Source organism: Amblyomma maculatum, chromosome 10, assembly GCF_055883805.1.
Source record: "Amblyomma maculatum isolate TAMU_Amacu chromosome 10, ASM5588380v1, whole genome shotgun sequence".
NCBI classification, from domain to species: Eukaryota; Metazoa; Arthropoda; class Arachnida; order Ixodida; family Ixodidae; genus Amblyomma; species Amblyomma maculatum.
The window spans coordinates 51,879,597-51,985,436 of NC_139353.1; the positions used below are offsets into that span (position 1 = coordinate 51,879,597).

At 43.2% G+C, this 105,840-nt stretch overlaps 1 protein-coding gene across 7 annotated transcripts; it reads left to right on the forward strand.

Moving 5' to 3' along the window:
- Positions 1-2,120: 2,120 nt before the first annotated feature.
- On the forward strand, positions 2,121-78,434 carry LOC146176383 (uncharacterized). 7 transcript variants are annotated; one of them, XM_084582734.1, is made up of 16 exons: positions 2,406-2,576; positions 10,903-10,965; positions 12,264-12,436; positions 17,027-17,194; positions 19,390-19,698; positions 24,803-25,055; positions 29,558-29,743; positions 41,241-41,303; positions 44,459-44,631; positions 45,079-45,138; positions 50,734-50,901; positions 55,641-55,949; positions 56,285-56,543; positions 61,138-61,323; positions 76,659-76,719; positions 78,320-78,434. In XM_084582734.1, the coding sequence occupies exons 1-15, from the start codon at positions 2,537-2,539 to the stop codon at positions 76,682-76,684; spliced, it is 2,436 nt and encodes an 811-aa protein (XP_084438860.1). In that variant the 5' UTR covers positions 2,406-2,536; the 3' UTR covers positions 76,685-76,719; positions 78,320-78,434. The 7 variants fall into 7 exon arrangements, with proteins under 7 accessions (XP_084438859.1, XP_084438857.1, XP_084438855.1 ...); XM_084582731.1 differs by lacking the exons at positions 2,406-2,576; positions 76,659-76,719; positions 78,320-78,434 and adding exons at positions 2,122-2,362; positions 74,468-74,867; XM_084582729.1 differs by lacking the exons at positions 76,659-76,719; positions 78,320-78,434 and adding an exon at positions 74,468-74,867 and having other exon boundaries at positions 2,403-2,576.
- Positions 78,435-105,840: the final 27,406 nt, after the last annotated feature.

Sequence of the window (105,840 nt, forward strand, 5' to 3'; positions counted from 1 at the left end):
CGGGCTTAACCGCGCTTGTGATTTGTGCCCCATATGGTGCCTTATGAGCCGCTGTGAAAAAGGTGCCAATTCGAAGGTGTTACAAAAATGCGGTTACCCTGTCCAACATTTTGTGACAATGTCGTAAGTCTTACCGTATGATTCATGCTTTAAAAAGTGCATGATGTATGTGTAAGGGCTCATTTATTCGATTTGTCACTAGGCAAGAATATTATCACTCAGACGTAGAGGTGACTGAACGTACGCTTAATGAACCATGCTCGGAACATCAGAAAAGGTCAACAAGGCAAGCCGTTACACATAATGTCTCGTTCGAGTGAAATCATTGTATAAAAATGTGTTGTTATTACTCATGAAGTCATTAAAGCTGAGAAGAAAAATGTTCTGGTTGCACCTATGTGGGCACGCGTTTCAGTTTTCTCTGCTGTGAGCAGCTATCATTTCTTAAAAGTGACAATGTTTTATAGAACTGATTGTGTCCTTTTCTGGCGGTAAATGGGCTGCTTGAGAAGAACAAATCTTGTTAGAAGTTAGCGCTCGTGCTGTAATTTATATATTATATTCATATCTCTGGCAGCGCTAATATGTATTAAAGCCACGAACTAGCAAGACCCAAAATCCACATTACTGGCCAAAGAAAAATAGACTTTATCAGCATTTCAAGCGAAGAAACTTTTCTCTTTAGGCGGCGAGGTGCTCTGTTCTTGGGTAACATTCTAAGAAAAACGAGGGGCGTATAAGGGAATTTTGGAAATGAGGATTTGTCCATACTGCCCGTGAATGCGCAGTGCCATTACTAGAAACTTTCCATGTCCGTTCTAAATTGACATTTAGAGCCACTGGTTCTTAATATTCTGGTAAGGTACATTTATTTCTTTCGCTACATGCTTCACATAATACATGATTCGGCCACGCATTCAAGTCTTTTTCGCTCTATTGCGATTCTCAAGTTTTTTCGATTCTATTGCAAGAATGACCTCTCAGTAAATGAAAAATTTTGGAATATTTTCAAACTTCGAGCAATATTCATTCTACAATTTATACACATCGAAAAGGTACTTTATTCCTCCCTGCATAACTTATACGCTCGAATGTTAATTTCTTGGAAGGCTGATTCAGCCGAATTTCATAGGTGCTCAACAGAACCAAACAGTAGAGCATGGAATATCCTGTTTTCATGACAACGAATTCGTATGAAACCCATGGTGGTAAAGAATTTCGGAAAGCATTATCAATATAAGAACAAAGGGGATGAGCAGCTATGTGTAAGGACATAATTAGATGATGAAGAATCTTCTTTGCTGGATTCCACTGATATTGATGCATAAAATGCGGTTCTTAAAGTGTAATTCAGGACTGCTTTTATTTGTGAAAGAAATTTAGCCGTTGTTTATTGTATCCTATTGGCGCCATTTTGTATGTGATTTCGAGAAACAGAAAAGACTAAGTCGTTTGTTGTGAATAAAACATTGTAGTATCGGAAATTTTATGGAGCTGTCGTCCAAATGTTTTTATCTCTTATAAATTATCCCGAGGATTGCTCGTTGACAACTGCACACACTATGCGAGACATTTATGTGCTTAGCTTTAGGGAATGCAACATAAATATTAATCAGCCTAAAAAGTATCTTAAATGAGATTACGAGTGAATGCTTATACCGAGTTGTCTGCTTCTCAGTTAATTAATGAAGAGCGCGTTGCGGTGCTCCATGCGTATCATAGTGAAAAGAATGACATTAAAATGTTCATATTCGTCTTAGAAAATTATTTTATTTTCCTAAAAAAAAGCGCCATGTGGTAACTGAAACCGCTGTTAAAAGTGACTACCGGTAACGTTTAAACAAGCCAGTAAAATATCTAAGCTGAGGATGATAAACGCGGTATATTTCAGAAACTAATCATTAGAAACCAGAAACATAAGATACGTATAGAAAAAAACGGCACATTAACTAATTCCAGTGAGCTTGTGCTACATGACGGAGCGACTCTATGGGATCCGACGCAAATATAATAAAGGAGAATATTTTGCCTAATGAAAAGCCTCGATGAATATAGCGCAATACATTTTTCATTCGACAATGACGAGGCTCTCAGCCGGAATATAAACGTAACCGCGAACCAGCCTTTTAATTTATTCTCCCAATACATACATTTTAAGCAGGAATTGGGATTTCACAGGTTTTGATAGTACGGCCTAGTATCCAACGCCTTGAAAAGTCGCCTCCTTCCTCCCCCGCGGCTAACCTCTTAAAAAGGGCGAGAATTTTTTTGAACGCTGCAAACGAAGAGAACCAAGACGGCAGGCACATCATTTTCTAGAGATCAAATTCTTGGAAAGGAGTTTCTCTGGTCTTGATGTGTGGTAAGTAAATGATGCTCCGACGTTCTTCATACACCACCACCATGCCGTAAGCACTTGAAGCTTGGTTTCTCTAATATATCATTTCAAACGTGATAGTAGTACCAGAAACAAGGCACGAAACGTATCTGGAAGTTTGGAGTTTAATATTGTTACATATATGCCCTGCGTCGCTGCATGTTGAAGAAGAGGACGATCGACAGTAGTGACGCAAAAGGTGCTACGTGTCAATATTATTAGAGATTTATTCACCGTCACTGCCGAGAGTAGGACTGAGTAGCTTTCTGTGTTCTCAATGAAGGCAAAATTTCATGCTGCAGCTTTCATGCCCGTTCACACGAGTGCATATATTAAATAATCTTATTGGTTAAAGGGATGAAATTGGAGGAGGAGGATAAACATTTATTTGACGAGGAAGAAGTCAGGCAGCAGGGGCTACCGCTCTAGGTGGCCAAGAGTCCTTGGGCTCTGGCGACCTGGGTTGCACGCTCGATGGCCCGGAGTTGGATTTGCGGGTCAGAGCTGAGCATAGCGGCCTCCCACTGCTCGCATGTGGAGAGCTGCAGATCTCGCGGAGGGCTATCTCGGGGACAGGCCCACAGTATGTGGTCTAGGTTGGCCCTCTGCTGGCATAATTTACAATATGGGTTGTATAATGCAGGGTATGCATGGGCGTAGGTGACAGGATTTGGGAAGGAATGTGTCTGTAATATTCGCCAGGTGACCTCCTGCGCCTTCGAGAGCGATTTGTGTCCCGCAGAATATAAGCTACGTGTTTTGCGTAGTATTGCGTAATTTCTTGATATCAAGCCATACGATCTCTCGCCGACCTCATGAGGGGTTGTCCCACTGCCCGGCTGACGAGTCCTCGGGAGAAATTGTGGGCAGCCTCATTTCCCGGAAGACAGGAATGTGCTGGTGTCCAGATCAGCTGAATGGGACGGTTTGTCGTCTGAGAAGCAAGCAGCAATTTTAGTGATAGAGGGGATATTCTGCCTTTGCTGTAGTTCCTTATTGCGGTTTTCGAGTCGCTAATAATATGTAGGGCTGAGGTCGAGCTTACCGCAAGGGCGATTGCCGCTTCCTCCGCCTCCTCCGGGTAATTTGTAACGACCGAGCCGGCCGTGAGCAGTTGACCTTGGAAATTTACGGCCACAATCGTGAAGGCACTGCGGTCCGCATGTTCGGCTGCATCGACATAGACAGTGTCTTGTTTGGAGTGGTATTGCTTGTGTAGGTTTTTGGCTCTCTGTACTCGCCTGTCTGAATAAAATTGGAAAACTTTCCTCGGCGACCGTATGCGCTAGTAGTGCTGCCTAAATAAAAAATTTGAGAATATTGAAGAACATGAACTGCAGAAACGCCAAAGCGTTATCGTTGTTGCTGCTGTAGTTACCTCAATAGGCGCTTTGTCGTTCTGCTTTTTCTCTTAATTTCGGATTGTATTTTGTTTCGTTTTGTTGTTTGTAATTTTAACTTTCTTCGATTTTCATAGTTTTGTCAACGCCCTCTTGAATCCTTACACTAGACAAGGAGAGTCATGGACACTTTCGCAGGTAGTTAGCGTGTAGTAGAGGTTAGCGCGCTTTGCTGAGACATGGAACGATGATGGCTAGGGTCCTGGCCTGGACACTATAGTGTCACTTAATGAGGATAAGCTCTCGTGGCACGCTTTGGTGACACGTAGTGATGACACGAACTGATGGCATCTCTCCAGAGCCAAGAAAAGCTTTCTCATTAATGAATTGCGTTATATATTGAGGTGAGGGCTTATTATTCATTTCCGCCTATATGTAAGCTCAAAAGCCAGAACATTAAGAGACCCGTTGAGCGATAAACAGGCCGCCGGCTTTGTCTTTTCCATATATGACGAGTAATAACATTTTCAAGACCTGTAATCGCTGCTGGCATTGGTCTATTCCCCCTGTGTGTCCGTCAATTAATTTTCGCATTTCATTTTTCTCTGTGACTGTTCCGACCCGATAGCACGTGCCGTTTTGCAAGCCATGTATAACCTGCGGTTTGGCTGCGGTGTGGCTGCATAGTTTCACATTGTTTCGCCGCTTTAGTTAATGTTTTTCCAAATCTCATTGTGTATTCCAACGTTTCTGATCATCCGTGTTTATGGAGCGTACTGCAAGAGGTGTATTTGCTGTTTGATTCCTACCTGCTCGCTTTTCCCCTGGGCTCCCATTCTGACTGACCAAGAAACTATTGTAGAACGATTTGATTTCCATGCTGTTATCTCCACCCTTGCACTGTTCTTTGTATTTTGGATTACTAGGATAAGACGCACTCACAAGTATGCGAACCATGCCTCTCTCGACGTGTACAAAGGCTTGTTTATGAGTTAAATATTCATACTCTGCCCGTTGATCCGTGGTTAGGGAAAATGGACATTTTTGCGGCTAAGGTAAATTACCACCTGTATAATTTTACAGAAGCCATTAAGGATTGTTTCATCTATTGTAAAGATGCAATAGTGTTCTAGGTTGTTATGCAAAAAGAGTTGAAACAAAAGAAGACTGATTTTAAGACCGCACTCTAAGATGCCTTAATCCAGCATTTGTTGATGAGCCTTTATGTATATTCTCTAGCTGGATTACACAGTCTCTAGAAAATTTTCTGTAGTACTGTTCATCAAAGGAAATCGTAAGTTCGAACCCCAATAACACTCACTCTTAGTGATGTGCTTTGCATTGTCTCTTGTTTATAGCTTTGTTAGCTAGGTATGCCGCATTGAATCGTGTTTATTCTGATGCTGTTTTTAATCATCTGTACATACTTGAGGTACATAGGAAAATACCATAGTCTAGGAAATAAAAAAAAAAAACGCCCGGCGTGGCGTAGTTGTCACCGCGCTTCGCTGTGTATCGTAAGGATGCTGGTACACTGTAATGCTGGTTCGATTTAGAGGAGACATTCGTTTTTCATTATTTTATGCGGCGGACACTCCGGATGGACACATCCAGTGAATGGATACGAAATTCACCCCGAGCCTAGAACTTTAATAAATAAAAGTGTCTGTAGCGTGTATTGTTACAAGAAGAGGGATGAGGGATATACTGGATACTCGAATACGCAGCAAGTGTCTTGCTCCCCATACTAACGTTTTCAAAACGAACAGCGCGGGCGTTCTCGGGAAGCACCTGATTGTGTTTGCGCTCATTTCAAACAAACATCCTTGGCGGGGTAGAGAGGGGAGAAGTGTGTGGAGAGATCGCACATGCGGCTTTTAACGCGATAAGTTAAAGGCCTTGTTCACCAGACAATCGGCCGTTGGCGTCGACATCGGCGTCCACGTGCGACCGAGAAATGACGAGTATTTGGCTGGCAGGTGGGTAGCTGGCAGCTAACACGGCCGCCCAATGACTTAACATAGGGCCGGCTGAAGTCACGTTTGGCAGGAGCTGATAATTTGGGCCTTTCGTTTTATATGGTAGAGTGATATCAGGATCGACCGGCCAGGACCCTTGCATAGATCTGATTGAGGCACGTACCACGGTCCACACAGGCAAAAACGTAAACAGGCAGACATTAGGCCCTGGTAGGGAAGTGTGTCTCGTTCTCATGCCATCATACAGCTTGGTTAAAGCAGGGATTTATTTGTCGTATGGTAGCCTACACTATCGTGTCATACCTTTAAAGGTGGAGCTTAAGAGACCTCCAAATTATAAAGTGATAGCGTTAAAAACCTAGTTCCCCTAAAATCTGGTGTGGTTGCCGGTGACCGCCGACTGGCGCTGGCGCTGTAAGTGAAAAATCTCGAGCATGGTGCTGGCAGCTGGCATGGCCGAACACTGACTTCAAGTAGGGTTGCCTGACATTACGTTTGGCATGGGGTGCCAACTCGGGTTTCTCGTTTCATATGGGAAGGTGATATCAGGCTCAGTCTGCCAGGACCCTTACATTCACGTCAACCCTAGGCGACGCAGGTACGTGCATACAGCTTGGTTAAAACCGGCCGGTAGTCAACGATGTCGTGTCATACCCTTAAAGCGGGAGCTTACGTGTCCCCCACAATTTCGCTTTCTTCGTTCATTTAATGTCAGAACCGAACACTAAATTTGAAGTGAAGCAGTCATGTATTTAAAATAACATTTTTATTGCTAAAGTAATACTATGCCAGGTTTCGGCCCGTTGCGTAGTCCGTGGCCGCAGTGACGAATGTCACAGCTAATGCTTTCACTCCATATTCGGTTCAGTAGCGTTGAACCCTTCTCATAATTATTTTCCTTGGTTCGCATTTTTCCTTCCTGATGGCAATTATCTGTTTTATATGCTGCCCATTTATTTCACTGCGTGGTAAACAGTTTCAGTTTCTTGGTTTTGCCACCCCACTGTCCGCTCTTCTCGCTTTCCTAAAAGCAAATGCAAAAAATCGATACAACAACCGACACAATGAAAATCCTGAGCCATTGGTGATGCCGTCTGGAGGCAGTCACATAATATCTTAGCCCGGGAGGCTAGGATATGTACAATATGTACAATAGCGTACAATATGTACATATTTTACACAATGTACCATATATACAATATGTACATGTTGTAATAACATACATATCCTAGTAACATACAGAAGAGCAAAAACATGCACTCGCTGCATGCACTTTACGCCGCAAATGTTCTGTGATAAACTGGGACAGCTTTCGCTCATGTCTCGACAGTATGTCTTCAGATTCGCCGTCATTCCTTGTTGACCGTATACAAAGAGCACTAAACAGCGCTACGACTACTACCTGGATTGATGTAGGTCGACCGGCACCAGATCTCGGCCTGCTTAACCTGTGGGCAGCCCGCCGTCAAGCTGAGCTGGCTGCTACACGAGACCCTACTTCGGGGCAGGCACGTACACGACTGAATTATCTCACCGCGAAGGCTCGGAGATATGAACGCGATCTATCGCGACGCCAGTGGCATGCATGGTGTGAACAATTTTCTGATAAATCATCGAATGCCTCACTATGGCGAACGTTTCGTGCAATGGAACATGGTCGTCGTTCTACTGACGCAGCAGCAACAGCATGCTTTGCGGCTAATCTGTCGCCGGGTGATTTCGCCAAAGAAGCTGCTCGAAAATTTTTCCCAAAATACGATATACTGCCTCCTTCAGCTGTAAACCTTAATTTGGCAGGTATCCCTGCAGACGCATGGAAATTACCATCTGCTGCCGACGCAGATGGAATTGCGAGCCCCTTTTCGATGTGCGAGCTGCTGGCTGCAATTGACGATGCGAAACGGAAAACAACGCCCGGCCTGGACAAAATTCAGTATGAGGTTTACAAGAACCTCAGTACTGATGCACTTCCTCAACTACTAGACACCATAAACAAAGTGTGGCTTGATGGTGTCGTACCCGAGAGCTGGAAAACCGCTGTCGTGATCCCTATTCCCAAACCTGGGAAGCCTCCAACGGACCTCGCCAACTTGCGACCAATCTCCTTAACATCAACGCTTTGCAAGCTTGCAGAGAAAATGCTAGCCACACGACTTTCTTGGTGGCTTGAACAGCACGGTTTTTATCACCCTGCTCAAATTGGATTTCGTCCATACATAGGTACAGAGGACGGGTTGGCTGTCTTGGCCTCAGCAGTCCTGTCATCTACCCGCAGCCGCGATGTACGTACCATATTAGCAATGGATGTTGAAAAGGCATATGACAACATCAGTCATGCTGCAATCCTGAATGCCATTGACATGCTCCATCTCCCTCCGAGAGTACGCACTTTTGTCGCATCATTTTTGGATGGACGAAAATTTGCAATACGTCTCAGCGGTGACACTGTTGGTTCATTCGTTTCACTACGTGGCGTGCCCCAGGGATCAGTATTGTCTCCGACGTTATTCAATATTACTTTCATCCCATTGGCGTGGCGCTTACATGATATCCCTGAAATCAAGTTTTTGCAGTACGCAGATGATATCACGGTATGGAGCACTCACCATGATCTTCTCACTCAAGAGGCCGCCCTTCAGTCAGCATTAGACGTAACCTCTGATTACGCCTCCTCCATTGGCCTTCAACTTTCTGTGTGTAAAACGTCATACACGTCAGTCGCCAACCGCTGGGGACGCCGTAAACTTGCCTCAAATCCAATTCGTCTCTCTCTATCAGGCACCCCAATACAAGAAAGTTCGAGCCTGAAAATTCTGGGCTTAACAATTCACCAATCAGGATCAGCGACTGCTTGGCTCTCTCAGGCAAAAAAGCAAGCACTTCAAACTATAAGTTTAATGAGAAGAATTGCACCTAAAACGGGTGGCGCTGGCTCGTCTGTTGCACGCCAGTTAGTGAGGGCGGTTCTGCAGCCCCGTATTGTTTATCAGGCCCAGTTCCAGCATCTTACAAGGGCACAATGGGATCGCCTTGAAGCCTTAAATCGAGAAGCTATGAGGACCATAACATGCCTTCCACGAATCACACCGGTCGTAGCGTTACAGGAGAATGCGCAGCTCAACACCATCGATGAATTGGTGCAGCAGCGCCGAGATGCTCGCAGACTCAAGGCCACTTTGTCGCATTCCACGCAAGCACTGAGGGCGTATGCAACGTCACACATTATTCTTCAGCCACCTACGCCAGTTCTCCCTCCCTGGAAATTTATACAGTTAGGAGACAACAAGCCAACTGACATCCGCAGACCGACGTCTGCCAACTCTGCATCGTTGCTACGCCAGAGATTTGAAGAGCAAGATGCTAACCTGCCTCAGGATTCCGTAGTAGTGTACGTAGATGGAAGCCTGCAAGGCTGTGAAGCCAAAACGGCAATCCACTGTCCACGGAGGCCTAGCCTGAATCAGACAACTACGTTTCAGCTTTCGGAACCACTTACATCTTTCTGCGTTGAGCTTGTGGCAGTTCAAGAGGCACTCTGCTCCGTGACTTCTATAACCATGCTCCCTACAGCCCACATTGTAATCCGCACTGACGCACTTCAAGCAGTACGTCTGCTCCGACGTGTCAGCCGCTGCCCTAAAATTTGCCAGGACATCCACCAGCTTGCGGCGCGCATCCCACAGTCAATACGCATTGAGTGGGTCCCACGGGATCTGCTGCCTTCCCAAAGTCAAGCTGATTTTGCAACCCGCCTCGTGAACCAAGACGCATCAATCCCACAGCTTCTCGAAGTCGACGACGCTACCCTCCTTTTGTCAAGAAAGGAGCACCTCCGGCGCCGCACACGTGCACTTATCCCTCCGTGTGCGATATCCCTTCCCCGCGGTCTCACCCGTGCAGAGGAGGTTGCGCTTAGGAGGATCCGGGTCGGTGTTGCCCTTACACCAGCTGTAACTAGGACGTGGTCATACTTCCAACACTTATATCCTCGCCCAGGATGCCCGATCTGTAACAACGAAGATGTCGAGGCCGACATCCACCACTTGCTGTGGGACTGCCCAGCACTCAAGCCAACACGAATCCGGCACCTGAGAATAGCTGGCCTTTCAGCGACCAATCCTGCCTCATACGTCACTTGGACGCAGGGACCTCATCATCGCTCACTTCTGGACTTCATAAAATCAGCCAACCTTTTTCCATTCATTTAATCATTTATTCATCCTTCATCTCATAACCTACTGATGCCCTGAGGCAATAAATATCGACTTAAAAAAAAAAAAAAAAAAAAAAACATGCACTGAGGAATACAAACGATGTCGAGTTACGAAATTGCGTAAAGAAAATGGAGGATGGAGGTTTTCATAATGCGCCTGCCTCCACTTGTAATATTGGCTTAAAGTAGGTGTAAAGATATGGGTTCCAGGAAATGTCAAATTTCTCAACTTACGTCTTCAATAAGGTAAACGTTTGTGGGCTTGTGTAATAAGCTCATAGTCTCAGCACTGTTTCTGTACTATTAATACATAATGTGTTAGATTATCATAGAATGGTTGGTTGGTTGGTTGGTTTGTGGGGTTTAACGTCCCAAAGCGACTCAGGCTATGAGAGACGCCGTAGTGGAGGACTCCGGAAATTTCGACCACCTGGGGTTCTTTAACGTGCACTGACATCGCACAGCACACGGGCGCCTTGCTTTCCGCCTCCATCGAAAAGCGGCCGCCGACGCCGGGATTCGATCCCGCGTCCTTGGGAACAGTAGTCGAGCGCCGTAACCACTGCGCCACCCCGGCGTGGCTATCATAGAATGTAAACATCAAAAGATAGCAGTGAATGATTTTAGCAGACATATATTGCTAGGGAACATTTTAGGTCTATACTGAGTTACTTGTTTGAAAGCTGTTACAAAATAGAAGCGTGATGTTTCTTACGAAACTGAAACATGCACGCAGAAAGAAGAATTGCTGGGACAACAGTGCCTTCTTCTTTAAGCCCTTTGAAACTTGATCAGTTAGCGCTGCTATTTCAAATAATAAACATTTGTAGTAGAGGTATAAAGGCCCTCGCAGGGAAGTTTGTGTCATGTTTCTTTTTTTAACGAATGCCAAAAAAAAAATTTCGAGCGTTGGCAAGCCCATGAAATGTTAAAATTTTGCATCAATAATAAAAATACGATAAAGCTCTGACAAGTAAAATTTCCACTTTTCAGGAACTCTGAAGAGGAACCAACGATGGAGAACAATTTCTGCGGTGTCATTATGTTTTATGTACGGTGTGTACTGCAAGGAATTATTGCAAGCTTTGCATTTTATTGTATACATTTACATTACATAGGGTCGGGGAAAGAGACACAAGCAAGCGCCTTGTCACCCTTCGAACTCCATTAACAACGAAATGGCTTCTATTTGTGACACAGAGCCCCAAAATTAAAAAAAAAGGCAAGATCACATAAAAACACATAATGCACAAGTCGTGAATGAGTCAAAACGAGCACGGGAATACAACCGTATTAAAGCTTAAATCTTTGTACAAATTTGAAATACGAACATAACATGAACCAATACAAAACAGAGACCTTTAAACGGGCATAAAAAGTGAAAGGTAGCACTTGTTACACTCTCCAAAAATAACTGTAGAAAATGTTTTGACATTTGACTGTTATAGCACAATATGGTCATATACTGGGATGAAATCTCGAAACGGCGTGAGATTTAATCTGCAAACGCCTTCTCTCTTGGAGGCTGTAAGGTAACTGTGGGAGCAAGTTTAAAATATTTTTTTGCCAAATTTAACATTAGAACAGATGCATTCAAAAATTAAATGCTTCAACAGTTTTAATCGAAATGTTTTGCCAAGCTTGGGTAAATTTTTCATTAGCAAGGTTTCCCAGTGTGCTCAAATGAAATCGGCCAGCAGACTACGAGTATATGAACGCTACATCTTTGTTTAGGCGGAAACTCAGCTGCGGAGAGCGCATGCGTCTAAGTAGCGATGAATGCTGCGGAGCTTAACGTGGTGAGTCACGTGATACGTTATACCAAGGCTAAGGCGGAACTGCTGTTAAATGAAGAGCAAATTGCTGGCAAGGCGGCCTTCGGCTCGGCTAGGTTTTCGCTTTGAAATGCTTTCGCTTTGAAAAACCCGAGATTCATCAGGAGCCTAGCGTAGCGACTAGTGAAGCTTCGTTTTCACTAGGTCTAAGTTTGAGAGCAACTGGCTCTGATTTTCTTTTTTTGCTCGTTTACTGCAGCAGGCTCTACAGCCGCCTCGATGAAATCCAAGAATGCGGGTATCAAACTTCGCCAGATAAATCTGTTTCAAACAAGTTAAAAAGTAGAATCCTTCCTCTGCCTTTCATATCGCAAACTGAAAAAAGTTGCACATGATGAATTTAGTTTTAATTTGATATTAGGTGATTTTAGTCTCTAATTAGGGACAGAATGTCAGTTGAGTGCATTTTCTACCTTTCAAGCATTCCTTGGTTGTGTGCTGAAGAAAAACAACAAACAAGGAGTTTAGCACTGAAACAAGTAATATCATTTTCTGTTTATTTTTTTATTAAATTTCCAGTGTTCTTGATTGGTAGGACCTGCTGTGGCAATGAAGACGCCGACCGACATGTGCGTGAGGCAGAAGACGGATCGACCGACTATGGGGATAAGAAGAAAGCAGAGCCGCACGAGAGTGAAGACTGGAATGAAGAATTGATTGACGATACTGTTATTGCGATCGAACTAATAAAGGTAACAATATACAAATGCCAATGTTCACTGACTAATCAGATATTAACGCCAGCCGACGAAAGAATGATGGAATCTTTATTTGTCATGGGGAACGACTCAGTGTTTTAACATTGATTATACGTACTGTTCTCCAGCCTTTACTCAATATACCAACGCTGACATTTTTGCACGTCCTTTTTCTATAAACATTGCCGCCGCACGTTACAACAATCCTGAAACATTAAGCTTAGTGACCGATTGCGAAAATCACTGAGCCGTCTTGTCGGATAAAAGTCGCTTCCTTTGTATGGTAAACACACAAATTTCATAAATCAGCGCTTAACACGAATATATAACTTAGAGCGAAGGTTTAAGATCATCAACTTATAAACAATATTTTCTTTGAATGAGTAGAACATGATAAATTGATTGTAAAGATAAAACATGAGCGTTTAGGCGCTCTCGGACAAGAATATCGTGCGTTAGGTCAGGTACTTCTCCGCAGATGGCGCGATCTGTTGGTTTGCACGTTGGAGTAAACTGATTTTGGAACGAGTGCCTCTTCTTCCTTGGATGTGGCTCAGAAGACAACTGTAGGGTGATAGAGTGGCCCTGATGAAACTTGATGAACTCGATGGTGCTCACTCATAGTGCGAGAATGCGTTGAAATTTTAGATGAGGGGTGATTGGCTAGCATAGAGCAATAAAGACAATAAAATCGGCTTTATAGCATAGTGAGCTCTTGCCTGGGCCAGTGAAGCTGACCAGCTCGTTCTTGAGTGCGTTCAAAACCCAACCACGCAATATCTTTTTCACAAATGTTTATACACGTGTTAGTTACACCCCAGGTCATGAGGTGTGCATACTTGTTCATTATAGCAGTGGCGCAACGGTACATACGGGTTGTGACGTGTTTTGACGTTTTTGATGTAGGAATAAAGCGAGACTTGCAATGAATGCAATACAACTAAATTTCACTAGCAGGAAAATCCGACAGGGGCACAATGGAGCAAGGGCTTCTGGCGGGCAGTTTTGGACTAGCGATAGTGCCGACGAAGTAAACGTAAAACAAAGCGAATGACATGAGAACTGAAGAAGCACGAGTAGTGTAATAGTCATTGACCAGGTCTACACAGAAATACGTTTTCCAAGGTTATATAAGTAAATTCGGAAACTACGTACCGACACACCAATCGCTAGGGAGGTCGTAAAGTACGGAAGGATGAGCATTATGTTAATTTTTAGAAAATTGCTGTCACCCCTAGGGATGAAAAACTTACATTCATTTGATTGCTGCAGGGTCGACCTGTGGGGAACTTTTGATCTTGCGCTTTTTTATTTGTTCATTGCAGATATATTTTTGCTGTTGGCGATGAGAAGCAACAATACAATAGCGGTGCAGGAGACAGTCATCACAGTCCTAAATATTGAATGCTAAAAATTGCTGCCTGTTAAGATAAAAAATGCTCTTTGGGTATGTTTCTTATTGTACCTGCTTCGTCCGCCCATAGGTTTGCGGACGTGGTTTTAGAATTAACAGTTTTGAATGAAGACCTGCGTTTACCATGGCAGAAGCGATGATGAGCTTTTAGTTTATTTAAGGCTTTAGAGAAACTATTCTTATAAAACCCAAGACCATTCGTTACTTTTAGCAGATCAGCGAGTGCAATATCACTATTTGAAAAGAAAAGCCCCCAAAGTACCCCAAACCAAAAAAAAATCATGCTATTTGTTAAGTTAAGGTGCACATCGTTTTCGTTTGCTACAGAATGACATCATTCAGCAGGCAGAGAAACTGGTGACACAGCACAAAGCACGTGCTTTGGTACAGTTTGGGCCCATGGTGGTCTCATGGGGGCTTTCCAGTGATAACTGCAATGGGTGGCGGTCACTGGACCCGTCTAGATGGCCTACGTGGTGCCCATATTAACACTGCAACCCCAGGCGCCGCCGGCAAAGACTGAATGGCCTATGAGGTTTCCGTAGCAGACTAAGTCGATGTAGACAGCCCAATAATATAAACCTAATTTGACATTTCGAGATCATTCATAATTGGCCCACTTGGATTTATAAAGATAGGCTAAATTTCGATGTGCCTTCACCTTGGACAAGGTGCCCGGCGTTAAGGGCCCGAAAAAAAAAAAAAACACGAGGCAGCTTTGCAGTTGGCCACAGGGTGCCTGAAACCGTGTCTCCTATGGCACATCCTTCTGCTGAGCCGAAATGTCTAGCGATAGGCTTATCTGCATGCTGACTGAGTTCATATTCTTTATGAAATGAAATTTCGCTAACGAAAGAGTAGTCTTCGTTTTCAATAATTTACCAGAGGATTTAGGCTAGCTCTGGAAACCACATAGTTTGTATATTTTTCTGCTTCTAAAGGTATTGTACTGCATATATATGTACTACAAAGACAGGCTAAACTATGTTTGCTGCTCTCATATGGAAGCCGACAGAAGCGTATATGCATACAGAAGTAAAATAGAGAACACCGCTTTTAGACCGAAGACACTTTCTCACAGGCGCTCGAAATCAACTTTTTTTTTGCTTCCTCGATTAGTAATTCATAATACATTTCGCCTATTTCATAACAAGTAAAAATTTTGCATGGTAAAAAAAAGTCCTAAGTGAGAACTTTATTTTAAAACCTATCGTATTACTTGTACACGTGATTGCTTGGGAAAACAGTAATCCTCTTATGATCACCAACCTATGCGCTAAACCTTTTGTTTGTATTGTGGCGTTTGTAATTGATTTTAGTTGGCAAGTAGAGTATATTTCGTGCACTCTATATGTATTAAGGAAAGAAGAAACCCATTGACTGAAATTCTCTTGAAAATGATATATTATACAGAAGGAGGGTTGAGAGGCAGCCTCAGTTCGCAAGCCATGAAAAAGGTAATATAATTTAATAAAATAATAATAAAACAATTGAAATGCTAGGAAACTGCTTTTGGGAGACAAATTTCCGACGTAATCTTTCAAAGCAGTTTATCAGCATTTCAATTACAATAGCCATAGTTTAAAGATATTATGAAAATAAATTATAAAAATAAATTATTTTTTCTTCAGTCCTGATTTAACTTTCTTCAAGAAACAAAAGATAGTTATAGTCAATTCTATTCCATAAACTTGCAGTACCGCAGCCAACACTTATAAGCATCCCGAAAAGAAAATTAGAATCCCTCAAATATATTCAATCTGTGGCATAATTATTTACGAAGACAGTCACATAGAGCGTGGATTGTAATATTTATTCAGAGCAAGTGTAACCTTAATATTTTGACAGCATAAACCCCTGCTGCTTTTTCAAACATGCTTCATTTTGTTTTTCTTATTAATTTGGGTCCCTCTTGTGTCCTTTTATTTTCAGAATGCTTGCCTTTGTAGGCATGATTGGCGCTGATTTATTATTATTCAAATTTTCCAAACTGGTCGTTCTGTACTATCTTTTTTGTTTCTAGTATTCTTAGCTTATGCTGGTATTTGGTCGCTTCTGGAAAGGTTTTGACAAGTATACCGCTGCAGCTATGTTTATTATCTGGTCTCTTTGGAATGCTTTTCTCTCTCCAAGAAACACCTTCCAGCATCCAACATGCTTCTGATGCTCACTCATCATCTACCTCGCACTCCACTTTTCCCTGCTGCTGCCGCCCCTTTGTATTATAGTTTTCAGGTCACCTGACAAATCGGTTCCAGGTTCTTCGACGCTCATAGCCAAATAAACACTCTTTCTCTCTTTCTCCTACTCTCCACGTCTCCCATCATCTCTCTTTTTTCTTTTCGGTTACAAAAGCGTGTATAAACCTCGGCAGCGATGGCTGCGCTGCCCACATGAATACACTTGCCCTTTGCGACACTTTGGCTTGGCTTTCGTGCTGAGGCTCCCACTAAACTCTTGTTGGATTTTCTGTCATACAGTGTAGCCATTTTTGTATGTCATTCTACTATTGAAACGAATAGTCCTTTGAGCATAAATGTGGGATTTCTGTCATGTCAAATAATATACTGTAAAATGTACTTTTTATGCTAGTATATTTTGAGTGATTGTCATGATAAAGCGCTTCCCGGAGTGAGCTCATGCAGCCTTGCTGAGCGCTGAGTTCAATGCGGAATAATTATTTTATAGTACTTCAGTCTCAATAAAGGTTGTAATGCCAAGATAGGAGTGTCGGGTTCCTCCTTAGCTTGGATGTCTTGTGTGGTACGGGTGTAACAAAACTAAAACAAGTGAGGTGTGTGCCGCAGCACTCTGTAAAGTAGCTTTCGTCTTTTATTTGCGCACATTACTAAAAGAATAAACAATGTTATCTTCTTACCATAATAGGCATATGTATGTGTTTTTAAAAGAATTTAATTACATGTTCTCGCAGGCGAACGTCACCCCATACTGTAATCATGTTCTACAAAAATCAGGGGCCTTTCAGTTTGGCTAAAGCTAATCTTTGTTGGTTTGATTTGGTTGAATTTGTATGTGTTAACGTCCCAAAGAGACGGAGGCTATAAGAGCCGCTGTGGTGGAGGACTCCGAACATTTTGATCATTTGAGGCTCTTTAACTGTTGCTAGAATGAGAAGAGTCTGAAAGCGTTTTGTTTGTCACTTGTTCTAGGAATTGCAAGAACTTCCAGAAGAGACAATCAACATGCTGTACGCGGAGGTCTTCAACTCTGAACACGATGGAGCCACTTCTGAAAATAATCCTCGCCGTAGCAAGCGAGGTTTAAGGAGCTGGTGGTCGGATGAAATAGCAAGAGCCAAAAAAGCCGTTTTAAAGCAGGTAACCAATGCAGTTTTCTCTGGCTGAATTAATTTTTCGCGACTAATTTTATTCAGAGGATGCACGCTCGTTCCTTCCAAAGTATGAAGTGGGAATGGATACAGTCATATATCGATAGATGTGTACAACACTATGAAAATAAAAAAAAAATGTCGAGTTACCTTCGTATTAGCACCCCCTTCCCCCTTCCCCCACGGTCCGAGAGAAAAGAGGCTTGGCCGGTAGGCCAGTGTAAAGGTTATGCAGTTCTCTACTACAGCGACCTCCATTTAGAGAAGGAACATTGGGGTTCAGCGATGAACGTAGGCCTGGACAATCGAGGCTCAATTACAGACTCTGCCTTTGTATCCGTTACATATATTATATTCTTTATTATTCGGACTGAGTTGAGGGACATTGATTTCAGAGACAGCAAACTATCCCTCCTTTCTGCAATTCAATAATAGGCAAGTAAAGATTGGTGAGCTGGGATAAGAAGTCAAACAAACTAGGGCCACACTTATGTTCTGCCTTTAAATATATCTCGGAAGAGCGTTAGTATGTTCAGTAATCGACTCCAACTTTGCGCCCACACTCTTCACCAGCTTACAGTTTGCTACTCGCTTATCCCAACTTCTATAATTACCGCCTCCTTAAACTCACAAATTTCAATCGAAATTCTTTCTTGGCTCATAGGCGTTGGAAATGTTCGCAGGAAGTGTTCCTAACAAAATGTCAGGAGTAATAGTTTGTGGAAAAAGAAATGACTCAACCCGCAATAGAACCTTTAATACCCGATCCTCAGCCGATCAAGGAAATCAGTACTTCATGTGGCATTCTTTTTTTTTATTGCATGAAGCCACTTCGAAGAAAAAAAAAAAACAAACGAAAAAAGCTCGTAAGAAGCCGATCGTAATTTTTCTGTTCAGCGTGAAGATGATAGCAGCGTTGACCATCGCAATGTTTACTGGCTAAATGTTTTCATGCGACATAGGCTATTGATACATTGTATAGTGGAAAGCTCCGGCAATGTCGACAACCAGGAATTTCTTATCATGCACTGCCAGCGCACATTACACATGCCCCATGCTTCCAGCCGTCATCGGAAAGCGCCGGCGCAGCCGTTATTGGTATCGCATCCTTGGGCACAATAGTCGAGCGCCCTAGCCACTGCACCATATTGTGCCCAAGGCAGCATGTGTGGCATCATTATAGTTTAAAGCATTAAGAAAGAACAATTCATCCTCCCACCCCTCAATTTTTTCCAGAGCTTTTTATTTACTGATTGATTGATAAACGTCATTTAATGCGTCAGGGCATCAGTGAGAAGGTTTCATCGTCAGCGTTCCCGTCATAGCACTACTGTACCACTGAGAAGCAAATGCGTCTGTGTGGCTATTTCAGAAAACACAGATCTTTTATGCGAGAAAGAAAACGTACAATGACGGTTGACTTGAGAACATATATAAAACGTTAAACCTAAGTGCCAGGTTTGAGAAATTGCCGTTTCGGGCTCACATTTGGTAGGTTCGAGTAATGGGCGATGGTTGCCTCAAAATGAACCAGCCGATAATGGTTACAGGCGCGCTTTATATATAATTGAATTTCTGTTTATATATAATGGAATTCTGAATGAAGACGTTTCTAAAATGTTATGTTTTATTGTGGCACGCCATGCTTCAAATGAGTGACACCTTATGGACACTTACTCTGTTGCTCAGAACTTCAATAAAATTACTGCAATCCGCCTGCTTTAGATTTGGTACTTCTTTGCGTGAATGGATGATAGTCTGCAGACTCCAACATTCTTGAAGTGCTCTGAGTTTTCATACCCAATATGAAATGATGGCTCGAATTGCGCTGAACAGGATGTGAAACAAGATGACGAATTTCCGCCGTCTGAAAACAAGCTATAAAAGGCTACCAATGTCAAAACTAGGCTTGAAGGTTCTTTGTAAGGAGAAACTACTGTAAACATTTTGCCTAATGCACGCGTTACATTGCAAAGGCCGAGTACACGATAGTGCAACTTAGTCGGGGTCAACGAAAACGTTTGCATTCAAGATGATTTTTGAATCCCTAGAGAAGGACAAAAAGTGTGCTAACAAAAGCTACGTAAGATATTCCCACTAAGTTCATTCAATATATTTTATTGTTTCTCTCCTGATTCATACATGAACATGACATTCGTGTGCTCTGTTTTTCTGCCTGTGCAGGTTTTAAATTTTGTGCACAGGCAGCAAAATAACCCAAGTTGCTATGAAGAGGTTGGCTGCTTCTACAGAATGGAAAGAATGTCTGTGGAGGTTGGCGGCCCTGCTTCTCCCGATACTGTTGGGACAAAGATTATGATTTACGACAGCGCAACAAGCAAGGGGAAGGAAGTCAGCCATAGTACATGGACTGCGCACTATCAAGAACATAAGGTGGACCTTGAAAAACCGCTGTTTGTCATAACACATGGTTTCACCAAAGATAGCGACATGAGCTGGATGGACAACCTGAAGGGCGCCCTTTTCGAAAATGTGAGTCAATTTCGTTGTCATGTCAATGTGCATACAAATTCTTCAATTCTACTGCCAAAACGCAGGGGACCAAGTCCATTCTGTAGAAAACGGCCGTTAGTGCTGTTCTTCATGATTATGAAATTTTCTGTACGAATTCATACGCTATTTTAGGGAATATTATGTGCTGCATTATTATAGGCTGCACCAAATATGCAGCATAATTGAGCCAGCTCTTCATGTAGTCTGTTTTGCACGAAGCGCGCACAGCTTATTCGGACAATTGCTAACGCCGTTGCTGTAACGTGAAATTTAAAAGCTGTGATGCACCCGTACACAGACAGCGTTCAGCATGGTGCTACATCATATTGTTTTGTATTTAGAATCCATCTGCCAGCCGCGTTGGAGGTACTTTGCGATAAGAATTAGAAACTACGTTAGATTCCCCTCCGATAAGTGTAAATATAATCTGAGAAGTGAAATTCTGGGTGTCCGTTTCCCCAAAAGAAAGCCAGATATATATACAGGTTCTCCCAGACATATGTAACCAAGGTTTTAAAAATATGGCGAGACTTAGCTCACTCAAACAAATAAAAGCTGTTTATAGTTGCCTATGCTAATCTGAAGTATTTTGTTTATTCACTTAAGTAAATAATTATCAAATTACTAATTAGCTAGTTTTACTTATTGTTTTGAGAGGAAAAGTGTGAATGTAGAAGTTATAGACATGCTCTAGAAACGCCTAGATTACAAGATAGGCAAAAGCTAACTGTCAATCGCGTTATCTCATGAAATAGGCAGAAATAGAGAATTTATTCCAATTTAAACCATCATCAAACTTGTCACCAAGCACAAAACGGCTTTAAAAGCAGTGAGAATGCATTGTATTCACCGCGAGATTGACCTAGAGGTGGCACCACCGTCACTTGGATAGTGTGGATCTGCAGCCGGCGGCGCTCGCAGAAACGCACGCGGCGTATGTCTGCTCCCGAGTTTACGGCGGGTTTGTTGGCGATGAAAACGGGCCTTCTGCAATGCATTAGTGATTTACTGTTTACAGTGTTTCATTACGGCAGAAAAAAATCGTGGATTTCAACGATGCAGCAAAAAGAATACGCGCGCATTTTAGAAAAAAATAGGCACGCAACCACCCGTCTTTTAGATTTAATGGCATCGCTTTGCACGCTTATACTTGGGCTTGGACATGGCATATCTTATCGCATTTTCAAAAGTGTGCGCATTTCTTATACAAATGAGATCGGCAAATTTAGTGTCAAGCCCAACGAGATACAAGGTTTGTACTCAGACCTGCAGTACTTTAGAATGAATCGAGGCAGACTGGTTCAATATATCGTATTTGACTCGAGGGTTAAGCCGGTTAAATGTAGCACTGACAGCGTACTGCCCGGTGGGTTACCGTAGACTGAACGGACATCAACTCAGGCTAGACAACCAGACACAAAGTTTCCCCAAAATTGAGATTACGCCGACCCTGTACAGGAAACCTCGCCGCACAGGAAAGCTGACTGCTCATGTCTAGAGCGGTGAGCCTATGTGCATTTTGTTATAAGTAGTGCTACAGGTGCTGAGACAATTTTTTTCTCAAACATTCGAGCATTTTTCTAAGGCAAAATGTGCTCACTACTACTGTTACTAATGCGCAGATGACTTCAAGAAAAAAAAGAAGAAAAGAGGCATATTTGAGTTTAATACGCATGCGACGTCGGCTATATGACAAATTATGTAGGAGAGGGCTTCGGTGTCGTTGACCACTTGGGATTATTTAACGTGAACTCAAATCCCACAGCCTATGAGTGCCTTTCGAAACAGACGGGATCGAACCTCTCTCGAAACCAGCAGTCGAGCGCCCTCCAACTGAGACACCGCGAAAGAGGTTTAACAGAAAAATGAAAGGCACTCAGACAACTCTGCGGTATTCCAAACAGAAACAGGAATATACGATTGTTGAGCGTTTTTACTAAGTTGTATTGACGGCAGCAACCTGCTTTGCTTTAACACGACGGCTACGACAGCACCGTTTTGTTTAAGACACCGCTTGTCAGAAAATTTCAAGCGCCGAAGACCGTGACTGGCGATATCCTTTCCAGCATGGCATACTCGAAATGGACAAGTATTCTTTATTTTTTTTTTAATGGAGCGTGAGGTGATAACCTGTTCTCATTTGGTTTTCAAGAAGCAGGTAAGTAAAAGCGCACGGGAAAAGCAACACAATCAAAAAGCACGCTTGTACACGGCGCACGCGTTTACGTAAATCAGTGCGTGCTGGCACGCGACACGACACGCATCCACAGTGAGCAGGGTTCGCCGCTATGGAGCTAGGTGGCGACTCTGCTCGATCTCGAGGCCAATAGCGCGTAAGGTAAAATGTAGCTAAATTTAGCATACATGGAAAAAAACCTTTGATGCCTAATAATTGATAATTAAGGGGAAGGCTTCAGCAATACTATAGAAAAAAAATTTCCGCTAAGTTTTAAATGTGTTTTTAGATATTTAGTTCGCAAAGTGCAATATTTCTTTTGTGCATGATATTTATGAACAACAAAGAATGGATTTTAAGTGATTTGGAAGAAAATCTATGACGGTGTTTTTAAATTCAAATGAAAGTTCTCCATTTCTTTCTATTCTTGAATTTTGGCAAAGTAATTTGGAGAAAGAACGGACCATATCAATGCTACAAAGTTTAGCCGGAATAGAGGCTTGTCTAATATAGGGAAAAAGCATCAATGAAAAACGTATCGTGCTAGAATGTAGGACCAAATATTGATGGTTTTAAGTAGAAGCGCGCAGATTTACATTATTTTAAGGCGAAAACCTTTAATGGCTCATGCTGTCTTGGACAAAATGTGTCTCGCTTTTGCGGCGTTCTGATTAGCCGAGGCCGGTTGACGTCAAAAAGGTATAGACTAATCACAGAGCACCACCACAGTATGCGCGAATGCGTGCCTTATACGACAATATGTCAATCAATGATCATATACCAAATAAATTTGTGCAGATTGATAACTAATTAAGTAATTATTTGATTAAATATTTCATGAATGATTTCATATGTAATTTATTATTACCTAAATAATTCCTAATTAATTTTTAGGCAATGATTACTGCCAGTTGCGTAGCGGAATGCAGCACTCAGGCTTTCGCCTTTCACTACCTTAGTCGCTAAAGTCCCTAGAAATATTTTTTATAATGTTAAGCAATATGATGCAAAAATATTTTGTCCATAATATCTGTGTGATACTGAGGATTGTTGATGGAGATTCCAAAAAGTCGATGTTTGCGTTTTTTTTTAATTCAAATGAAATTTGTCCTTTTTTTTCCGCTTTCAAAATTTGCTCGAATTTGGTCTTCTGTGGAGAAAACAGATGCCGAAAGCCTCAAACTGCACTTCAAATTCGACACATAGCCTGCATAACAGCGACAAAAAGGTTTAGTGACAACAACCTAGTGCTTCGTGCTGTGATCTACGTTGAGAATCGACATTGTTTGTCGTACGTCGCTCTTGTATAATTGTTTGCGTTTTTTACTAAAGCGGCGACAAGAAAAAAAATATGGTATATGACACTCATAATACTGAAGGTCGGATAGATTAATTTGTTAAGAATATTGCACGTCAAAATTTCAGTAAGCAAGCAGGAGAGCTCTGAGCTTGCAACTCTCTCGACATGGCAAAAACGGTGTTTTCCCCCTGTAGTAATATATAATTTTTTTTGCCGAGAACACTACTGCAAATCTTGCAAAACTAAAGTTTACACTCTTCTTTCGAGACATTTGCCCGCTAAATATAAAACGTTCATTAAAAACTATTGGCTATGGGACTCCTCGATTAATGCTCTTACTGAATACATCCCAATACAATATATGGCGTTCGCGGCATGAAAAGGCGGTGTTAAAGGCACTGAGGAAGATTCTGAACATTTATTTGCAAAACATTGAACTTAATATAAAGCTCCCGCTGAATGAAAAGCAGTGTCAAGGGCACTTTGCATCCAGTCTTGAGTCGAAGCTTGCCCGTCTCGCAAATTTTTTTCACTTTCTTCTTTTCTAGAATTGCTATATTTCAAGCGGTAGAAATATTTTCAAGCGCGAAATCCCAGCTACCGCAAACCCATTTTATTATGGAAAGCTTCCCAATCAGCCAGCTAGTTAACACAAAACCAGTAAATAGATTTTCAACTTTCACAGGTAAATGCTTAGTGCCAATGAGAGGTTCCAAGCAGTGTACCTGGATATGCCGTAGTTGCAATTTGTAATATGACATATTTTCTAACGGGCTGCAACGCGAGGATAAGCGGCGCTATTTTCCGCAGAAAAGTGAAGCAGCGCATTAGATAAACAGCAAGCTCATTAGAAACACGACAACCTGTGATAACGTATTGCACTGTTTGTGAGCTTGCACCCGAAGAGCATGCGCTACTGTGCTGCGTCATGTAGATTCGTGTGCTTCATGTAGATTCGTCAAGGATAACAACACTCATTGTCAACCACGTAATTGTGATTTTCGAGAGCGAGGGAGGAAAGAAAAGGACACTACATGGCACATTCGAAAGAGGATTGCTAATAGGGTTTCAATGTCGTTGCAACAAGTCACCAGCGAGGTTGTCGCGTTCAAAAGGCACTGGGTTTCTGTTTTCTAAAAAAAAAAAAAAAAGAGGCCATGAAATCTTCACGCTAGAGGGCTGGCAAAATTCAGTTTTTCTTTGTCTCAAAAGCTTATATGACACTGGTTTTCCTCAGCTTGGAAGCTGCCAATGTCCGTAACCACCATACTGCGTTAGAAAAGATGATTAGAAACATATTTGATAATTTTCAATGAATTAAAATTTTTACTCTGAAAGCGTGTGCTAAAGCTTACAGCACTTCGCAAAAGTTATCGTTTCCTATAGAAACTTTCTACCTTAAGGAACCATTGAAACATTGCTAGGCCCATTCTATAATAAAGTAGTGCAATTCAATTCTAGCAGTACACCTCTAGGCCATGTGTCTTTTGAGTAGGCAGCGGGGACAGTCTTTAAGAGAAGTGTGAGTTTAAAATGATGAAGTTCGCCGCAGTATAAAATATTGGGCATAAGGTAGGTTTTATTGAAAATATCATTTCATTTTCCAGGGTGACTGCAACGTGATGCTCGTTACGTGGATTAATGGTGCTAAGTTTCCAAACTATCCGGCAGCAGCTGCTAATAGCGCTATGCCGGGAGTTCTTGTTTCAAAGTTGCTTCAGACAATGATGGACCCGAAACAAGGCGACCTATCTCCAGCCAAAGTCCACTTCATAGGATTTAGCCTTGGTGCCCAAGCTGCTGGCTTTTGCGGTCGGCACTTTTACAGCGCTACGAAGCATCTTCTAGGTCGAATAACAGGTTAGGTTGTTTTTTTTTTCCGAATTAAGGTATATTTTTTGCAAAAGGGGAATAATTAAGGCGCAGGAACTTGTTTTTTTCTCATAAATGTTACCTCTGATGCGGTTGTCAGTGTGCTGTTCGAAATGAATTTAAATTAGTCTTTGACTTTCCTCGGCTGGCTTCTATATAAGCCATTCACTCTGCTTATTTTCATTGTTGCATCAATCTGTGTATTTACTTGTACAAACGTTTTCACTTGTTTTGTGAGTGGTAAATAATGAAGGACATAGCTGAAGAACTGAGAAAGGAAGATCACGATATCAAAGCTAATATGTACCGTGAATTTCGGAAGGAAACAAGAAAGCTTCAGAAAAGTCTGGATTTCCTAAATGCGAAGCCTGAGGAAGCGAAGAAGGAGCAAAGTAAGCCGGAAAAAGAGAACAAGGCTCTAAGGGAAGATATTGGAAAGCTTGCTGCTGGATGTGATCATCTGAAAAAGCAAAGCGGCCAGCTCGAGCTAAGGATTACAGCCTCAGAACAGTGCTCCCCAGGTGTAACTCAGAGATCAAAGGAATGCCTAAGCTAGAGAGTGAAAGCCTCCCTAAAACCCTCGAAAGGGTCGGGGAACATATGAATGTGCCCATTGTGAAATACGACATAAAAATATGTCATCGCGTACCTATGAAAAAGAAAAACGAGCCACAAAACACAGTGGATTAATTTAGGAGCCGCTCAAAGCGCGACGAAAAACGCACATATCAACAAAAGATATTGATCTCAGACCCAAGCAGCCTGTTTTCGTGAATGAGCACTTAAGCCCTGCTATGAAACAGTTGCTCAGAATGGCCATCAAAAAAAAAATACAAATATGAGAAATGGCGTTATGCCTGGACCAGTGGTGGAAAGATACTTAGCAAGCAAGCAGGAACATCACCTATAGTCTACATTCGCACCGTTCACGACGTTGAACAGTGTACCATTTCATTTCTGACATTTTCTATCACCTTGAATATGGCGGTATCTCCCAAAATCGTCAACCACAAAGTGAGATCTTTTCGAAATTGCAGCCTACTTGTTTTCACCAAAACCATTCGGTCTATCCGCCAAAAAGAAGACAACCTGGCAGCGCTGCTGAACGAGTTCGTATTAATAATGCTGGCAGAAACTTTCTATAAGTCTGATATTGAAATACACATGCGTGGGGGCTGTAGATGTTTTTTTGCTGGACGTGGAGGAGGCGTTACAATTCTAGTGAAAAAAGAAATACAATGCGACATTCTTCCCGACATTCGTCTCGAATTTCTTTTTATCTCTCAGGGCATCGAACACTTGTCTCTGAAATCTCGCGATTACATTTAATGTCTAAAGTATCGTCCTCCGAATAGGGATATCAGTTCTTTTATCGGTCAACTTGACAGCCTCCTAAGCTATGTCACTGAGAGCATGCTTAAGTTGTTACTCGGAGGTGACATTAAGATTGACCTGGCAAGAGTGATTCCGAGAGAAAATTGTTTCTGTCAGCGGTAGAATCCAATGGTAATCCAGTTATTACATGCATCGGGTTACCACATGCACAGCGACGCTCGTTCTTTCCACGTGTGACCAAACGTACCGCATTGGCTGCTGTACGTGAATGTATTGATTTGGCTGCTGGACGAACATGCACTGGCTTGACGGCACCTGGAGTAAGGCCGACAACTAAGTTTAAACTGGAGCTGGGCTTCGGAAGACTTCGGCGTAAGTCTGGCGATGACTTTAAGAGACAGGAGAAATATGAGCTTCAGTAACACGCAGTGATGACCGCCTGACTTACTGAATCTATTCGCGGTTGACATGTGGGACAAAAGCGCTCCTGTGCTGGATCTATCACAAAACTTCTGTAGTTCCTCGAGTACAATGGCCCGAATAAAATCATGGAGGTGGTCGGTGCTGCCTACAAGGGCTGTAAGAGTCTCGACAGCAGTCGTAGCGAGGAGTGGTCTATCGTAGACTGTCGAGCGGTGGGGGAGCATCTTTACCATTGTCACCACCTTGCAAGACCAGCAAAATGCGGTTCTCTAACCCCACGCACCAGATGGCACAGCTTTCTGTCTTCAGAGTGCTTGGATCCACTCGTCAAGGCTTGTCATATCCTCAACATACTACATGGTTGACCTCCGATGCCCAGCTCCAGTTTAAGCTTCGTTGTCTGCCTTACCCCAGGTGCCACTAATCCAGTACATGCCTATCCAGTAGTAGCTACTCAACACATTCCCTTATAGCCGCCAACGCGGTGTCTGTGGCCCCAGTGGTCATAGGTACGAGGAACGGGCGTCTGGCGGGACTCTGACAACTGGCGCCTCTGCTCTCACTGTGGAGAGCCTGGTCACATTTTCCGATGGTGCCCGTACCGGGAACGCGCACAGGAGATTTTTTCCGCCAACGCGCCTAACCCACGTTCGATCAACGACCTCATCTCATTGAAGACAGCCTCGCACATCAGCTCCTTCCGATGACATGCCGACAATCCAGGTCCTCATCCTCGCGCCGACCATCACCTTCATTAACGGGCTACTTCCCGCGTGCACCACTTGGTCACTCGACTAGCCCCTGCCAGGAAAACTGAGTATAGCGACCTCCGGGGACGGGGTCGCTAAAAGTCAGTAGAGTTAAGTCCCCCCGATGAGAGTAGAGGTAGGTTTGTGAGCAGCAGCGCCAGCATTGGATTCACAAGACAGGCTATCGCTTGACATCACTGTGTCAGCGCCTTAGTGAATATCGGTTTCGATTTTAAGGGGGAAACTGGCAGTGCATCTTAAGAAGGTTATAACACCATGGTGTAGGGCTCATAAAAGCATGGCTGGGGGCATGTAATTGCTGTAAATGGACAGTGCACGGCTAGAATTCATGCGACAACGAGACATGTGTGGGGATCGATACTCTGCACCTTCACCATGACCGTCACGAGGACAGAGATTTACATGAATAGGTAATAGGGAAGATACACAGTCAAGAGCTGATCTATCGTAAGTCGCAGATGGTAGAAGAAGCACTCTAACTTCTTCGTCCCTCATACACCACCTGTAACCAGCAGGTGGCAATATCATTTTATGTGTAGGTACATATAGCTCTTTCTTGAACGTAACAGCGTAGGGAATTGCTAATGGGCAGTATAATAGAGCACATGTAGCAATTGCTGTAGTCTGAGCGTTCAGAATGGACAGTAGCTTTACAAATATTTATGAAAATGGCGCTTGTCTACCACAGTGGCATAGTGATTAGGAAGAACGACTTGTGAACGAAATTGTGACTTGTAGACGACTTTTGAAGCCTCGGAGGCTTGGTTTAAATGGAGGTACAAATCATGGACTCCGAGTATTGTGCGAACTCCGCGAGCTACAAATTTCTAGAGACATCTACTACGGCTGGCGTCGCAATAGTCTGTATAGCCCTGAGACGTTGAACCTTATACAACTAGTCCAAAGGCAAAGAAGATTCGCGTGTGTAAGATAAGAAGAGTGGCTACTCTTGCCGCTCGATGTAGGGTGTGCGTGCATGTGCCCAATTGAATTATGTTCTCAGTCGTAGTATTGAAAGAGAAATGAGCATATTGGAAATGGCACTACGGACAATCTAGCGGAAAATTTGTTTTCGAGCACAAATCATCCTTCCGGAATATAAAGTGAGTGCTTACTAAAGCCCGAATATTCATAATTTAGGAAATTCATAATGAAATGCTTTTTTTATAGGTCCTAATATTGGGCCGGACCTCACATATATTTTCAGATCACTTCAGGCAAGAATACTGAATTAGAAAAGCTGTTTCTTCCCACGTTCTTGCTGTGTTTCATGGTGCATTGTAGCATAATACTTCCAGCCCATTAAATAGATTAAGCGATGATTACACTGCCCCTTTTGAAGACTTAATTGCAACCTTGAACCTCCTTTTGGGCTCATAGTCACTGCTTTGCGGCTGGACTTGAAACGGAGCATATATGCGTCATAAATTCAGCTCTAAGTTGTTATCAAGGCGATACATAGTTGCCATAAGTGTGTATTGATTATTGGAGGCTGGTCTGCGAAATAGAGCCTATGATCCTGGGAATAACGTAAAATAATCTATTTAATGTCAGTTAGCAACCACCCAGTGCAAGATTTTGGGGTTCTACTTTACACAAATGATAACGCTTGTCTTTCTTCCAAAAGCCATATTTTTCTGTCACTTGCGCTGACTTAGCAACTGTCCCATAAAAGTGTTAGATCAGACTGCCATCCCTGACCCATTGCTAATCATTTATTGGCTTCGGTACGTTGTGCAGCTGTCCTTTGTTCTCGTTAAGGATGTAATCCGGTCGATGCTAGCACGTGTTAACTTCCCTATTACAAAAGTATTCATTATGGCACTCCGCTCATAACCTTTGTCATTTTAGGACTTGCACACCTAAGCCAAAACCAAACCAGGCCTATTGATAATGATGGATTCTCGAGCATATATACATACAAGAGGCTGACCTAATTGTTTGCTACAAATTTTCTTATAGGTCTCGATCCAGCAGGTCCATTATTTGAGGGCACAAATGTGTCTTTATCATCGACAGACGCAAAATTTGTCGACATTTTGCATACGCACTCGGGCAAGTTGGAAGATTACAAGCTCGGAATTAGCGAAGCCATCGGTCACGTCGACTTCTACCCAAACGGTGGATCGTCCCAGCCTGGTTGCGAAGGTAGTAGATACGAAACTGCACATCTACTTCTATCAAGTAAAACTGATGTTATGCTTACAAATTCGTTTATCAATGTAAAGGGGAGAAAACAGGCGATAAACATTAAGCTTCAATTCCATTTTTGCGTGGGCTCCCTTTTAGATTTATGGGTACTCAGAGATATTGTCGGCATTGTCAAACCTTCAAGTGCATAGCGAAACCTTTTCTTAAGTCTGCTATGCGCACGGACCAGGCATCAAAAACCAGAGCTCTTCAATACTGCCAGTTGCGAAACTTCACAAAGGGCCCATGTAGAAAGAAATAGCAGTTTTGATTGGTCAAAGTTCGGGTGTACACGAATAGTGGCGGCACCCGCAGCCATTAAAGCAAACTGCGGCTAAATTGCAAGCTTTCAGATTGTTGGTAAATGCACAACTACCATAGAAAATATAATAGTTGAAGACTTGCAGTAGCAAAAATTTTAAAGATAACAGCCATATAGTTATTTAAGAAGGAAAATAAGACATAAAATGTTATTTCCAAAGGTCAACGACAGCAGTAGAAAAAACATTTATTCACCGCTTCCAGATGACGCGACAATTCATAGGCACCCGAAAAAAGGTAACAAAATATGGTCACTTTTTGAAGCGGAGTTTTGCACCTGATGTGATCCGAAAGCTTTATTTAAAGGTATCTTAGAAAATCAATATTGTGGACTTTTACAGCAAATCGCATAAAACCTTCTAGTCTCCTGAAGGAACATCTGCGGAATTATCGACACAAAATGGTTAAGATTCCTGTTGAGCTCGAAACGCGGCGTCGGCGTTGTCCGCGATAAGTCAGGATAATGCGTCTCACTCTTGGTAGAAGGCAGGCGACATGGCGCCGGGCACTGATTGGTCGGCGGGTTCTGTGACGTCGTAAGACCACGTGACATGGGCGATTAAGAAACAACTGTTTACGGAGGAGGTGAAATAGGAATCGAACCCGAGTCAGACACGATATCGTTCGGCGTCTCGATCGACACGTTCACTCCTAGGACTTCTTTAAGGTAGGGATTTTTATGTACGTCGAGGGGTGTCTCACTTATTTTGAGAGCTTACTACGTTATGCTAATCAGCATATGTAAAGTGACAGGGGAATTAGCTATGATTTAGTGATTAACTGAGTAGCAAAGTCGATGTGCGTGAAAGTGTACCCGTTGGAGGAGCCCGCACACAGAGCTCAAGAGTCGACAATTTTATTTTTATTGTGGCTGCTCACCTTTACAATTATACATAAGCAAACTGTATCAAAACATTTCCTGAATGTCTGCTTATAAATTGAGTGACGCATTGAAATTCCATGGCCAAAAAACAGCCGTAGGCATGATCGAAGGCTACTCCAAAATATGCCCTTTAGGCGAAAACGAAAAGAAGTCTGCAGGGGCTGGCGTTCGTCTACTACTAAGAACTTTGTGAACAAATGCTAAAAGCGGTCTGTTTTGGTTGTTATCGACTGACACAGATTTCACATTTTCAGATCCTTCAGCTTCAGGCTTCGTGCCATGCTAGGACATTTATTCACATTCACACATTGAAGAAAGCTTTCTATACGGGCATTTCTGCACTCTTTTTCACGCTCATTAACATTCAGTACCCTCCACATAAAGTAGTATGTGTCCACATTTTTTAAAAACCACAAAAATATAAACGCTGGATTAGCCAAACCTTCCGAATGTTACTTCGTTGTATAGGAGTAATATGCAACACTCGGGATCAAAATATGATTCCCACGGCTTCAGTAGTCATCCTACCCTTCGATCTCAAATTATCGCCCTCGTGACGTCGCTAATGGGCTGAAATCTCAGTTCTCGGCCTTGCCTTCGCCTAATTGTCAACTGCAAGGACTTAGCCTCGCGCATTCTCTTCAAGGCATGCTTTACGCGGCATGTTCTCTCTACTGCTCATGCATTATAATATCTAACTGCCACACAAACCTTCGAAAAAAAAGGACGAAGCTAAGGACAGCCACAGATTACAACACAACCTTATAGAGGCGGTCACGAATGGACATTACTTTTCAGATGGGATAAGCAGTGCAGCAAATCAGTTAGTTACGTGAAGGAGGTTGGCAGAAATGCTGGAACTGCATAATCATTCGCAATTTACAAAATAAGAGATTGATATAACAATTGTTCATTTCCATTACTGCTTTGAAGCTTTGTTTCGTAGCGCATTGTAATAACTACTTGCTTGTCCCAGCAATTTCAGGCGACCGGCTCTAAGAGTTTGTTTCTTGGATATTTTATTTGTTTTAAGCACTCCACGATATCACTTGATCAATTGTCTTATTTACTCTCTTCAAAATTCTCAGTTCCGGTTATTACTGCGAGCACAAAAGTCACTACCAGCTGTGGATGTGTACATTCTTTCAATATATATTAAAGTAAACAAAACGTGAGATTGGAGTTGATGCCCGTTGTCGTCCACCTCTATCACTAACACGGTCCCCACTTCCAAAGCTCCATTGTACCCGACTTTCCCACGCAATATTGCTAAGTGGCAGGCCACGTGAAGCCCCACCTCAGGGTCCTTCTGCGCGTGTATTGTTTTGCTTCGATGTGCGCTTGCATTCGACACACTCTTGCTTTCAGTGCCCTGACCGTGTTGTAGCTAGAAGTGGATGACACTGTACGTATAGTTATACACTGGTATTTCTACTTTTCAAGCCCACACGTTCATCGACTCAGTGGCGTTCGATGCTAGCGGTGCCCTCTGGCTTCGCATGAGGGAGCAGGTAGCGCTGACGAACCGTGCTGCATTTTTAAGACTCGTCATACCCTCGCTTTTTTCTTATAGACATTAGTCATAGACCAAATCCAGGTTATAGCAAACAAAATTTTCAGAATCTATATAACAATCCTCGCTCTCATAGTAAACAGAAGAATGGGCAAAGCAGTGCTAGGGTACAACCCCAAAAACGACAGTATGATTTCACTTCGGATCCAAGGTCACCCTTTCAACATAACAGTTATCCAAGTCTATGCACCGATCACTACTGCTGAAGAAGCTGACGTTGAGAGATTTTATGAGGACCTACAATGCCTTTTAGACCGCACCCCATCATCAGACGTCGTTTTTCTCAAAGGAGACTGGAATGCTAAGGTCGGGAGTGAAGAAATATCCGGAATTATAGGCAAGTTCGGTCTTGGCGAGCCAAATGAAGCTGGGCAGAGGCTAGTAGAGTTTTGTCAAGAAAACAACCTGACCATAGCGCATACTCATTTTCAACAGTACAAGAGGTGCCTGTACACATGGACTTCACCGGACGGTCTGTACAGGAATCAGATCGATTATATTCTTTGCCGGCAAAGAAGGAGAAGCGCTATACAAGCAGTAAAAACAAGGCCTGGGGCCGATTGTTGCACCGATCATCAGCTTCTTGTTGCCAAAATTAAGCTTCGATTGAGGAAAACGCAGAAAACTAGAAGGCCTTTCAGGTCTGATCTGGATCAAATTGCATTAGCATATGCTGTGGAAGTGAGGAATCGATTTCAAGAATTAGATCTAGGAGACAGAGAGCCCGAAGAGATGTGGACTGATGTTCGTGATATAATACAAGAAGTTGCTACTAAGGTAGTTCCAAAGCAAAAGAAATGCAAGAAAACAAACTGTTTATCTGAAGAGGCTTTGCAAATAGCTGAGGAAAGAAGGATGGCAAAAGTTATGGGGGAAAGAGAAAGATACAAGGTTCTCAATGCGGATTTTCAGAAAATAGCAAGAATAGATAAGAATGCCTTCCTGAAAATACAGTGCCAAGCAGTTGAGAACAGCCAATTAAGGAACACAAGAGCTCTGTATAAGACAATCAAAGATATCAAAGGAAGCTTCTGTGCTAAGCTGGGCGTGATAAAGGACAAACGAGGCGAGGACCTCACTGAAGCCTCAGAGATAAAGAAGAGGTGGCAGGAATACTTAGAAGAACTATACAAGAAGGACCCGAATGTGCAAACTCAACATAAGACGGTTGTGATTACTGATCTCGAGCCGGGCATCCTGAAGAGTGAAGTTGAATGGGCCTTAGCCAGCCTTGCTAAGAACAAAGCTAGCGGAATTGATGGCATTCCAGCATAGTTGCTTCAAAACCTCAACCATGACGCTGTTAACATTCTGCATACATTATGTCAGAAGATTTGGACAACCCTGCAGTGGCCACAGGATTGGAGGAGGTCAGTTTACATCCCCATTCCAAAGAAAGGCGGTGCCAAAGATTGTTCCATCTACCGCACGATCGTGCTTATTTCGCATGCTAGCAAGGTGATGTTGAAAATCCTCCAAGGTAAGCTGCAGCAGTATGTGGATCGGGAGCTTCCGGACGTGCAAGCTGAGTTTCGCAAGGGCAGAGGAACTAGAGACCAAATTGCCAACCTTCGCTAGATCATGGAAAAAGGAAGAGAGTTCCAGAAACTCTTCTACTTCTGCTTTATTGATTATGCGAAAGCGTTTGACTGCGTAGATCACAGCAGATCGTGGCAAGTTCTCCAAGAGATGGTAGTTCCAATTCACCTCATCTGTCGCCTCAGGAACTTGTATGAAGGGCAAGAGGCCACAGTCAGAACTGGGCATGGTCTTAGTGATTGGTTTCCGATTGAGAAAGGAGTGAGGTAAGGCTGCATACTGTCGCCCTGCCTATTTAACCTATATGCAGAGTGCATCATGAGGAAGGCCGGTCTGGACGAGCCTTTGGTTGGAGTGAAGATTGCTGGAAAACGTATCAACAATCTTAGATATGCGGATGATACCACTTTAATGGCACAAAGTGAAGTGGAACTCAAGAGACTTCTGATGCGCGTACAAGAAGAGAGTGAGAAGTTTGGGCTTAAACTGAACATTAAAAAGACAAAGATCATGGCGTCTTGCCCTATCAAGTCCTGTAGCATCAATGGACAAGAAGTGGGAGCTGTGACAGATTTTCTCTTCTTGGGCTCCAAGATTACCTCGGAAGGAGACTGCAGCCATTAAATTAGGAGACGCCTGCTTCTGGGAAAGAGAGCAATGGTTAGGCTTGACCGCCTAGTAAAGAGCAGAGACATTAGTCTGCCAACCAAAATCCGTATAACTCGTGCTATGGTGCTATGGTGCAGATGAAGTTATGTGATGTTAGAAAGATAGTGAGAGACCGGAATGCGTGGCGTGACATGGCCCATAGGGTCACGAAGAATCGGACATGACTGAACGACTGAACTGAACTGAATATAACAATCCAACCGAAGCCAATGTAAGACGCCCCGGTGTGGTTTCGTATTACCACACTTAAGGATACCTAAGTGCACCTCTTGAAGTTTCTTATGCTCTCGTCTCACCCTCGGGATCTTTAAACTGTAAGGTAATTCTGCGCCAACACCCTACAGGTTAAGTATTAAGACTAATTCCACTAATCGGACGCGAAGCCTTAAATTGGATGCTTAATGCTGTTGTCAAAACTAGGATGAAAGATGGCAGTTTGAAGGATGTAAATGTTAAAATTTTAGGAATAAGATACACTCCCGAGTACACAGGTAAAGCCTAAAAATCTAACATAAACCTGCATGGTGTTGACAACGAGGGTTAAGTTTCGGGACGAGGTTTAAATTTATTAGGACTATTCTGCATCAAAAAAATATAAAAAGTTGGATTAGTCGAGCAAAGACTCAAACTGAATTGACTGCGAAAAGCAATCGGGAGATGTACTTATCATGGGCAGAAAGGGCATGTACCGCTTACGTTACAAATATCCGGAGGAAGCTAACATCACAACGGCGTCGAAACCAAAGTAGGAAAACAGGTGGCCTCATAAACACTTGCACGCAAAAAACGCACCTTTAACGCATAGCCTTCTTGGACTCATATGTGGCAGTGTACCTACAGTCGAAATAGCCCTCTTTCCTATGATCATTCATGTTTACATTTGCATAAGAAAACATGTATAAACCACAAAGAACGGTAGCGAATATTGGCTGCCAAGAGGTAAAAAATGCTTTAGTGTGAAAGCACGTCTGCCCTAGGATGATTTATTCGCCGATATCCGGATTCCGTCCCCTAACTTACAGTTGCTATGGCAACAACCAAACGTAGATTTGGTATACATGTTCCACTCTCACTTATCAGGAGTACCCTTGGCTACCTTGAGTATCATCACCGTTAAAGAGGTCAAACATACTGCTGAATATCTTAATTAGCATTAAAAATCCTTCGTGAAGCACAGACCAAGTAAAGAAGGTTTATCGTGTTTGAACACATGCTGGCATAATTGCATTTTCCTAACCAGAATTGAGCTTGTTAGCCATGTTTAAATCTAGTAGACCTGGCGAAGCCTATTTAGTGCGAAAACACTCTCAGCCATCGCATGTAAAACTTGCGCTTCGCTGTGGCTAAAGTGCTGTCTTCTTTTTTTCAGGTATATTAAAGGTGGGATGCAGTCACAAGAGAGCTCAAGCCTATTTTATCGAGTCTGTAAAACGTTCAACCTGTCGCTTCACGTCTTACTCCTGCGATGAGGGATTTCAAAAATATGACGAGTGCAGTCTCACGACTGATCTCTCCTTAGTTGGTGAAATGGGCTTTCACAGTATCAAGAGGGCAGGAAGAGGAGCTCAGTACTTGAAAACCAACAGCGATTCGCCCTACTGCATAAATATAGGTGGCAGTGCATAGTGACTCGCGGAAACGTGTTTGACGGGGAAGCAGGGAGAACCTGACTTTTCAGAATTTGTGGCCGCTGTACTCTGAGAAACCGCTGCATCTGAAAAATACAGCGAGACGTGTTTCTCAGCCAATCAACGTGTGCTGCCAGCAAGCGCGACATCCTATTATTCTGTCATTGCACGACTTCCCGCCACCTGATATACTAACGACCAGACATGAAGAATTGCCCGCAGGGAAGCCCTATGAGACCAAATAAATGCTGGGCTTCTAATAATTTGGCATTTTTTCTTTATTCTGAAATTTGCACTGCTCGCTAATGAGCGCGTAAGATGAAATTGGCGTAGGAAATAAATGAGCATATAAAATAAATTAACCGCAGCAGATCTTTAACCAATTCAGTACAATTTTGTTGGAATGAGTGATTTCAACAGACAGGTAGTAACTTTAGTTAATGCAAGCCTGGGGCCAATTCAAGCGTTTTAATTTTCACATTACAACAATTATTAGCGCCGTTAACAACCTCAGATTACACCTATTTTGAATTGACAAGGAGCTTTTAGTGTTTGTCATTGTTCTTTACCACCTCCTGTCAAGGCAAAGCCTACCCTAAAAGCTTGGTTACCATTCTTCTTCACTTATTTCAATGACGGCATCATCTTTATTCATCAAATTCAGCGAAACCTCTTTTTCACACACCCAGTGTCTCCTAAATACATTCTCAATTTCATCTAGATCTATTCAGCCGGTTGATATCAGCTTTTGTAGTGTCAGCTGAACGTCGGTGATTTCTTCGCTATTTAGAGCATTGTGAAGCAATTTATCTAATTAAGTAAAAAAAAATGCGGTTTTGACGGGTTGCACGAGGCGTATTCGTCATGTTTTTGCGGCTTCGCCGAATGTAATTCTAACACCATCTTTTAGGTTGCCGTTACACCTCATCAGATTATATGCTTATGAAGGTATATTTCTTTTTTTAGCGCAAAGTTGTTTCCCCTTTAGCACACCTACTACATAGTGCGATTCTGAAGAATCACCTCGATTGTTTATGCAGTGCATATCTCTGCACATTTGAATGTCTCAGAAACAAAATATAAACAAAAACTGAATATTTTTTGGAGATTACTGAAGAATCAGCAAGGGAGAAATCTGTAACCCTAAGCGATGATGTGTTCGCGAGATGCGTCAGCAGGATTCCGCAAGTGAAAAATAACGCGCCTTTCTTTTCTGGTAAACCAATTATAGAACGCCGGCGAACTTTGATGCGTTCAACGGAATGCTGGTTGTGTTCCACCAGGGGCGCCCGATATACCATGTGCAGCCGCAACACTCAGGCTTTCGCATTTCTGCAGTGAAACACCTGACGGGAAGCTGAGAACCGCAACCGGAAGTTGGCTTCCGGCTATCTTGACTCCCGATCACACGCATAATTGGCTATAATGTATTACGTAATTAACTAACATCAACCATGTTGTTGCTTGTACACCTTTCCTTGCTGCTCTATCCACAGGTACATTCATCTTCTGATATACCAACTAGTTACTCTTTGACAGCTCCGACAGGGTCATGCTGATGCGAAACCCTCCTAATTAGCCATAGAATGCTTACGCATTAATAAAGATTCAGCAATCAATGAATGGCATTGAACAATCGCACACCATGACCAAGTTTCCTCAAGAGGACTTGTCGAAACGTTGTCTCAGGTTCCAAACTGGGGCTGCACCTCAACTCTTTTTCAGCCATTTTTTCCAATCATGTAGCCATCTTGCTCTCGTTCTACCCTGGATCAACATAAAATTTGTCACAAGCAAAGCTTTGGCTTTAAGTGGTAGCCGATCGTTTTCATGCTTAGGATTATATTGCCTGGTCAAGCAAATGTTTTTAATTTTTTTTACTTGCAAAAAATGGCCTTTCTTTTTTGCTTCCTCGACAGATACGAAAGCTGACTAGGAAAAGCTATTCTACGTTTTTAATACATTAGATAACTATTGCTGTTAGAAGTATCACCTGAAACCCTTGAAATGAGACAAAATAAGGCAATACTAAATGCATACGAAATGCTAATTTCAAAGTTGTCTTGCCTCCTCTTACGCATCGCTTACACTTCTATTTTATTTGTTATAGTCACATCCTCTGTTCTGAAGATTCGAGCTATACTCCAATTCAAATTCTATCGCTGGAAATGGGGCCATATGCTAAAGAATGTTAAGTAATGCCATTTGGTCTCTCTTCTAACGATGTCTGCATGCTTTAAATGTTCTCTTGAAGCATTGCTAAAAACCAGCAAGGTACAAGATGTCATTTCGACATTCGGCGCATCTTTTCTTCTTTTGAAGAGGTGTTGCACTTTGACGCTCCAATTCTCAGTATCGTAAGGTTGTCTGATGACACATTCCCGTGTTTTCTTTTCAGTGACGAGACTGACAATAAATTAGTGGACATGTTGGGGTGCTTTTTGCATTCATTTTCTTTTATTATTGCCTGCATATTTATAATTTTCTGATTGCACTTTCTTCGAATTCCAGCATAGCAGAATATATTGCTTAATAAATAAAGGGACAGCCCACACCGAGCAATTTCATGGGCACGTGTCTAGAATGCTGCCTGTAAAGTGCCATACGAATGATTCTAACTCTGTATCTATACTGATTCACTGAGCAGGGTGAGCAGAGCTGAATAACGATATCATTAGACGAGAAATAATATTATATATTGGTGGATTCCATAAATATTGAAATCTTTGAAATGTCGGTCCTAACCTCCTCTCTTGTGGAAAACCTATCAGCAATACTTAATTCATCCAACTGGCAGATAATCGAATACGCACCTAATGCACTCGCTTTCAAACAGCTACCACTACATCATTTCCAAGTGATGCTAGTTGTTTGAGTTTTAATGGGGAGTTGTAAAAATTTATCTCTATGGTACTCCGGCATTCCCAATTAGGCTTCTCTCAGTCCACGACTGCGCGTTGTACGTATTTTATTATAACGGGTGGTCATGAGCGGAGCTTTATATTTATGACAGGCGGCCTTTCGCATCGCGTGGGACTTCGCTAATTTGTGCAAATACTTGCAAATAAACGACGCAGGCTAACTTCCTCAACGATAATCACCACGAGCAATTCATCCAGACATTCTTATGGAAATGTTGGGTTTTGTTTGGCGCGATTATAAATGTAGAAGAAAATGAGAATTTAATTTCTTCTTCCGACAAATTATGCAGAGAAGGTTTCGATTTCGAAAGCATGAGTCCATATTTAACGTGTCTCTATAAAAGGCTCCAGACTTTTGCCACTGCCTGCAAATGAAGAGGGCTTCGACAGCGCCAGTCAAACCTGTTTTTGTGAATAAATGTTTTGCAACGGCTCGTAGGAAGTATTGACTCTACTGCTGCCCCCTAAGTTTCGACAACTGGTCATTATGATTGGTAAGTTATATATTAGCCGTACCTATCCATTATGCCATAAGCCCCGAAAGCTTGCCGCCTCTGTGCGTGCAAGGGAGGACGCCGGGTGACTATCCAATACAGTGCATGGAAATTATCGCCCTTGGAGCTTGAAGCTTACTTGATATTGTTAAAACTCCATTCACCAGCATTCTAGAGTTTATTGCTAGTGGATATTGGTGTTGCATTTGCTGCATCAGCGGTTTTTCTGTCTATTTGATCCTGTAGAAATATTTAACCGTATTGTACATACATGCCGCAAAAACACACTTCTGAACCGTCGCCACGCTAGTGCTGCACAGCATTAGAACGGACTTTATCCGGAAATTTAAGGACCTTGTGCAATTATATTTGCCATTTCGTGTGTGTCAACAGTTTAGGGAGAATCGAAATCATTTTTTTCTTGTGTATATAGGCGGTGACGCCACTTGGCCTTTCAAAAGACCCGTAGTGATGCCTTCCGGTACTGATTTTTTCGGTTCGGATGCTTTTGCGTTTCGTTGCAACATTGAAACCGGCGCAAGGGACCGAGAAACGTTCGCGTTCCTTCACTCATTGTATAGCGTAGGCTGTTAATGCAAAGGAGCGGGGCGAAGAACTGTTGTCGCCATTTTCATCATATCAATAGTCAAAAGGGCCTTTTGGAAGCCGCCGCGTCAAATGCGCAGGTTTAACTTTAGACATCCCAATGCGATGCGGCGCAACGGAGCGCCTGATCTCTGAAACCAGGAATTTAACCCAACATTTGGCGCCATCTAAGAGTACCTCGTCAAATGACGGATGTATGCCCCAACTTTACCTTGCTTATAACGAGCCAGGGTATAGCACGCCAAGATGGCTCAATAGTTGGAATGCTCGACTACCCGGGTTCAAAATAGATCGCATCCAATAAGAGTTCTTTTTTTCCTTTTTTTTTTTAGTGTGAAGGCACTACAGGAGGCCATAGTCAGTCAAAAGCTTTATCCCTCCCCCTGTTAGCTAGTGAACTTGAAAGGCACGTCGGGGAGACTCGCAGGTTGAAGGCCCTATACCGGACATAGCTTGAATTACCCGTGTGCGATCACGCCGTTGTGACCTCACCGAAACAGCTTAACCAATTATAGCGATGACAATAACAAGGCCGCACAACATAGTTTACCGGTGGTGAGCGTACAAGTGTTTTGCCTGTGAAAGCAGAGGTACTGACTGACAACACGGATTTGTCATCTGATCTCTTTCAATGTTCATTTTGTAGTTAACACTTCGGTACCAGATAATTAGCATGCACCAGACTGATGCGGAGCCTTTGATTGTGGTGTTCGACTCTCATTAGTGGTTACGCAGTTTGTTGTCAGCATATTCTGTCAAGGCATTGAATCAGCCATTGTGAACGCGTAACAACTAAGACTATTGTGGCCTGTATTTTTCAGGAGCACTGATGATCAGCCCAAGCCAGAGAATATTTTCAGCCACGGCGATATGTTTTATTTACGGTACGTAAGGAACAAAATACTTGTTTTTCCTTGGAAGTATCTCCAAGTCCGGAGCTCCATTGCGCACTGAATACACTTCATTAATTTTGGTACAAAATAAAACAAAAAGATCTGAAACCAAGAAAGCGCTTAGAGTGTTAACAGTTCACCGTTTTGCGTCTAGAAAAATTTTCTTAGGTTCTCAAAACAAAATGGGGCCGAGATCTCTCCTATTCCCTAATCGATAATGAAGAAAGGATACGTGCTTCCAAGTTTGTAGAATTACAGCTATGAAAAGCAGTTGTAAATTTACGTGCTCGAACTATTATAATGGAGCAAACTCGACTTTAAAAGTAGACGCCTGGATCTCATTGAAAGAAAAAAGGACCATAAGACTGGTTTCTTGAAGCGTAAATATACAAGAAGCGATTTAAAGCAGTAACGAAGAGACGTTCACACGCACACCAGCAAGAAATATGAGGGCTGTTTTTTTTGTTTTTTTTTTTGTTTTTTTTGTTGATAATACAGTGCTTACAACACTAAACATTAATAATCAGTCGAATGTAGAAATTGACGCACCAGTGCAAAACAGTATGGGGGACACTTAAGATAAATCTTAAAGGCAATTACGCGATAGGTTAAACTACCAGCCCACATATAAAACCCGACATTAAACAACCAGCCGTATGAACGTGCCTGCGTTTCCTAGAGGTGACCTGAATGCAGGGGTCCTGGCAGACTGATTCTGATGTCACCTATCCGTGTGAACGGAGAGGCCCAAGTTAGAAGCTTATGTCTAACGTATACGTGAGGCAACCCTACGTGCAGTTAGTGGTTGGTCATGTTAGCTGCCGGCTACCGCCTGTCAGCGTAATGCTGGTTAATTTTCTCTCACAACGACCTTTCTGTGAACGGGGTCTTATTATTATTATACAAACGCTATTGTGTTAAAAGGCGGAATCGAACCACAGCAGCGGCGGCCGCTTTTTGAGGCAGGCGAAGAGAAAGGTGCTCGTGCGCTATGCGATGTCAGTGCATGTTAAAGAGCCCAAGGTTGTCGATATTACCGGCCTCCACTACGGCGTGTCTTATAGCCCGTGTCGCTTTGAACGTTAAACCTCATAAACCAAACGAAACTAGACTAGTGTAGTAGCGCTACTGTGTTCGTATCAAGTCAAATTCTGCCAGATACGTAAACGAGGAAGGTTAAGTGATCACGTCTCAATGTATGCTGTAATTTTTACAGTTCTGCGCTGTTTTTCACATAATACATTATCTTCAAAGTAATTATACACGTCGGATTATTTTGTCAATTCATGTCGCTTCGCTGTGTGTCGCTCTGCGTGATAAATTCTGACGAAAAGGAGACTATAAGCAGGAAGTGTTCATGAATCATAAAAAATTACGAGGTCATTGTAGAAGCTGCAGTGGAGAAATGTGAAAGCCTAAGCGTTGCTGCTACTTATGGTACATCACGCGCCCCTTGTTGAACACAACCAGCCTTTCTTTGAACGCATCAAATTTCACCAGCGTTGTATAAATTGTTCACTGGAAAGGAAAAGCGCAGTGCCAGTCACTCGCAGAATCCCGCTGTTGTCCACCTCACGGTAGACAAAGAGAATTTTGATGTGCAGTTCACAATCTCGGGCGTAGCGCAGTTGGCGCTCGGCTGGGGATCTGAGGGATAGAGGTCCGATTGCCGGTAGAGAGAGAATTTTTATATTTCTGTAACGTCATCAGGATGATTGACAAGTGAAATCCCGTGGTATGCAGTGGAATTTCTATGTTGCGTGGTGCGGCTTTCGAGGAAGCGCCAAGTGGAAGGCGCCCAAGGGCACCTGGATCGGACGCCGGGCGGAGTCAGCTTCGTATATGCGTGAATCACCTGGTGACGCCATAACCGGATGTGACATGAATGATTTAGACGTCACAGCATGTGACGCCATGCTGGCGTCTCTGCTGGTCATGAGGTCACCAGGTGATGACGTCAACGTCTCGCAGTATCCCGCAGAATCTCGTGGACACTTCTCACGAACGCGCACACACGTTGGCGTGTCATGAGCCATTAGAGGCTTTCGCCTTAACGTCTGCGTGGGTGCATGGCGGAAGGATCTGACTGTGAAGTATTGAGTTATTATATGTAGTTCTTGAGTTGATCGTTGCGTAGGTTCGTTTAGAGCAATTCAGTTTCAGCGTGGTCTTTAACTTGCCTGAGGCTTCGGCGCACACAGTTGCCGCACCAAGCAGCCGCTACTCTACAAGCAGATTGCGAAATTCATGTTACCATTCACCCTAACCTTTTATGAAGCAGGCGCTATGCCTAGACTATGCTACTGCAGGAATGCCTGCGTGCTAACCCATGTTTTGTTGTTATATACCACAACACCAAAGCTGGTTCTTGCATATACAAAGTATAGACTGCGTGGTTTAACTTCGCGCGTGCCCCTTGGCTGTCCCGCAGAACAGCGAGCGATGTTTGATAACGAAGTAACATACATAGTTACTCATTATGCATTGGTGGAAACAGCGGATCATTATGCATTGGTGGAAACATTGTTCTCGGCGAGCTACCAACGATCCATTTTTTACAGAATGGGGATGTCTATAGGCTTTCAACATAATGGTAGGGATTAAAAGCGCACGTGAAAGTCTGAATATGATACGTTTTATTTAGACTTTGAAAGGCGTACAATTTCGATTGCTGAATTAAATATCACGCTTTCCCTAGACGTACTGAACGTCACGAAAATGTTACTTACATGCTGCTCGTGGATTTTTAATTCTCTATAAGAGCTCCTTTGAAACCATTTATGGGTTTATTTTGAGCACTACGTACCGTTCGCCAGCACGACTAGGGTAACCAAACTACAAATTGCGCTTTTTTGTATTTATCGCATGCACTTCGCCTGGATAGAGGTTTCCTTTCATTTTCCTAATGTTTGATAAGCTTCGAGATCATTCACTAGTGCGCGACGTTAAAATAGAAGGGCATATGCAGCAGTCATCTAGTTTGCGTGGGAAGTGGGTTGATTTCCAGTAGTCATTCGGGAAAGCATATGGTGAGGTCATGCTCGAGTCAATTGCGGACCCTTTCAATGCCTGGCGAGCAATCACAACCAACAAATGGCTGACCTTAGAAGTAAAATCTTCTTTCCTTATTTGCTTGTCTATTGCAGTGTTCTTGATTGTTATCTCCTGCTCAGGTAGTGAGAACGTCAATTATGACGTTAGTGATGCTACACAAGGGTTGACCGCCAATTTAGATGAAAATAATGCAGACACAAAAGAGCCTGATGACTGGACTGAAGACCTGGTGAACGATATATTTCTTGAGACAGAACTGATAAAGGTAACGTTATACAAACGAAGCTTTGAATAACTCCTTTGGAGAATATTACATGTAAGATAAAGAACATAGCAATGAAACAGTACTGAACAATATGTTGTTAGCTCTACCACCTCCTGTTAAACATCGGGCATAGAAATAGTATCGCGCATGTATGTTGTATCGCGTAACCATTAATATAGAGAGCAGGTTGTAAACAAAATAAAATATTTATGAACCATATCGCGTTCTTACTCCACTCAGCTGAGCCGCTACGGAGGATGACACTTTTTTCCTGTTTCTTGTAAAGCCATAGCTTTCAAAAATCAGCATTTACAGCGCTAGTTTTGGGAGGTCGCACATTTTATTGGCGTGGTTTGAACGTACTTTCAATTACAAATACTACTGAGTAGGGCGTCTATTAGGTATAAAACTGGCACGTCTTTGATAATCTTTGTACACCTCTTTCAGGTCTGCTTGCTGCTTCCAACATTCGTTTACTTTCAGGTTGTTGGTCTACCCAACCACAAGGTCAGGAAAAAGAATCGCTGTATAAAAAAAACTTACTGAGATTGCTTTATATCATCAATCGACGGAAAAAAATAATTATATACTGACCCATTACAGAGGTCCCGAGCAACGTTCTCTGACCTGCCTCGTAACACTGAAAATAGAGTTGGCTACTTAAATATCATCGCTTGGCCTTATTAGAGGAAAGTTGTTTAGGTAGGACGAAAATTATTAACGCAGGTATCAGACAGATGCGCGTCACAAAAATATGGCACTAGAGTATTGACATTGGCATCAGACAGATGCGCGTCACAACAATATTGCGGCAGAGTATTGACATTGGCATCTGACAGATGCGCGTTCAATAATATGGCACCAGAGCGACCTGCAACGACAGGTATTTCAACGCAGTACCGCTAAAGGCTTCATTCTCAAGAAATTCAGCATCAGCGTAGTCTGCTTCGGAATGATCGGTGCCGACGTTGTGAGCGAAATATCATGGGCACTGTTCTTGTAGATGGTAGTTGGACGCTGCCACAGCCGTGCGCTGGCAACTCGACGCTGCCAATATGAGCTTTGCATTCGTAATCGGAGGGTGACATCACAATGCAGCCTTCCAAAACCCTTGGATCCATAGTTGCCCGTATGTGCGAGACAAGCTGCGCACATACCATGCAGGCACTGTTGCACAGTTTGATTAAAGGGACAGAACACTGGCCAAATATGTCCTAAGATTATGGTGGAGGTGAAAAGATCTTGCCTCATATGGTATAGATCGAGCACTACAATATCAAAGAAAAGAGGCTTTGCAATTTCAATTCGCCATTAAAAATCGCTTAAAGAACAGGTGATATCAAGAGGAGAAACTGTTACTTTCACTCTAGTGATGTCAGAAAAATATCGCAGATTTTTGTAACTTCACAGTGCTCGTTTTTTCTTCTAGGAGTGCTTGTTATAATTTATAACATTTTACTCTCTCTCCAGTGAGTCCTTAAATAAAAACTATCCCTCCTTTCACACCGCAAGAGGCATGTTTTCAGGTTTTGACACTAGATGGCACCACAGTGTTTAGAATTCTATGAATGAAGTGATAATAGTACCCACTAAAACTTTCATCGACGAGGCATGCTTTATTGGGCCGTAACAGCATTGAGTGTGAAACTGAAAAAGGCCTTATTCTACGTAAACAATGTCTAATTACTGTCTGGAGAGTTGAATTTATATTTGTTTTCGGTACGCCTTTTTTGTTGACCACCAGTCGTTACCTGATCCAACTAAGCACTTCGGTGCTCAATGCAGCAGACACGTATTCTTAATTTTTTGGGGGGACGGGGTTAACCCCTTCTATATTGTCATCATCTGGGTTCGCATACTCCAACAATATAATTATATTCATTACAGTCTATACTATAGAGTAGAGAAAACCGAGCTCGGAAGAACGCAAGCAATAACGCTCCACGAGACAAAAACCTTTCCTGAGCGTATTTACATTATCTTGGTCTGCACATCAGCACGGTGAGGTCAGTTTCCATATTTCATAGAATTTTAGAAATTGCACAGCGCTTTTCTAAGCCTTAAAGGCCAACCTTTGATATGACCAACTTTCCAAAGAAACGTTAGATGGTCAAGCTTGCAATTAGTTACATGTGACGCAGGTTCGGCTTCGGGATTAGGCCCATTTCGGAAATAAACTCCATGTTTTCCCATATCTACCACACTTTCTTTATTTTACTTTTTATGGAGGATCTTACAGATGTTTCAGCGGAAACATTAATTTTCCGTCTATAGTCAGAGTCATCAAATTCAGAGCTCCATTTCCAACTATGTGCTAGTCGTTATCTACTACCTGCTAGACCTTTACAACTACCTGTATCTTGTGAATATAGGGGGAGTCTAGCTTTCTAATAATGCTTCGCTGCTCTGTAACTCAATATAATGAACCTTAAGTTCCTCACTGCTGGTGGCGTTGTCGGTGTTGTGGTAGGGTTGAAATTAGCCTTTCGTTTTCTAACACCTAGAAAGTTCAGTTCAGTCGTTCAGTCGTGTCCGACTCTTCGTGACCCTATGGACCATGTTACACCACGCTTTCCGGTCTCTCACTATCTTCCTACCATCACATAACTTCACCTGCAGTGCCTCGAGGATGCCATCTAACCATCGCGTTCGCTGCCTACCCTTTCACCGGCGACCCTTAACTTTTCCCAACATCAAATCTTTCTCCAGCGACTCCTCATCAGATGACCAAAGTAGCTGAGCTTCAACTTTAGAATTTGACCCTCCAATGAGCAGTCAGAGTTTATGGTGGACAATATCGACTGATTTGATCTTCTGGCAGTCCAAGGAACTCTCAAGAGTCTTCGCCAGCACCACAATTCAAACGCGTCAATTCTTCGGCGGTCAGCCTTTTTCACAGTCCAACTCTCGCATCCATACATCCCAACTGGAAAGACCATAGCACGAGTTATACGGATCTTGGTTGGCGGACTAATTCTGCTCTTTACTAGGTGGTCCAGGCTAACCATTGCTCTCTTTCCCAGAAGCAGGCGTCTCCTAATTTCATGGCTGCAGTCTCCTTCCGAGGTAATCTTAGAGCCCAAGAACAGAAAATCTGTCACAGCTTCCGCTTCTTGTCCATTTACGCTCCAGGACTTGATAGGGCAACACGCCATGATCTTTGTCTTTTTAACGTTCAGTTTAAGCCCAAACTTCTTACTCTCTTCTTGTACGCGCATCAGACGTCTCTTGAGTTCCACTTCACTCTCTACCATTAAAGTGATATCATCCGCATATCTAAGGTTCTTGAAACGTTTTCCAGCAATCTTCACTCCAGCTGAAGACTCGTCCAGACCAGCCTTCCTCATGATGCGCTCTGCATATAGGTTAAATAGGCAGGGCAACAGTATGCAGCCTTGCCTCACTCCTTTCTGGATCGGAAACCAATCAGTAAGACCATGCCCAGTTCTGACTGTGGCCTCTTGCCCTTCATACAGGTTCCTGAGGAGACAGATGAGGTGAGTTGGAACTCCCATCTCTTGGAGAGCTTGCCACAATCTGTTGTGATCTACGCAGTCAAACGCTTTCACATAGTCAATAAAGCAGAAGTAGTTGGGTTTCTGGAACTCTCTTGCTTTTTCCATGATCCAGCGAAGGTTGGCAATTTGGCCTCTAGTTCCTCTGCCCTTGCGAAACCCAGTTTGCACGTCCGAAAGCTCCCGATCCACATACTGCTGCAGCCTACATTGGAGGATTTTCAACATCATCTTGCTAGCATGCGAAACAAGCGCGATCGTGCGGTAGTTGGAACAATCTTTGGCACTGCGTTTCTTCGGAATGGGGATGTAAACTGACCTCCTCCAATCCTGTGGCCCCTGCAGGGTTGTCCAAATCTTCTGACATAATGTATGCAGAATGTTAACAGCGTCATGGTTGAGGTTTTGAAGCACCCCAGCTGGAATGCCATCAATTCCGCTAGCTTTGTTCTTAGCAAGGCTAGCAAAGGCCCATTAAACTTCATTCTTCAGGATGCCCGGCTCGAGATCAGTAATCCCAACCGTCTTATGTTGGGTTTGCACATTCGGGTCCTTCTTGTACAGTTCTTCTGTGTATTCCTGCCACCTCTTCTTTATCTCTGAGGCTTCAGTAAGGTCCTTGCCTCGTTTGTCCTTTATCACGCCCAGCTTAGCACAGAAGTTTCCTTTGATATCTTTGATTGTGTTATACAGAGCTCTTGTGCTCGTTAATTGACTATTGTCCTCAACTGCTTGGCACTGTATGTTCAGGAAGGCATTCTTATCTCTCCTTGCTATTTTCTGAAAATCCGCATTGAGAACCTTGTATCTTTCTCTTTCCCCCACAACTTTTGCCATCCTCCCTTCCTCAGCTATTTGGAAAGCCTCTTCAGATAACCAGTTTGCTTTCTTGCATTTCTTTTGCTTTGGAACTACCTTAGTAGCAACTTCTTGTATTATATCACGAACATTAGTCCATATCTCTTCGGGCTCTCTTCAGATAATCAGTTTGCTTTCTTGCATTTCTTTTGCTTTGGAACTACCTTAGTAGCAACTTCTTGTATTATATCACGAACATTAGTCCATATCTCTTCGGGCTTTCTGTCTTCCAGATCTAATTCTTGAAATCGATTCCTCACTTCCACAGCATATTCTAATGGAATTTGATCCAGATAATACCTGAAAGGCCTTCTAGTTTTCTGCGTTTTCCTCAATCGAAGCCTAATTTTGGCAACAAGAAGCTGATGATCGGTGCCACAACCGGCCCCAGGCCTTGTTTTTACTGCTTGTATAGCGCTTCTCCATCTCTGCCGGCAAAGAATATAATCGATCTGATTCCTGTACAGACCGTCCGGTGAAGTTCATGTGTACAGGCGCCTCTTGTGCTGTTGAAAATGAGTATTCGCTATGGTGAGGTTGTTTTCTTGACAAAACTCTACTAGCCTCTGCCAAGCTTCATTTGGCTCGCCAAAACCGAACTTGCCTACAATTCCGGATATTTCTTCACTCCCGAGCTTAGCATTCCAGTCTCCTATGAGAAAAATGACGTCTGATGATGGGGTGCGGTCTAAAAGGCATTGTAGGTCCCCATAAAATCTCTCAACGTCAGCTTCTTCAGCAGTAGTGGTCGGTGCATAGACTTGGATAACTGTTATGTTGAAAGGGTGACCTTGGATCCGAAGTGAAATCATTCGGTCGTTTTTGGGGTTGTACGCTAGCACTGCTTTGCCCATTTTTCTGTTTACTATGAGAGCGACCCCATTCCTTCTCTTGGATTCGTGCCCACAATAAAAGACATAATGGTCGCCGGAGTTAAATTGTCCCATTCCGGTCCACTTGAGCTCGCTGATACCCAAGATATCAATGTTCAATCTGTCCATTTCTCGCTTGACGACATCCAGTTTAGCGTCATAGATCTTACATTCCATGTTGCTATGTGATATATCTCCTTGCAACATCGGACTTTCCGTTCGCTTCCCGACACATCCACAACTGAGCGTCGTTTTGGCTTTAGTCCAGCCGCTTCATTCGTCCTGGAGCTACTAGGAATCGCCCTTTGTTCATCCCCAGTAACATGTGGGACGCCTTCCAACTGGGGGGCTCATCTTCCGGCGCCATATCATTAATGGTATTGTGACTGGCCATAGGGTTTTCTTGGCAGGAAATACTGGAGTGGGTTGCCATTACCTTCTCCAGTGAATCACATTTTGTCAGAACTCTCTGCCCTGACCTGTCTATCTTGGGTGGCCCTACATAGCAGAGCTCACGATTTCATCGAGTTTCGCAAGCCCCTCCGCACGACAAGGCAGTGATCCATGAAGGGGAAAAATGTAGAACGCTTCACGATTTTGCCTGTCGCCAAGACCGAACTTGCCTACAATTCCGGATATTTCTTCACTCCCGACACCTAGAAAACAGACTCATAACATTATTTGCTATAACATGTAGACCGACCACTATTTACGTAGAAAAATAATTGCATATTCCCTGCATCGTAAATTCACGCAAGTGGCAAACAGCCGCTGCAAAGATAATGCAGATAATTATCAATGGCGTTCAGCTTATTGGAACTGTAATACATGATTGTATTTTCATAATTTTTCCTTAGGCTTTGCAACACCTTTCAGAAGACATAATAAATATGCTTTGCAAGGACGTTTTCCACAGCTCCTCTGAGGTAACGTCCACTGAAAAAGAACGTAGGCGTACCAAGAGAGGTATAAAGGATTTGTGGAATAAGTTCAATGAAAATGTTAAAGAACAGTTCTTCAAACAGGTAATTTCGACACCCTTTCCAGTTTTTCAGTCGCTAACCATTGTCGTCCGGGTAGATTAGAAAGGCAATAACACCTTTTTGTGCGGCACTCTAAATGTAAAACAATTTTAATTGTCACCTTCGCACTGGTGAATCGACGTGTTTATTTTATCAAGGGATGTCTAAAGGACGCGATGGAGTTTACTTCTTCGTATATCTCGCAGACGCCTTAAAGGTTGACGGGTATGTGTTTTAAAATTTTCTGGAAATCGGCATATGAGCTTAAGTTCACGACAATGTGCACCCTTCGGGCGAGTAATAGTTAGGACCAGACAAGTGTGGAATTTCTGCAATGCATGGATAGGCGGGGAGCAACGGCGACCAATTAACTTTTGATTTTGTTTGCACTGGAGAGCCCATCGGACTTTAATGACAAAAAATCTCTCCAATGCGTGTATTTGGCCTTGTTTATGATAAAGTTTAATTCTGAACTGTAGTATATTTATTTATTTATTTATTTATTGATACTGCAATCTCAGTGTTGGGATTTTGGCAGGTTGGGAATACAAACTATGTAGTTTAACAAAACAGGCAAAAATAAACAATAATTACAGTGCAAGTTGAAGCTCTTCTGAACAATTAATAATAAAACCAAACATATACAACACAGCAGTGAAAAAAAATCGAAGGTGTAATCTGCTCTACGCCTAGATTATTCCACTGTAGGAAGGCCTATGTACTCGACCATGTTCTGTTGGCATGAACCAATTACAGATTGTGAGGAACGTAGTTTTAATAAGGTGTGTTGTTTTGCAGTCGCACAGGACGGTGGGTAGCGGAATACTGAAGTAACATGCATAGTTCATACTGGTCTCATCGATGCATAATGCAGACATTGTTACGGACGAGGAAGAAGCCGGCAGTAACGCGGGCAGGAACGGTCATCGGATATATTCTCTCTGTTCTCTGTGCTCATTGTAATGCCGCAAAGTAACATTTGGTTGCAGGGGCGGAGTAATTCATCTCTCCTCATCCAGGCTCAGAGCTTCGGCGCTCTGCGTTTTCTTGTGCCTAGGAGGCATCATTTGGCTGGTCTCCAGCCTGCCGGACGATATTGCAAAGACATTGTTACGGACGAGAGAGAAGTGGGCAGTGGCGTGGGGCGGAGAACTCGCACAAGTCCCACCGCGAATCATTAAAATCATCTCACAGTCATCGGAGATATTCTGTCTGTTCTACGTGTTCATTGTAATGGCGCCCCGTAACATTTGGTTGGCGGGGCGAGGTAATTCATCTCTCCTCATCCTGGCCTGGAGCTTGAGCGCCCTGCGATTTCTTGTGTCTAGGAGGCATCATTTTTATAGGAGGCATCATTTGGCTGGTCCCCAGCCTGCCGGACCCAACGCGACCCAGCTGTTAAACCACCCCGTCACACCGCCCCACCACAAGACACGACGAATGAGAGACTGACCCGAGATGCCTCCTACACGATCACAACCCACGACGAGAGAGCCGAACGCCATATGGTCCTACTGACCCGTTATGCCGACCAAAGACCCCAATGACCCCAGACACCGACCAAAAACTTAACGACCCAAGTTGCCACTACACATCAAGACATCACCCCTGCCCATGCCATGCGGTGCGTGCCTTGGGCTCAGTCATCGGGTGTTGACGACCTGTGGCCCGAAAGCGCCCTTGGCCAAGTTTCAACGGGGAATCATCATCTTCTTCTTCACCTGATGATGATGCCTTCTTCATTTGTTCCTCTTTTACATTCATCCAGTCACGTTCATCGTCATGCCATGAGTATCATCCACATCTACAAAACTCCTAGTGCACGATGGCTTGGTGGCCCCTGGTAATGCTACGGACGAGGAAGAAGTGGCCAGTGGTGCAGGCACTTCAGCTAGGCCCGCCGTGATTCCTTGATATCACATCACGGTCATCGAGCATCTTCTCTCCGTACTCTGTGCTTATCTGCTTGCCGCCCCATAACAATATAATCATTACAAGATATATTTCTGTAGTGGCTTGAATTGAATTATTAAAAGTTCGGACCCCCAGTAGTTCGCGTATAAAGACTCGCAACTACTGCTATCTCTCAGTGTCGGAATTGAAGTCGCCACACATGATGAGAAGAGTGTCCGGTCTTCTTCCCTAGTTACCGTTCTCATCTGTCACTTATGAAGGCGGTCACGTTCTCGTCGAATGCTTTCTTGAAGGTCAGCATCAGCACTCGTGGAAGGTTCCGTCGATGACGGCGCCCTTGTAAGAGCTCATAGCATCATAGTGAAAGAGGTGACAGTATACCGAGTTGGATACGAAAAAGCAAAATGATCGTTCGCACACTAGTATGCGGCTACTTTTTAGAGAACTCGCATCTGGTGGCATTAACGCAATGCAAACAAAATGGTGTAATAAGTCCATCGTTGGCGCCGGACTAGAATTTTTTCGAGACTAACAATGTAGTATCGTCGTAATGCACTATTGGATGTTTGGTTTGGTTAGTGGTTAGTGCGGTTTAACGTCCCAAAGCGACTCAGGCTATGAGAGACGCCGTAGTGGAGGAGTCCGGAAATTTCGACCACCTCGGGTTCTTTGAACGTGAACTGACATCACACAGCACACGGGCGCCTTGCTTTTCGCCTCCATCGAAAAGCGCCTGCCAAGGCTGGGATTCAATCCCGCGTCCTTGGGCAGAGTAGTCGAGCGCCGTAACCACTGCACCACCCCGGCGGGGCACTATTGGACGTAATAAACTGAAATGCTTACTCACAGTTTAACACCTATTTACCTGTCAATATTTTGAAGTAACACTTTCTACGCTATCACGCTAGAGATTCCATCCTCTGACCGGTCTACATTGCGAGGACGATCTGCTTTGGTGGACGGAACCGTGATGGATAATGGAAGTTGCAAATATAGCCGTTAAACGCATTCGCGGATTAAAATATAACGGGCGTTGACTGAATTATTAAGCGGTGACCTGATTGTACGTGATGCCTTTACAATATTTGTGCATTTATTTGCTGATATATGGCTGTAAGATGTTAGGCACTGCGTACGGCCTACGCCACTCTAGTGCCCTGCATCAGAAGAGGAGCGGAGGGAGCGCGGGGAGCGATCGTGCGACAAATCACGAAAGGAATAGCCGCTGCCGGTCGTGCTTATCCGGGTCTCTTGTGTTCTTGTCTGCATTTCTTCGGGCGGGCCCGCCATCCTGGTACATATTTTGACGTCAGCGCTGGGATGCCGCTCACCCTCGCCCAGCGCGGTACGCCAAACGAGACCGATGTTCGAGCTGCACAACTCCGGATCCAATATCAGCGCCTGTGTGCTCGCCGCCAGGGGCCCGGGAAAGCTTCCAGCACCTTGCCGCAGATGTTCAGCGGTTGGCGTCGCAGTCGCTGCCGAGTGCGCTACATACCGGCGTGGCCCTGGTCGGCGCTGGAGCCCCTGTGGACGCAATACTTGATCTCGAGTTCCTGGATCCGCCACAAAGAGAGGAGGGTAGCGGCTACCCAGCAGATGCGCGCACCAGCGCGGTGAGGAGGAGAAGGGTAGTTACCACTTACCGAGGCGAGCTACCCGAGTGGAGCAGGAAGCGTCTGCAGGCACCGCATGTTCAGTGCATGAAAGTAGATTCTGCCTTGAACGCTGGGGAACTGACGCGTTAAACAGAACTCTGGTTGTGCTCGATGCAACGCTCGGTCACCCGCAGTCGAAGCTTTCTTTATAAATCAGTTTACAATCTTCTTGAAAAAAATATAAAAACGTTGCCTTGACCTGATTAGGTGTAGGTGTCAGCCATTCCATGCTGTCTACCCAAAAGCATAAGGCGTCTTCCTTTCCCCGGAATTAAGAGTCCCGACCGCCGGCGAGCCCCGCCCTGGTGGTGCAGCGGTTAAGATGCCCAACTATACTATGCCGGAGCACCCGGTTTCGAACCCGGCCGCTGGCGGCTGAGTTTTCATGGAGACGAAGAGGCGTTCGTGCGCTGTGCGATGTCAGTGCTCGTTGAAGATCCCCAGAAGGTCAAATTACTCCGCAGCCCTCCGCTACGGCCCCTCTTTTTCTCTATGCACTTTAATTCGCCCTTCCTCCGTTTCCTTACGGCGCGGTACAGGTATGCAGGCAAAAAGTGTGACAGGTACTTCGCCTTTCCTTTCCCATGAGCCAATTCAATGCAAGTAAAACTATGAAAAAAGCCCCGCGAATTTAAAAAGAGATGTTACAGGGTTTACCCATAAAGCACTCAAAGTTTTTGCTCTATTACGAAATTCAAGCCATGCTTAAACCCCCACCAGATTTTTCTGGCATGTGAAACCCTTGAACTTTCATAGGTTTTGCATGCAGGGTTAGCTTCTCTACAATATGTCTTGAGTTGATAACAGATAATTATGTCAGCAATCGTGCGTTATGAGAAAAAAATCGTAATCTTGCTTGGTGACATTATTGAAACTCGTTCAGGTCAGTTTTATTTAGTATCAAAACATCGCTCGCCCAAGTTTAATTTCTTTGCAAAAACATGTGGTTCTGGTCCTAAGACCTTGCTCGGGCCACGTAAATGATCCAGAATGAGACTAAACCTAGAGCATCTTTCCTCCTTCAAAGACAGTTTTGTTGCATGCTCGCCCGAGATCGCGTATCTGATTCGCCCTTGTGATCATATACATATCTTAGTTTCAACAAGTTTGTTTTCTTCATTTGTAAAGCGGTGCAATCCTTGGTTCAGTTACGTTTTCTTCCCTGCACAGGCTTTAAACTTTGTGCAACAGAAACAGCACAATCCTGAATGTTACGAAGATGTAGGCTGTTTCTATAGGGCACAAAGAATGGCCGTGGATGTTGGTGGCCCTGCACCGCCTAAACAAGTTGGGACCAAGATTACGTTTTTCGACGGTTTATCAAAGACGGGGAGTGAAGTCACGCATCGCTCGTGGGCAAGCGTTTTAAAGCTAAGAAAAGTGGACCTTGATAAACCGCTGTTCGTAATAACACACGGTTTCACTAGTGACAATGACATGAGCTGGATGCACACGATGAAGGAGGCGCTTTTCAACCATGTGAGTAGCCTTGCTTGTTCTTACTGAGAATGCTTCTTTGTGAGCATCACTGCTGTAAAATATTCGGTGAAGATAATCGCAGTAGCATTTTTTGCTGAGATGTTTCACTGTGTAAGCAAGCATACTGAGTATTCTTACTTTCGCAGGCTTTTATTGCAACAGTAAAAATGTATAAAAAATAGTAGTGCTAATCGTTCTTCTACAGAAAACATCGATCGAAATTGCATTCACTGTCAGAGAGCGTTTAGGTGTAAAGGAAACAACCCTGGCGATGATGTGCCCTATCCATAGATGTATGTGGCAGGCAATCAATTTTAACGCAGTGTTCTTTTAAGCTTCAGGACAAGTGCAACGTCATTCTCGTTGAGTGGATCCAGGGAGCAAAGTTTCCAAGATATGCTGCAGCAGCAGCGAACAGTCCTATGCCGGGAACGCTCATCTCATTGTTGCTCATCGAAATGAACAAACCTGACCTCGGACACCTTTCTCCGGAGAGTGTGCACCTCATAGGATTCAGCCTCGGTGCCCACGTTCTCGGATTTTGTGGTCGACATTTCTACCGAGCTACTGGCAAGAAGTTAGGTCGGATAACAGGTAGGATTTCTTGCAGGTTTTTGAACGCTTAACACAGCATAGGGATGGCTGCAGTAAAAACAAGTTATACCCCATCATCATTACCATCGTACCACGTCTACAGGCTGCAATAGGTCTCTCTCCTACACCAGTTAATAAAAGAGTCCAAGAGACCTATCCTACATTACTCTTATAAACAGCGTTGGATACCCCCTGCTCATCGCTTTTATTGACAGCGTCCAATGGTCTTTCGCCGCATGTCTCTTAATAGTAGCGTCAAATAGTCCTCTCCCATATCCCTCTTATTAGCAGCGCCAGATAGGCTTCTCCCATATAATTCTTAACAAGCGTCAAATAGGCCTCAGCCCCATCCCATTAACCTCATCCTGTGCCAGTTCCGACCACATCACCCTGCTTTTTGGTCTCATCTGCCGATATGACACGCTAACATTTTCGGCGGAACTTTAGCTCTCTTGAAGGTCTCTTGGTTGTATTAAAGGGACCTCGAATTGCTATCACACGAGGTTAAGTAAAAGAAACAAGTACAGGTGTTCCAACACTCGTCACACCATCGCAAACTTATTTGGGGCGACTTCTATAAAAGCCAAGTTAATAGTAATTATTAGCGACGCATACGCTCTAACATACAAGAACGAAATAAAGAAAGTAGGTTGAGGAGCGCGCCCGCCTTTGAAAACAGCATCTGTTGGCGTTGACTTGCCGACTTCCGGTTGCAGTGCCGATTTCCCCAATGGTTTGTGAAATTTTATGCCTCCCGCACAGTCATTGGTGACTGTGATTATCATTTCTCTCGTCAGCAGTGTCTAAAATAACGGACACAGAACTCACAGCACGAAAATTAAACATCAGAACCATGCACCCGGCGGCATTGGCCGCACTTGTGGACGCTACGGATGTTCACGAGCAACACGGGCAGACCAATTTCGTACTTACGGTAAAGGTTGGTATTGAGGCTGCAAAATGGCGGCCTATGGTTTCCTGTCACTTCCCATGCCGTAACTGTAATTTTATTGATATACCTTGATGTAGATTAATGCAAAAATTCGACCCCCAAGTCGCTGGCTCTGTTGTAAGAAGTTAAATGGGGGTGAATGTTCAAATGCATTCAAGCATTCTTACTACACTTCTAACACATTCACGAGCAACATTTTAATTGATTCCTGGTTTCTTTAAAGCACTGTCTATTTCTACAATTCTATTTCAAATCCAGCCGGTAGATATCTGTTTTGACATTTAGACAAGCCATTAAACTCCGTTTGTTCCCTCATTCTTTTTACCCCCTGCTTACAAATAAAGTTACAACTGTGATTTTTGTTACAGTAGTAAATTGCGCCATTCTCAATTAAGGTCGAATAAATGTGGACAAATGGCCCGCTATAATTTTTGATAAACTGCAACTTTTTACCGGATAATGAGTACGAAACGCACTGTCCCCATTCTTATTCACCTACGTATTCCACTTTGAGGGTCTTAACCGCGGTAACTATCGCTTCTAATTACATTTGTTTCCTGACTACTTTTAAGGCTTCGTCACGAAGCACTGGTCCCTTCTTGGACAGCTGATAAGCATTTCAGAATGCTGCTATTCTTTAGGCCAAATAATTTTCTTTCTCTAATTTAAGCCGACGGTTATGATTTAGAAATGATCTGTAATTTCCGAGAGTTGTGCATACATGGAAGAGTTCACCCATATTATAGAAATGTATTTCCACTAAACGTGACCAACTATCCTTTGTTCTGGACTTATTAGATGGCATACAGTGTGTCCTAGCTAGCTTTAGCCAAAGGTCAAAAATTAAACATTTGATGTTGGTCAGTATATACAGCTTCCAGTCATCTGGAGCACCACAGGCATTTTCTATTGTGAAATTAACTAATGAGTAGATAAGATAATTTTTCTAGCTTATTGCCCTTAAACAATAAATATGATTCGCAAAAGTCTGACAGCACCTTCTCAAACCACAATTTAATTTAATTCTGGTAAAGACAGCCTCAGGTGTATCATTCTTCGAAGCTTGAAAGGAAGCCTGCTAAATACAAAAAAAAATATATCGCGTGATTGTGGTGCTCTCAACCGTGATTTGAGTAAACGAAAGCAGCTGTGGATTTCGCTCCATGGACCATTTGAGGCGGCAGGCCGATATGTCTGCGGTGGTGTCTCCGTCCGCTTCGGGAAGTCGGCGCTCGTGATGGTGCAAGTTCCAGCGAGCTTACCGCACTCGCTGCATTCGTCGCCAACATATCTGCCTATTGTTGGAACAGTGCTGTCGAGTATCAGCCGCCAATAACATCGTTCACTCAAACCACGATTGATGCACCAAACTCGTGGCGCGCAAATGCGCAGTCAGCTGATATTTGTTTTTCCTTCGTGGTCTTTCTTTAGAGCTTAGAAAAAGCTACACGTGAGATTTTCTTTAGCAGCAAAAAATGTGGCTACAGTAGGGGCTCTCCAAATTTACAAATCACATTTATTTTCTGAAGACAGCATGTATTCAATTGGAAAAATTATCTGAATTACTAATCAGTTAATTGCAAAATTATAATCGCCTGTGATGGGCTAGTTGACTGACAGCTGTATACAAGTGCTTTTTCTAGCTCACCTCAAATCTGTCATTTTTTAACCCCTGGGTAAAATTAGTTTGGAAATTGTGTGTATGCTGAACAAAATACATTAGGTTCAGTGATGTTACACAACTTGCAGAGGGCAGGAGCAAGAAGCAGTTTATTCCAAAGTTCAACCTTCGGTTCGACCTTCGTAACTGTCACTATGAGTGCGCGTGTGTCTCCGCACATGCACACACACACTTTTTAGATCGGGCACTTTTAGACGGGCCAAAAATATTTTTGAAATGGAAGTTTCCCAATCTTCTTCCTAGGTCTAGGGTTGTGTGACGGGAGGGAGATTCTACAGCGGGAACTAAGAGGCAGAATGCGTTTATTAGTCTCCTCCGTAATTTACCTAAACATTATTTATTGTCTCATTATTATTTCGCCAAATCTTCAAAATTTGAGTCTCTCCTCCAAAAAATGGAAAATATTTTATTCTTTAAGATGGGGGGGGGGGGGGGATCTTTCGGATTGGTGTCTCCAGGGTGTACCATAGCGGCAGCGATTTCTTCGGCCACAGACCGCTCCAACCAAGAATGCGTCACGTGGCGGGCGTCATTGAGACACACACGGCCGCAGGTGGCCTTATCAGCTTCGATTTACCTGTGGCCTCGGGGATTGCCACCGTGACGGTATCCAATATAGAACGTATAAATTTGCAGTGCTGCCGTTATATAACAACAGAATTTGAACTACCACATTCCACCCGCATTTCAATTATCCGAGTTTCAGCCCTAGCTGCAACGCTTTGTTCTATGGTCTCTTAACCTTGCATCTAGTATTTTCCTTTCTGTAGTTCGTTTGCGCTGTACTCATTCTGACTCCAACAATCTTCATTAGAAAATCAGTGGTCTCCACAAAAAGTCAAACTTCCTGCAATGCTTATATTACCCAAAGCCGCGAGGAACGCACAAGCAGTTGTGAAAACTGGGAAGCGTTCGCGCGGGTTACGTGGAGCTTGACGAACTGAAAGGTCGCTGTACAACGTCAAATTGCTTCGACTGTTCCATAATTTTATCCTTTATGTTCACATTATCGCATCAAAGCAGGTAGCAAAAAGGAATGCCAAGTATTTAAACACCAAACTGACACTATCATTCACCCCGAAATTGTCCGAGCCGACTCTATCATTCTGTCGGCAGCCATGTTCTAACCATTCGCAAATAAAATACACCATCAACAACGTCAGTTCCACGCGTTTCCGGAAACCACCTTACAACTGTTAACTGCGAGGCATTTATATTTTGTTTGCAGGTGAAATACATGTTTCACACTTAGATTGACCTATTCATGTACTTTCAGAAACGGGTGTTTATATAACGTAGACCCAGGAACGAGAATTAGGAAAACATGCTTTTGTCGGTAAAATACAGTTCGAGTTGCGGGGGCAGACCACAATGATCGCGTCTATTGTTGTCTCTCCCTGAGGCAGGCGGAGGAGGAAAATACTTTATTCAACACACTATTAAGCGTCGAGAATGTCATTGGCCTCCCTGAGACATATTCCATTCCTATCCTTTTTGCAGGTGCCATATGATATGTGGGTATTCAACAAATATGCATGTAAATGTCACTTATATCACCGTTTTACCAAAGTGTACTTCTTGTGTACAGCCCTTTAGTAGCGCCTTTTTAAGGCGGTCCCCTTCCTTCAGTGTTTTACGGCAGTATTGATGAAAACCATTAGTGACTTAACAGATTTTGTGCCTTCTAAACCATTCTCAATCTTGACAAAAAGGAAGACGACATCTTCCTTATTAAGCTTGATATGTATCACTGCTTCGCTAAACTGGCCATCTCTGTATACCGTAGGATGGGGGTTTATTGAAAGGCACTGCGAACCGAAGAGCAACGGCGAACGCAGCTCTTAGATAGTCAGGTCAAACAAGCTCAGCAATATCAGTGGCACTGTCTGGAATGTTCCCCTTGTACTACCTTTTCTTCGCAATATTTGTGCACTTAGTCATTGCCGAGTATTTCCTTTTAGGTCTGGACCCTGCCGGCCCATTGTTTGAGGGAACAAACGTTTCCCTATCGTTCCATGACGCGGAGTTTGTCGACGTTATACACACACACTCAGGCAGCCTTCAGGAACGTAAGCTTGGAATCAAAGACTCTATTGGCAACGTTGACTTCTTCCCGAATGGTGGGAAGTCCCAACCAGGATGTGAAAGTAAGGCATCATTTTGTATCACTTTGAATCAAATTTACGGATTTCCACTGTTCTTAAGCACATAACTAATTATAAGCTCTACGTAACGGTCCTAAATAAGCTGTAAGGCTTCAGCTGCTCTTTTTGGAATTTTATTGAATCTAGAGGAATTTCATTGAAGCTTATCTAGCGATTAGAATCACAGCTAAAGTGATTATTCTACAGGAGAAGGTGTGCCTCTGTATGTGTTCTTGCTAGCGTGCAGGTTTCATTAGGTTGATTTCATGCGTGTTGGAGGAAAACAATGGCGATAACTGAGCAGAAATAAATGCTAATGCAAATACAATAACCAAGCGGCAATCATAAAAATAGGAAGTGCTATTCACAAATCTGAAAACGTGAAATACTGTTATGTCGTTCTATGGCTTAGTCCCTTTATGCACCTAAATGGAGGTCAAGGTACATTCTGCGCCGCTTTCTCATGTCTTCAGTAGATCAGTTGAAAAACATTTTTTCTTCAAGAAAATATTACATTTTTAGGGGTATATACAATGGTTTCATAACATCATTACTAGCCGTAAGCAGGCGGTAATTACAAAAATGAATACAACGCGCTCATAAAAAATTTGGCACTGGGTTCATCGGTATTGAGGACCTACTTGACGAGCAAAATAAATAAACTGCTGCGAAATATTCTAATCTTTATTTCTTCGCTTTCGATAGCAGCCTACATGCGGCTTTATCGCTGTGATTAACAGCGCGCGGATAGTTTTTGTATTCTTGGTTTGTTTATGCTTGTTGTCGCGAGCCGATGCTTTATCATATTCTTTGTCGCGCAAGCTGCGTCGAGATATATCTCGAACATTCAAGCCACCCGCGTATATTTCGATAAAGATCCAGGTTATGTGAGTCACAGTTTGCGGCTTTATCTAGATCTTTCTTCGCCGCATTTAAATTGAGCGTGTACGTGAGCGACAAGTATTCTCAGTTCGACGACAAGAGAGCAGGTTTAATGTTATCGCCGCCACCGAGTTGTTTTGTACAGCCGCCCTGATTTTTAACAATATAGCGCGAGCGTCGACCAAACTGCTGCTTAGCGCCTTATAACGGCGATAAGCGTGCAACACGGCGAGAGTTCGCGCACGCGCACGAAGAGAGAGCGTCTTCTGCTACGCTGTTCGGATCACAAAGACACACGCCCTGCCACAATATCTGTTTGCGACGTTCCACATTCTTGTGCATGCACGAACTCTCGCCGTGTTGCACGCTTATCGCCGTTGTAAGGTGCTGACCAGCAGTTTGGTCGATGCTCGCGCTATATTGTTAAAAATCAAGGCGGCTGTACTTTTGCGGGCCCTAGTCAGTCCAATAACAGGTTGATTTTTGTGCGATTGCGCCTGTCATTTTACTTTGGTGTTTACGGCCTTGATATCACCACGTGACATTTGGTAGAGGTGCTGCCTTCGTGTTCCGGTCTACCCCTTTAAACGACCACAGCCCTGTTTCTGCCACAGCCAAGAGGCCACCGAACCAGCTGCCGACATCAAGGTCTCCAATCCGAACACGGTATGCTGCCGGACCCCTTTCGACCCTGGAAGGAGGCTTCAACGTTGACAAGGGCCCTGTCTGCCGTTCTAGTTGTTATGCAGCAGCAACAAGCGCCACCCGTTTTCCAAGGCACCCAGAGAGAAGATGTCAAAACATGACTTGACCAGTAGGAGTGAGTAGCAGCACTCAGCAGCTGAGACAGCGTTCTCAAGCTCCGGAACATCTTCGCGCTTGATGGTACCACACGTACGTGGTTCGAGAACCACCAGTCTTCCCTAGCGTGAGAAGCATTCAAGAAGGCGCTGTTGGGGGTATTCGTGAGCGGCGTGAGCAGGGAAAGAGCTGAACTCCTCCAATACAATCCAGAATCCAGCTCCCTAATGAATCTGTCATCGCATACGTTGAAGAAATGAAAAGTCTTTTTGTGGGGTGGACTGGAGCGAGGAGAAAAGACTGAAATTTCTGTTGCCAGACGTGAAGGAGTAGCTCTTTGCCTGCCTCGTCAGGAACCAGCCGAAAACCGTTGAATAATTTGTCACGGAAGCCTCTAACGTGGAAGGGATCTTTGACGCCCGCACTCGACAATACAACCGTGCAGTGCAAACCTGCTCTGTATGCCCACTGTGTCCACTGCTAATACCGACTGGCGGGAACTTTCCGTGAAATACTCCGGAAAGAGCTGCGCCGACACCTGCCACGCCCATGCAACCTCAGTTAGCACCGGTCGTGGACGTCATCTGTGAAGAAGTTCAGCAGCCATTGAGTATTCCTTAGGAGACATCTCCGACGGCTGCAACGCAAGAACCCACCGCGATGAACTATGCGGGTGCTTTACGGAGTCCTGTATTCTAACGGGACTCGCCAAGCCCCTTCGTCACCAACAAGCTGCTGCTGAACGACGCCCTTAGCCCTCGCCCGCCAAGCCTACCATCGACCCTCAAGCCCTAGCAAGTGCGACATCTGTAGGGCCGCGATCAACCGGCCCTTATGCTTCCGCTGCGGTGAGGCCGGACACATTCTACGCTACTGCCCATACCATCGAGTTGGCCTCCGTGGAATTGCAGTTGACGCCCCACGAGCCCACCACGGTGAAGGACCGCTTAAAATCGAAAACTATCTGCGTAGCGATGGGGACCAAGCCGTCGGTCCAGGTCCCCATCGCCGTAGAGGGCCCGCTTTACGTCGCCAGGCAGCAAGCAATAAGACGCAGACTGCTTATCCCGAAGCCCCGTCGACGTTCCTCCGAAAGTAGACGGTGACGAAGCTTTCTTGGGACCGGTAAGCGCCAGCAATTTCGCACAATAACAGCGATCAGACCCTGACCTGAAAGGCGGAGCCGATCACTTGGAAAGAAAAACCACTTCCCCTCCTATCGTGTTCAGGTGTGATTTCTGGTCGTTCGTGTTAAACAATGACGTCCTCATCAAGATCTTCGCACCCAACAAGACCGCACAGCTTCTTGTTGGGCCTAAAACTCTACGGTAGGACATTCTCAGGTGCTGCACAATGAGTCCACAGCTGGGCATCTCGGGTTTGAGCGCACGTTGCAGCGAATCCAAGAGAAGTACTACCGACCGCGGTTGCCTGCTGACGTTTCCCATTACGAGAAAACATGCTGTTGTGTCAGCGGCGCAAAGCACCCCCGATCAGACATGCTGGGCTACTCAAATCTATACCGCACCCGAATAGGCAATTTCAGCAAATTGGGAATAGATCTGCTCGGCCCCTTTCTAACTTCATCTGCTGGTAACAACTGGATGGTCATGACTACTGAGTACCTTACTCGCTACGCCGAAGCGAAAGCCCTGCCTCAGGGCACCGCGGCAGAAGTCGCCAGGCTCTTCGTCGAAAGCATTCTTCTGCGACATGGTGCACCCAAAGTGCTCATCACGGATAGGGGATCATCATTCACGGCGGGGCTCAAGCAGGCCATCTTGAACTATTGTCAGATGAGCCACCGGAGAACTGCTTTAATTCGCAGACGTATGGACTTACAGAGCGCTTCAACAAAAAAAAAAATCGCAGACATGATCGCCATGAACTTCGACGCCGAACATTAGACCTGACATGCCATCCTGTCTTCTTTGGACTGCGTATAATACGGCTATCCAGGAGACAACCAGACCGACTCCGTTCATGGTTGTGTACAGCACGGAGCTCACGGCGATGCTCGACGCGATGCTACCGCATATGGCAGAAGACAACCCCGACGTCGCTTTCTACTTGCAGCGTGAAGAAGAGCCCGACGACTCGCCCGGCGAAGCATCAAAGAGCAGCAACGTACCCACACCCGGATATGTAAGGTGCATATTATTGTTTCAAGTGGGATATATTGTGAGCAGTTTTCGGGAGCTTCAGCGAAATCTGAAGTTTTTCATCGTATCTCTTTGTTTCACTTGAACGTCATTCGCATTTGTGAATCATCATCATCATCGTCATCATCATCATCAGCAGCAGCAGCAGCAGCATCAACAACAACATTCGATATGATCGATCTTTGAAGCCACTGTTCGCAGTGCCAATAAAGCTTGATCGCCCAGCTTACAAGTGGTTAAGCCTGCTGTTGATCGCAGTACCTCTCAACCGAAACCCTACAGCTATGTTCTGGTCGAATCCTTGTCGGTTAGTCTGCCAGAATGGAACACCTCCATCAACATCCCGCCATCACGGTGACCATTCTCCCAACTGCTGCTGTTTCCCCAACTCGTGTGATTCACGAATCCGAGTATTTATCCGGCACTGCCCGCACACACGCTCCAATGCTAAGCCGTCCGGTCAACCAACTTGGGTTATTACCACACGATGTTGTGACACTGCCGTTTATTCTGTCCTATTCGGCCGCGACGTTGTGAATGGGCTGGAGCAGTTTGATGTTAGCGTCTGCTACTATTGGGAAGCTTCGATCAAACGTTTTAACTTTGGATTCTTCTTCAGCCATATAGCCAAAGCCTGGTTTGTCACCCATCGGGCCGTTAATTCCTGATTGGCCTCAGTTTACCAAAGCTTGGCTTCGTCAGATCTTGCAAGCCTTCCACGGCAGTCCCTCCACTGGTCTCATTGCTACCATAAGACATAGGGTGGAACCAAAAGCCACTTTTTGTCATCCGATCTCTCAGCGACTGTTGCGAAGTGTTTGCTTCTTGTGTGCTGGCGACGGTCGACGCAACAACTAGTGGGCCTACTTTAACCTCTTCATTTTCCCTCTGCCCCTTTTGAATTTGTAGGCATCGACCTATAGTGCCCTTTAGCATTGAATGCGGCTCGGAACTGCGGCATCATTACAGCTGTGGATCACCTCACACGCTATGAAAAAACCGCGGCAATACTAGTCTGGTTCCGCTGCGGACGGAGATAGAAATCTTTTTCCAGTGAGACATTATTCTGGACACGGAGCTCCTCGAGTTCTCCTTTCCGACCGTGGCAAGTGTTTCATCAGTACAATTATGACCCAAGTTTCTCATGCCGCCAACACCGTTCACAAGACAGTGTCCGCTAAGATTCCGAAATGAATGGTCTTGCCGAACGCTTTCATTGCGCCCTATCTGACATGCTCTCCACCTATATTTACCCATATTACAGTAACGAATCTTCCAATGAGCAATTCACTTCACATATTGTCAATTTTGACGAGCTTGCCAGGCTTAACACAAAAGTCGCCCAGATTGCAATGTAAAGCAGTTAGTTGTTATGACTCTTCGCACAGTGTGGCCCCATTAAATTCCGGTGACGAAGCCTTTATTTCGATATCTCCCCGCACAGCAGGCTTGCATGGGAGACTTCTCAATTGCTTCTTCAAACCATACACGAGGAGTGAACAATTAAACTTCGCCGGGAGGAAATCAAGTTTCCGCAGTATCTCCTGTCAATGATCGTCGCTGTTGTGGAACTTAGATTGTAGACATGTCTCGACTCGTGCCATTTGCCAGTCATCCTCCCCTTTATTTCCTGCGACGAGGACGGTCGCTTTCGACGGGGGCAGGGGAAATGCGGGAACGATGAGCGCTCTTCGAGACTTTTGACGACATCTGTGATTACTCATCATCACCCTTTACTTCACGTGAACTTCATCCTAATGTACCATAATTTTGAACATTAGTTCGGTGTGTTCGATCTTCAACGGTATTGTTGGCAGTGATAACAAAGCTCGGTCGCCCCACTTACAGCATGCGTAATTATATTGCGAGAGAAGGACTGTTGCAAGCATTCCAAGTAGATTATTAAAACTTTATTTTAATTAATTTATTTAAAATTTTGGGTTAAAGAGGCTATTCGTTTTATCCAGTGAAAAGTCGTTAAAGCCCTTGCGCTCCACTTGTATAAAACATTATCATTGGGCATTTAGGCATTCAAATAAACTCAGATTTTTAATTAAGTGATAGGCTGTGCAAATATTTTAGTGCTGTTTTGAACCGAACACCTCCACGACTGCCAGCCTTAGAATATGGTGTAACAGGAAATTGTAGAATCGCTTTAGCGATATGTAATAATTATTTATCTTCAATAAAAAAGAATAAAAGAACAATTATGCACCAATTTTATGAACGTTTCCATAAGTTTTGTGCGAGGCACGTAAAGAGGACAAGCAAATAAAAGATTCATTTCATGCAACACAGCTTTTATTTTTTCAGGCGCTTATTGACTGCATAGTATGCTTGAGATAATATTACGTTATTTTCGGAGGGAGAACTTAATTCATATAAATGATATGTAACCTATGAAAAAAAAAAAACCGTGGGTTACAAGTTGTCCCTTATCTATTTAGCAAATTTTATTATGTTCATCATTGAATAGGTGAAACGAGGGCTCTCTATGATTTAGGGATGTGCGGTGCATGATGTTGTTGCGCGCTACTTTCTGTGTTTTGCGTATAATTTTTTCCAATACCTAAAATTAGTCACTTTCTACCTTGATTAATAAAATTTTCCATTGCGGCTATTGTAACTAATAATACTGAAATGCAATAAGCTTCATTTCAGGATAACTATGTTTCCAACAGTTGGGTTTTTAGGCTGCTTTTTCTATTCAGACAGAACATTGCCTATTTGGTGGTGAATAATTGCTGCAATGACAGCGACAGAATAATTCAGCACAATCTATACTACCCTGACATTATGTGAGGCAGCTCTGAAGAGAGAATAACGAAGTTTGCGAGAAAGAAGCTAGCCATCTTTGAATGAATGCACCAGGCTGAGTTGGAGTCATCCCTTTAAATAAAGCTGGCAGTGTAGTGGAGGTTCTGGGTAGATCACCACAAAATCTTCTCGACCTTGTTGGAGCAGACTCGCTGTACTTCCACCGCTGCCCTTGAACATGCCCCAGGAAGGTGACGTAGAGCAACAAGGCGCAGCGGCAGCCGCTTGGCAGCATTACCGCGGGCCTTTTCTGGCAAGGCTGACGCAGACGAGTGGCTCAGCAATTACCAGCGGGTGAGCAAGTACAATCGCTGAGATGCCGCAGTAAAGCTAGGAAATGTTTTTTTTTCTTCAACACCATAGCTCTGACGTAGTTTGAGAACCATGAAGCGTCCCTAACGAGCTGGAATCGTTTTAAAGAGGAGAAAGCACAAGTTGGGTGCATGTTGTAAGAATGAAGATGTACCATTCTCGGGACTGACACCCAGCCCAGGGGGCTTCGTCTGCGAAGTGGGAAATGTAAGGCAGCGCTAAAGAGAGAAGAACGAAGTGTATGAGAAGGAAGAAGCTCGCCATCTTTCAGTGAATGCACCAAGCTCAGATGGAGTCATCCCTGTTAATAAACCTATTTTATTTATTTATTTGATACCTGCACCGTCGGTAGTCGTTACAGCAGTGGAGGGACACTTTCATCTTCAAAACACAAGAAATCATGCACTTAACGCCTAACAATAGTCTTCATTTGATGCAATGTTTACAACATATGGCGGCAAAACACTCCATTCACGAAACGTTCTCAGAAAAAAAAAAAAAAAGAAAAGGAATAACGGAGTACGTCACCTTTAAATTGTGGTCCCTACGCTTTGAAACATAGAACGACGGCTTCAGATATTTTGTTCCGTCAATACCTGTCTTGTAATATTACATATTGTGCAAAACCTTTAAACTCAGGTTTCTTCTTCGAGCATGAGGTCTGGCAACTCATAATTGCTTTTAAATTGGGACATACTAAGTGTTCTATCATAATTTACTAGGACAAAGCGGACTGCTCTATTCTGAATTTTTTCAAGTTTAGCAATAAGTTTTTGAGTGTATGGGTCCCAGCTCACTGATGCATATTCGAGTACTGTTCGGCCTCTGGTAAAATACATTTCTTTTAGATGCTTTTGGAAATGGCTCAAATTTTATACAAACCTAAGATACCAGCAGCTTTTGTTACGATGTAGTTAACACGCTCTATCCCCCTCGGGTCAGCAGTACGGTAAACACCTCTGTATTTAATATTCTGCTGTTTCTTCAAGGCTACATGGCCGATAGTGTATACATAGGACGGGTAGGAGCGCTTCCTCGAAAAGATGACGCGTACACATTTTTTAGCGTTCAAAAGTATGTCCAAGCTAGCACCCAACACAGAAAACCTATCTAAGTCATCTTGCAGGCACTCTATTTGCTTCTGTACTACTTGCTGGCTAAACTACATTCAACAGAAACGCGTGTTTGTTCGATATTGTCCGAATATATTCCCTCAGACATCTTCCCGTATTTTCTGTATGGCAAAATTTCCTTGAGTACTTTCGTATAATATTCTTTCAATAAAACATTGTTCGCAAAATAAAACAGCCATATCGGAGGAATTCTGAACAATATATTGGTCTGGCTCGCAGAGATGTTTATCAGCTCTGAATGATTCCCACAGATTATATTGAATCAGAAGCAGAATATATTGAATTCAAATTTTGTGCACACTCACCCCAACATCTTCAATAAGGTGTCTGGCATGCAATATGTTTAACCTAACATGTGAGCTGCTCAGAAATAGCAATTGTGTCGCGCAATTGCGTTTGCTTCAGAATTATACTCCACAAAGGAAAACAAAATTAAAATATGAATTAGAATCCAATTTAAGGGTATTACGTGATGGTCCGCTGTGGCTCTATCTAATTAGAAGCATACTCATAAAATAGATACTTAAGATGAAGAAGATCATCATTATCACCATCATTGCCATGACTATACACACTGCAGGGTCAAGGCCTCTCTCATGTTCCTCCAATTAACCCGGTCCTAAGCTAGCTGCATCCACATGACCCCTCGAACTTCTTAATCTCATCCGCCCAACTAACTTTCTGCCACCCCCTGCTACGCTTTCCTTCCCTTGTAATTCAGTTTGTTACCCTAAGCAGTCATCTATTATACTCTCTTTGCATTACATGTCCTGCCCATGCCCATTTCTCATTCTTGATTTCCACTAGAATGTCAGTAACTTGAGTTATTTCTCTGACCCACTCTGCCCGCTTCTTATCTCTTAATGTTACCTCTACCATTTTTAGCTCCATAGTCCTTTGCATTGTCCTCAACTTAAGTAGAACCCCATTTGTTATCCTCCATGTTTCAGCTCCATAGGTGAGTACAGATAAGATGCAAGTGTTGTTACTTACCTCTTGAGCGATACCGGTAAACTGCTACTCCTAATCTGCGAGTGCTTGCCAATTGTGATCTATCCAATCTTATTCTCCTTGTTATTTCAATTTCATGGTCCGGATCTCCGGTTACTACCTGCTCTAAGTACACATATTCGCCTACTACTTCCAGTGCTTCGCCAGCTAACTTAAACTGCTGTTCCTTCCCGAAGCTGTTAAACATTACCTCAGTCTTCTGCATATTGATTTTCAAGCCTACCTTTCTACTTTTCCTGTCGAGGTCATCAATCATTCTTTGCGGCTCATCCCCTGAGTTAGTTAGCAAGGCAATGTCATCAGCAAATGGGAGATTACTGAGATATTCTCCATCTAAACGTATCCCTAACCGCTCCCCATTACAAGTATCTGAATACTTCCTCTAAACAAGCTCTGAATAGTACTGGGTAGATAGTGTCTCCTTGCCTAACACCTTTCTCTAATAGAGGAATTTTGTGTTACTTTTTATGCAGAACTATGATTGTTGTGCAGCCATTATTTATATATATATATATATATATATATATATATATATATATATATATATATATATATATATATATATATATACTTTCACGTACAGCTTGTCTACACCCTGATTTCGCAATGCCTGCTTGACCACCGAGGTTGCTACTTAGTCAAATGTTTTTTGTAATCAATGAATGCTATGACCAAGGCTGGTTATATTCCGAGCATGTTTCTATCACCTGATTGATGGTATGGATATGATCGATAGTAGAGTACCCTGTCCGGAAACCTGCTTGATCTTTTGCATGATTGCAGCCTAAGCTTGTCCTGATTCTATTAGCGGTTGCCTTAGTAAATACCTCATACCTAACAAACAGTATGCTGATTGGTTTGTAATTTTTCAGGTCCTTAGCGTCCCTTGTCTTATAAATTAAATTAATGTTCTCATTCTTCCATGGTTTCGACACCGTCGGTGACCCCAGGCACTGCGTATACAGGCGGTCAGTTTTCCTTGCGCGAGATCCCCCACGTACAGCAACAAATCTGCAGTTTCTTGGTCATCTCCAGCTGCTTTCTCCCATTTCATTGTTTATAACGCTTTCTTAACCTCGTACAGTGTCACTGGCGGAGGATCTGACTGTTTTTCCCTACTGTCGATCTCATTATTGCCCTGACTGCGTTAGCTACTGCAGAGATCAGTATAGAACTCCTCGGCTACTTTGACTATCTTGTCCATATTTGTGATGGCGTTGCCCCCATTGTCTGTAAGCGCACAGATCTGATTTTAGCCTATGCCCAATTTCTTTTTTTTCACCGCGGTAAGGCTTCCCCCGTTCTTTACAGCATGCTCAATTTTATCCATGTTATATTGCCTTATACCGGCCACTTTGCACTTTTGATCAACTTTGATATCTCTGCGAATTCTATCTGGTCTGTTGGATTGGAAGATTTCATACTTTGGCGTTTCTAATCAAATCTTTCGCCTCCTTAGAGAACCTATCGGTATCCACTCTACCTTTACTACCGCCTACATCTATAGGGCACTCAGTAGAGATCTGTCTGAAATTATTGTTGATTGCTTCCAGGCTCATATCGCCATCCTCGGTTAGAGCTGAATATCTATTCTATAGCGAGATCGTCAACTTGTCCGCCCTCCTTCTCACTGCTATTTTAATGATGGACTTCGTTCTTACTAATTTGTTTCATTCCCTCTTCAGATTAAGACCAGTTCGAGACCTTACCATCCTGTGGTTAGTGCATCGCACTTTCCTGATTACTTCTACATTCTCCATAATGACGGGGTTAGAACACAGTATGAAGTGTATTTCATTTCTAGTCTCCTCGTTAGGAGTTTCTCCTGTCCAGTTCCGATTCTTCTTTTTGCTGAAGAAGGTACTCATGTTTCTATATACTTAACTAGTAGCTCCCCCCTGCTATTCCTAGAACAAAAGCCATAGTCAACTACTGCCTGGTCTTCTGCCTGCTGCTTTTTTCCTGCCTTGGCATTGAAGTTACCCTTTAGTATCGTATACTGCGGCTTTCCTTTCCGCATTGCGATTCTAGATCTTCGTAAAAGCTTTCAACTCCCGGGTCTTCATGACTACTTGTAGGTGCGTAGGCCTGTACAACCTTCTGTTTATATCGCTTATTAAACTTAATTACGGTGCGTGCACCCTCTCATTATTTCTATACAGTTCATCTATATTACCAGCTATATAATTATTGACAAAGAAACCTACATCTAGTTCTCGCCTCTCCGGTAAACCTCGATAACACAGTACATGCTCGTCTTTCAGTACAGTATGTGCCTCCTGCCTCCTAACCTCACTAAGCCCTATGAAATCCCATTTCATATCCTCCACTCCCCCTCACAGCACTGCTAAACTAGATTCACTACCTAGGGTTCTAGCGTTCAACGTGCCATGGTCAGTTTCCAAGGGTGGCCTGTCCAGCGAAACCAGAAATTCTTGGTACCCAAAATTGCGTCACGCGTTTGACCTCCGCCGTGTTCAGTTGCTCCGCAGCCGTTGGTGACTGAGGGCCGGGGTTTTATAGAACTAATCATGGGAGGTTGCGGCCAATTACTGCACCAGGGGGGCCAACTCATGTTCTTATAAGGAAGTGCGTTGCCGGAGGTCTTCACCGGCATCAGGTCGCACCATAAATCTTTTATGCACTAAAATCGACACGCGGATTTTTTAAATTTTTTTGATCCGGTGGAGAAATGCGCGATATCTTAGGATATTTTTTATTAAAGACCACGGGGTATACATCAAGACTTCCTGTCTTTCCAAAGCTTTAGAAGCGTGCGTTGTGCGGCGTAGGTGGAAACGTGTCTAGCTCGTAATCCCAAAGTGATCTGTTGGAATCCTGCCTAAATTTTGTTAATGTTTCTGTTAGTGCTATAATTATTTTATAGAAAAAATAAATTGAGTAATGCAGCAACCATTTATTTTCGTCATACGTAATATGTTAATGCTTTCATTCTACAAGTTATCTAATGTTTAGCATAAGCATACCCGGTTTCGGAATTCGGGAGACTATGTGCATGAATTATCGCGAAAGAGATTTATGAGGCGCGCTCAACCACTGCACGGACCCCGGCTTTTCTTGTTCACGCGGTCGGTAACTTTGTTGCCTTACTATCCTCCTGATTGTTTACGCGAGAGCCTGATGGGCTCGGTGAACCAAGAAGCATCGCACTAACTGGTAATTGAGAACTGCAAGCAGGAAACGTATCGCGATAATAAGGAATGCAATTACTTCCACTTATTGCGATTGTAGTAAGAGGCCAGGCTCTCTGCTTACCAGGTTTACCCGCAACACATATAGGCCCGAGGGTCGTCGGTACCAAGTCTGTTAGAGGGGCACCTATAGCAGTGAATGCGTTGTGGTGCGTTTGAGTAATTAACAGTTATTTGGGATGTGTATTTATTTTGCTGTATAATAATTTGTTACAGTGTCAAACAAGCACACAGCCGGGTAAATTGAAGAACTATAGAACAGGCCTTCGCTCAGCCGTGTGTATAGTCTAGCTGTTGATGATGATGATGATGACAAATCATTTTAAGAGTTATAATATTGGAAATAAAAATATTTCAAACCATGTAATTAAAAGGCGGTTAAAACACACTGTCGCATTCTCTCTTCAAGCGATCCCTATGTGCCTTACTATATCGCCATCCTTATTTACATATTGTTGAAATTCGCCCCAGTAGCATCTGCCCCTGGCCCATTTGATCAGCAGACAGTCACAAAACGCACACTAATGCACACTAATGTCATCAATTGGTTACAAATGATAGCAGGGCAGTGCGAAAAAGCAAGCTTTATAGGTGAGCTGCGGTAACGTTGGTGTATTTGTCAGTGGATATATAGGGAGCCTGTAGACTATTATACCGCGACATTTTACTGTACGATACCATGAATCACGCCTTACCCTCATGCTCCTCATCACCAGTGCCGATTCCTCCGAGAACGAGTGTTTGTCGAGATCAGGAAGTAGCTTGGTGAAGAAAAATGAAGAGCATTTACTATGATGCATGTTCTTTTACTTTTCAGGTATGTTGAAAATAGGATGCAGCCACAAGAGAGCGCGAGCCTATTTTATTGAGTCCCTAACCAGCACTACGTGTCACTTTAAATCGGTCCAGTGCGATAATGGTTGGGAAAACTACGACAAATGCGAACTCACAGAAGACGTTTCTTTCATCGGCGAAATGGGTTATAATAGCAAGACAAAGAATGGAAGAAAAAATCAATACTTGCGCACGAGCAGTCAGACACCTTTCTGTATTCCACAGAAAGGGTGATCTCTGCCACTGTTTCGAATTTATTCAGTGAATAACCCTTACGAAGACGGAATTTTACATTTCATTGCAGTGTGTATGTCACTTCTGATGGGTCCACTACTAGCATTTTATCCTCTTTTATTAGTGATATAAATATTTATTTTCTTGCATGTCCATGCCCACTCGGATTTAATGTCACAAACAAAGCTGTCTTCTATGTCATATGCTGTGGCGGTCTTTCTCGCTCATAACTGATGCGCTGAACTTCTGCAAGACGATGGGATCAAGGCAGAGCGATAATTCGTGGATTCAGTGTGCCCGACAAAAGCCTTTCTTGGCATTTTATTTTTGCGCAAAAAGTTTCTCTCTATTACCAAATTTTATGGCAACATTAACCCAGTGCACCAGGCCAAAGAAGTAGCTACGGCTCAAAAGCATTTTCAGCACTAGGTTGCGACATGTCGGCACGAAATGAAACCAAATGATTAACGTCCTCTTCGCGCCTATACTTGGTGGACTCGATGTAAGTGTGGCTGATGCCGCTGGACAGATGGATATGTTGTTCTTTGACTTCAGGAAAGCATTTAGCAATGTGCCCCATGGCGATTTGTTGCATAAATTGAAGCACACAGGTATTTTGTTTAGTGTTATTCACTGGATACGTGCATACCTTGAGCACAGATGGCAAAATATGCTTAAATAACTATTGTGTTTCGGTGGTGCTTCCAATCTGTTCGAGAGTTCCCCTGGGCAGCCTGGGGGGCCTTGTGTTGTTTTTAATTTATGTAAATTATTTGTTCTATTTACTTGATTGAGAAGTATCTATAAAATTGTGTGCAGGCGAATAGACTGTCTTTAGGGAAATGTAGTCTGAAAGGAATCACACATTACTTCAAAATCACTTGAGCGATTGTGTACTGTGAGCTCTTGAGGGGATGGAGCACAATAAAGAAAATGCAATATTTTGGCGTATCACACGGTAAAAAAGCAAGCAATTGTTTTTCCTTCATTACAGTGAACACTTATGTGAAGTAAATGTAGAAGTAGAAGTATCTAGGCGTTAGGCTATCTAATAAAGTTGCCTGGTCCGCACATATTCCTGTCAGCACTGCATTGGCTGGAAGAGTTCGGTCACTAAAAGGCAATTCAAAGATGGGAAGTACGAATAACGCAGCTTCTAACACCTGTATAAAATCGAAGCTTATATTGCTATGTGGTAGGGGATTCGTATTACGTGAAGGATATCATTCTACTAGACCACATTCAGAGAAATGCTGTACGTCTTATTACGGGAAGTAAAAAATGAAAGATTCAATGATTAATTTAACTTTGAATAAAAATTTTGCCACTGCAAATGAGGAGTTGTAACCGTTTAGCACTGCTTCATGAACACATTTTCAGAACACTTATCATATCTACTCCAGTCTGTCATAAGCCGATTAACACGAGAGAAACGGGACATTCTAAGCAGCATTCTTCAGCTCCAATATTTGCCAGGACTAACACATAGAAGCGCAGTTTCTTTCCAAAAACAATATAAGAATGGAATGCTCTTCCAGGCAGTATTGTCGGCTCCCATGACTTTACTTGTAAGCTGGATCTTGCTGCTGTTTGATTATCATATTTCACGAATATTTGGTGTTTGATATGTTTGACTCAAGTTGCTGTTTGTGATGTGTGTCTCTGTTTAGTCGCTTCTGACTTTGTTCAGGGCCCCTCCTTATTGGGCTAGTATAGTGACTCCCAGTACATGCAAGTAAAGAAATAAGTAAAATAAATCTGTCACTGCATAACCATTTTGCTAGGCAGTTATTGTCCCTTAACTTGTGTACCTTAAAGTAAATTGTATCTACCCTTTTCCGTTTTGCATCAATTTTATACCTCTATCCTTTTGATAACAATTGTCCTCAATTATTACTTTAAATTCTTTCAATGCATGGAAAAATTCCCTTTGGCAAAAGATACAGGAAGGGATGCTCTGTATTGAGCTGAAACAATGAGCATAATAAAGAACATATGAATGTAAGTACTGCCCTGTTTATGCTTGTTACATGAGAGAGCTCTGTCAGATTTGCTACCTGAGAGCCCTCTTTCAGCAAGCCGTGCTTGCTGTCCTCTGGTAAATGTTTCTATAATATAAACAACCATCTCTATCGGCCGATTAGACTAGGCTGCCATGTATTTTGTGAACAGAAAATAGCGCAACAGGCAAACTCCCAAACAGAGATCGAATCACAGGATTGACGCTGAGCCACAACGTGAAAAAACCGTTGTTATATTATAAATCGCATCACTAAAAGACAGTAAAAACAGGCATTGTGGTCTCATTGATGTCGGCGTGTCCAAAACCTTATAAACATATGGTAATCTGCAACTTCAATGAATAATCGGATGACTAAAGGCATGTGGATAACCTGATAATGTTCTATTATTGGGCCGTCACAAGATAGCCAAAAAGCTTAAAACGTCAGGCTTGTCCGCAAAAAGGGAAGGAAAGAAAAACTTGCCGTTCTACTTATGTACACTACCTTTTAACAATGTAGCAAAGAGAAAAAACTTGAAAGTGTGTATGCTATTTTGGAAAGAAAGGCTGAGCATCTAAGAGAACCTGTAATAACATGTGGTGTTAAGCTTGCAAATAAGTGTAAGCTGTAGTTTATAAACTAGCAATGTCATATGATTTAGTGTACATCGGGCAGACTGGCCGATGCATTATTACAGATTTGAAAGAGAATGCAAATAACTTGGACGCTAAGAAATCTCCTAATCTCGTTGACCACGTCCGTGACTGCGAATTTTGCTACTCTTCCTTGCACTATTGGGAGATAATGTACAAGTACCAAGCCCGCTTCAAACGTATGATAATGGAGGCCTACCACATGAGGTAAAAAAACAATGTTGTACGTTAGCAAGCCGTCTATGTTTTGACATGAAAGTGAGATTGCATGCCTTAATCCTACGTGACAACACAGGTTTTTGGCTTCTGCAGTTGTCTATAGGGTGGTCAATATTTCCATAAATTGTGTTCCTTCATTAGATTAACTTTCCGTTGTGAGTCAGCACCCGCCCTGCAGTTCTCTGCTTCGCTATTTGTTACACTGTTTTTCATTCAATATATTTCACTAAAACGGCCTCTCGTCCATAGCATGTATTTAGCTTCCTTGCTATTAACTTAAACAACCTTTAAATATTTTTTCGTTGAGTTACGTCTGTGTACCGGATTTGTTTCCAAGACTTGGTGTCTGCTTTTACAGTTTTGCTGAAAGCTACTCTTCATTGCACCACATGAAGTAAATAAACAAATTATAATGAAGCAATGTGCCGCACAAATAACGATAAACCTCGCACTTTGCAGTCTTGCTTACTTTTGCTTAATGTTTTATCCGGCTACACTGCTCCACTGTGTCGCGAACTGAATTCAGGCAGAGTTATGTTGGCCCACACTGAAAGTTGTAGTTCAGAGTTGATTTCAAATTTGAATGAAATATTTAGCATGTCTCTTGGAAGGGCATGTTGCGAACGCTTGTTTACAGCAAAACTAGGCATTCCGCAACAGACATTCCAGTGCGATATATAACAAAGGTTTGATGGCTGATGCAACCTTTCTTTTTTGCTTTTAAAGATTAGTAAACAAGATCCAGTCCTTCAATATTACGACAGCAAGATGTAATAAACACCAAAGGATTATTCACAATTCTGCATTTCACCGACCTTTTTCGTGCAGTGAAGTGCATCGCTGTAAGGTTAAAAATAAAGCGCACCATATGAACAAAGAGGCTGGTCCCTAAGTGCAGCTTGCTCTAAGAATGCTGATGTCTCTCGTTAAATATTAAGCTAACTCAATGCAGAGGCATTTATAAAAGTCTAAGGTATTTAAACATACTGTTTAGGTAGCTTTACACATGGCGCCAAAACAGAATTTCCTGGCAGTGCTCTTGTGGTTTCAGATAAATCTCGGACAACCTACGAGTCGTGTTTATGTCAAGTGCATTCTGTTTCGTGGTCACCGTTGATGTCTTTAGCATTAGGTGTAGCAACAGACCAATGTCTGGGAGACGCTGGAAAATGCGTCTGGCATCTAAAGCAGTTCGCTTGAAATCATGAAAAACGTCCAGTCGAGTTTGTGTAAACCGTATTTTATTTAGAGGTCAGCGTTTATGTATTTAGCACTATACCTACTCACAGGCCGAAGTCTGTTGGACAAGAAAAATCATCTGGTATCTAGGATAGTTCTCTCGGAATCATAACTTTGTTTTAGTGTGCCACATACGAGCACGTAAGTTTTGCTTTCGCACCACATGTTAGCCACGAGCCGCCGTTTAACAACTGTGAAATTCATTTTCAGTGATCATGTTGGTTCTCTCAGTAACTATATTCTAAAGTTGTCTCGCAACACTTTTGGAGGCATATGATATTGTCACGGTGTGAAGTCTCTGATCAGAAGTCACCGCGGGACACAGGAGTAACAGAAGTCACAGTGCGGCAGGAAACTAGCAGGCCCGCTTCGACAGAAGAACTTCAGTTTCTTCGCCTCGAGGAGACGAACGTCGGTTTCTTCGCCTCGAGGAGGCACACGCTCGCGATCAGCACAGAGGGAAAATAAACAATGCAGCGTGTCAATATGAAGCCACTGAATGACTAGATTTTGCTTTGTTGAAATTTGTGTACAAATAACAAATGTCTACGCACGAAAGAGAACTGACAATCCCGCTCAAAATTTGGCGGTCAGATTCAGGCGAATTTTTGGTATTTACGCCGAAGTTCCAACGAGGCCTATGCTGCCTGAATATGTGGGGTTAAAAAACCTTAAAACCTTGCAACTAGTTCGGCTCTTTCAGACGTCGTGCAGATATTTGAGAGCAACCACAGGCCGACGTTGTGCAGGAGTGTGTTAAGAAGATCGGTCGACCGGCGCGTTCCCGTGCGCATCAGCTGCCAGGAAATGGGGCTGAGGAATCGGGGTCGGCGTATGCGCACCGTTGTTTCTCCGTGCAAACTATAATAAAGAGAAGAAATTCTAGAGCAGCGGAGCGCTTAAATCTTAAGGTTCACAGCAAATAACTCGCATTATACAAGATGTATTGAAAATTTGTTGTTTGAAAATATAAACGAGGAGGACCTCAGCCGGTCCGCACCTTTACTGAATAATGTTGATGAGCCACCTTAAGTGATTCCTGTGAAAACACCTCAGTTTACTTGCACCTTTAGATGGAGTTTCTAACTCTACTGATGCTAGTTTCAATGAAATAGCAACTTTCGTAAACTAGCGACAAACGCCCCCCAAAAGAAATGCAGATCTCATTATCATCGAGCAATTTCTGATGCAAACTGGGCGCGCTAGTGTATTCTTTTTTTTTCCACCTATAAGAAGGATAAACACCACTGCACAGTGCATCAAAACAAATTTCACCAACTATTTTAGGTATATATTTCGCAAGTTCGAACATGGTTATAAAAAACAATTCAGTGCAATTTTTTTTACCTACATATGCGTCTCTTTTTCTGGATAACATCTACTGGAAATAATATTTTTGTGCAAGTTGAGGTTTAAAGGACACAACGTTCAGTTCTCAAGAAGCTGTGAAATACTGCCAAATATGGTTGCCAACGTATCGTTAATGACGGCCTAAGCTTCTAAAGCATAAGAAGCTCTTGTTTAAACTTGGTACTGCTTCTGCACCAAGTGTTTAAGTGTTCCTTTTAAAAACAGTAGAGTGTGTTTCTCACGGCGTTTCGGTGACTTTAGAGGCAAATTTACGACTCTTTGAGGACGAAACTGTCGATTTACAGCACTGACCTGAAATCGATAAATGCCCACTTTGCACAACGCACAAAGAAAGAGTGATATGTGCTTATATTAGTCGGTACTACACCGGATTCGCGCCCGCAATATCGCCTAGTAAAAAGAGGAATTCCCAAGTATTTGAAAATGAAGCTTTTGATTTACCAGCCGTTACCTGAAATCGACCGCTGCCAAATTTGCCGAATTCGGACAGAAAAAATGAGATACGCCAGTTTAGACGAGGAAATCGTGTCTTCAGTACCCTGACAATATGATCGAAAAAAGCACCGCTTGCGAACAATTAGGTCATTGCAGTAGGCGGGAGCAGTCATCGAACCACCCTCTTTACAAAATAAAATAAGCAAGCTTCAGTTATATTAAGCAAAAACTGCAGCATGCTTTTCCCGCCCAATAAAAGAACCGTGGTAATGAGCCCACATTGCCCTGCTCAAAGAATAATACCGCAAAAGATTAGTGGTCGCAATCAGCGGATTCGTAGGATAACCGCGCGCTACTCAGACACGTGCTATATCATGAAGTGGTATTTTAAACACTAATCTGCTGCATACATAGGCGATTGGTTCAACTCGCGCGAGGGAAAACGCAAACTGTAGGTGTTAAAATTGATACTGGTAGGAGCAGAATCACTCGGTAACAAATTGAGCATCGCTCTGTTAACCGAACTAGTTCAGTTCTTTTTCTTCTTTATTTTCAAGATTACCCAAATGTTACTCTAGGTCTCAAGTTTAAGTGTTAAGGCTTGATGTCACAGAAACTAAAAGTATCCCCAAAACTTTAGCCGAATAAGCAAAGTATGCTTTTCATGCAAGCGGGATAGCAACCTTAATTATAGCAAGTGCGCAGCAAACGTATAAGATCATGTACCTACGAGTGTAATAGGGTCTGCGCAGACAACTTTCACAGCTATAAATAACGTATATCGGGACAGCGGAAGACTGCTTTTTAATCTTAATTTTTTAGTTGCGGTCAGTTCGTTAGGCTCTATTTGAGCATAATCTCACGTCTGGCGGAGGCTGTATTGTTAAGGTTGTGAAGGCTTTCAGACGACAGGAAAATTTTTAGATAGCTGACAGTAAACAATGCGGAAGTGCATATTCCATGGAAGCATGAATTTACTGTAAAAAAATACCACATAACGTGAACAACAAGCACACTGGAAAGCTATTTAGAAGACATGGTTTTAAGGCTATCTTGTGCAAAACGTCTCATTTTTCATTTCCATTTTTTACGGCTGACGATGGCATTAGACCTCCCTTATCGCACCAGCGAAGAATCACAAGGACAGCTAGATGATTTAATTTCAACATAGCAAGCCATTTGGTCTTTACTACTGAACCTTGACGCCAAAAAAATCTGGTCTTGACAATATCCAAAATCCATTTATTAAAGGTATGGCGAATTGATGTCTAAATACCTCCTACTACTCTACAGTAAATGCTAGGAACTAGCGATATACCTAAAGAATGGAAAACAGCTAAAGTGGTTACAATACACAAATCTACACACATTAATAACACCGCAAACTACCGTTAAATGTCTATAACTTGTATGGTATGTAAGATCTTAGAGCACGTTTTACACAAGCAGATTGTAACCTATATTGAACCGAATGAATTACTCAACAAAAATAAGCATGGATTCAGATAGAGCCTCTCCACAACAACACAACTTCTAGAAACCTTACATCACTTAGCAACGACGATTGACATGCGTGGCCAAACCAATATTTTGTTCCTTAGCTTTTCAAAAGACTTTGACCGCGAGTCTATCCAAAGTTAATCGACAAAGTCGAAAATTTTCTCCGAACTAACAAGATTCTTGTTTGGATAGCTGCGTACCTTTCTGATCGCAAACAATTTGTCCAGTTCGAACGGTGTTTATCAGAATGCACAAAAGAGACTTCTGGAGTCCCTCAAGGCACAGTCTTAGCACCGATTTTTTCTTAATCACTATAAATGACGTAACTAACAGGATCGACACTACTTTTCTCATGTTTGCGGACGATTGCATTATCTACAAACAAGCTAACAGTCAACAAGATCAGTTCGTGTCAAGCGATGCGCACGAAAATATATCAAACTTGTTCGAAGAATGGCAGATGGCCCTTAATTTAGAAAAAAAAAGCGTTATGACTATATCAAGGAAAAAGAAACCGCTGATATTTCCCTACAAAATTGCAGACCATACAGTAAACTGTGTCAATGAATATAGGTATTCAGTTATAATTATATTTATTTATTCATATTAAAATACTGCAGGCCATTTCTTGGCTCAAGCAGGAGTGAATTGACATTGTTACATAACGAAACTTGATCATCCTATTTAAAATGGGAGAAATGTTTCGTATGTGGCATCCAAAACATTTTATGAAGTCTTCTGGCTAAGACGTTCCCTACATTTCGCCTCATCCGAAACTAAACTGCTTGCATATACATCCCTCGTGCGATCAGTCATAGAGTACAACATAATATGCAGGTTCACACACGCAAAGAATTTAATTACTAAACATGAAAACATTCATCGCAAGGCCATAAGGTTTCTCTACAATAGGTATCGCCGACTTGAATCTCCCTCCGAACTCATTGTATACAGGCAGGTCTCAGCGCTATTAGTACCCGAGCAAAGAATGCACGAGTCAAGTTTATTTATCTTCTTCTAACTCGAGCTCGCAAAATTGAGCGCAATAGATACATTTCACTGTCACCACATAAAACGAAAAAACACGACATTCCAAGCATTCAGTTGGGTATCGAGAACATCGCGATACGTTATGTTCTCTTTTTTTCGCTTGGTGGCCCACGAATGGAATGATTTGGCTGATGAAGTGGTTAATTGCTCATCACTAGATAGTTTCACTGCACGGGTGGCAATTTTTCCTTGAATTTATATGTGTGTAGTCTAACCTCTGTACAAATATATACTAAAATGTGTGTCTTCAGGATGATGTATTGTATCATATCCTTTTCTCCTTTCCCATTTCTTGTTCTAGTACTGCCATATAATAGGCAAGTGTGAATTGTGAATTATCCTGTCATTTTTTTTGCTTCCATGTTATGCCCCAAACTATCAGCGCAGTGGGTCCCTGAAATGAAAATGAAAAAAAAAAAAAAGAAATTCTTGCCTTTTAAATCAGCTGTGTTGCGCACTAAGGATTTTCGCGCCGATAACGATCATCGAATCTTGGCAGTGATTGCAGCCTCTTATGATTCCAATTAAATCAGTGCAACTTAAGTCCTGTGCCATTCTGTCATTGTTCTCGCAGCTAATTAGATTAATACCTTTGTTGCACGGCTGGTTTCACCATCGTTACGCTTAACCGACTTTAACGAACTTGACGCGAGTCGCGGCTCACTTGTAAAACAGCTCGGCGCCGTTCTCAGCTACGGGAATTTCTGCAGCGAATCATATTTAAACTTTCCGACTGCCTCGCAAAACTAGTTTACATGAACAGATCGCCACTACGGCGAGAACTTTAAAAAGGTGCGATAAAAAGCTTACAGCGTGGAATCAGGCCTGGAAAGTGTCGCTGAAGCCGTTATCACTCCGTCCGCCGACTCACCAGCAACTACCGACCATAATGCACGGCAAGCAAGCGCTCCGAGTTTACTTACGTAAGATCACCGTTTTAAAGCCCACGGTCACCTGACATCCTTGAAATTTGTGAACGGAAACAACGCATTAGTGGCAATAGGAGCAGTACTGCAAGAAGCCTAAAATGTGGTGAAAAATTATTTTGACACCGTGAAATACCTGTTCATCTCGCAGCATCCTGTAGGTGTGAGGCATATTCAAGGCACACATCTGAATAATTTGAATTGGTCATACTGCCCGCTGTACAGCCATTATTTATAGGAAAACCCCAGATCACAGATAACTTAGTTGCGTGAAAGGGTCAAAATGTTTGTTGGCCTAAAATATTAAGTTAGAGTTAAACTAAATTTTGGCTTGTGAGTGTAAGCGCTGCGTCTTCTTTATTAGGGACTGATATACGCACAATCGAAAGTTCATAAAGATATATAAGCATAGCGCGGAAAAGTGGCTATTTATCGCGTGTGATGCAAGGCTGTCGGTATGGTTTAGTTGCTTATTTCAGCCGTCTGTTAGAGTAGTTGTCTTAAGGTTATCGCGGTGGGTTCAAATAATTTGGCTGTTGCATGCTGTTTGTCAATACTATGTTTTATTCCCCCCGTACCCATAACCTGGTGCGTGACATCACACTGTGACGATGTCAGAGTGACCTCAGTGTCTCATGGGTTCGTACTATGCCTTCATCTCCACGCGATGGTTCGTTGTGCGCATGCGCGAAAGTAAGCGAATATTTTAGGAGGGAATAAGAGTCGAATGAAACGCGTCGCTTCAGTACCAGACTGATTCCCCTGAGAAAACAACCTTAAGACTTCTACGAGATGCAGCTGACGTTGTAAAAGCCGTGAAGGTTAAGGGATGAATCTGGAACACTATGATTAGCTCTTGTCTGGCGCACGACACGACTGCTGCAGGCTTAGAGCGGATGCTCTTACTAAAGGTCGAGTGGTTAAGAATATACACTGCTACTTGTCGACTATAAGAGAGTTAGTTAGAAGGCGTAGAGAATATTTCTTTCAGTAATGTAGCTTCCTTTATGGCATTCGTTTGTCTAAGGTTCATGAAAATGCCTTTTAGGGTTTTCTTTTCTCTTTCGAAGCAGATTATTCACCCAAAATTCTTCTGTCTTTGTCGGATTATTTGTACACCCTCCACTGCATTTGTTCGGGATTTGAAATTTCCTTAGATCTGCCATCCAGTCTCCATGTTGCACGGTGAAATTAAAACCTTGATTCTAACCCTCCTCGCTTTCCCCTACCTCTCCTCTGTTATTCGGTAATTAAAACTTAAAATAGAGGAACTTTAACTAATACAAGCCATTATTCCTGGAAATAAAGGAAATCGGATTCTACTTGTAGAAACGACGGCGCAAAATCTACATGTGTGGATGTAATACATAACGCTCATTGTACGGAAGGTCTACAAAAGCACCACCCGCGCACCTACAAATCGCATATTTTATTGAAGAGTTTCCTATGGCGGAGCCGTGTAATATCGTCCGCATAAACAAAACTGACATGAATGTATTTTGTCACTAAAAAAAGAGGCTGTCACACGTTGTTTGTTTTTTGGCGTTTTCCCAGCGAAAGACCCAACTCACCGCATATGTAATTTTCTGTTCCCACTGGGTGCCATATCACGAACTCAGGGACAGACGCAAGGTCTGGTGACACAGAAAGGTGTATAAAGATGAAATTCAGAAAGTAACGAATGACACCACCTTGCGAGATTGACAGTTGTGTCAAGTTACCTGGCTATACGTCTAGCATTATGTGGGCCGCGTTTTGATGAGTAAATGGGTCGCTTAGAGAAGCCGTGTGTCCTGGCGCAAAGGGTAGACACTATGCTTTATGTCTCAAAGGCGCGGCCCTTGTGTCGCCACCTGTGCTAACCATGAGAGCTTAAAACCGCACCCTTCGAGAGTTTTTGCCGTAAGTGTACGGCGGCGGTTTTCCGCCCCACATGGTATTTGCCGTACCGGTACGGTTTCAATCCCGCGTTTCAAATGTCGCGCCCTAATAATGAGAAATTCTCACTGGAAGGTGCCACCTTCTAGGACTTAGAAGAAGCGCTTGAAATTTATAGCTCTGCCTTCTTGCGAGGATAAACAAAACTGGATCCAAGTTGCAACATGACGCCCGGTCTGCGGCAACGTCGCCCTTTCGCAGTTTCGGTTTCGCCATGTGATCACAGGAGAAGCGACGCGCGAAATTTGATTTCTCTTCTTATGGGCGCTGCTGCGCAGGCGATAAACTGAACTGATTTCTAGCTGCAGCATTTCGCCCAGTCTGCTGTCTGCGGCAATGCCCTTGCGTGGTTTCGGCTTCGCCGCGTGATCTCAACGGAGGCGCGCGAAACTTGATTTTTATCTTAATGGCCATCTTAATGGCCACTCCCGTGTAGGAGGCCACGGAAGCCAAACTTTATTGGGGCTTCTGTTGAGCTTGTTTATCATGGACGCTCCCGAGGTATTCCCGCTCTGATTCTTTCACTGACTTTCCTGAGGTTCCTGCGTTTACAGTGTCGAGAAACGTTGAATCCAAAATAAGGTTCCTAATATTTTTTTTTACATTTCCTTGACTTTTTAGATTTTGAACTTTAAAAATCCGCAATAAAGTAATTTGACTATCTGAGAAAGTGTTTTATTTAATTCGACCCTCAAAGGGTTAACAGCGGATCTATTAGAATGCTTTTTCTAAAAGGCGCTGTAACTGTCTCACTCCTCTGTAGGCACTACATATTCAATTAACCGCATAAAATTGGAGATATATATGTCATCGGTTAAAATCATAGTCGCTCACCAGCCTCCAGCCTAATTAGTCAACGGATTCTTAATTGGAAGCGAAATGGTCTGAGACCACGTTGAAATCCGCATGATAAGCGCTTGTGTCGCTTTTGTGATATTAAAACACTTTTTTCGCAATTTCGAGCTTCGGCGACGGCTTTTCGGTCTAGTGAGCTGCTGCCTATATCCCCGAGTACGCTTAAACTTTCGTTTTAAGCATAGGGCATGTTAGCATTAAGTGATTCCTACTCTGTCATTTACCACACTGTCTGAGAAGGGGGCATTCCATATGACCATGGTGGGCTGCGACAAGCCGAGCCTAATCATTTGTTCCAGGATGGCCAGTGCCAACTGTGATAGGGTGGCCAAAGAGACCACCCTGTATAGGCTCAAACCGATTACGCCGTGATATATCCACTCAAGTTAGGGATGGGCGCTTAAGAGGGCCGCACAAAAATGCATCCTTGCGAAGCCGAATCATGTATGTTGTCGGAGGTATTTGAAGTACTGGATGGTAGCGTTCATTGCACCTACTTGATTATTTATAGCGTATATATTAACTTCTCAAATATGACTTCGGACGCTCGGCTATGCTTACGAAAGTTGGCAGCGGAATTAAAACTTTCCGACTGCAGTACCTTCGGCGCGGTAGTCTTAACGAAGACCTTTTATAAGCAAAGAATCGCCGCATATAATAAAAAGGAATAGCGTGCTCTAACAAATTAGTTCGACCGCATTCGTCGGGACTGCAGCGCTTGAAACGCACACTTGGGAGCACACTGTCTCTTTCTCGTCTCTTGCGCTTGTTCTCAGGTAAGCGTGAATTGTTTCTAACAGCGGTGAGTCTGAAACATATAGACCTCGCTTTCAATCACGTAGTACCACTTCTCGAAGATCCAGCAAAAGGTATTTGCACATAAAGTCAAGGGACTTGCACATTTACTGCTGGGTCGAAAAGACGTCATGCGAATGGTCGCTGTATGCAAATTTTGCTCACATACCTTCATTGTGTGGTTGTCTCGAGGCCTCAGCGAATTACGAACGAGGAAGTAGAAGATAAATGGAGGCCGACTATTACCGCGTCGCACACTAAGCGCCACAACGTATCCACGCCGTCTCGTAGCCTCCTGTGTGGCCGAAACCATACGTCACATACCAGCATGAAAGTGCGTTACTGGCGGAACTGTCCAAGGCTGAACGATCACATACGATGCTGCCTATTGTTGGGGTTTCCTTTTACCTAATGCGAAGAATCTTGCAGTCATAAATTTCAGTGAGATAAAATTTATCGCTTTTCTGCACTCTGGGTTTGGAACGTCGGTTTGCCAAGTCGGCGTCAGCAGACGTTAATTTGTTGGTATGGGCGTAACTCGGTGCGCCCCGTGTTTTATCGCTTAAAATCTCCAATGCACCTCGCATAAACCTAGAGGCGTGGGATCATTATATTTGCTAACCCTGCAGAGAAACCTCTTTCGTCTTCTCCGGCAGTAGCGCCGAGGCTCTGCTTCAGGATCAATATAATATGACTTGTGACATATTTCTTGAAATAACTCTTCAGAGAAATACTTGTCTGTTTGATATACTTGCATTCCTGATGGATCAATAAAGCAATTCAGTGCCTTGGTGAAGTCGGTCAGTGTATACATTTTTCAGCAACATATCAATAAGCGTGTTCTCCGATTGTTTGTGTTACCAGCTGCAATTCGTCTAGGTAACTTGGACCTCTAACTCGCCGCCTTTGGGGCATATGACCATTGCGAAGGCGTGAGAAGGCGTTTTTTTTTTCTTTTGGTGTGGTCGACCACCACTCCACCTCTGAGTAGCTGCTCCCAACTCACGAACACGAATGCTGCGGGCAACTAACACTTTTTCAGTAGCGAGAATGACCCCGGCGAGAAGGTGTAGAGAGAGGAAATTGACATTCCGGCACTGCTGTTTTGGATGGGATGTGCTTCATGCTGGTATGGGCACACTGGAGCGATCGCAAAGGAGGCGTCAGGAAGAAGTAGCTATCGATACCCGTCCGCTAGCTGACACCGACTATGCAAACGTCAACTGTGCCATTACCTAATTTAGCCAAGTGTTTATTATCGCAGTTCTACGTTTCACACCGCAACTTCCAAGGTCATTTATATGCGCGCTTCACCTTGAGCCACTGAAGCGGGCCTAGAGAATCACTCCTGCCCACGCCACTGTCCCCTTCTTCATCGCCCCCGTCCCTAGCACTAGCCAGGGACATCCAGAGGTTGTCCCGATCGTGCACACTGAGGCTCTCCGTTGTGATACCACTTGACTAGGTTCTCTAGATGCCTCACCATGCTTGAGCGGCGTGTCGGTCTGAATGGGTGGACGCTTCGGCGCTGGCGTCAGGCTGAATCCGATAATGCAGCCGATGTAGCTCGCCGAGCAGCAGCGGTCAAGAGAAGGCGATATCGGCTTTAGGCAGAGACCGACGATGAGAAAGAGGCTAGCATAGAGAAGAAGCGCGAGTGGGACTGCGTAGCCATGCTTGACCTAGCTTGCGATCTGATAGCTAGGTTTAACTGGGATAAACCTACTTTTTTGTTCCCTTGAACTTGTTTGGCCAGGACAGTAATTTTGTCGGGTGTGGACGGACGGCCGACCGGAAGGAAGAAATTAGGATGAAAATTTAGTCGTTAAAAGCACCCTGGCATAAAAACTTCCCAGACATACTTGACAAAACTACAATTTTTTTCCTACCAACTTACGAAAATGTATATGAGCATGTTCAGCCAGTTACATTGGCTAACTGTAGACCGACAGACAAACAGGCCGCTAGAAAAAAAAAAGGAATAAAATGTAGAAGTTAAATGTTACGCACCTGTAAGCCAATGATAAATATATTTCCAAAATAAACATGTTTGGTAATTGGTGCATTGGGTGCGGAAATCAGTTGAACCCAAGCAGCTATCGCAGGTGCTACTTCAAACTTTCCTTGAGTCGTCATACATAAACTCTGAAGTGCCGGAGCAAATCCGCGGTGAAAGGCTGTAACACTTATAAAATGGTCATTCGCGAACAACGAGCTTGCAGAGAAAGATAAATACAGCATATGACGAAGGATAAGAAACTGGGACAAGAGCGGTCCCCGACGTGGGTGTCCGCCTTTTTGTGGGGCTTAGCTCTTGGGAAGGGGCTCGGCCTGGGTGATCCCATGTAAGCCCTGGGGAAACTTTTTGGCGATCTACACTCTTCTTTCCCTTCATGGATCACTACACTGCCTTGTCGTGGCAGACGGGCTTGCGAATCTCGATGAAGTCGTGAGCTCTGCTGTATAGGGCCACCCAAGATAGACAGGTCACGGCAGAGAGTTCTGACAAAATGTGATTCACTGGAGAAGGTAATGGCAACCCACTCCAGTATTTTCTGCCAAGAAAACCCTATGGCCAGTCACAATACCATTACAGATATGGCGCCGGAAGATGAGCCCCCAGGTTGGAAGGCGTCCCACATGTTACTGGGGATGAACAAAGGGCGATTCCTAGTAGCTCCAGGACGAATGAAGCGGCTGGGCTAAAGCCAAAAGGACGCTCAGTTGTGGATGTGTCGAGAAGCGACCGGAAAGTCCGATGTTGCAAGGAGATATATCACATAGCAACATGGAATGTAAGATCTATGACGCAAGGTAAACTGGATGTCGTCAAGCGAGAAATGGACAGATTGAACATTGATATCTTTGGTACCAGCGAGCTCAAGTGGACCGGATTGGGAGAATTTAACTCCGGCGACCATTAGGTCTTTTATTGTGGGCCCGAATCCAAGAGAAGGAATGGGGTCGCTCTCATAGTAAACAGAAGAATGGGCAAAACAGTGCTAGGGTACAACCCCAAAAACGACCGAATGATTTCACTTCGGATCCAAGGTCACCCTTTCAACATAACAGTTATCCAAGTCTATGCACCGACCACTACTGCTGAAGAAGCTGACGTTGAGAGATTTTATGCGGACCTACAATGCCTTTTAGACCGCACCCCATCATAAGACGTCGTTTTTCTCATAAGAGACTGGAATGCTAAGGTCGGGAGTGAAGAAATATCCGGAATTATAGGCAAGTTCGGTCTTGGCGAGCCAAATGAAGCTGGGCAGAGGCTAGTAGAGCTTTGTCAAGAAAACAACCAGACCATAGCGAATACTCATTTTAAACAGCACAAGAGGCGCCTGTACACATGGACTTCACCGGACGGTCTGTACAGAAATCAGATCGATTATATTCTTTGCCGGCAGAGATGGAGAAGCGCTATACGAGCAGTAAAAACAAGGCCTGGGGTCGATTGTGGCACCGATCATCAGCTTCTTGTTGCCAAAATTAAGCTACGATTGAGGAAAACGCAGAAAACTAGAAGGCCTTTCAGGTATGATCTGGATCAAATTCCATTAGAATATGCTGTGGAAGGGAGGAATCGATTTCAAGAATTAGATCTAGAAGACAGAGAGCACGAAGAGATGTTGACTGATTTTCGTGATATAATACAAGGAGTTGCTACTAAGGTAGTTCCAAAGCAAAAGAAATTCAAGAAAGCAAACTGGTTATCTGAAGAGGCTTTGCAAATAGCTGAGGAAAGGAGGATGGCAAAAGTTATGGGGGAAAGAGAAAAATACAAGGTTCTCAATGCGGATTTTCAGAAAATAGCAGGGAGAGATAAGCATGCCTTCCTGAACATAAAGTGCCAAGCAGTTGAGGACAACAGCCAATTAAGGAACACAAGCCCTCTGTATAAGACAATCAAAGATATCAAAGGAAGCTTTTGGGCTAAGCTGGGCGTGATAAAGGACAAACGAGGCAAGGACTTCACTGAAGCCTCAGAGATAAAGAAGAGGTGGCAGGAATACACAGAACTGTACAAGAAGGACCCTAATGTGCAAACCCAACATAAGACGGTTGTGATTACTGATCTCGAGCCGGGCATCCTGAAGAGTGAAGTTGAATGGGCCTTAGCCAGCCTTGCTAAGAACAAAGCTAGCGGAATTGATGGCATTCCAGCTGAGTTGCTTCAAAACCACAACCATGACTCTGTTAACATTCTGCATACATTATGTCAGAAGATTTGGACAACCCTGCAGTGGCCACAGGTTTGGAGGAGGTCGGTTTACATCCCCATTCCAAAGAAAGGCAGTGCCAAAGATTGTTCCAACTACCGCACGATCGTGCTCATTTCGCATGCTGGCAAGGTGATGTTGAAAATCCCCCAAGGAAGGCTGCAGCAGTATGTGGATCGGGAGCTTCCGAACGTGCAAGCTGGGTTTCGCAAGGGCAGAGGAACTAGAGACGAAATTACCAACCTTCGGAGGATCATGGAAAAAGCAAGATAGTTCCAGAAACCCATCTACTTCTGCTTTATTGATTATGCGAAAGCGTTTGACTGCGTAGATCACAGCAGATTGTGGCAAGCTCTCCAAGAGATAGGAGTTCCAATTCACCTCATGTGTCTCCTCACGAACCTGTATGAAGGACAAGAGGCCACAGTTAGAACTGGGCATGGTCTTACTGATTGGTTTCCGATTGAGAAAGGAGTGAGGCAAGGCTGCATATGTCGCCCTGCCTATTTAACCTATATGCAGAGTGCATCATGAGGAAGGCTGGTCTGGACGAGTCTTCAGCTGGAGTGAACATTGCTGGAAAACGCATCAACAGCCTTAGATATGCGGATGATACCATTTGAATGGCAGAAAGTGAAGTGGAACTCATGAGACTTCTGATGCGCGTACAAGAAGAGAGTGAGAAGTTGGGGCTTAAACTGAACATTAAAAAGACAAAGATCATGACGTCTTGCCCTATCAAGTCCTGGAGCATCAAGGGACAAGCAGTGGAAGCTGTGACAGATTTTCTCTTCTTGGGCTCCAGGATTACCTTGGAAGGAGACTGCAGCCATGAAATTAGGAGACGCCTGCTTCTGGGAAAGACAGCAATGGTAAGCCTTGACTGCCTAGTAAAGAGCAGAGACATTAGTCTGCCAACCAAGATCCGTATAACTCGTGCTATGGTCTTTCCAGTTGTGATGTGTGGATGCGAGAGTTGGACTGTGAAAAAGGCTAACCGCCGAAGAATTGACGCGTTTGAATTGTGGTGCTGGCGAAGACTCTTGAGAGTTCCTTGGACTGCCAGGAGATCAAATCAGTCGATATTGTCGTCCATAAACCCTGACTGCTCATTGAAGGGTGAAATTCTAAAGTTAAAGCTCAGCTACTTTGGTCATCTGATGAGAAGAGAGGAGTCGCTGGAGAAAGATTTGATGTTGGGAAAGATTGAGGATCGCCGGAGAAGGGGTAGGCAGCGAACGCGATGGTTAGATGGCATCCTCGAGGCACTGCAGATGAAGTTATGTGATGTTAGGAATATAGTGAGACCGGAAAGCATGGCGTGACATGGTCCATAGGGTCACGAAAAGTTGGACACGACTGAACGGCTGAACTGAACTGAAGAAAGAGTTCCGCGAATCAGTGGTTATTACCTCCATTATATACCACCTCTACACTCATATTCCTTCAGTTCCCGGAACTTCGCTCAGAGAATGGAATCGCGCCTAGGCACCTGGAGGCCACATATCAGTTCAACGTTAGCAGTATTGATTCTGCGTGATTGGTCGGACGTGTGCTTTATTAAATGCATCTCATCATACAGTGCAACTGTTGTTATTGGTTTCATTGCTTATATTTGGCGTTACTACCATCTGTTTTCACGTTAACGCGCAATGAAACGTCTTCCTGCGTTCCTAAACTCAAGTCGGATAAACTGAAGAAGACTCCATGTTTTTGTTCCATGAAGTGCATCCACATAGAGCATAACATGAAAGTATTGCCGCTATTCGGGAAAGGAACTGGATGCGGAATAATTCTTTGGCTTATATTAAAACATGCACTTGACTTCTGCACGGTGATTTGAGTAAAGGATGAAGACAGTAGCACAGCAAACACACTGTGATACGTGTACCTGCAGCCAAACTTCATAAAGAGCGAGGCATGGTAACCACATCAGTCGTTATGAAAACAGCTCGTGCTGCCGTCTCGAACTTACGTCCTTAGACAGAAACGAGAATGGCCTTCAGAAAATCAATATCTCCTGAACCTGGTCTTAACAGTAGTGGATAATGCACTTTTAGCCCTCTGTGCGTCACAACGATGCAGGTAAAAATACGGTCACAAGCAGATGCATCGGCTAAAAGTGACAAAGCCTAAAAGGCTATGCATTTTTTGGGGACCATTCTGGCAAAAATAGGGCTAAGAATCAACGACAGATAGCATGCAGATTGGTAATATTGTTCATAAGCCACTCTTGGTGGAAACTCTGTAAACTTGAAGGTAAAAAGTTTTCTTATTCTTTCGCTTGTTCTGATCCCAATGAAAGTGTCACAAGGCGTTTGTAGTATGCCCATAATGTGCTCGTTAATGCAGCCGGTCAGTGCACACACCGCGATATTTTTGGCTCAGACACGCAGTAAACTTAGATTTCTCGGAGCATACGCGGCATACAGTTTTCACGTTTCAACCTGGGACATTGGACAGCGAATATAAAAACTGAATTTACATCCGGGTGCACTTATCGCCAGAAGTCCTGGATTCCTTCCTGCTTCCTAATCGCATTGAAACTGCTGTGCGTGAAGGTCTTTACGAATAGTTTCGCACTAATGCATATCAGCGTCCAGGGGAAGCAACCACTATTGTAATTAATTGAATTGGCAGTAACGGGGATCACGTTTGTTATAAGACAAGTTCGAGTAGCTGGACTTGCTTAGCCGGGCCAAAAATGCAAGATGAGGCAAGGTGACGCATATTGCTTGAAAACTTTGTCAAGCACGTACGCTTCTTCATGATGACAGTGTTGATATAACGCTCTTCTACTTATTTTCTCTTAGTTGCCTGCCTTAAATACACGAAGCGGCCAAATGCATTGTGAGCTTTTGTCGCAAGTGATACTGATGAAATGCTACGTGTCTTATTTCGTCCAAGTTAGCTTGGCAAGGCAAAGTCAGTGCGAAGCATTTGCTAGCAAAACGTACCATTTGCACTTTCCGTTGTATGTGATTCTCGCTACGCTCCAAGAGTTGGAGAACCAAATGGGCAGGTCACAGACACAATAAGATTGGCGAGTTCAATAAGGTATACCCATCACTGCCATCCGAAGGGTTGAGATCGCTGCCAGTGGGTAATCACCGACCACGTTCAGTGCCCTGTGTGTTCAAATGTGCTGTTGTATTTGCCGAGGTTGTTGCTTTACATGTGTATTCTCGAAAATAATATTCCTCTGTACATCTCCAGATCGATGTTTGTCTGAATGGGGAATCATGCGAAGAAGCTTTTCTTTGTTCATAATTAGTGTCGCCACGTGCGGCTTTATACATTGTTTCTAGATATCAACTAGCGCCGATTTTCAAATTTTAATTTTTTTAAGCAGCAAGAATACGCTCAAGCAAAAGGCCGATAAACCTGAAGAAGCGTTAGCATGCAAGTGACACAGCAGCCACATGATATGAATAAAATGAAATAGTACACATAACAGAATAATTTGGAGCTAATATGTTCAGCAGAGTGATTGCTACATGCACATGAACAATAAAAATATAAAAACTGCAAAGCGAAAGCTCTATTATCAAAATAATTACAATCATATATACATGCATCATCGATGTACATTTAGAAAGACATCGATAAGATATATTTAATTTATGACAAAACACAACTTACGAAAAAACTCAGCCAATTTGTTAAGATGAAACACTTCATAAAAAGCGTCAAGTTCTTGCATGTAGACATCCCGGTTGATGCTTAGATGAATCGTATCTGAAACAGGAAACCAGAAAAAATACGGTCATCATTTAGCAATTTAGATTTTTTATTTGTTTTCGTGAACTCGCCGGGGCTAGAATTGTGGAAGAATAATGATTTGAAAAACGCGGTGTGTCAGCAGCAAATATTGTGCTCTCGTAACTCTCCCTTCCTACTTCAGTCATCATAAACATTTCCAGTCAGTATACCAAAATATGTGAATGAAACAAATAAATTAACGTGACCCAAAAAGCCTGAGTCAAAATGGTTCCTCAAATTTTCCCTTTACATTGTTTGGTCATCGAGCTTCCATATTAGCGAAACCAATTATATTGAAAGCGTTTCGTTCCTAGAATTATCCAACTTAATTAAAGACATCCTTATTTACGAGGGTCGTTTAACCAGGCACGACTGTTTTAGTTGAAATTCGAAGTTCATCTTTTTGCCTACCAAATATACAGGAATAACGAGACGGTTTACTAGCTTTATGTGCTTGAAATGATACGACGTGACTAACGGAATATATTAAGGGTCATCCAAAATACTTCTACATTTCGCTTGTTTTCTTTCAGTGATACAAAGGGCTTACTGCATATTTGAACGCCTTTTTCACTCGCCGGGGGGTTGACGTCCTTGCGGTGCATATGCGACCGAAAGATTTAATTAGCATCGGCGAGAGATCGGACGTCATTAGGACTACTGACGTTAGAAACAATAGCGACGGTGGAAAGCAGAGTTGAAGTAAACAATTTTTCTCCCACGATGAGGAACAAGTATTTTCGCACATTCAACAAATATCAAGTTACTGAGGACATCGTCTTTTCTAGTTTGGTCAAGTAGTTGGTGAGAACGGAAGAATAAAAGGTATGCACGGTTTAGCGCTGCTTAAAGCGGTTAAACACAGCTATGAAACGAATAATAATTGGTGTAAAGTTAAGCGATATGAAGATACGAAGCGTGCAAAGTGGGTCTGAGAAATAACTAGAGTTCATGGAATGGTAGTCAAAATAGCAAAAAATAAGCATGGGCAGGACATATTGCGAACAGAGGATAGCAAATGTCCACTGAGGGTAACTAATTCGATTCCAAGGGGAGGAAAGCGTCGCAGGGATGGCAGAAAGTTAGGTGGGTGGGTGAGGTTAAGAAGCTCGCAGAGGCCAAGTTAATGCACCTAGTACAGGAGCGATGGAATTGAAACAATATACAAGATGCCTTCACCTTACAGTCACTCTAATCTTCCTTGGCCATGAAGATCTTTAGGATTGTCTTTCCACTAATACACATCAGCGTCCAGATTAGACGACCATAACAATTATTTGTATTGGCAGCCATAGGAGTTGCGTTCGTTATAAACGAAGTTAGTAGAAGCTGGACTTGCTTAGCCGGGCCAAAAATGCAAAATATGGCAAATGTGACGCTTATTTGTAAAACGCTCTGCCAAGAATGTATGCTTCTTCGTGATGGCAAGTGTTGATATCACGGTCTTCTACTTATATTCCAGTAACTGCCTGTCTTAAGAAAATGATGTGGCCCAATGCAGGGTTAGCTTACGCCGCAACTGATACCGATCGAATTCTACCTGTCAGATTTTGTCCAGGTTGTTATATTGGCAAGCCAAAGGCAGTGCAACGCATTTGCTAACAAAACGTACCACTTGCACTGTCCGTTGTATGTGGTTTCTCTTTTCTCTGCGCTCTAATAGTTGGAGAACCATTGGGACAGGTCACGCACACCAAACGATTGGTGAGTTCACTAAGGCATACCCATCACTGCCATTCGAAGGTGAGATCGCTGCCTGTGAATGAACACCGACCACGTTCAGTAGTGTCTGTGTTCAAATGTGCTCTTGTATATGCCGAGGTTCTTGCTTTACATTCATATTCTTGAAAATATCTTTCCTTTGTACAGCTTCAGGTCGACGCTTCTTTGAATGGGGAGCCATGCGAAGAAGCTTTTTTGTTAGTATTCAGTTTCGCCACGTGCGGCTTTATTCATTGTTTTTAAATCTCGACATGCACCGATTTTTAAGTTTTGCATTTTTAATAAACGGAAAGAATACGCTAAAGCGAAACGTCGACAAACCTAAAGACGTGTTGGCCTCCGACTTACAGAGCAGTCAGATGATATGATTGACATGAAATTGTACACTTAACAGAATAATTTAGAGCTCGTATGTATCGCAAGAATGATTGCTACATGCACGTTAACAAAAAAAAAATATAGAAACTGCAAAGCGAAAGCTATATCGTCAAATAATTACAATCATGTATACATGCACCATCGACGGACATTTAAAAAGGAAGAGATAAAACATGTGATTCATGATAAACCACAATTTCTAACTCAGCGATGAAACATTTCATACACAATGTCAAGATCCAGAATGAAGGCAATTTGATATTGTTAATTATAATGGTCGTTAAAACGTAAGAATTAGATGTAATATTGCAGAAGCCAACGTACAAAGTGAAGATACTAATAACAAAGAGGTTTGTTAAACAATTCATTACCAAATTTTGATCGAACACTAAACGTAAGTTTAGTGCAAATTAAAATGTGATAACTTAGCTGTTTTCAGGTGTTGTTGCATGCAATCTATGCCGCTAGATGTGTTGGAGAAAACTAAAATAATATATATGGTTGCATTTATGCTGTCTTTGAGGAGCAGCTGCGTAGTATCGAAACTTTGTGCTATTCCTCCATACTCCCAAATTGAACTCAGGACCGTTTTTACCGCATTGAGTCCCTCAAAATGTATGAGTATTGCACACCCAGGGGAGGATGCATTATGTGTCTCTTGGCTAAATCAGCCCATATTAACGTGAACGCTTGACGGAGAGCAGTACTAAACTGCTTTCATTATACAGGTGACCGGGTACTTAAAAAAGATGATTAATAGATTGGAAACAGGGATGTTTCATAAAAAAAAGCAGTTCTGTATTTTTGTGCCTGACAGTTAATCTACATCTTTCGACAGCATGACCGTCTTTGGACTTGTCGGACGAAATATTGCAATCGCAGCCGCCCTGACATGAAGAGCTACTTGTAAAATGCTGAAGGCGATGGTTCATATATAGCGGACACATTCCGGAAACTTTGGCTGGCAGCTTATATTTGAAGGCAGGTGTAATAGTCGCCCGCACGCACGCACACGCACACACACGCACACACACACGCACGCACGTTGAGCGTAAGCAATTAATTTTTGTTTATTTGACTGTCAGTACAAGATTTCTTACTGACTTAAGCTCGGGAAAAGTAGACAGCGTTAGTAAAATTGTGCTTCAGCATTGAGGAATAAAATTATTCAAGTTGCGAGCATAATTGCAGTTTTTGCTACAGAGTCATGCATTTTTATAATGGGCACCTTGCTTGCCGGGAAAAACTGTCCATGAAATAAGCCATATGTCATAACAAATCGCCATTAAAAATAACAAAGAGATGCGGTTTTATTATTGTGATCTTTGGTGTATAGGGCCGTTATTGGAGCAGATGTTAGATAATTAGTGAAACTACAGGAGTATTACCACTGCTACTATATTATAGATATGATTATATGGTGCAACATGACACGTGAAATGGGCTGATATAGCGTGATGGTGCACCACGCATTTGAGAAACTTAGTTCTTTAACTACTGCTCTCAAACATGACACCAGGTGTTCGCCGGATGAAATCGACCTAAATTTATGTTTACATTGCACAAGCTATAAATAGAAGGAAAAATGTCTGGCTTATAGACATCCCGCTAAGATTATTCGTAACTAAGACACGAAACAACAAAAAATAGCGTCATCATATAGCAATTTCACCTTTTTATTTGCTTTCGTGACGTCACCTGCGGCTGGAATTGCCGAAGAATAAATAGTTGGGAAGCGGGGTGTGGGACACAGGAAATAATGTCTTGTCATAGCTCTTCCTTCCTACTTAAGTCATCATTAAAACCGGCTGGCAGTATATAGATATATGTAAACCCAAAAAAAAATAAATTAAGGCGATAAAAAAGTGTGAGTCGAAATGGGTCCTGAAATCATTTCTGAGGGTAAGCAGTCAATGCTGAGAGAGCAATATTTATTCTCCGTAGGATCCTTTTCTTTGATCAACCGTTAATGTCTTGGGGAGCATTTGCAAGGAGCAGCCGTTACTCCTCCTGCAGTTTGTCCTTTGGAGACCTAGTGTTGATCTCCTTGCAGCTGGAAGGATTACTGGTTGAAGCAAATCATTTGATCCCCAAAAGGACTAACCTCGCTACCCCTGTTATTCCTTAGTTCCATGTCGCAATTGTTACTGAGGACAAGGCATCATACATCCGTTGTTCTGATGAGGTCAGTTATAGCGGGCATCAAATGTTAGGCTGTTCAAGCTAAACACTACCAACCAGAACCACGAAAGTGGGAGGCCGCGAAGACCAGCTCGGAGGCCTTGAAGCCTGTGTGACAGCAAATGCCATATTGGAGCCTAGGACTGAGTTTTCTGAATATAGGATCTTGATTAACGTTTTAGCGCATAAGGCCTACTTGTCGGAAATATTGGCGGCCTAATCCGTACTTAGACTACGTTATTTAGGAGCACGAACGCATGCGTTCTGGACCATATTCTGTTGGGTAAACAAAGTACAGCCTGTCAAAAAAACATATTTAATAAAGCTCGGGCTCCTGCGCTGTTGCTCTGGACAGTGAGTAGCTAACGCACTCAGTAACTGACCCAACACACACATGTAGTTGATAAACAGTTTTTCTATTCTCTGCGCAGGACGCTTTCGTAGGTGGTCGTGCTCTCTGGTTAGCGTTCTCGCATGTCGCTTCCGAAGGCGATCGCGTTCTCGGCGATCCCCAGTAGCACTCGTGGAAGGTTCCGCCGATGACGATGTCATTATGTGAGGTTATAGCGTTTACACAGGTGGAAGTTGACAAGTGAGATATTGAAAAGGAAAAAACGTCGTTCAATCACGATCACCGTATTAGCGCTTGAACGCGCGTACTGCGCTCGTCGGGAACTAGCGACCAGTTGAAGGGGACCGCGCGGCTGTCTCCTACTTCTTTCTGCTCGTCCTGAAGTCTAGCTTCCCATGCCCCTTGCCTTCACTGCATGGATTGTCTTTCAGCTCTGTTCTTTTTTTTTTTTTCTTCATAGCTTCCAATTTTCTTAACGTGAGAAGGTGAGGGAGAAATACCAGAAACAGATATGCGTATGCTTTTACGACGGCCTGCGTGGCGCTGGTACTGACGTGTGCGTTCGCAATGCCGTTATTATGGTAATAAATTAAAAAGATTGTTTGCACTGAGCACTTTGTTACCCGCCATTATTTTAAAGTAATATTTACTAGAACACAGAAAAATTCCTGAAACGCTTTGATAATCACCAGGCCACTTTGGGATGTCCATCTGTCTTGGTGAAACGGAACCGCGACGAATACTAGAAGAGGAAAATGTTTCCGTTATTTCTATTCCTGCATTAAAAACTGCGGCTTTGGCGTTGTGAGTGAAACTACTGTCAGGAATCTGTAAGGTGATATTTTGCATATGTCTTGGATGCGCCTAGACTGGCTGTCGAAATTTGCGTGCCATCCCGAGAGTACACAAACGGGACTGAGTTCACAAGCGCTGTCAACAAAGGCTTCACCTTTGAGATGGTGCAGCGAGATCAGAATCCAGAACTCCAGGACTCTGATTCCTTCATAGATACGCTGCTCCATGGCCACACAGGCACTAACGTATGGTGTCGTTATTGCGAGCCTTTATAGCTCCGTCGTGTTGTCTTTTATATATATATATATATGTATCTTACCACTGCATAATAAATAGTATGTGTATGATAATGAAGCACGAATTTAAAAGCTTACCGATTACGCGGTTAGCAACGTGGATCCACAAGAAGTGCCGGCCAACGAGAAATATTAGTGCTGTCGCGGCATGACCTTTAAAATCGGAGATAAAGTGTACGCCAAATGTTTGAACCAATAGTTGTTTATGACATCAAGGAGTCGACGATAGGGTGATTTGTCAGATGCAATGCCTTGTTTGAGGTGGACGGGCAAAGCCACAATGTGCCGCTTCTGGCAAATGCTTTGTTGTTTCCAAGCCTATAATAATATATTTCAACTAAAAATATTTCCAACATCCTGGCGAGCTGTACTGTGAGGGCCATATTATTTGTTCTTTAAAAAGTTTTGTCAGGCTCCTCATATCAACGCAGCCTGATGTGATTTTCTTTCGGCTACTAGGGATAAAGTATAGACTTGTCTTACGTTTATGTAATAACTCAGTTTTGATCATTCTATTGCTAACCCCTATTGTTTTTTTCCGTTAGACAATAACACGTAGAAGAGAACAAACGTCTGCTGAACGATCCGTAATGTACATACGAATGTTTTTGAGTATTGTTGTCAAGGTGACGTTGCCGTTCTATGAAATAAAGTTTCCCATAAAAAGTGCAGCGGCATTTAAAACCTGTTTTCGTTCACCGTACTACAGCGTCAAAGAACTTGAGCGGAACTGTTTACTTCGTTTGTGCAGCCTTTTTTTAGATATTTTGGAAATGACATAAATTCCATGTTTCAGGTTCGAAACCGGAATATAAGAGCAAGTGCGCCGCCTGCAGATGTCATGCTTGTCCCCAGTCTTAGGAGTAACTCGCTCTCTCCATTCAGATATCGGTTTCTTCTCAATCGAGCGCCAGATACTCAATATGAACGGAATTCTTGCCTGACTCTACCTCTGTTTTTAATTGTGCTTTCTGGAAATATTTAGCCAGTGCACGACAAATATAAATTTAGAGACATATTCCATTTGCTTAACCGCTTGATGTAGGAAAATGGATTACATCTTTGACAGCAATCGCAAAGAAGATGCCGTTTTGAGTGAGTGAGAAGGGGTTTATTGTCTACATTCTTGCACGTTTCTTGCAGCAGCTCAGGAAAGGCACAGCAAATGCATGAGGTTTCGTGTTTGTTGCTTTCCGTATTGGTGTAACTTCCGCCCACTTCTCCTTAAAGAGATGCTATAGCTTCGCTTGTTTTCAACACTCGGCTAATAATTTTGAATGTCCAATGATTATATGGGCCGAATATCAGCGGCAAGTTTTCTGACTCACTAGAAGAGAAGCCTTATGCTCGGTACATTGTAGTGAAACTGAAGTACGACGTTTGAAACAATCTACTTACGTTATGGCTGCATGACAGGCCAAGGCTATACATACATATATATATATATATATATAGCTTTAAAATTGTGAAAATGAGCGTCATTCTACATTTTAATTGGCATCTCATAGATTGTAGTAGCCGTAACCAAAGATAGTAGTGCGCTCCTTTTGCGCGCCTTCTGAGGAAAAAAAAATAAAAAACCTCAAGAACGGCACAGTGTATATAGCCCTCAGCGCTTCGCCGAATCGTGTTTGAAACTCTGGAGCGAAATGGACACGAGGGTTAGGGATTAGCCTCTGCATGTCATGCAGGAATTTGAGAAATACTCTGGTGGTGGAGATCACGGATATGCCAGTGCAAAGCGCGGTGTTTGCATGTAGTGCGACATGAAACCTTCGTTTTCGCGGAGAATCTCAAGTGAAGGGATGTCGCTGATTAGAAATTTCCAGCAGAAAACGCAGCGCAAAACAACGGGAACAAGAAACATCGCAAAACACAGGACGGAAGCTGGCAACTAACTTTTTGTTGTTTCATTAACCATGTAGGGCGCATGTAAGCGAGCCATGTAAGACACATGCGGTACTTTTATACTGAATTCTGCACAACTCTCATACTGAGTAGAACATGAGTGCTTCAACGCGGCTGCGTCTTCCTCGCTTCCTCTCCTCTCTCTCTCTCTCTCTCTGGCTGTCACATGCTTCAGTGCTGCTAGGTGAAATGAGTGCTTCTTCATAAAGTGGTACGCGACGCTAGCCGTGTGAGTGTGCGCCGAGTAAACGCTTCCTCAGCACACCAATATGGCCAAATGCCTTCCTCCTAACTCAATAAGCTATAGGTTACCGGCCATCAGTCTAATGTCCCTCTTTACCAAGCCACAGCAAACGTTATTTTGTAGCTTTGAAGTAAAGCGCCTGACTTGGGACGCAACGATCTTTGTGCATTCACTATTGGTCTGACAACACGCACCGAGCAGTTCTAGGGTACATGTCTTGAATGTAGCCTGGAAGGCATGGGCATCATAGGCATGGTTTTACCAACTTTGTTCTACTTTTATTAAACCCAAGTACCCGGATCAGCAGCGCTGAATGACGACATCACTAGAGAAGGAATAGTAATATGCATCGGCGGGTTGCACAAGTATTGAAGTTGTTGAATTTTCAGTCCAAGCCTCCCTTTTTGCGAAAAACATTTTGGCAATATACTGAATGCACCCGACTAGACAATAGATTAATGTGCACCAGATGGATGAGCTTTTATATAGCTACCACAATTTCATTTCTACGTTCTCGCTGTCTTTCCTTTTAGGTTTAAGGGTAAGGTATGAAAATTGACCCCTCTGAAACTGCCGAATTCCGAGTAAGAGAAGCTTGTCTTTTGCCACGCATACGCTTTGTATGGCTTGGCTAAAGTGGAACATTATATTTATGACGGCTAGCTTTTCACATCACGTGTGATTTCGCTAATTTGTGCAAAAAAGTGCAATGCAACGCTGCAGACGAACTTCCTTAATGAAAATCATAATGAGTGATTGATGTAGACATTTTCTCCTGGAAATATCGGGCTTCATTCGGCGTGATTATAGACGCAGCAGAAAATTAGCATTTTTTTTTTCTTATTTACTACAATTTATGCAGAAAAGGTTTCGATGGCTTTCAGAAGCGTAAAGCCATATCCAACCTGTAATATAAAAAGGCTGAGAATTTTGCCACTGCCTGGAAATGAATAGGGCCGTGGCAGCCGGTCAGACCCGTTTCTGCGAATAATTGTTTTGCAGAAGCCCATATAAGGTATTGACCCTGCAGCTGCCGAATAAGTTTCGAGAATTTATCATTATGCCTGCTAAAGTCTATGCTTAGCTATACACTGCAGTCATGCTATGAGCCCCTGCAGCTTGCCGCATCCCTGTATGCACGTGAGCGCACCGGGCTCGTATTCAATGCGATGCACGGAAATTATCTGGAAGACTAAAGCTTACTTGCTATTGTTAGAACTCCATTCCGCAGCGTTCTCGCGTTCAGTGCTGGCAAGTTTGGTGGTGAGTTTGCTGCACCAGTGAAGGTTTTAAACAAGGCATACTTTCTTGGCTATAGCGTGTGAAACATTTTAGTATGTGCTACCTACATGATGGGCATGTTTAGCAAAGACGCTCTTATTATCAGTCGCAAGGCTAGCAGTGAATGTCGTTACAATAGGCTCTCTCAGGGAGCCGGGGACTTGCGATTTCATTTGCGATTACCCGTGGCATTTGTTCCTCACCTACAGATCAGGAAGCTACGAAATTATTTCTTTCCATGACATATTAACGTTGATGGCACTGGGCCTTCAAACGTTCCCTAACGGTGTCTTCTGACACTGCTGCTAGGGTTTAATGCTTTTACGTTTCATTCTGCCGTTTAAACGTGCGCGAGCCTCTGGAAATCTTTGTTTTTCTGCACACATCATTCAGCGCAGACAGTTAATGTCAGGTTACGGAGCGGAAGGCGATTATCGTCCTTGTTGTCATATAAGCAGTCAAAACCGCATGTCGGACAGAGTGTGAGCAGAAGATCGAAAAGAAGGACACGATAAAGTGAGCACCCTGTACATGTAGCCCGTGCCTGTAATGATGCTAAATTGGCACAGTGAGGATTCCCAGAAAATACCGATTTGTGCACGCCCTCAGTTCAGGTATCTCTATCTTATAGCGATCAGAGAGAGCACTAAAGTATGAAATAATGTGCATACTTGCAATATTTTTGCAATCCTCTTTTCAATAATTGATACACCTATCAAGAAATCGAAATTTTGCTTTCTAATGATCGCCACTGATAGATCGAGATATCGCTGAGTATAGCGTAAAAATCACAGTAGCGAAAATTCTTGTGTAAAAATTAAAGAGACAGCTATACTACTCCCCGTACATCCCACAGTTTCGTCTAGATGCAAGCTTGCATGTCAAGCCCGACCAAGATCCAACCTAGCACATAGGCCCAAAATTGAATACCATTTGGTGGTTAGGTATAAAATAAATCAGAGCGTAGTATGCCGTAACAAGAATTAGGACCGG

Bases quoted from the DNA above. Each gene is read 5' to 3' on its own strand.
- LOC146176383 (XM_084582729.1), top strand. From the start codon at position 2,537: ATGTTGAAGAAGAGGACGATCGACAGTAGTGACGCAAAAG. The intron at 12,437-17,026 runs GTAACAATATAC...CACTTGTTCTAG, and splicing joins TTGCGATCGAACTAATAAAG to GAATTGCAAGAACTTCCAGA. The intron at 41,304-44,458 runs GTACGTAAGGAA...TGTCTATTGCAG, and splicing joins GGCGATATGTTTTATTTACG to TGTTCTTGATTGTTATCTCC.